This window comes from Lithobates pipiens, unplaced genomic scaffold, assembly GCF_037356315.1.
Source record: "Lithobates pipiens isolate NorthernLeopardFrog02 unplaced genomic scaffold, aLitPip1_a1.2 Scaffold_13, whole genome shotgun sequence".
Classification (NCBI taxonomy): Eukaryota; Metazoa; Chordata; class Amphibia; order Anura; family Ranidae; genus Lithobates; species Lithobates pipiens.
Window position 1 is genome coordinate 229,835,761 of NW_027507718.1, and position 144,179 is coordinate 229,979,939.

Below are 144,179 nucleotides of genomic sequence, written 5' to 3' on the forward strand. Positions count from 1 at the left end.
CCCGATCACGGCCAGCTTACTAGTGCCCACCTGCCCGCCTCAGGAATAAATAAGTGCCCCCCGTAAGTGCCACCCAGCAGTGCCCACAGTGCCACACATCAGTGCCCACAGTGCCACCCACAATCTGCCTCAACAACGGTGCTGCACCCCTGTGCCACATATCCGTGCCCATCAGTGTCATCTACCAGTGCCCATCAGTGCCCAGCAGTGCCGCCCATCAGTGCCCAGCAGTGCCACCCATCAGAGTCACCTATCAGTGCCACCTATCAGTGCCCATCAGTCCCATCTATCAGTGGTACCTATCAGTGCCCCTTAGTGCCACCCATCCGTGCCACCCATCCGTGCCATCTTATCTGTGCCCATCTTTGCCCATCAGTGCCGCCTTATCTGTGCCCATCAGTACTGCCTTATCTGTGCCTATCGGTGCCACCTTATCTGTGCCTATTAGTGCCGCCTTATCTATGCCTATCAGTGCCCACCAGTGCAGCCTATCAGTGCCCACCAGTGCAGCCTATCAGTGCGCCTCATCCGCGCACTTCAATGAAGGAGAAAAATTTCCTGTTTGCAAAATTTTATAACAAACTATTAAACATGATTTTTTTTTTGCATCTTTTTTTGTTTGTTTAGCAAAAAATAAAACTCACAGCTGTAATTAAATACCACCAAAAGAAAGCTCTATTTGTGGGAAAAAAATGATAAAAATTTCATTTGGGTACGGTGTTGTATGACCACGCAATTGTCATTCAAAGTGCATCAGCGCTGAAAGCTGAAAATTGGTCTGGGCAGGAGGGGGTTTAAGTGCCCAGTAAGCAAGTGGTTAAGGGGAACCCTGAATCAAATTTAAAAAAAAATTGAGGTGGGGTTCCCCCTAAATATCCATACCAGACCCTTCAGGTCTGGTATGGATATTAAGGGGAACCCTGCGTCAAATAAAAAAAAAAAATTGACGTGGGGGTCCCCCTAAAAATCCATACCAGACCCTTTATCTGAACACACAACCTGGCAGGCCGCAGGAAAAGAGGGGGGACAAGAGAGCAGCCCCCCCTCCCCCTCGCCCTCAACATTGGGAGGATGCTTTGGGGGTCTGTGGCCCCTCAAAGCACCATGTCCCCATGTTGATGGGGACAAGGGCCTCATCCCCACAACCCACTTTTGAAAAATTCCTTTATTAAAAAAAAAAAAATTGATTCCAGCGGTGGTAATCCACTCTTGCTATCCAGCGACGGATGATCATCTCTCCGGGGTCCAGCGATGGCTGATCTGATCCAGCGCAGCGAATCCATCCATCTTCTGACTCCACGGAGGAGACACTGCGGGGATCCCGGCGACCTGACGTTTGTTATATGCGGAGGGCGGGGCCACCCATCACTTGACCCCGCCCCCTCTGACGCAAGGGGAAACCCGGGCTTCCCCCGTGACGTATGGGTGACCCCGCCCCCCTCTGATGTAACACAGGCAGGTTCCCGTTAAATCAGAGGGGGGCGGGGTCACTCATACGTCGCTGGGGAAGCCCACGTCAGATCAGCCATTGCTGGGCCCCGGAGAGATTACCACCGCTGGAATCTTTTTTACATTTTTTTTATTTTTAATAAAGGAATTTTCGAAAAGTATGTTTGTCTTATTTAACTATTTTTTACACTTTCTTTGTGAAATGGTAGGGGTACTTTTGTACCCCCTTACCATTTCAAATGGGGGGGCCGGGATCTGGGGGTCCCCTTGTTAAAGGGGGCTTCCAGATTCTGATAAGCCCCCCGCCCGCAGACCCCCACAACCACCGGCCAGGTTTGTGGGGATGAGACCCTTGTCCCCATCAACATGGGGACATGGTGCTTTGAGGGGTCACAGACCCCCAAAGCATCCTCCCAATGTTGAGGGCATGTGGCCTGGTACGGTTCAGGAGGGAGAGGGCCGCTCTCTCGTCCCCCCCTCTTTTCCTGCGGCCTGCCAGGTTGCGTGCTCGGATAAAGGGTCTGGTATGGATTTTTAGGGGGACCCACGTCAATTTTTTTTTATTTGACGCAGGGTTCCCCTTAATATCCATACCAGACCTGAAGGGCCTGGTAATTGAATTTGGGGGACCCCCACGCTTTTTTATTTATTTATTTCTTTTATCAATGACTTTCAATGAGTGTTCTCTGTATTACGGAGCCGACAATTCATAATAGCTGCAAGTGATTTTAAAGGACTTTTTTTCCTGCATAAATGACACTTTGTGCAGGGACAGTTCTAAGCACCAGAAACATGCGCCCCTTCACATGCATACTATAGACACCCCCCAGGTACGAAATTTAAAGGAATATTACACTTTTATTGTTTCACTTTAATCATTATTAAAATCACTGCTCCTGAAAAAACTGCCATTTTTAAAACTTTTTTTTGCATTGATACATGTCCCCTGGGGCAGGACCCAGGTCCCCAAACACTTTTTAGGACAGTAACTTGCATATTAGCCTTTAAAATTAGCGCTTTAGAATCTTTTCTCTCTGTCAAATCTTTTCTCTCTGTCGAATATTTTCTCTATATAATCTTGGACTAATAGAGGTAAGGTTAGGCACATGCGACCACAGGTTCTATAGACACAGATTGTTATTGTCAGAGTCACATCGAATCTCCTATTACCGGTATATATCGAACTGTTGTAACAACGAAAATAAAGCATTTATTTATGTCGGATCTTTCGTTTTTCGGATTCTGTGCTTTCGTTATCGTTTGTCAAAACGAAAACGAAAATACCTGAAATTCGGACGAAAATGCATTCGGACGAAAACGAATGCACATGTCTACTTCTGGCTCTGGCCAGCCAGTAGTTAAAAACCCTCTGGTCCGAGGTGAGAGTCCTCATGGGGAATGGCCGCATCAGGTGATCACCCAGCCAAACTCTTCATCAGCGACAAAGACGAACGGGAGTCCTTCCACATTCTCTACAGCAGGTGGCAATCCCAAGCCACCATTCTGGAGCCGTCTGTAAAACTCGGTCTCTGCGATGACTCCACCATCCAACATCCGGCCATTCTTCCCCATGTCCACATAAAGAAACTCATATGTCGCCGACACCACCAACAACATCACAATACTATTAAACCCCTTATAGTAGTAATAGTATGACCCCGAGTTGGGGGGTGGGGGCTATGTGGATGTGTTTCCCATCAATTGCCCCTCCGCAGTTGCGAAAGTCCCACCGCTGGGCAAATTGGGAAGCCACAGTCTGCCATTCCTGTGGTGTTGGAGGAAACTGTGGAGTCAAACAAGAAAAAAAAATGAGTAGTTTTGCATATAACATTGCAAGCAGATTAGACACAAACATTCTTGGCCAACATCAGTATTAACCACATACCGACCGGGCCATAGCCAAAAGACAGCTACAGCGTGGTAGGCTTATTCTGGGAGGGCGCCCATGGATGTCCTCCCAGAAACTTGCTCCCCCGCACCCCCTGGGGTGCGCAACCAGGAACATCCGTTACTGGATCATGGTAAACGGCCGCTGATAGCGGCCGTTTACCTCGTGATTGCACCTTCAAATGATGGAGCGATCACTTGTAAACAAACCGATCGGTACAGTGAGAGGGCAGAGGGGGAGAGGGGGAGAGATGGCAGCAGCGCTGTGGGCTGGATGTGAAGTGCCCACAGCGCTCCTCAGTGCCAATAATCTGCAGTACTCTGCCCATACTCTGCAATAATCTGCAACACTGTGCAATACTCTGCCAATACTCTGCAACACTGCAATAATCTGCCAATACTCTGCCAATACTCGCCAATAATCTGCCAATACTCTGCCAATACTCGCCAATACTCTGCCAATACTCACCAATACTCTGCCAATACTCACCAATACTCTGCAATAAATTTTAAAAGAAACAACGACTTTTAATTTTTTTTAATCAAATTTTCTGTCTTTTTTGATTAATAGCGCAAAAAATAAAAAAAACAGCGGTGATTAAATACCACCAAAATAAAGCTCTATTTGTGTGAAAAAAGGACAAAAATTTCATTTGGGTACAGTGTTGCGTTACTGAGTAATTGTCATTCAAAATGTGAGAGCACCGAAAGCTGAAAATTGGTCTGGTTAGGAAGGGGGTTTAAGTGCCCAGTGGTCAAGTGGTTAACATTTATTTTAAGGAGTATTTAAAGACAAAAGTATAAGGTCCACTTATAAGATTCCTCAACCCCTCTGATGGCCCATTGTAAAATTTTTTTTTTTGGGGGGGGGGGGGGGGGGGGAGATGTTTTGGACAGGTAACTATCTCCACTTTATTGAGAGCTGAATGCATAATCATGTGTTACTTTGGCCAGCCCCTCCTTACTTACACTATTGGCAGCCCACTGGACAGGTAAGAAGTTTCATAATACAAAAATATGAATACACACTGTCCTAATTGAAGCACATTTTTACATTCTGCAATTACCTATGAAGATAATAGGAGAACAAAACTTTAAACAGTACCATTTGAAAGTATTCAGGCAGGCCCTTTCACTACATGCTTTGGTGAATTCATCCATATATATTAACAACACAAAAGAGGTAGGTATAGTGTGTATACTTTTGGCAGCAGATAGAGGATTGTTATCAGTTGACTTAGCGGTTGGGGGGAGGGAGGGTTCCAAATTACCCCAAAGAAAAGCCTCTGGCACACTGCATGAATTTAAGCACACAAATAAAATTTAAACACATTTTAGGGGGGTTTTAGGGTAAAGCAGTACTATGGAGCTGACAAAATACATTGTTAAGTGACTAGGCTAGGTGCCCAGGATAGCATGGGCCCAGGATAGCATGATGGCAAGGTTAGTGAAAGCAAATATGCATGGAGGACAAAAAATTAAGTTTAAAAACTTCCAGCATGCATGAGGACATAGGGGACATTCGCAGCATATTACAATCATGGTAATTAGGGAATTATAAAATAAATACAATACATTAGCAAACATTAAATACATAGAATGTGATGTTAAAGGAGAAATCTTACCTTAATATAGTCCTTCTGCAGGACCTGAATGATGGCAGAATGGGTCTCTGGAATAATGATCCCCAGAGCCTGGGGGGAGATGCCTGTCGAGAACTTGATGTCCGGCAGACTTCTCCCTGTCGCCAAGTACTGCAACGTGGTGACTAGACTCTGCTCAGGAGTGATGGCTTGTCGCATGCAGGTGTCCTGCTTGGTAATATAAGGGGGCAGCAAAGCCAACAGATGGTGAAAAACGGGGTCCGTCATCGGGAGATAATTCCTGAAATCATCAGGACTATTCTCCTGGATCTCCCGCAACAAAGGCATGTGCGAGAATTGGTCACGCTGGAGTAACCAATTCTTGGTCCATGAACTCCTCCCTGCCCTGTTCATGGACTGGGCTTGGGTCAAAGTAATAAGAACCCCAACACCAAGCCCCTGCACAACATGGTTTCAAAACAGTCGGCTGGTCAGAACGAAATAACAGAACTCACTGAAAAACAGAAAGGCCTGAGAAGAGAAATCTGAAAATCAGAAACGAGCGGACAAGAATGCACTGCAAAATCAAATACGTACTATAAAATACGCACTGAAAAACAAATGCGAACTAACTACACGCACTAAAAATCAGATACGAACCCACAAGCACAGACTGAAGAGCAGTAATGATCGGAAAAGCACGAGTCTGTAAATCGCAAATCGTCTCTCACCAAACTTCTGCTAACACGAGACAAACACAAGATTAGCAGAAGGAGCCCAAAGGGTGGCGCCCTGGCTATTGAACTTCCCTTTTTTAGTGCCGTCATACTTGTACATCACTGCGTTCTGGACGTTCGGAGTTTCCGACAACATTGTGTGACTGTTTGTATGCAAGACAAGTTTGAGCCAACATCCATCTGAAAAAATCCCATGGCTTATGTTGTTGGAATGTACGATCGTGTGTATGCGGCATTAAACTTACATATGAGCATCACATTGGCTTTATAGCGTCTACTGGGGTCCTCAGTTTGATTTCCAGCCAGGACACTATCTGCATGGAATTTGAATACACTTCAGAGTTCAGATTGGCCCCAATGCATGCATGCAATTTATACCCAAGATCAGCCCCAATCCATACACTTCTAACCTCAAATTAGCCCAAATTCATACACTTCAGACCCCAGATCAACTCAACTTCATACACTTCAGACCTCAGATCAGCATCAATACATACACTTTAGACATTGGATAACACAAATACTCTAATAAGAACACAGTTGTAATCTCTTCAGGCCTCCAATCAGCTACAATGCATTCATGCATTTAAGACCTCATATCAGACCCTATCCATACACTTCTGACCTTAGATCAGCCCAAGTGATTGCATGCACTTTTGACCTTAGATCAGCCCCAATGCATACACTGCAGACCTTAGACCAACCTCAATGCATACTCTTTAGACCAGTGATTCTCAACCATGTTTCCGTGGAACCCTAGGGTTCCTCCAGAGGTTGCTAGGGGTTCCTTCAGCATTGGGCCATTTCTACCTCTTGGATAAGTTCCCACCGACACCATTGATCTTTTTAGCTATCTGTAAGGAGGTAATACTTCCCAATGACCACAACTGTAAGGACCATTCTTCCCACTGACCATCACACTAATGTATCAGAGTTGTAGATTTCTCATTTTTAGCAGGGGTTCCCCGAGACTGGAGAACTATTTCAAGGGTTCCTATGTGTTGAAAAGGTTGAGAAAAGCTGCTTTAGACCTTAGGTCAGTCCCTCTCAACACACTTCTGCTCTCAGATAGGGATGGGCGAACGGTTCGGCCCGAGCATAAGTTCGGGAGGAACTTTGGTTGTTCGGAAGTTCTACAAACACCGAACAATATGCGGTGTTCGGGGCAAATTTGAAAGCCGCTGGAACACCGTAAGCCCTTGTACACACGCTCGGAGATTCCGACAACCAAATCCGTAATTTTGTTACGATGGGGCTACGTTCAGGCTAGTAGCCAATAGCTTTGATGTAGGAATTTGATCTGAGCATGCGTGGCACTTGGTCCGATCGGAATTCTCTACACATGATCGGAGTATGTCCGATCAGAGCATTTTGTCGGAAAATATTTCCGGCAAGTTGGAAAATTTGGTCCGACGGATATTCCGACGGAAACAGTCCAATGCAGACCACACACAGTCGGAATATTCTGACAAAATGCTCCGATCGGACACATTCCGTCGGAATCTCTGATCGTGTGTACAAGGGTTTAAAGTCTATGGGACACTAACATGAAAAATCAAAAGTGCTAATTTTAAAAAGTGTTTGGGTGACAACCTCTTGCTGACCACACATGATCGCATTTGGATTTCTAGGAACTTGCGTAAATCTCTGTGTCTCGGACAAACTTTTTGATATCTGAAATTTTTACAACTATTTCTGTCCACCACTGTTTCTGTATTAACCTATAATTTCAATAAAAACCCTTTGTACAAAAAAGTGATTGGGGACTCGGGTCCTGCTCCAGGGGTCATGTATCAATGCAAAAAAATGTTTTAAAAAACTACCAGTTTTTTGGGAGCAGTAATTTTAATGCTAAATGTGAAATAATAAAAATTGTATATTCCTTTAAATATCATGTCTGGGGGTATCTATAGTATGCCTGTAAAGTGACATAATTTTTGCCGTGTTTAGAACAGTACCGTAGCAAAATGACATTTCTAAAGAAAAAATTGTCATTTAAAACTGATTGGGGAACCCCAACCAAATTTTTTTTTAAAAATGCGTAGGGGTCCCTCCAAAATCCAAACCAGACCCTTCAGGGCTTGTATGGACTTTAAGGGCAACCCTGTGCCAAAAAAAATGGCATAGGAGTCACCCCTAAAAATCCATACCAGACCCTTATCCAAGGATGAGGATGAGGCCCTTGTGCCCATCAACTTGGGGACAAGGTGTTTGGGGTCAGACCTCAATGCACCCCCCCATGTTGAAGGCATATGGCCTGGTACAGTTCAGGAGGTGGGAGGATGCTCTCTCGTCCCCCCTCTTTTCCTGCGGCCTGCCAGGTTGCGTTCTCGGATAAGGGTCTGGTATGGATTTTGGGGGGACCCCTATGCCATTTTTTTAATGCGGTGCAGGGTTCCCCTTAATTTCCATATCAGACCTGAAGGGAATGGTATGGATTTTGGTGGGACCCCCATGCAATTTCTATTATAACATTTTTGTTCGGGGGTTAATATTCATACCAGACCCAAAGGGCCTAGTAATGGACTGGGGGAGAACTCTTGCCCTTTTTTTCAATGAGTTGTATCTATATTGCCGAGACCCGACAATTCATTACAGCTGCAATCAGTTTTATATGACAATTTTTCCTTTAGAAATGTCATTTTGCTGTAGTACTGTTCTAAACATGAGAAAATGCGCCAATTTACAGGCATACTATAGACACCCCCCAGGCACGATATTTAAAGGAATATTACATTTTTATTGTTTCACTTTAAGCATTAAAAAAAAAAATCACTGCTCAGAAAAAAACGTCAGTTTAAAAAAAAAAAATTTTTGCATTGATACATGTCCCCTGGGGCAGGACCCAGTCCCCAAACACTTTTTATGATAATAACTTGCATATAAGCATTCATGTTCGTGCCCCATATACTTTAACGGTGTTCGTGCATTCTTCCAAATTTTTTGCCTGTTCTGGTGCGAACTGAAGGGGGGGGTTGTTCGGCTCATCCGTACTCTCAGATCAGCCTCAATGATTGCATACACTTCTGACCTTAGATCAGCCCCAATCCATACATTTTAGGCAACATTAACAAACAGGAAACAAATTACTGGAAATTACATAATCAGTAATTTGTCAAGCATGTGTACTTAATTATGATGAGGGTGATAATCAGTGGTATAGCATTAAAATTGTTGAATTACCCAGTTATCTGGATGTTAAAATTTGTTAAAGTGATACTAAAGTCTTGTTTTTTTGTTAAAAATAATAAACATGTAATACTTACCTGCACTGTGCAGTGGTTTTACACAGAGCAGCCCCGATCCTCCTCTTCTCAGGCCCTCTTTGGCGCTCCTGGCCCCTCCCTCCCATTGAGTGTCCCCACAGAAAGAAGCTTGCTATGGGGGCACCCGAGCTGAGCCGAGGCGAGCCGCAGCTCTGTGTGTCCGTTCAGACATGGAGCAGCAGCTTGGCCCCGTCCTCTCTCTCTCCTCATTTGGCCCCTGACTTTGATTGACAGCAGCGAGGGCCAATGGTGCTACGCTGTTGTCTCAGCCAATGAAGAGGGATAGTCCTGGACAGCCGAGTCTCTCGTGCAACATCGATAGATCGAGATTGATCTCAGGTAAGTATTAGGAGGACTGAGGGGGGATGCTGCACACAGAATGTTTTTTATCTTAATGCATGCTTCTGTATGGCTGAATTCGCATCGCACAGACATTGCATGGGATTTGCACTGCAGTGCGGTGTGCATCACATGCAAGGTCGCACATTGCACTGGTTATCGTTGGTAATTATGGGATACAACTTGTCATGTGACACTGATGTCCAAAGTTGCAGGAAAGTGTGAAAGGGGCCTAAGCCCTTGTACACACGGTCGGACATTCCGACAACAAAATCCGTCGGATTTTGTCCGACGGATTTTGTCCGAAACTGGTGTTGCATACACACGGTCGGACAAAGTTGTCGGAAAATCTGATCATACATAATGTGACGACGTTATTTCGTTACGACGGGACTACATTCAGGCTAGTAGCCAATAGCTTTGGTCTAGGAATTTGATCTGAGCATGCGTGGCACTTTGTCCGATCGGAATTCTCTACACACAATCGGACAAAGTCCGATCGGATCACGTTGTCGGACAGTTTTATAGCCCAGTTCTAAAACTTTGTCCGTCGGATATTCCGACGGAAACAGTCTGATGGAGCCCACACACAGTCAGATTATCCGACAACACGGTCCGATCGGACATTTTCCGTCGGAATGTCCGACCGAGTGTATAAGGGCTAAGACCTTATTCACACAGATACAGAGGCTTATACAGCATGAATTAAACATTTGTTTATAAGGTGCTCTGAAAAAATATTCATATCCCTTGAAATTTTCCACATTTCGTCATGTTACAACCAAAAATGTAAATGTATTTTATTGGGATTTTATGTGATAGACCAACACAAAGTGGCACATAATTGTGAAGTGGAAGAAAAATTATGAATGGTTTTCAATTTTTTTTATGAATAAATATCTGAAAAGTGTGGTGTGCATTTGTATCCAACCCCCTTTACTTTGATACCCCTAACTAAAATCTGGTGGAACCAATTGCCTTCAGAAGTCACCTAATTAGTAAATAGAGTCCACCTGTGTGTAAATCAATCTCAGTATAAATACAGCTGTTCTGTAAAGCCCTCAGAGGTTTGTTAGAGAAGCTTAGTTAACAAACAGCCTCATGAATGCCAAGAAAGACACCAGACAGGTCAGGGATAAAGTTGGGGAGAAGTTTTAAGCAGGGTTAGATTATAAAAAAATATCCCAAGCTTTTAAAATCTCACGGAGCACTGTTCAATCCATAATCAGAAAATGGAAAGAGTATGGCACAACTGTAAACCTACCAAGACATGGCCGTCCACCTAAATTGACAGGTTGGGCAAGGAGAGCATTAATCATTGAAGCAGACAAAAGGACCTTGGTAACTCTGGAGGAGCTGCAGAGATCCACAGCTCAGGTGGGAAAATCTGTCCACAGGACAACTATTAATCATGCACTCCACATATCTGGCCTTTATGGAAGAGTGGCAAGAAGAAAGCCATTGCTGAAAGAAAGCCCTAAGAAGTCCCATTTGCTGTTTGCGAGAAGCCATGTGTGTGTGTGGAGGGGGGGGGGCGACACAGCAGACATGTGGAAGAAGGTGCTATGAGGGTCGAATGAGACCAAAATTGAACTTTTTGGCCTAAAAGAAAAACGCAATGTATGGCAGAAAACTAGAACTGCACATCACCCTGAACACACCATCCCCACCGTGAAACATGGTAGTGGCAGCATCATGTTGTGGAGCCAATCTTAGAAGAAAACCCGTTAAAGTCTGAAAAAAACTTGAGACTGGGGAGGAGGTTCACCTTCCAGCGGGACAACAACCCTAAACATACAGCCAGAACTACAATGGAATGGTTTCAATCAAAGCCTATTCATGTGTTAGAATGGCCCAGTCAAAGTCCAGACCTAAATCCAATGAGAATCTGTGGTAAGACTTGATAATTCCTGTTAACAGATGCTCTCCATCTAATCTGACGGAGCTTGAGCAGAGCTTGAGCTATTTTACAAAGAAGAATGGGCAAAAATGTCACTTTAGATGTGCAAAGCTGGTAGATCTATCCAAAAAAACTTGCAGCTGTAATTGCAGTGAAAGGTGGCTCTACAAAGTATTGACTCAGGGGGGCTGAATACAAATGCATGCCACACTTTTTAGATATTTATTTGTAAAAAGAATTTGAAAAGCATTTATCATTTTCTTCCACTTCACAATGATGTGTCACTTTGTGTTGGTTTATCACATAAAATCCGAATAAAATATGTTTACCTTTTTGGTTGCAACATGACAAAATGTGGAAAATTTCAAGGGGTATAATACTTTTTCAAGGCACTGTATGTCTAGAGCTGCCTGAAGCTGAATGCAGGTAACCTATGTAAGTGAATCAAGCTGCATCAGCATGCAAGTGCACTGTCCTGAAGGCAGAGAGTGTTCGTTAAGAACTGCACAACCGGCCAACGTCCAGCTATGTCTGTACAGTCTCTGCATTCACATTCCATACCATAGGTTGCCTGCACAGAGCTCCAGAAGTGTAAACAAATGCTTCATTCACATTGTATGGGGCTCAGCGCCCATTTGAATGAGGCGTTACTTATTGACTTCCTAATAAACATGGACACTGTCAGTACCACGTGTCTCTTCCTGGATGCCCCAATACAGCCTTTCCCAGCAGTGAGCGACACTCAAATAAATGTTACAATTCTCACACAATATAATTTGTTAATGTTCAGTCAGCAAATTAGTGTGTCTACCTTGAGGGAGCGTCAAGGTGCTGCCTAACACAATAATAACAGTATGATATAGATATGTATTGGTTCAAAAAAAAAATTATTGGTATCAAAACATCATTTGGAAAAAAGCAGTATTAAATGATCAATCAAACATAGAGCAAACATGCTAATAAAAGTCCACCTCTAGATGGCAGATTGCTAAGACCACAAAAATTGAAGATATAAATGGATAAGGGTTTCACCCCCTGGCTCAAATAGCCTCTCAAGGGGCCTGCCTATTCCACCCAGCTGCTTCATTCATAGAAGCTGTACAAAAGCTTCTTTCAATTAAACACAATCTATGAATGGAGGTCAGGCAGATGATCGATAGGTCTGCCTCCTCCATTCATAGATCATGTTTCAATAATGGAAGCAGTAGTATGGCTTCTATCAATGGAGTAGGTGGGTGAAAAGACACCAGAAGAAGACAGTGATGGGGTGGGGGGCAGTGTAGGAAAAAGATTATGGTAAAAGGGGGACGCATCAGCACAAGAGACACATCGTACCAAAGATAAGCAATATTTCTTGAGCAGACTTTTTTGTTTTTTTGTTTTTGTTTTAGGTAAACGTAGGCTTAAATGACTGAATACATTATATTATTTTTACTTTATCCCAGGATATAGTTTGTTGATTTGTAGGCAGTCAATTATTGAGGTTAGTTCAGATTTGTCTTGTTCACATACTAAAGAAGATGACCACAAAAATCCCACAAATCCCATTATAAGCAATCCAGAAGTGCCTTTTGACCCCCAAATAAATGATGTCACTCTTCCCGTGCTGTTGCTGCGCACAGTGCTCCTTAACACATATAACATGACTGGAGGCCCTGGGGATGAGAAGTATGGCAGAGAGACAGGTAGAAGCGAAAGCCCAATCAAGGAACAAGACAACAGGTGGGCAGGAGGGACAGCTGCCCTGGACGCAGTGGTATCCCGTGAGATGGGGGGGGGGGGGCGGCGCTGCATGGAGAGTTCCTACCTACAAGCTGTCAGGAGAAGTGATTTCAGCTTCAGTACTCCTGCCAGCTTAGCACTGGAAGAGACAAGCCAGATCAAGAGAGGAGGATAAAGCCAGGAGGACGTGTGTGGGTTGTACATTCTCTCCCCTCCAGCTCCTTCCTCCTGCCACTACAGCTTTCCTGGATCATGACTGTCAGATCGAGACTGTGCAGTTTGTTTTTCCATCCCCATCTTCTCCCAGAAAACAATGGGTGTAGTGGGCGGGTAAGCAAATACTGCACAGTGGTGATCTGACAGCCAGTGGCCTCTCTAGTGTGGGTCCCCCCTGGATTTGAACTGAAAGAGGGGGTCTTTTTGTTTGTGAAAATTTGGGCTTGCAAAGGAATTTTATGCTTAGGGTAAGTGTGCAGATTAGTGCTCAAATCTTTTTGGAGAAGGAGGGGATTTTAGCTAATACAAAATGCTACTGCATTTTGGGATGGGGGGGCAGATGACCTTGTCCCGACACTGGCCGGGACAAGGTAATCTACAAACCTTTTTCTAAAACTCACTTGCAGGGAAGCCACACGGAACCTCATGTTGCTGTGGCACCATTCAGTTTCACTCACCCAAAAACCTGCTGCGTTTTCAAATGCATGAAGGTGCCATCTATACTTAAAGTAGAAGTCCACCCTAACACTAAAATCCCTGCATCTACAAACAGCCACAATCTAACACTAACCTATCTAGCCCTGTAAAGAAGAAATCAGTATACATACCTTTTTTTGAAGCCGATCCAATGCTGAGCTGGGCAGGTGCAGAGGACACAGCCAACAAAGGAAGCCCCATACTAAGTCTATGGGTGATGTCACGCCCCATTTATTTCACAGCCGTTGTGGGCTATGTCCTCTGTAGAGCTTCTGCTGCTGGAGACCAAGTCGGATCAGATTCAAAAAAGGTATGTATACTGATTTCTTCTTTACAGGGTTTGATAGGTTAGTGTTAGATCGTGGATGTCTGTAGATGCAAGGATTTTAGTGTTAGGGTGGACTTACACTTTAATAGCACACTAAATGCTAAAGGGCAGAGTGTTTTCGTTGCGGGTGCCTGTGGGTTACACGCGTTCCCATACTCGCATATGTAAGTATTTGATAACCTAGACTAAATCCTATTAGACAAACTGCAGCAATTACTATATATTTATTTATTTATTTTTGCAGTTTATTCAGGTTTAATTTAAAAAACAAATCATTTTGCTATAAGACACTCTAGCAATGCAATGGTTAAATTAATAGTGTGTCACTCTGCACACCTTCTTCAAATAATCCCAAGCCTTCCTTCCCTTTTCTGCAGTACTAAAACAGTAACTGGAGTTAAAGCATCTTTGAACGGTTATCAAGTAAGCTGAGACTAGCTTGGGGAAAGGACTGGGTGAGTAGTGATTATGCAATTATTACACTTTAAACTTAAGAGACTGTGAATTATGTGTTATTTACAGTGTGACAATATGCTATGATTCCACACTAGCTTTTACCAAGTAGGTGTTATCTATTCATTGCTTATTGCAAATATAATTGAATGTACTCGACAAGCCATAAAATGTGTGCAGATTTGGATGTCATCCAAGAAGATAAAAACAATTCAGAAATATGTCCAAATTATTGTTATTAACAAATATTGCCCTACTTTACTGCATGATATTTTGAACATATAAATTCTTAAAAAAACGTGAAATACCTTTTTTATTTTTTCGTTAAATCACTTCCTGAATCCTAGTGTAGTCGGTGATGACGTGGACCAGCCACTCATTGCCTCCTGGGATGTCTACATCACATCCCAAAAGGAAGTATTTCAGTGTTTAAGCACAAGATCCCAGTGCATGTGCAGACTGCTGCAAGTTTCTCTCGGCTCAGTCTAAAGTGAACTTTGGAAAGGCAAACATGGACTCCATGGACCAGTAGTCCCATCTTGGAACCAAGTCCCATGCATGCTCAGGCATGTAGTGGTTCTGACCCATAACACGTCTGTGCATGCACAGGATTTTGTTCTAAGCTGAGGGTGAATAAGTTGAACTTTGGGCTGGAAGGAAGACAATTCTGGACTACATGGACTAGTAGGTAAATTTTTGTTAATTCACATACAGGGACAATTATCAGGGATTGGAAATATAATTTTAGCTAGGTAGTCTGTAGTTCCTCTCCAAAATCCTTAGAACAGCATTCCCACTTTTAAAAAGTTGTTAAGGTTTATAATTTGCATCCCTCAACAGTATTATTTCTATTAATTATGTATATAATTCCTATCATATAGAATTATTAATGAGTTCTATTACTTATGCAAATCTAGGTGCAGCATAATTACAGTTCACTGTTTTTGTGCATAATTTACTATTTTAGAGATGCCTAGAATAATTCCTGTAATGTGTTAATTACATAGTTACATAGTTAGTCAGGTTGAAAAAAGACACAAGTCCATCCAGCTCAACCATAAAATAAAATAAAAATAAAATAAAAAGTATCATACAATCCCTTATACCCAATCCTATACCTACAGTCTATCAAGAGGAAGGCGAAAAACCCTTCAGAAAAGCAGGATCCAATTTGCTACAGCAGGAGAAAAATTCCTTCCTGATCCCAGAGAGGCAATCAGATTTTCCCTGGATCAACTTTGCCTATAATGTTAGTACCCAGTTATATTACGCACATTTAGGTAATAATCCAGGTCTTTCTTAAAGCAATCTACTGAGCTGGCCAGAACCGGATCTGGAGGGAGTCTATTTCACATATTCACAGCTCTTACTGTGAAGAAACCTTTCCGTGTTTGGAGATGAAATCTTTTTTCCTCTAGACGTAAAGAGTGCCCCCTTGTCCTCTGTGATGACCGTAAAGTGAATAACTCAACACCAAGTTCACTATATGGACCCCTTATTTATACATGGTGATCATATCCCCCCTTAATCTCCTCTTCTCAAGAGAGAATAAATTCAGTTCCTCTAAACTTTCCTCACTACACTACACTGCATTACACTACACTAGTATTACAGCACTAAAACTTATATAAAATACTAGAAATTATATCTTACAGGATTTAATTTACCAAAACGTTCACACAAGTTGCTCATGCATTTTTGTAACTATTCCTAAAATACCACAGCATGCTCAGTTAACATTAAATTCTTTAACTTATTAAACCCATAAATTACTTTGATCATCCATGGGCCTTTTTATTTTTCTTATTTTGCACTTTCTTTAAAATGTATTAAACCTTTGCGTTTCATTTAAATATTAAACAGAATTGTTCGTCCAAGAGGGGATTACAGAGACTTGTGATTATCTTACTATGCATTTCATTAATCAGCTAATTCTATAACACAATGAAGAGCTCAGCAACGAGTTTGAAAATGCAAAGTCTACTTATTTTCCAGCCCCCCAAAAAAACAATATTACCTTGGGCCCTGGCTCATGGCCAATTTCTGTAGTTGCCAGAGGCAACACTGGGCCTCACCACAGCCTCCTGACCAATCTGAATACCAAAAATCCCATATACAGTAAATATGTTCTAGATTTTTTTTTTCTTAAGAAGGAATGTTTATTAAGGAAAAAACATCAGTTTACATGTGAATAGCTGTAGACATTATAGGAAAATGATGTATTCCATCTAACAGGTAATGGCTTAGTTATCATAAATACAAAAGGTTTAGCATCAGCTAGTGTCGAACATAGGATATAACCAATTTTCCAACTCAATGGGCAGGTGTAAATACCGATACCAAATTATCCTTTACATCCAGTTGCCTGAGGGGGGTTTATTGTGGTTCAGGTCAGCAGAGACTGTGAAGGGGGGGAAGGGAGAGGAGTCGGGGCAATAGAGCCAACTAGCAAACTAGCAAACTACACCATGAGGTGTCTGGCCTCCACCCATGCTGACCATATTTTCAGAAATTTTTTTGGGCAGTTGCGGCCCATGTACATCAGCTTATACAGTGGAAGAGTGGCATTCACCATTGTTTTCCATGTGGAGATCCGGGGTGGCTCAGGTGCCTTCCAATTAATCAGTATGGTTTTCCTGGCATAGTAAGCAGTATAAAAGATAAACATCTTAGTGTGCGTGTTGGTAGGTATATTATCAGTCAGTCCTAAAAGGAGAATCAGGGGGTCAAGTTTGAGGGGTATCCCACTAATCGAACTGATGGTAACAACCACCGCCTGCCAGAATATCTGAATCAGTGGGCACTCCCAGACCATGTTTATGTAGTTACCTATTCCCCCTCCGCAATGTGGACATCAGTCATCAGAGGTGTGGTAAATAATTGATGAGCCTTTGTGGCATATAATACGGAGAAATATGGAGAAATTTTAACTGTATGAAATGATCTTTGGCTGCGATCATAAGGGAGATGTATTGTTGGAGGCTCTAGGACCAGTCTTCATCTGTCAGGCCCGGTGTATCTCCCTACCAGGCAGAGAATGCTCTGTCAGCCCCAGTACTCCTTGCACAGGTGAGTCTAAGGTATATGGAGGATAGTGTTTTATCTATATTGTATGCTGTGAGAAGTTGTTCAATGGAGTGTGGGGCCAGGGTGATCAGATCTGGAAGCTGCATGAGCCTGAAATACATTCATGCAGGAAGCAAGAATCTATTCTTCAGTTCGCTAAAGGGGAGCAGGCAGCTCCCAGGCATTATGTCCCGGAGGGTTTTTACTCCATGTCTGGCTCATATTTGTGGGTCAGGCACAGTCCTCAAGTGGACCAGCTCTGGGTTATCCCACAGGGGAGTATAGGGAGAAAAGGTCTAGGGATCTGTCAGAAATCCCGAAACTCGTCTCCACACTCCTACAGGGGTTTTCATGTGGGTGGTAATATGTAGTTTGGATCGGGCCCTCGGTACACCAAATTGCTGAGTTCTTAATATGATCATAATATTGCCGCCTCGAGGTTTACTGTAGGGTTAGAATGATCCTCTGTGAACCACCACCTTACTGAGACCAGGACTGCCACCCAGTAATATTTCTTGAAGTTGGGTAGCGCTAGGTCCTCCTTCCAGAGTTGGAGGGAGGATCTAGCCACCCTGGTGACTGCCCCCTGCCACACGAAGGTTCTGATAGCTTGGTCTAATTTATTAAAAAAGGAATTAGGGATACTAATGGAAGTGTGTCTAAACGTGAATTTAGGGAGGAAGGACATCTTTATTAAATGTATTCTACCCACTGGTGTAAGGGCAGGGTCTTCCATGTACCACACTTTTGAAGAAAGTTCTGTAGAATCGGGCACACATTAGCCTCTAAATAATCCGGCAAGTTTCTTTGGACATATCTGCTTAAATATTTAAATTTGTCAACCCATTGGAGAGGGGACGGTAAATTAGGGGGAGGTGCTATTGAATTTATGGAGAAAAGCACCGATTTCTCCCAATTAATTTTTATACCTGAGAACCTGCCAAATAATTTGATGTCCTTTTTTTTCAAAATAGTTTTTATTGAACATTTTCAACTAAAACAAAACAGGTTACAGATCAAAAGTTTAAAATACAGATGGCAGTAGTTGGTACATACCAGGGGTGTTTACCATTCCCCACTAAGATTAACCATACATATAATTAGTTGAGACATCTATACCAACTTGGTTCTTTAACAAAGCCATGTGGGTCAGCGCTCAATTTTTCACAACATCCAAGAGTAATGGAGAGACCCCTGTTGGAATACTTTATTAATAATGGACCATCTGTATTTATAAAAAGGTGAGAAAGGGTGAAAGGAAATTTATATGCAAAAAAAAAAAAGTGAAAGGAAGGTGTAGGATTAGTTTAACTACAGTGAAAATACCATATTAAGTCCCTTGAGTCTAGTACTGTATATCTATTTCAGAAGTTAACGTAGTATTCTTCCCATATATTCCATCTGCTGTTACATCTATTTCCTGTGCCTAACCTGTTGGCCAAGATAGATTCATATACATGGTGTTTTTGTACAATCTTAACTGCTTCAGAGATGTTTGGGGCTTTGCTAGTCTTCCATTTTTGTGTTATGAGTAATCTAACGGCTAAGAGGATATGTGTGACCACTGTCCGAGTTGGTGCAGGGAAATCTTCAATAGTTGGACTTAGGACGGCCAACCCTGCTTTCGGTTTAGTAATGATACCTGCGATGGAGGATATCAGTCGAAAAATGCTGTTTCAAAAACTAGTCGAATGCTTACAGGACCAGAATATATTTTTAATGTTACCTATTTCCCCAAATCCTCTCCGAAAAAATCAGAGTTAGAATTGAAAAATTTAGATAATCTGTATGGTGTGAGGTACCACCGCAATGCAATTTTTTGGGATAGTTCCCAATGGTTAGTACATTTAGAGGCTGTGTAGATAGTCTTAAAGGCATCCTGCCATTGTTTATGAGTAAATGTTTTCTCTATATATTCTTCCCATTTCTGGAAAGGTTTTAATTTAGTAAAAACTTTTTTGTTCTGGAGAAAATCATAGAAAAGAGTAATATCCTTCTTCGATTGGGTCCTAGTTGTAAAGTATTTCCATACTATGTCTGGTAAGCATATACGTGGTGAGGCCACCGTTCTCATAAAATGGGCTACTTGATAGTATTTGTATTCATCTCTGGGTAGAATGTTAAATTCTTTAATGAGTGTAGCAAACGACTTAATGTGTTGACCCTTAAATAGGTCCACTATCAGTTCAATTCCCTTACTATTCCATTCTTTAAGATTAATATCTGGGATAGCTACAGAGATTATGCCCATGGGAATGGGGATCTCTATTGAATTAACACCTTGGAGTTTTGTTTTCAGGATATCTCTCCACACCCACAATGACACTTGTATGGTTAGGGGAAGTTGTTTTAAGGGGAATGGTTTCCAAATGTCTAATAGTAGGAGGGAAGGGAGATCTTTAGTGGGGCTCATATTCTGCTCTATAGAGCGCCATGGTGCTTGCACTGTGGCTAAAAACCAAGTTTTGAGCTGGGTAAGTATGGCCGCTCTAAAGTAATCATGTAGGTCTATAAAGCCCATCCCTCCTGTTGATCTGTGCTTGGTTAGTAGGACTCTGGAGCATCTAGGCTTTTTGTTGTTCCATATGTATTTAGTTAGGATAGAATTCATTTGTTTAAGATGGGTAGATCCCAGGGGGACAGGGAGTGTGTGAAATATATACAAAATTTGAGGGAGTACAAGCATTTTAAATGCAGCCAAGCGGCCTGACCACGATAGTTCAAATTTAGATAGACATTTCGTTTCTTTGATTAACTTTAACTTTTAACCGAGATAGTCACGGCTAATCTGGATGGGTCTGCTGTAATTTGAATACCTAAATAAGAAATTTTGTCACCACTCCATGAATAGGGAAATTAAGATTTCAACTTAGTTTGAAGATCTGGGGATATGTCAAGGGGCAGAATAAGTGATTTAGTATAATTAGCCTTGTATTATGATATTCTACTAAAATGATCCAATGTGTCGTGGGCGTGTTGTAATGATTGGGCTGGGGGGGTTATAAATAAAATTATATCGTCCGCAAATACATTTATTTTATGTACAGTGTCATGAATCTGAAAACCAAGAATACCCGGATGAGATCTAATTTTTCCTGCTAAGGGCTCTATGGGAAGATTGAAAATCGATAAGGATAAGGGGCATCCCTGCCGTGTTCCATTGGTTATAAGAAAGGGTTGGGAAGGGGTACCTGAGGTATATACCTGAGCAGACGGTGCTGAGTAGAGAGCTAAAATTGCCAAAAGGATAGGACCCTCAAAGCCAAATTTGCCAAGGGTAGATCTCATGTATCCCCAATGCACCCTGTCGAACGCCTTCTCCGCATATAGGGAAAGGAGCAGAGAAGGCGTCCGACTGGTCCTTGCGTATTGAATGATGTCAATGACTCTACGTTTTGCATCAGAAGCCTGTCTCCCGCTGGTAAAACCTGCTTGGTCTGGATTGATCAGAGTGGGCATAACATGGGACAGTCTTAGGGCAAGTATTTTAGCATAGAGCTTGACGACAGTGTTAAGCAATGAGATTGGGTGGTAGTTGACAGGGTTATCAGTGCGTTTCCCTGGTTTTGGTATAGTGCTGACATAAGTTCTAAGCATCTCTGCTGGAAAGGCAGTTGATTCTATGGCCAAGGAGAAAATTGATAGTAATGTATGGGTTAGAGTAACTTTAAACACTTTATAATAATCATTAGGCAAGCCGTCCAGTCCCGGGGATTTGCCCGTTGGCAGCACTTGTATTACCCTGTTTATCTCCTCTTGTGATATGGGTTCATTAAGATTTAGTAGGTGGTCCTGTGTTAGCTTTGGGTGTTTAATATGCTCTAAAAAGGATTGAATTACTTTTTCTGTAGGTTGGGGGGTATCTCTATCTTTACTAATGTTATATAGGGGGGAGTAGTACCTGGCGAAACTTTCTGCAATGTCTTTAGGGTTAAATATTTTGCTTTTATTAGTGTCATTAGTGAGGCATGGGACTTTGGAGCGCAATCTATACTCTTTTAAACGTCTGACGAGAAACTTCCCAGCTCTATTCCCAGCCGAGTAGTATGTTAATTTAAGAGCTTTAAGATATTTGTTGTGCTGAGCTAGCAGTAAACACCTGAGTTCATTACGGAGACCAGACAGTATATCTGCTAGCCCCATCCCCGGGGTGGCCTTATTTTGGGTTTCTATCCATTTAATTTCTTGTAAAAGGAGGTCTAATTGACATGCTTTTTGTTTTTTAAGCCTAGAGTTATCTTGTATCTTGATTCCTCTAATAAAAGCTTTGTGGGCACACCACAATGTCATTGGATTAGTAACCGAATCCTTATTTAACCTAAAGTATTAATTTAGTTGATTTGTTAGATAAGTCACCTGGGATGGGTCTTGAAACCGGAGTTGGCTCTCCAAATGTATGTCGTATCAGGAGACTGCTCCTCCACCAACGTGACAGAAACTGGCGCGTGGTCTGACCACGTAATATCATGAATGGTGGAGGAGGACACCGCCTGCAGCAGATCCTTATCGATTCGTGAATATGTATTACGTCTGGAGGAGTGAAAGGAATAATCCTGTTCATTTGCATGTTGACACCTCCAGACATCGTACAGATCCTCGACATGGAGCATGTGTTGCAAATAAAAAAGACAAAAATCGCCAACCTGTATTAAGTATCTCCCTTCTGGATCCACTATAGTTTCTCTGTGTGTGAATGTCAAACTGTCTCTGATAGCAATAATTGTCCCTTTTTTCTTCTGTGGTGCTGACGCTGCAAAGACATGCAGGAAGTTCTTGTGTCTAAGAGTGAACGGTTCACTGTTGGAAAAATGTGACTCCTGTACACATAGGATGTCTGCATGTTGTTTTTGGGCTTCTCTACACAGGGCAGATCTTTTAGCTGGGTGATTTAAGCCATGTGCATTAAGCAAAACTACCTTCAGCACTATTTTTGCAGCATTGTGACATAAGATATATTACCTTTAGCACGACTAGTTCTCACCATAATGACGCACGTTTTGAGGGGTAGTGGTAGTCTTGTATACTGCAGTATGCTCCAGTTGACAAGCAGAACTTCAACTCTGGTTCGGGAAGGAGAATCAAATACAAAATGAAAGGAAAAAAAAATAATGTCAACAGGGATTTGAACAACAACCAGTCAGGTAAAAACGGGGATTCCAAAGGGAATCTGATGGGGGTAACAATACCCATATCTTGCAGTTTGCAAGGGGGGGGGGAGAAAAAGGGCACTCAACATTTATAGTGCAACGGGATAGTATGATTTACATTTAAAAGTTGTGCACAAGGTGCTCAGCTATGGCGCTTTTGATTTGTCTTCTTACGAGATACCACCTGGTGTCCCTGGTGTCTGTTGTGTTTGCCGGGAGAATGTCCCATGACCTGAGCAGGGCAAGTCCCTCTTCAAGACTGTTGATCACAGTGGTTTGGTCTTTATTTGTGATTGTCAGTTTCGATGGGTATCCCTACCGGTAGATAATTGCATGATTTCGCAGGGCCTTGGTGATAGGGAGGAGGGCTTTACGCTTTTGCATTGTGAACTGCGAAAGATCAGTGTATCTCTCAGGGGGTTGTTTGTTGGTACGAAATGCTGACATAAACTGCTCTTTGACATGATAGAAATGTACCCTCATCAGAACGTCTCTAGGAATGTTATCTGCTAGATGTTAATTTGATGTTCTTGATTGTATTTGAAACATGCTAAATGCAGGAGATAAAACAAAGGTTCTCCGATCAAATCAGACCAAAACATGGTTTCTTTTGCAGTTACACAAACCCTAAGTATAATTGAAAGTCAACACTGACCCCAAGAATACCATTTCCTTGCTGAAGTATGGTAGCAGTACCAACATTTTTTTTATGAAAGTTTGTTTAGGATTGAGTGAATTATAGATATTGCCAAAAGCAGGTCAATTGTAGAGGATAGCCTGTTTCATTCTTCAAAAATAAGAACAGACCAAAAGGCAATTTTCCAGCTTAACAAAGGCCCTAAGTAAACAACCAGAATTACCCTGGGGTGGTTTAAAACCAAGAACCGGAATGTCGTAGAACGGTCCTATTTAATTTCCCAAATCAGTCCAATATATCAATAACATTTGAAGGACTGTTCTCTAATAGTTTCCATCAAAACTGACAGAGCTAGATCTATTAAAAAAATACAGTAATTGGTGGAGGTTCAGGATCCAGATGCTTCAACCTGGTACAGACTTCAAGCTGTATTCACCGCCTCTGATGGCTCCGCTAAGTATCTTTAGATAACATACAAACACTGTTCCAGGTCAGCCCACTTTGTTTACTAGCCCTGTATACACCATTAGGTGCAAGTCTAGTTCACAGTCGTGTAAACTTCTTCTGCTCTAAGGTCACTGTGTGGCAGAGGCGATCTGGTGAGCGCATTTTGTTATCACTTTGGGTGAAACACTTTAAGCAGGTTTATTGAAGTACGTGTGGACTTTATTTTTCACGGTGTTGGAGCATACACAAGAAGATTTGTTCACATATGATTATTATGGACATTTCTGATGGTTTATTTTATTGTGCACTTTATTAATCAGATACACAGTGTATATTATTATTTTGACATTTGATTTTTGTACTGATTCCTTTGAGTCCTTTATATATATATTTTTGCATTGTTATTAGTTTATACATTGGTATATTATCAACAAATAGTTTTTTTGTAATGTGGCGTCGACACACCCAACACTTTCCACCTCACATGAAAGGAGATTGACCGCAATCCAATAGGTGAAAAAAAAAGTGAAATTTTGTTACCAAAAATCCATAATACAAAACAATATGCACTTAAAATGGTGTTGCCACCAAAAAATTAAAAATAGTTTAAAATTCTTAAAAAAAAAAAATAATTGGAAAAAAAAATATTTTTTTACTCACCTCTAAATGCCTGTTGCTAGGGGGTCCTTCTTAGTCTGCCTTCCTCGTTGCCCGGGCTGGTGACATCACTTCCCCTCGCACCGCACAGTCATCTGGGACCTTTCACGTGGCCCAGATGACTGTGCGGCATATCACGGCGCCCTGCACTGCTCACGGATGCGCCGCTCGCGCATGCGCAGTGGGTGCCCGGCTGTGAAGCCATAGCCGGGGGCCCACAGTAAGAATGACGGCTCATTCAGGGCTTAGTTCCCCCTCATCGCTGGACCCTGGGACAGGTGAGTGACAGGTAAGTGTCCGATTATTAAAAGTCAGCAGCTGCAGTATTTGTAGCTGCTGACTTTAATTTTTTTTTTTTAAGGGGGCACCCCGCTTTAAGCAGAAGTAAAGAATACCAAAAAAAAAGTATGCCTCTCCCACCCCAAAATCCAGATCAGACTCTTATCCCAGACATAAGTCTGGTATGGATTTTGAAAAGGGGTGCCATGCTAAAAAAAAAAAGAAAAAAAAAAGGTCACACCCCCCCAAATTCATACAAGGCCCTTATCCTAGATAAAGGTCTGGTATACATTTATATAGGGGAACCCACACAAAAAAACAAACAAAAAGTGGTGTGGGGTCCACTCAAAATACATACCAGACCTTTATCCAGACATGCCAGTGTACATTCCCACATCCCTGACCCAATGAATTATCAGAATCTGTAAGCCTTCTTTGGAATAGGGGGCCCAAAGATATTCGCCTCCACATGAATAAGTATAAGGTACATAATAAACACAAAAACTGACAAAGTAAATAAACACCCCATGACCAAATCCTTGAATTAAAAACAAAATAAATAACCATTGTACCCTAATATAAATGCAGCATAAATCACACTGTCCAGCAATGTAAATCCAACAACAGTCAATTTAAACAATTCCTATTGACCTGCTCACATGATGACCCCTGCCATAATGCCACAATGATCTTCTCCCACCACACTCCTGTTGCTAATTTACAGCTCCCTTTTTTGCTGCTGAATATTAACAAACCGGCTGGTGATCTTGGCTAATGTCGTTGACCAAATATGGTCAGGGCCATATTCAGTCAATTACATCACCCAGGATGCCCACCAGCATGTTTACATTTTTAAACATCTAATGAGCAGGAGGCTGAAAGCCAAATTTGGCCAATTCGTTTGCCGTTTGGTGAACTGCTAATAGCTTGGATGTGGGTGGAACTCAAGGTCTCCCTGAACATAAAGCGTTTTCCTTGTTGGTAATGACCTACATAGGTTTACATTTCCTGTAATAACAGTACCCCAGGGTGCCCACACTTAAAGTGAAACACCAGCTAATACTTTGGTTTTTTCTTTTACAAATGGGAAGAATAAAACCTCCATTAGATACCATAAAGGTACCTGTTACCTCCTCATGCTATCACATAAGGGTCATATTAGCCCCTTGTGATAGAAATAAAGTAAAAAAATAGGTACATAAAATAAATATATATATTTTTTTTAAAGCACCCCTGTTACCCCCCCACACAACCACATATAAAAAGCACAGTGTAATTGTGCCACCTTTATGAGGTATTGTCAGGAACATCAGAGTGAGAGCAATCATTTTAGGGCCATAATTCACAGTTAACTCTAAACTTGCTTTAAAAGCACTGCCTATAAAGAATTTTTGGTACAATCATTTTTTGCTATTCCCAGATTGTGAGCAATTTTAAGACTTGGCTTGTTTGGTACTCAATGCAAAACTCCTTAAAAACATATTTTGAAATGAAACTGAATTGAAAAAAAATCAATCATTTTTAACACGAGACGTACAAAAATTAGTTAATCCTTAATCTGTAAAAAAATATAAAAAGACAAAAGAGAACAAATAAATAAGGGAGAATCAGATCAATAAAAACCTCCCCTAAACTAAAACATTTTTATTCATAATAGTGTGTTTAGTCCCGTTCAAAATTCATCCCATTGGGTATACTGGTGTCAAGCTTTGAAAATCCAATACACTTCTCTCCTGTTCAACAGGGAGAAGCTTTCACCTCCTCTGATTGATATATCCATTCATTCTTTCAATAATTTGAACCTTGAGGAATTCTGTACTTGATCCAAGGTGATCTGCAAAATGCCTTGCTTCCCTGGTATTCTTATGTATTTTTATGCTAGATAGATGATGGGTCACAGAGCCATTATAACTTTTGTTTTTTGTTATATAAATTAAAATAGATTGAAAATTTACCAAAAACAACAATAATAGTTTCTACTTTCTGTTATAAAACATAGCAAATAAAATTTAATTTCTTCATAACTAAGGCCAAGATGTATTCTGCTACATGACTTTGGTAAACAAAATCCCAATAAGTGTATATTAATTGGTTTGCATTAAAATTATAGTGTCTGCAAATGACATATATACTGTATATATTTATATACACATATATATATGTGTGTGAAAACTGATCAATCCTAATCTACTGATGACCTATCTAATTACTTGAAATTACATTTTTTTTTCACATTTTTTTTCACATTTTATTTCTACATACTGTCACCAGTAGGTGATTTGTTTGGGATTTTGTTTGAACAGCATCATGTGGTGGTGAACAAGGATACTGAGTGGTGACAGTATGTTAAAAAAATGAATATTTTTTTTTTATTAAATTTTTCAAACTTTTTATCATTTTCTTTTCATTTGTTTTTTTTTTTTTTACTATTTATTTTTTTACATACTCTCATCAGAGTAGTTCAGTGTCACCATTGTAACACTGTACTCTGGGAGGGTTTGATCGGGAATTATTTTCACACTTTGATTGCTGTTACTATGATAATCATTGTAACAGCAATGAATGGGTTACATTCATCATGACAGATGTGATTACCAGTGATCTTTGATTGACTACAGCTAATCACATGGTACGGGGTGCTGTGATTGGCCCAGGTACGATGTGATAGCTGTGGGCCAATCACATCATCACTCTGCAGGAAACATAGCAGGTATGAATGAAATTAGTTCATAACAGCTTTGTTGACATTGTCTTCATGTAATAGCCTAGTGGACCAGGATCGTCAATCTTCTGTGTTCGGTGGACACAGTAGTCACTGACCCGAAACAGGCCAGCTGTTTCTGGTCAGTGACCCGAAAGTAATTGTAATTGTACTGTGGGCAGTTGGCAAGTGGTTAGGTGGGTGCGTTTGATGGAAGGAGGGGCAAAAGAAATACGTATATAATATATGTGATTTTTTTTAAACAGTATTTGAATAATGTGTTTATTATTTTGATATGTATATATGTTTTTTTATTAATATGATTATGTGAATTGGTAAGCATAGTGTTTTGCCATGAGGAGTGGTGGCATTCTGGTTCTCAGTGACATGAGTGCAGCTACAATACCACATACTGTGTTCATTTAAAAGGTTTAGTGATTAGGCAAAATATTGCTTGCTAAGAATGAAGCATTGTTGGCATTTTCCGGTATTTGTATTTATATTCTAGGCCTGTAATGGTGTTTGGAAATATTTTTTTGTTATGAAGGGCTTTTGTGTCTTGCCAGCTATGTTTCCCATACTGACTGTGAGATATAGTTCTAACAGTCTTTGAGAGCTATTGGAAAGTAAGAGTACGCAGCACAATGTGTAGGTGTTTTCAAGGTGCCACTGTTGCCCTATTGGGTATATAGGTCCCTCCCTTTCCCTGGTCACCCCTATCCTTGTGATCAAGACAGTGGTGTTCAAATGCATCAAGGAGAGGCGGATGGCGAAATAAAAGTGTTTGGAAGAGGGGATATTGGCGTGCTGGTTTTATCTATCAGTGTTCCTTGATATTGAACAGAGAAATGCTCTTTGAGCTGGCAACCAAGCATCTGCAGTGAACAAGTGGCGCAGGTCTGGAGCAGTGTTGTGTGTTTCAGATGCCTTAATTTCAAATGTCAGACAGCCTATTCATGCCTATGGGTATGCAGCAGGTGCACAGACACAATCACAGGTGTGTAGGTGCAAACGAGCGGCTCAAAATGCAGAAAGTGTATGTGGGACTGCTCACCCACACAGCTATCAAATAGGGATAAACAGTTGAGTCCATGCAGCAGCTGCGTCCCCATAGATATGAATAGGCTACCTGCACACAGCACCTGGTGGCTAAACCTTCATATTCACGGAAATATGCAGTAATTCACTTTTTCACAGACTATGGGTTTCAGTGGCTGTCTAAATGAGGCCTGAAACAAAATCAGTTTTGGCTGAAACCCCCATTTAAAACTATTTCAAACTATTTCAGTTGCTGGTTGAAAGAACGTTGTCATATTTTTATGTGGCATAAAGCACTATAAATTAGGGCTGTGGAAATTAAAGATTTATTCCTCGATTAATCGATACATTTTTTTTATCAATCAAAATTCTTTTGATCGGTACTCACCTCTCCGCCGGCTTCCGGGTCTTAAGGGAGTTCCGTCGGAGATCCGGGGACGTCACGGACATCTGATGACGTTGAAGTTCTGATTGAACGTAATGTGTACGGGGGAGGAGCTACGCATGACATCACCCGCTGCTGCCCTATGGAACTAATACGGTTGTCGGCTTTACATGCTGTGTTTTTATCATCTTTATGTGATTCGTTTGTGTTTGAACACAAAAATTAAATCTTATACTTAAGCGGTGAGCACTTACCGTATTTATAGGCGTATAACACGCACTTTTTTCCCCTTAAAATCAGGGGAAAATCGCGGGTGCATGTTATATGCCGATCCTCCGTGATTTCTGTGTTATTTTTTGGGCTCTGGGCGGCTTTCAACCGCCTTCAGCCATTCTCGCGGCTTTCGCCTGCCTTCGGCCCTTCTCATCGGCTTTCGGCCTTTCCTCAGCGGCTCTCGGCCACCTTCGGCCCTTCTCGGGGGCCGAAAAAAGCAGAGAAGGCCCGAGAGCAGGCGAAAACCGCTGAGTACGGCCGAAGGTGGCCGGAAGCCGCCCAGTACGGGCCGAAGGCGGCCGAAAGCCGCCCAGTACGGCCGAAGGTGGCTGAGAACTACCGGGCGCCGCCAGGATACACAGGACATCTCGGCGGCACCATTTTTAAAAATAAAAGCTGACAACGATGCACAAGGCTGCAATGATGGACAGGCTGCATGACGGACAGGCTGCATGACAAGGCTGCAATGATGGACAGGCTATATGACAAGGCTGCAATGACGGACAGGCTGCATGACAAGGCTGCAATGACGGACAGGCTGCATGACAAGGCTGCAATGGCGGACAGGCTGCATGACAAGGCTGCAAATGACACTGACGAGGCTTCAGATGGACACTGATAAGGCTGCATTGATCATTTAAATTTACGTTTTTTTTCCTTATATTTCCCTCCTAAAAGTTATTTTCCTTAAAATTCCCTCTTAAACTTGGGGTGCGTGTTATACGCCGGCGCGTGTTATACGCCGATAAATACGGTAGATCTTTTCTTTCTACCCATGACCTGGCTTCCTTGCTGAGATCTAAGGAGACGTGAGTGAACTTTATGGTCCGTGTTAACCCTTTTGATACCCGCTTGCATGACCACCTGTTTGCACAGGGGTCCACGCCGTAAGATGAGAGTGATTAGCTAGACCGGAGGTGGAGGGATTGTCTCGCTAATGTGAAAAAAAAAGTACTTATGTCACTGCTACAGTTTGAATTTAAAACGTATTTGTGTGAACTGTGAAATTAAGTCATGGATTGTGGAAACTAACTAGTGTCTGGTGATTGTATATAGTGTATACCACATTTACCACTGACTGCAATGCAAGGAGATAAGCTAAAAGTAGTTGGATCTGTATGTGCGTTATAATTAATCAAAATTAGTAGATTAATCGATTAAAAAAAATTGATTAATTGAACACGAAAATTTTAATCAGTAACAGCCCTACTATAAATATATCAACTCAAATATATAATGCTATACACTGGCCCTGTGAAAAGAATAATGTGTAAAATTGAGATTTTCTTTCGTTTAACCCAGTGGGTATATGTTAGTACAGCGATCTCCCCTGTTGTTCTATTGTGTTCTAACAGGGAGACAACCCCCCCTACCAAAAAAATTCCAGTCAGCGCTCTTAACCATTGGCTGGAAGTGCTGATTGGAAGCTGGTCGGCGGACCTTTTTCGGTCATGCCCGTTCGACAGAAGTCGGTCATATGGACGGCTTCTGTCGGATTGGCTGCAGTACATGCGACCCTAATGTCGGCTGGTCTCTATTGAACCAACCAATGTCGCCCGACATTCAGCCCGTGTGTACGGGGCTTTAGAGACATTAATGAAAAGACTGATAAATAATAGGATAATAATAGATAGTATAACACTATAAACTAATTTAATGTAAATAGAGGGGAGTTGACAGTAATATATTTTTACCATCATGCTTGCTAAGTGAGATTTCTGTGAACCGATCCTCCTGCATCCTGCTTTGTGGTTGGAGCTATAATTATCTCATGCAACTTCCTCCCATCTGCTTCATCATAAATGATAAGGCTTTGAAATTTTATCACGCAGGTCCTAGAAAATTTTAGGAGTTAAAATTGGGCTATACTGTAGTTAATTGTGTTATGCACAAGTATCCTGAAATCTTGCAAACCTAAATCACAAGACACAAATTTTCAGTTTTGCTAAACAATTGCAAAACAATGATTGAATACATTAGATTAAGGCCACTAAGGTAGGGTCGGGAAAACATATAACATATTAGTTAATTCCTGCTATTATGAGTTGTGTGAAGAGCAAGGTGTCCCTTATGTGCTGACAAGAAAGTAAGAAAAAGGACAAAGAGGCGAATAGATTGGTGGGAGGAATGGTAAGGGTGGAAAGGGGGAAGGGGAAGAGAATCCTAGGGGATACCTATGTCATAGAGGGAAGAAAAATTGTGGTTGCAAAAGACATGAGAGAATCCTTATTGTTTATGTAGAGAGGAATCATAATTAGTTGGGAGACATTTGCCAGATTTTGGTATAGTTAGGGACATGAACATGTACCGTAGCATCGATCTTGCCATGGGTCATGGCACATGTAACTCAGTTCTTGACCACAATTAAACTAAAGGTAGGGGTTTTCAAGGTAGCTGCCACTGTCTGTTTAGCAGATGTGAAAAATAGTGATATATCGCACTGGGATGCTATTATATCTTTTAACCTCTTGACGGCCGCAAGGTTTGCAAGTGGTTTACTGGTATTATGCCTGAATATATCAGCTATAACCCCGGTATTGTTTTTTTAGCCACCTTTCTCTTGAAAGCATTCTGATTGACTCATGAGCCTCTGGAGCACTTTCAGAAGTGGCATGGGGGGACTCCCCCTCGTTTGCCGGTGTTTCTTGGGCTTACTGTTTCCGCCAGCTCGCCCAACGATCCAACAGTGCCACCGGATGGTCACACAGGCAATCAAATCAGAGTAGATCCACTTTGATCAACTCTATGGACTTGGAGGACTGGAGTGATGTCCGGTCCAGGGTGTAAGTAAATAGGTTTTTTATTTTTTTAAAGCAAAAGATCCATATAATATTTTTTGATCTTTTACTTTTAAAGCTTAAGGAGAGATAAGGGGTCTTTTTGACCCCAGATCTCTTCATAAAGAGGATCTGTCATCCTTATTTCTAGTACAAGAGAGTACATTTCTCTCCTTCCCTGTTAATCCTCCCCCCTTTTCCCCTCCCTCCCTATCCCTCCCACATCCAACTCCATATTCCTTCCCTCCCCTTTTCCCCTTCAATTCTCCTTTCTCTTTCCCGCTCCCCCCTTCCTGCTCCCCCCTTCCTTTATTCCCCATTCCCCATTTGCTAGTGATCTCAACTTTTGTCCGAGTTAATACTCACCAACCCATTTTAACACTTTAATGGATAGATCCCGGCCGCATAACCCTTTTTGGGCTCTTTCGGGTTTGCCCAGGTATGTCATCCAGTGACCGTTATCTAAGTTATCTACTTGGCCCAATTTCAAGTCGCAGGTAAACAGATCTTCATATGGGAGGGCGATGGGGATTGGACATGGTGGCCAACAGCATATCTTATATTCTAAATGTTTCTGTGATGTACCCAAAGTTATTGTAATGTTTCTAATTGTATTTTGTTTTAATGCAGTACTACATCTAAGCCCTTGTACACACGGTCGAAGATTCAGACGGAATGTGTCCGATCAGACCGTTTTGTCGGATATTCCGACTGTGTGTGGTCTATATCGGACTGCTTCTGTCTGAGTATCCGACGGACCAAGTTTTTCAACAAAATGCTCCGATCGGACATACTCCGATCATGTGTACAGAATTCCGATCGGACAAAGTGCCACGCATGCTCATATCAAATTTCTACACCAAAGCTATTGGCTACTAGCGTGAACGTAGTCCCGTTGTAACAAAATAACGTCATCACGTCGGATTTTCCGACAACTTTGTCTGACCGTGTGTATGCAACAGTTTCGGACAAAATCCGATTGATTTGGTTGTCGGAATCTCCGACCGTGTGTACAAGGGCTAAGTGTTTTCAAAAACATCCCCTGAGGAAGCCCTAAGTGGCCAAACATGTCGGGATAAGTCACTTCAATGCTACTGTCGAGTGACCATTTTTTCCATCTGATTTAACCTCTAGATGTTTTCTTGTATCTGCGTACTCTATGCATAGCCAAATTCTTTTAAATTTGACTTTTATGTAAAAAAAAATTGTTATATTTTTTATATACTAGAGTATTGAAAGTATTTTCTTTGCCGACACCCTCAAAAAATCCCCCCAAAAAAACCCTTCCTTGTCTACAGGAATAAAAGTGATGAAAAAAATAATTAAAAGGACAGTGTATAAATTTTAAGTAAAATATATTAAGGTTAAAAAAAATGTAAGCGCCCCACCCCTCCCTGCTCAAGCACAGAAACAAACACATAAGTAGCACAGGCATATGTACACAGTGTTCACAACACACATATGAGCTATTGCTGCGAACGTTAGAGCGAGAGCAATAATTTTAGCACTAGACCTCCTCTGTAACTCCAAACAGATAACCTATGAAGGCATTTAAACGTCGCCAATTTACATTTTTAAGTACCGTGGTTTGTCACCATTCCACAAACGTGCACAATTTTAAAGTGTGACATGTTAGGTATCTATTTATAAACAGAAGATCGGTAATCTGTATTTTTTTTCCCTCAAGGTGTCAGCGTGAGGGGAAAAAAAAAGACGATCACCGGCTTCTGTCAGAGGGGCATCCGTCACTCACACAGAGAGCTGCGGCTGCCTCATCAGTAGCCACCAGTGCCATCTACCAGTTCCCACAGTGCCACCTATCTTTGCCCACCAGTGGCACCCATCTATGCCCACCAGTGATGCCAATCAATGCCCATCAGTGCCTCATCATCAGTGCCACCTGTCAGTGCTGCCTATCAGTGTCACCTACCAGTGCCCATCAGTGCCACCTATCAGTACCCTTCAGTGCTGTCCATCAGTGCCAACCATCAGTGCCATCTCTCAGTGCCACCTATCAGTGCCGCATCATCAGTGCCACCTTTCAGTGCCCATTAGTGCCTGCTAATCAGTGCCTATCAGTGAAGCCTATCAGTGCCCATCTGTTCAGCCTCATCGGCGCATATCAATGAAGGAGAAAAATTACCTGTTTTCAAAATGTTTTAACAAACTATGAAACTGTTTTTAATTTTTGTTTTAAATTTTTTTAGCAAACAATAAAAAACCCAGCAGCGATTAAATAATACCAAAAGAAAGCTCTATTTGTGTGTAAAAATCTAATTTGGATACAATGTTGCATGACCGCGTATTTGTTATTCAAAATGCGACAGCGCTGAAAGCTGAAAATTGGTCTGGACATGATAAGGAGTTTAAGTGTCCAGTAGTCAAGTGGTTAAAGTGTAACATTCATCCAACCATGAGCAAGATAATAAATTTTTCATTAACACTTTAATAAATCAGGCCCATAATGCAATACTTCTGTTGCTCCGTTGCTCAAAGAGCTTGTAAAAAGAGATTGTTACTTCCGTTGCTCAAAGAGCTTGTAAAAGCATATTATCCATGCTGTCAAAATAAATGTAAGTAGTTGCCCAGAAATTCCACCAATAACCACAAAGGATTCCTATGTAACTATGAGGTTACCCAGCTGCTACTATTGTACGCACAGGTACACTGATGTTTCAGAGTTACCGGAATTGTATTGTCATTTAAAAAGCCTCAGAGAGCTAATATTCATCATGTTTTGCATCAGAGGCCAAACAAACATGCCCACTTTCATTCATAGCCCACAGAGAAACCTCTAGTTACATTTCTTTCACTTTCAATTAAATTAAAGTCTATTTTAGTCAAAGAATAAAAAATCAAAAATGGTTTTCTTTAGCAACAATGCAAATAAGCCCCAACAGAAAGTCAACAGTTGTTACGAGCTGTTAGCATGACCCTACCGCTTTCTAGCAGCTGCCCTCCTCTTTTTTCTCCATTCCAGATTATATAACCTGTGCAGGGTCAATCAATGACTTGGGCTCGGTCTGCACCCCTCAATCTATGCACATTTTCCACAGGAACCAGCAATACCATCATAAGAAAAACAAAGTCTGTGTTATTTTTAAACAAAGTAAACACATTATCTTAAACTATAGCTAAAGGCAAATTTTTATTTGGTTTTGGATAGAGTAGATATCAATCCCTCCACTATCAATCCCTCCACCAGCTTCCGCTCACCCAATAAATTAAATTCAAAATACTAACAACTACTTACAACTACTTACAAAGCCATCCACAACTCACAACTCTCAAAATACCAACCCAATCGTTCTCTTCGTTCTTCTCAGGACCTTCTGCTCTGTAGCTCCCTCATCTCCTCCTCCCATGCTCACCTCCAGGACTTTTCCAGAGCCTCTCCAATCCTATGGAACTCCTTGCCCCAATCTGTTCGATTATCTCCTACTCCATTAGCATTTAGACAATCCCTCAAAACCCTCCTCTTCAGAGAAGCCTATCCTACCCACACCTAACAACTTTATTTTAATTTTCTCCATCTAATCATCCCCCCACAACTGTTAACTTTTGTTCCACTTGACCCTCCCTTCTAGACTGTAAGCTCTAACAAGCACGGCCCTCTGATTCCAGCTGTAATGAATTGTATTGTAACTGTACTGTTTTCCCTCATGTTGTAAAGCATTGTGCAAACTGTTGGCGCTATATAAACCCTATATAATAATAAATAATAATAATAATTAGATTACCTGCCAGGTTTTGTTACTGGCTGTGCCCTCATTATGGAGATTCATCCACTCTATTTGTCCTGTTTACCATTATCATTGAAAGTGAAAGTAAAAGAAAATCCCCAAATTTTGGGTTGTCCCTAGAAAAGTAATTGAGGGGGAATGTTTCAATGGGAACACTAGTTTGGTGACCCAGGGGACACAGATGGCAAAAATAAATCTGACAGGAGTTACTACCTTCCCTTGCTCTATCCAAAATGAAAAATAAAATAAAAAATTGCCTGTAGTTCTACTTTAATCGTACAGTACACAGCCAACTTATTCATACACAATGGGTTATAAGAGCGTACCTACAGGTGACTGCATACTACAAGATTTTAAGGACACACCCCCTGGGGTGCCTTCCTTATAGCCCTACCCCACTGAGCCCACTCACCCACTGAGTCCTCAGTTTTTTGCTGGTTTCTGACCTATGGACCTCCTCTTCTTCCCGGAGAAATCAGCCTCACTATTTAATAATTGTTTTCTTAATTTTCATAGAATTCTTCAATCAATCCTCACTGTCTTCTAAAGACTAAACAGAAGCAATGTATGTTGCTTCAGGTAATGGATCCTGTGTAGGGCGCTCACCTTGGCACAACAAGCTAAGTCAGCTGCAGGGTGCTATACAGGTCCTGGGCCATAGTCTATCATTATGGAACCTGAGGAATGAGGATCTTATTATCATGGACAAGTAAGACAAGGTCTCCCTGTTTCTCTGACTATTACTGGGGCTATGTTTGGAATGTATTCACTTCACCGTGCAAACGTTTCGAACTTGCTGCTAAAATCGAACCACTCAAAGTTCAGTCTCAGGTGGATGACTGGGTGTTCCATCACACCACTGTAGTGTCAATATTCCCATTGCAAACTTAGTAACGGGTGCTGAAGCAACAAGCAGCTGGAACAGAAAACATCACAGATCACATATTTCCCATCACACCATGGATTGTCAAATAGTGACCAAAATCTCTTTTGAAGAACGATCACATCACAGAGGACATAGTGCCAAGTTTCGATCTGCATATGACCCCTGCATGGCTCTGAAACATTGCACTGTCCTCTGTGATGTTATTGTTCTTCAATAAAGATTTTTGATGCTATTCGATGATCTGTGGTGTGCTGGTGAATATGTGCATAACATCACCCCACTTATTGCATTTAACGCCACTTCCTTCTAGAGCACTTATAAGGTACTCAGGTTCTTCTTCCCACCCTTTCACCATGGGGAATTGTTGAAGTTTTCATGTACTCCATCCAGACATCCATCCTTTCCCAATCCCCCACACACTACTCTGTGAGTACCCCACAGGAAAATACCCTTACTTGTAGCTGTGGTGGAGACCAGACTAAAGGGAACCAACTCTAAACAGCAGATGAGCATCTGATCTGCCAAAGGCCTGTACAACATGTGGCCTCAGAGTGACTATGCGTACCTTGAACCAAAGCAGGACCTGGTTTTACCAGCAGACTCAGCATCCCATTCTAATTCTATTTTAGTCACACAACAAATGGTCTACTTGGCAAAAGCAGAATTTTATGCATCTGTCACAATTTCTAGGACAGATTATGGCCTAATACAGTCATATTAATCCAGGGCTCAGAAACACCACACCTCTTCTTCTACTCACCTAGCTAGTGGCACTTATGCTAAGATAAGATAAATAAGATAAATACTTTATTTTCATTGCAACGCAAATTACAATGAAAATGTATAAACGTGCCTCACATATGTAGACATATAACAACCTTAACATACACACGTAGGCACTGGTGCTGGTGCCACAACACTGCAACCACTCACAAAAACTGTAGTTGAGTGCAGCAACGAACCCTGCTGCAAAATATTGCATCAAAAATTGTAATTACACACCCCTGTTAAACAAGGGCTGAAAACTTGGGCCTTAGGCACTGGAGCTGGTACCACAACACTGTAACCCCCTCACAGATACTCAAGTTGGAGCACAGGAATGAGCCCTGCTGCAAAGTATTGCATCAAAAACTGTAATTACATTCCCCTGTTAAACAGGAGCTGAAAAATTGGGCCTTAGCCACTTGTGGCGGCGCCCAGAACCAAAAATGTTCTTACAAGCTATCAGCATGATCATTGAGGAGGAAGAGGATAGTCACTCAGCATAACAGGATAGTCACTCAGCATCAGCATAGGCAGTCTTGAAGGGATCTGACATTTAAAAAAAAAATTATTCGGTTACATCAGCATCAGGTGCCTGGTAGCTGGTGGTGATCTAAGGCTGATTCATTTTTATGAAGGTCAGTCGATCATCCAAGTCGGTGGACCCTGTAATCGATTACAAAGTCTCCAGCTGCACTGAATGTGTGTTCCCAAAGAACGTTGGATGCAGGACAGTCCAGTAGCTCAATTTCATACTGGGCAAGCTCTGGCCAGTGATCCATCCTCAAGACCCAGTAATCCAGAGGATTTTCGTTGGGAATGGTGTCCAGGTCGGATCTTGCCCCTAGGTATTCCTGCACCATGTAAATCAGACGCTGGCAATGGTGTCTGGAACCAATCATACCTTAGGGCTGCGGACTAAAAAATTATCTGATAGCATTGGTCAGATGGCCACCTTCTCCACCGCTCCTTCTGTGACTGACCGAAGCCTCAGCAACAAGTTGTCCAGGACCAGGGATTTGTAACCTCCCAGTCTCTGGGAACACATTGCACAGACCTTTCTGCAAGGCCTCCTGAAGATGTTTTATCCTCTGCTTCCTCTGTGATGGCAAGATAAGGTCTGCAACCTTACCCTTGTAATGTGGATCAAGGAGGGTTGCCAGCCAGTAATGATCCCCCTCTTGAACTGACGAATATGAGGATCTTTCCGCAGGCTTTGCAGCATGCAGCGTAGGTTAGCTGAGGCATTCGGTCCGGAGTCCTCTGGGTCACTAAGGACGACATGATCCGTAGCCACCTCCTCCCAGCCACGTACAAGTCCACGGGTTTCTTGGGACTGTAAATGATCCCTAAAAGACTGCTGCTGATGCTGAGTGTCAGGCTCCACCTCCATGCTGACACAATTTTCCTCCTCCTCCTCTTCCTGTGTGATCGGCGGGGCAGCAGGAACACTGTCTGGATAAAGGGGGCCTTGAGAGGTAAGGAAGTCCTCCTCTTCCTGCCTCTGTTCTGCCTCAAGTGCCCTGTCCATTATTCCACGCAGCGTGTGCTCCAACAGGTGGTCAAGAGGGACAGTGTCACTGATGCATGCACTGTCACTGCTCACCATCTTCGTGGCCTCCTCAAATGATGGCCCTCTGCTGCGTGTGCAGCCGCTGCAGCATGGCCAATGTTGAGTGGGCATGTCACAGATTAGGCGGTTCTTGGGCAGGTTAAATTCCTTTTGGAGGTCAGCCAGCCGAGCACTGGCATTATATGACCGGCGAAAATGCACACAGACTTTCCTGGCCTGCCTCGGGACATGCTGTAAGCCCGGGTGCCTGCCCAGGAACTGCTGCACCACCAAGTTAAGGAAGTGAGCCACACAGGGCACATGGGTCAGTTGTCCCTGATGGAGGGCGGAGAGGAGGTTGGTATCATTGTCGCAAACCACCATTCCTGGCTTAAGCTGGCATGGTGTCAACCAACTCTCAGCCTGCTCCTGCAGAGCTGACAGAATCTCTGCCCCAGTGTGGCTCCTGTCCCCCAAGCACACCAGCACAAGCACCGCAGGACATCTTTTTGCCTGTGTACTTGCGTAGCCCCTTGAACGCCTACAGAGCACCGCTGGTTCTGAGGACAAAGCACAGGAAGAGGCCATGGAGGAAGAAGAAGAGGAGGGGGTGAAGGAGAGAGGTGTGTCAGAATCAAAAGTAGTAGCATTTTGAAGGCGTGGTGGCGGAACAACCTCCAACACTACTGCACCCTGTCCTGCATCCTTCCCAGCTGCCAGCAGAGTCACCCAATGCACCATTAAAGATAGGTAATGTCCCTGTCCATGCCTGCTGGACCATGAGTCTGGGTTAATATGCACCTTACCACTGACAGCCCTGTCCAGCGAGGCCAAGACATTGCCTTCCACATGCCGGTAGAGAGCCAGAATCGCCTTCCGTGGGAAAAAGTAGCATTTGGAAACCTGCCACTGAGGAACCACACATTCCATAAACTCACGGAAAGGGGCAGAGTCTACCATCTGAAAAGGCAGCAGTTGAAGTGCTAGCAGTTTAGCCAAGCTAGTATTCAACCGCCGGGCATGTGGATGGCTGGGAGTGAACTTCTTTTGGCGGTGCAGAAGCTGGGGCAGGGAAACTTGCCTGGTACAATCGGACGTCTCCACTAACCACACACTGGGAAGAAACATGCTTACCAAGTTTGACCACCTGTGTGCGATCTACCAGGAAGTCCTCTATACAAGAGCAAACGGATGGAGGCGAATTCAGCTTCAACATCTTCTCCACCAATAAATCCAAATTATAGTCAAAGAACAACATTCTTACACAGTTACCAGCGTGCTTCAAATTTCTTAAAGCCATATGTAGTGCAAGAGCAATAGCCTCCTCAGTGCTTCTATTGGCTCTATATGCAAATCGGCGAGGGTCAAAACTACCTGGTAAGGCTGTTTTGATACATTGTAAATCCAGTCCCTCAAAGCACTTCATTATTCCCGGGGTGCAATCGACCTATAGTCCTTCAAGGTATATATTTTTGCTTTTTTTTGAGTATTGGTGTAATAATAGTAGATTTTAAGCAGGTTGGAATCGCAGCCAATGATAATGATCTATTAAATATATTATCAAAGACCCCTGCAAGTTTGTGGGCACAGGCCTTAACAAGTCTCCCTGGGACCCCATCTGGACCCACTAATTTCCTAACATTAATGAACTTGAATGCCTGACGCATGTTCATGTACCACAGGTACAGCATTTTCCATACTCGGGCTTGAAAATTGTGTTTGTGGGGTACTGCTTCCTCACTATTGCCAAAGTATCCAGAGTCACAGCAGCATTCGCATCTGGCAGTATGTATTCTGCAAGGATGAATACTGCCGTGAATTCCCTTGCCAAATAAAAGGGTCGACATTTCAAAACCAAGCATTCTAAATCTAAAGAACAATGATTGTCCACAATCCTGCTGTCTGAACACCAAGCATTCAGAATGTAGATACATAGTCCCCTGCCCTTTTTCTTCCTCGAGTCCAGTGTTCTATCTTGTCGGTGAAATTTGAAGCCATGTCTCTGTAAAGATCATCACACAGCAGTTTTGAATCAAGCTGTATGTGGCGATCTGCAATTACAGTTCATTTATTTTTGGAGCAAGAGATCTGGCATGTGATAAAAGGAGGCTAGGCAAGGGAGGCCTGTGTGCTTGCTTTGTCAATCTTGCCAGCATTTCCGCTCGACAACCCCGCTTCTGTTTCCTTCGCTGCTTACTCAATGTAACAATGGGTGACGGTCTCTCAATGTACTGGGCTGTGTCCATAGGGATGTCACATTTCATGCTGCTGATTACACACTGATATGCTCCTGCCACCCAACATCCTTGATTGTTGGGACACAGGCTGGTCCTAGCACCTAACATCCTTAGTTCCTAAGACACAAATGGCTTCAATAGAGTACATTTACGCTGTAAGTATGTATGCGTTAACAAAAATGTTTATATCCATATCACATAAAATACACTACATACACTCAAATGCATATTTTTTCCATTTGTGATTAATATGGACCAGCGTGCGTGGGTCCATAGAATACAATACTGATATGTTCAAGCCTGTATAAATTGAAGAGACTTTTCTGTCTTAATAATTGATAGAAGAGTATAACTTTGCTCAAACGCTCTTTCTAGCTTTGTGATTGCACTATTTAGTTGCTTAACAGACATTAAAGACCACATGAAAAGAAGATGCAATCCCATTTGTCAGCTAACAGCACCTCTATGCTAACCTGCAGTAACTCAGCAGGCTCAACATAGAGGTGCCTGTAACCTAATCCACAATGTACTGCTAGCAGAGCTCACCTCCAGGAACATACACTTGGCTCCCTCTGCTCAGCTGCTCTATAGTTGCCAACTGTCCCGGGATTAGGACCCTTGTCCCGATTTAATTTTGTCCCGGGAACTGTCCCGGGAAATTCGGTTCTTCACGGTTTTTCGCCATTTTAAAGATGACCAGAAGCTGGTGTACAATAGAGATGCTGCGGCGCCGCCCACCCCGGCCCGCTGCCAGTGTCTGTGCACTGTAATGGAAAGGGGCGGAAGGTGGGCGGCGCTAAATCTCAATCTCTTTCCATGCGGCAACGACAGTCTAAAAGTCAGAGGGGTGCTAGTGTGGATGTTGGGGGGCAGTCTAGATGTCGGGGGGCCAGTCTGGATATCAGAGGGGGCAGTCTGGATATCGGGGGCCAGTCTGAATGTTGGGGGGCAGTCTGAATATCAGAGGGGGGCCAGTTTGGATGTTGGGGGCCAGTCTGGATGTCAGAGGGGGGCCAGTCTGGATTTCAGAGGGGGCAGTCTGGATGTCGGGGGGCAGTCTGGATGTCAGAGGGGCACCAGATTTACGGAGGACTGATGGGGACACCAGATGTTAGGAGGACCAATTGGGGACACCAGATGTAAGGAGGACTGATGGGGACACCAGATATAAGGAGGACTGATGGGGACACCAGATGTAAGGAGGGGCTCCGCTGATGGACACACAGATGTGAGGAAGGCTGCTCTGATGGGGCACCTGATGTAAGTAGGGACTCTGCTGGGGGCACCTGATGGCATCTGGTGGCAGGCAACATGGCTAGTGACGCGCTCATGGATCCGGCTGATTCTGCATTATGGTGAGTTGAATGATTTCATTTTATATTACAATGTAATAATAGAAATAATGCGCTTCAATTATCCTGACACCATAACAATCATGGCGCTAACACCAGGTATTTGGAGTATCTTTATCTGCTGATTGTCAAACTCTGGAAAACACATATTGCTATTGTGGTGTAGGATCTGGGGCTGCTGTCCCTCCATCCCTCCCCCCCTTTTCCCTCTCCATCCCGCATTCATCTCAGACTCTAACCACACCCCTTTGAGCCACGCTCATGTAAGCCAATCCCACTTTTTATGTAAACCACGCCCATATTTCGCTGCACCACATTTTCACCTTTTCCTATGACATGCCTATAACCGCTTGCCCCGTCCCCTAATTATAACACAACTCCACCTACAGCCAAAAAAGTGTCCCGGATTTTTTTTTACAATGTTGGCAACTATGCTGCTCACACTTCCCTCTTCCAGACGAGCATGATCTCGGGGAAAAGGCACATCCCCATCCCGCCCACTCATGCAGCAGCCTGCAGGAGAGAGGCTGAAAAATTGCTGGGTTGGTACGGGGGGGGGGGGGAGAGTGCAGTCCTGAGGTTTCTGAGTAGTTTCTGGTTACCTGGGGCACACTTGGCCTTGGAGTCTGTAGTATTTTTTCCAGGTGAGCAATTTCCCTGTTACCCCCCCCCCCCGGATCCGCCCCTGGTGTGGGGGGCTCTAAAAAAATGTATTTTAAAAAAATGATTTATATGTCTCCTTATATGCTTAAAACATTTTTGTTTTAATTTTTTACTTATTTATTTATTTTTACATTACTTTTATTGCTATCACACAGGTGCCCAATAGCTACCTATATGATATCATATACACTATATTACCAAAAGTACTGGAACGCGTGCCTTTACACACACACATATGAACTTTAATCCCAGTCTTAGTTCGTACGGTTCAATGTTGATTTGGCCCACCCTTTGCAGCTACAACAGCTTCAGCTCTTCTGGGAAGTCTATCCACAAAGTTTAGGAGTATGTCTATGGGAATGTTTGACCATTCTTCCAGAAGCATATTTGTGAAGTCAGCCATTGATGTTTGAGGAGAAGGCCTGGCTTGCAGTCTTATGCCACGTACACACGATCAGACTATCCGGTGGACTTAGAAAGTAGTTTTGACTCAAAAATTGTCCGCCGGACTCATTCGGCCTCCTGTGTGCTAGTCCGCCGGACTTTTGAAATGACCGGACTTTCCCGCACACGAAGGAAAGACTGTTCATTTTGAACGTGGCTCCAGGTAGCCGGGACCAGCAAAGGAGGTCAATGTTGCCACCTTCAGCGGCGAGATTGACTTGTCGCTGACACCGTCACCTGGTATGGACTTAAAGGGGAAGCTCTACGCCGAAAAAACGAGCATCCTCTGGGAATGTGACATCATAAGGGGCGGGGACATCATCCGGTGACCCCGCCCATTGTCCCTATATAAGTCGCCGATCAACGCGTCCCTGTCATTGCGGCCAGAGAGAGTGTTGAGTCAACATCTCAAGGAAGAAGAAGAGAAGAAGAGAAGGCGGCAGGGACAGCGGCGACGGTGGCGACAGAAGACCGGGCCACCGCTAGTAAAAGAGCTCGAAGAAGGAGCGGAGGCCCGGCAAGAAGAACCAAAGAGGGGGGCAAGACTCCCGAAGTCGGAAGAAGAGACAGCGGCGACAGAAGACCGGGCCACCGCTAGAAAAAGAGCTAAAGGAAGAAAGCGGAGGTACGGCAAGTAGAACCAAAGAGGGGGACAAGACCCCCGAAGAGGGGGACAAGACCCCCGAAGTCAGAAGAAGACCCCCGGGCGGCGACAAAGAAGAAAGTCGGGCTCCTCCGCTAGTAAAAGAGCTAGCAGAAGATAGCGGAGGAGTCACACGATCAGACTATCCGGCGAACTTAGACCAGCGGACAATCCGCCGGACTTTGCAGCGGAGGTCTGCCGGATTTTTCGAATGAGTGGACTTGCCCACACATGCCCGGACTTTTCAAATGAACAGACTTACCCACACATGGAGTAAAGTCTGTTCATTTTGAATGTGACTCCAGGTAGACAGGACTAGCGAAGGAAGTTAATGTCGCCACCTCCAGATTGACACCTTGCTTCCACCCAGCATCCCCCAGGGCTGTGACATCATAAGGGGCGGGGTCACCATGTATCCCATGGTGTATCCCACCATGTACCCCTTATGCCTATATAAGTCGCCACACAACACGTCCTTGGCATTACAGAGAGAGAGAGCATTGTGTCAACATCGGAAGAAGTGAAGAAGAAGGCAGCGACATCTATGAATGAGAAGACCAGGCCAACGCTAGTAAAAGAGCTGGAAGAAGATAACAGAGGAGCCCGGCAGAAGAACCGAAGAGCAGGAGAAGTCAGAAGAAGACCCCCGGCGACGAAGAGGAAAGCCGGGCTCCTCCGCTAGTAAAAGAGCGGTAAAAGAGCAGAAGATAGCGGAAGAGCCTGGCAAGAAGACATCTGAAGTCAGAAGAAGACCCCCGGAGCTGTCTAATAAACTACTTTAAAAACCTGTGTTATGTTTTTATTGACAATTTTTCCCTCAGGTGAATGGGTAGGGGTATGATGCAGCCCCAGACCATGACACTCCCACCACCATGCTTGACTGTAAACAAGACACACTTATCTTTGTACTCCTCACCTGGTTGCCGCCACACACGCTTCACACCATCTGAACCAAATATGTTTACTTGGTCTCATCACACCACAGGATATGGTTCCAGACATCCATGTCATTACTCTGCTTGTCTTCAGCAAACTGTTTGTGGGCTTTCTTGTGCATCGTCTTTAGAAGAGGCTTTCTTCTGGGACGACAGCCATGCAGACCACTTTGATGTAGTGTGAGGCATCTTAACACTGACAGGCTGACCCCCCCCCCCCCCCCCCTCCTTAAAACTCTGCAGCAATGCTGGCAGCACTCATATGTCTATTCACCAAAGACAACCTCTGGATATGACGCTGAGCACGTGCACTCAACCTCTTTGGTCGACCATGGTGAGGCCTGTTCTGAGTGGAACCTGTCCTGTTAAAGCGCTGTATGTTGCAGCTCAGTTTCAGGGTCTTGGCAATCTTCTTATAGCCTAGGCCATCTTTATGTAGAGCAACAATTCTTTTTTTCAGATCCTCATAGAGTTCTTTGCCATGAGGTGCCATGTTGAACTTCCAAATTTAACACACCTGCTCCCCATTCACACCTGAGACCTTGTAACACTAATGAGTCACATGACACAGGGAAGGGAAAAAGCACTATTTTGGGCCGATTTGGATTTTTCACTTAGAGGTGTACTCACCTTTGTTGCCAGCCGTTTAGACATTAATGGCTGTGTGCTGAGTTATTTTGAGGGGACAGCAAACTTACACTGTTATGCAAGCTGTACACACACACTACTTTACACTGTAGCAAAGTGTGAATTCTTCAGTGTTGTCACATGAAAAGATTGAATAAAATATTTACAAAAATGTGAGGGGTGTACTCACTTTTGTGAGATACTGTAAGTCACTTCCAGTTTTGGTTTGTTGTTTACTGGCTTGTAAAGCATCTGATAAAATTGATCTCAGTTTGATCAAATGCTTTTGAGGGCATAGGACCAATTTGGAGTCTAATAGTTTATAAGTAAGGATTGCTAGAAGGAAAAATATTGAAGGATTTTCCACTTTAAACCTTAAAAACCTGTAGTGAGAAATTTACAGATTACCAGTCAAGTGCTGATCCACCAATGGAGTGGAATTTATTCACCTAATTTTCTACAAAGGTGAGGTTAAAACTATTTATCGCTGTTTGGATTTTCTTCCCCTTGTTCATTAGGTTCTTTGTGGTATGATAAATCTTGCATGATATGCAGGATGTGTGGCAAGCGGAAGTTTCTGGAAAGGCTTGACCTGGCCATTCATTATGACATTGAAGATGTTGTAATTGATTGATGCATAGGTAGGGCCGTATAAACCATAAGTAACGTTCCTAGATGATATTTTTAATTCATGCATAGTAGCAGCTTCCATCTTGCAAGCAATGAAGCAAGTTCTTCACACCATCAGCATACAGTGTAGGGTACACATTAAAAAAAAATAGTAAAGGATCCTTCAATAGAGTTGAGTTCCCTCTATGTATTCAGAAGGAGTCCGTTTCTGCTCATGTTACAAAAACTGCAACACTTCCAATGTGTCAAAATAAACGGCTGAACATCACTGGAGCCAACAGGCAAGCATCATTTTGCATCCAAAAAAAAAAAACCTTTGTTCAGACCACCCCATTTACACAGAACATATAAAGTATATGTTTTCCTGGTCCTAACCTGGCTTAGTATATTGTGATCATATATACTTAACCATATATGAGATTGTTATTTATACCTATAAAGGGATGAAAAAAATATGGGGCTAGTAAGTGCCAGAAGTGCCCTTTTACCGTCAATAAATGATATCACTTCCTATGCTTGCAAGGATGTATTGGAGCACTTCTATTGAGTTGTTGTCTAGTTTCCCAGAGTTCGGAGTCTGTGTAAAGTAACAATTTGGCATTACCACCATACAAGTCGCATAACTATTGAGTTACTGTGACCCCTAAATAGATTTATGTGTCACTGACCACCAATATAAAATCAAAGTTTCACCTTTCTTTCACTAAAGGTCACTAGCATCCATAGTCCCTTCACTCCTTCGGCAGTTCTAAAACTTACAGCTTGCATTGAGGTATGGGCATATAGCTCTAGAAAGACTCTGTAGGAGCCTAAAGCCGCGTACACACGGGGTGGACTGTCTGGCCAACTTAGTCCGTCAGACAATCCGACGGACAGTCCGTCATACTTTCGAATGAACGGACTTGCCCACACACGGCCCTTTTTGAGCGGACTAATACGGCGTACTAAGTCCGCCATACTATCCGCCCTACTTTTGAAATGAACGGACTCGCCCACACACGCGGAGGAAAGTCCGCTCATTTCGAGCGTGTCTCCAGGTATGCGGGGCCCGCGAAGGAGACGTCGCTGACCCCGCCGCCTGGAATGGACTTAAAGGGGAACCCCAACGCCGAAAAAAATCGGCGTGGGGGTCCCCCCCAAGTCCACAACAGACCCTTGTCCGAGCACGCTACCCGGCCGGCCAGGAAAGGGGGGCAAACGAGCGCCCCCCTCCTGAGCCGTACCAGGCCGCGTGCCCTCAACATGGGGGGGTGCCTTGGGGAAGGGGGGGCCGCGCGGCCCCCTCACCCCAAAGCACCTTGTCCCCATGTTGATGAGGACAAGGGCCTCTTCCCGACAACCCTGGCCCTTGGTTGTCGGGGTCTGCGGGCAGGGGGCTTATCGGAATCCGGCCCCCCACCCTATGTGAATGAGTATGGGGTACAATGTACCCCTACCCATTCACCTGTAAAATAAAAGTACCAAAAAAAACACAACACACGAGATAAAATACTTTATTGCACAGCTCCGGGGGTCTTCCGTCTTCGGGGGTCTTCTCGCCGGACTCCTCCGCTATCTTCTTGTAGCTCTTTTGCTAGCGGAGGAGTCCGGCTTTCTTCCTCGCCGCCGGCCTCTTCTCCCGACTTCGGGGGTCTTGTCCCCCTCTTCGGTTCTTCTGCCGGGCCACCGCGCCTTCTTATAGCTCTTTTACAGGCGGTGGTCCGGTCTTCTGTCGCCGCCGTCGCCGCCGCCTTCCGTTCTTCTTCTTCTTCTTCTTCTTCTTCTTCTTCTCCAGGAGATGTTGCCTCGACGATCTCTCCGGCCCGAATGCCAGGGACACACTGCGCGGCCACTTATATAGGGACAATGGGGCGGTGTCACATGGCTTTATGTCACATGGGTTGGTGTCACATGGTGACCCCGCCCCTTACGATGTCATAGTCCCCATGTGACATCAACCCATGTGACCAACCCATGTGATATAAAGCCATGTGACACCGCCCCATTGTCCCTATATAAGTGGCCGCGCAGTGCGTTCCTGGCATTCTGGCCGGAGAGATCGTCGAGGCAACATCTCCTGGAGAAGAAGAAGAAGAAGAACGGAAGGCGGCTGCGACGGCGGCGACGGCGGCGACGGCGGCGACAGAAGACCGGGCCACCACCTGTAAAAGAGCTATAAGAATGCGCGGTGGCCCGGCAGAAGAACCGAAGAGGGGGACAAGACCCCCGAAGTCGGGAGAAGAGGCCGGCGGCGAGGAAGAAAGCCGGACTCCTCCGCTAGCAAAAGAGCTACAAGAAGATAGCGGAGGAGTCCGGCGAGAAGACCCCCGAAGACGGAAGACCCCCGGAGCTGTGCAATAAAGTATTTTATCTTGTGTGTTGTGTTTTTTTGGTACTTTTATTTTACAGGTGAATGGGTAGGGGTACATTGTACCCCATACTCATTCACATAGGGTGGGGGGCCGGTATCCGGGGGCCCCCTTATTAAAGGGGGCTACCGGATTCCGATAAGCCCCCTGCCCGCAGACCCCGACAACCAACGGCCAGGGTTGTCGGGAAGAGGCCCTTGTCCTCATCAACATGGGGACAAGGTGCTTTGGGGTGGGGGGGCCGCGCGGCCCCCCCTTCCCCAAGGCACCCCCCCATGTTGAGGGCACGCGGCCTGGTACGGCTCAGGAGGGGGGGCGCTCGCTCGCCCCCCTTTCCTGGCTGGCCGGGTAGCGTGCTCGGACAGGGGTCTGTTGTGGACTTGGGGGGGACCCCCACGCCGATTTTTTTCGGCGTTGGGGTTCCCCTTTAAGTCCATACCAGGCGGCGGGGCCAGCGACGTCTCCTTCGCGGGCCCCGCCTACCTGGATACCCGCTCGAAATGAGCGGACTTTTCTCCGGGCGGGAAAAGTCTGCTCATTTCAAAAGTACGGCGGACTGGCACACACACGGGCGGATTGTCCGCCGAAATGCGAGTCCGACGGACAGTATTACGGAAATTCCGAAATACTTAGTCCGCCAGACTGCACGCTGAAAAAGTCCGCTGAAGCCCACACACGAGCGGACTGTCCGCTGAAATGTGTTTCGGCGGACTAAGTAGGCCAGACAGTCCGCCCGTGTGTACGCGGCTTAATATTGCACCTGTGATCCACTGATTGTGTGCAATGTTCTCCAGAAAAAAAAGTTAAAAAATAAAATAAATGCGCTTTTTTTTTTAACCTCCAAAAACGTGCATTTTTAATTTTTTTTTATTACGCTTTACTTATACTTTATTGAAAATCAGTTTTAGCCATAACAAGAAACACAAAATAAAATAAAAACAAAACCAAAACCAACCCTCTCTGCTCTGAATACATTAGGATTCAGATACCCATGCCTAAATATGTATACTGTATGTTCATATATTACCACTTAAGGACCACCCTATAGAAGATATACTGCTATAGGGCGGCCCTGCCATGCAGAATCACGTATATGTGTGATTCTGCACTTCCTTTTGGGCGGTGCACATGTGTACCGCCAGCGGCCCGCTTCTGCTGTGATTACTCACAGCAGAAACCATTCTGCAGGTGCCCGACACTGAATTTCCACCGGCACCCATGAACGTCAGTCACAGACTCAGAACGGAGTTCTGCCTATGTAAACAAGGCAGAGCTCAGTTCTGACAGGGAGAAAGTGATGGTCTTTGTGTCCCTGCAAACCAGGCAATAAAATCTGTCACTTTCCTCGGTAAAAGCAGCACACAAAAAACTGTCTTTTGTTTAGACTTGGGGATTTGGGGGATATGGGCATTAAGTAGGGCAACTGAAGGGGACCTGGGGACCGTGCAATTGGTGACCTTGGATATAAGGTTAAAAAAATGTTTGCGCCATTGTGTCATGGAGCTGGCAGCCCCTGAAGCACTGAGGGTGTGCTGAGGGGTAGATAGATGCAAGTCTAGTGGGGGTTAGGTACCATCTAGTTAAGACCTTTAAACTGGCTTCTATCAGGGAGGTGTTTAGGATCCCTTTGAAAACTTTGGTGCAAGCTATCTGCCAGGTCTCCAGGTGCCACTCGTTTTGGAGGTCAGCCTCCCAGGTTGTCATGTAGGAAGATTTGGATATCGGTAGAGAGAGTGATGAATAGTTCACAGATATGCCCCTCTTTTCTCCACGCCCTTTCCACACCAAAGTTCATAAGCCGTAAATTTGGGTGGAAGTTGTTTATCCTTCCATTTTTGTGTATGTACTTTGAAGTCTGCCTGAGTCCGGGAGTTCAAATTTGTTGATGCAGTGACTAAGGGTCATGGGGCCCTTGGGGGTGAAGAAATGTCCTATATGGTACAGCCCTTTTACCAGCCACCATTTGAAGCTTTTAATGTTTCTCAAGATCTACTTCCAGTTTTCGGTATAAGGGTGAATAGTTGTGAGTGTAAAGGGTTTCAGTGCGGGCTGTTAAGGTGATCCCTAAGTATCTAATTGCGTATTCACTCCATTCAAACTTAAATGATTGCTGAAGCAGGGAGAGTATTGTTATTGGAAGAGAGACATTGAGGGCTTATGATTTGGAGTAATTAATCTGGAGACCTGAAATTTTTGAGAATTCTGCTAGGACTTTGCCGAGATTGGGAAGTGAGGTTAGGGAAGAGGTCAGAAATAGGAGGATGTCGTCCACAAAGAGCCTGTATTTATGATTTTGGTCCATGGGCGGACTGACCATTCATGCACGGACCGAGGGCCCCATGCCACTAGGGGGCACCATCACGATGACCAGCCTCAGTAAAAGCAGGGACAGTATGTAAAAATCGGTGTTTTTTACATCTGTCCCTGAAATGTCCCTTGCCGACATAATTTTGCTGTAAACAAACCGAGGCTATAGCTGCCCCGCCTCTGTACTACCGCCTCAGCCAATTGGAACACAGTGTACATGCCCCTTTCCTCACCGCGGCTCATTTGATTTCAAAGCAGGAGATTGCCGACTGCTGGATGAGAGGAGAGGGAGGAGGGGACACAGCCTGCAGTGTGGGAAGGGCTGCAACCTGCTGGAAACTAAGCTTGCTGAGCTGAACTGATTGTATTTTTGTCAGTGGCTTACCCTGGCGAGCAGGAGGGAGGGGGGAAGGATGCGTTTTTCCTCTAGAAGGGCTCCTCCTGTCTCTGAAGCTGTTAGATCAATTTTCTGTGTGAGAAGTGTCATGCTTCTGGAGGAAGGATGTTCTGAACTTCTCCACCAATCTCTGCTACCCTGCCTACTCATTACCTGCCCACCAATACACAGGCACAGTCCCCTCCTCTCCTGCATTACCACCTAAAGTGTCTGTGAGCTTCTGGGGCAATACAAGTCCCAGCATGCCAGGGGATGGGGGCAGCAGTGTGTTTCTTTTAGGCAGATTTTTTGGTGAAAAGTGCTGGTGTGTGTGTGTGTGTGTGTATGTATGGTGTGTGTCTGTGTGTATATATGTATACTGTGTGTCTATGTCTATGTGTATATGTATACTGTGTGTCTATCAGTGGTGGTGCGTCCATAAGGGACGCATGGGCACTGCCCTCTCTCTCCTGGCACCTATTTATCACCATAGATAGATTGATGCATTGCATCAATCTATCTGTGGTCGCCGCTGACACCCCCTATTCAGGTGCCTGGCACAGCGCGCCTGAATTACAGCGGCGAGGCGTTTTTGGGAAGCATCTGATTAGAGCCGTAGGCTCTAATAGGCGCCCAAAAAGGGGAACAGCAGGTGCCATGCTGGGCATTCGCTGTTCAATCAGCTGTGTGTTAGCAAAGAATTCACTTTGCTAATACTGAACCTCCTCTCAGCCAATCAGGTGCTCGGGTCTGTTACCTGTCACCTGATTGGCTGAAACGTCAGGCGCTGTGATTGGATGCCTGATAGAGAGGAATGGAAGAAGATATTGAGGAGCATGCAGAACACCGCCGCTGACCCGATGCGAGACAGGTAAGTGCCGGGCAATGTGCACTGCAGCATTTGATGGGACACAGTAGCAGTAATTGATGGGCACACTGGCAGCAATTGATGGGCACACTGGCAGTATTTGATGGGGCACAGTAGTGGAAACTAATGGGAACACTGGCAGCGTTTGATGGGGCACAGTAGCGGCAATTGATGAGCACAGTGGCTGCGTTTGATGGGCACAGTGGCTGCGTTTGATGGCACAGTGACTGCACTTGATGGGAAAAGTGGCTGCGTTTGATGGGCACAGTGGCTGCGTTTGATGGCACAGTGACTGCACTTGATGGGCAAAGTGGCTGCGTTTGATGGGCACAGTGGCTGCGTTTGATGGCACAGTGGCTGCGCTTGATGGTCACAGTGGCTGCGCTTGATGGGCACAGTGGCGAAAATTGACGGGCACAGTAGCTGCATTTAATGGGCACAGTAGCTGTGTTTGATGGGTACAGTGGTGGCAATTTATGGGTACAGTGGCGGCAATTTATGGGTACAGTGGCTTAGTTTGATGGCACAGTGGCTGCATTTGATGACACAATGGCTGCGCTTGATGGGCACAGTGGCAGCAATTGATGGGCACAGTAGCTGCGTTTGATGGGTGCAGTGGTGCCAATTTATCAATTTATGGGTACAGTGGTGGCAATTTATGGGTACAGTAGCTTAGTTTGATGGCACAGTAGCTGCGTTTGATGGCACAATGGCTGCGCTTGATGTGCACAGTGGCAGCAATTGATGAGCACAGTATCTGTGTTTGATGGTCACAGTAACTGTGTTTGGTGGGCACAGTGGCTGCAATTGATGGGTTTTTTTTTCAGTTTGTTTGCACTCCCCAAAAATTTTGAGCACCAGCTGCCATTGTCTATGGGGCTGATTTACGAAGCATTTGCACCATGAGTTGCGGCGCACGCCGACGCACAATGGCCGTTTTCATATTCACAGAGCATTTGCGCCTGTAACACAGCGCAATTCCCCATTTACTATGAGCATGCCGGCACACGGGTGGCCACCATCAGTGTGCCACTATGGACCTGACACACGGCACCTTCAACTTAGAATTAAAAGAAGCTGAAAGTGCCAATATTATGGGGGTGATGTGGGGTGATGTGATGAAGTATAGATATGACTGTCCAAGTAACAAATATGCCCAAAATAGAACGGAAAAATTAACTTTCTCTGAGCAAGCTTGCTCCGCCTGCAAATACACTCGGAACTCTGCTAGGTCAAATTAAGCACTGTGCATGGGCAAGCGGCATTTGCGCCTGTTCAAGTGCTCTGGTTCACTGAGCCGGCAAAATCTTAGTAAATGTCAAGCCACGTAGGTTCATTTGCATAAGTTGAACAGGCGCACCTCTCAACTTTTTTGCGCTGGTTCACTTCTATGTGTTTTTTTAAGGCTATTTGCACACAGGTTATCATTAAGAAGAAAAAAAAACAAAGAAAAAAAAATGTGTGGGGATGCCAAAAAATAAAACAAATGGCATGGGGGTCCCCCTCAAAATCCATACCAGGCCCTTTAGGTCTGGCATGGATTTTAAGGGGAGCCCCGCACCAACAAAATAAAAATGGCATGAGGGTCCCCCTCAAAATCCAAACCAGACCCTTATCTGAGCACGCAACCTGGCAGGCCGCACAGGAAAAGAGTGGGGGACGAGAGAGCACCCTCCCTCCTGAAACATACCAGGCCACATGCCCTCAACATTGGGAGGGTGCTTTGGGGTCCCCCCCAAAGCACCTTGTCCCCATGTTGATGAGGACAAGGGCCTCATCTCCACAACTGTGGCCAGGCTTATTGGAATCTGGAAGCCCCCTTTAACAAGGGGACCCCCAGATCCTGGCCTCCCCCCCTGTGTGAAATGGTAAGGGGGTACAAAATACCCCTACCATTTCACCAAAAAAGTGACAAAAGTGTAAAAATTACAATAGACAGTCTTTGACAAGTCCTTTATTAGTCTTCTTTTGTCTTCTTTCTTCTGGTCTTCTTCCTTCTTCCTTTCTTCATCCTTCGGTTTCTTCCTCCATCTTCTTCTTCCTCCATCTTCTTCTTCCTCCGATCCGCTTCTTCTTGCTCCGGTGTTCTCGTCCAGCATCTTCCTCCACGGCGTCTCTTCTTCGTTCTCAGGCCACTCCGCGCAATGGGAGGCTCCCGCTGTGTGACACTTCTCTTCTTCTGACAGGTCTTATATAATCGAACCACATGGAATCATCAGGCCAGGGTTGTGGGGATGAGGCCCTTGTCCTCATCAACATGTGGACAAGGTGCTTTGGGGGGGACCCAATGTTGAGGGCATATGGCTTGCTATGGTTCGGGGGGGCACTCTCTCCTCCCCTCTTTTCCTGCGGCCTGCCAGGTTGCGTGCTCGGATAAGGGTCTGGTATGGATTTTGATGGGGACCCCACGCCATTTTTCGCGTGTCAGTTTTTTTAAAAATTAAAGTCGCCTGGCCTGGGGGTGACTTAAAGTCGTGTTGTAAGTCGCCCCAAGTCACGCTGTGATTCACACTCAAGAAAAAAAAGAGTGACAATTTTGAAAAAAACACATTATTTTTTACTTTTTGCTATAATAATTATCCCCCAAAAATATATAAAAAAAACATTTTTTTCCTCAGTTTAGACCGATATGCATTCTTCTACATATTTTTGGTAAAAAAATCGCAATAAGCGATTATTGATTGGTTTACGCAAAATTTATAGCGTTCACAAAATAGGGGATAGTTTTATGGCATTTTTATTCATAATTTTTTTTTACTAGTAATGGCGGCGATCAGCGATTTTTATTGTGACTGCGACATTATGGCGGACACATCGGACATTTTTGACACATTTTTGGGACCATTGTCATTTATACAGCAATCAGTGCTATACAAATGCACTGTTTTTAAATAAAAATATAAAGTACAGTGCTAGAGTACAACTCCTCATCAAAATATACACAATGTGAGAGAATTAAAGTGAAAATAATTATATATATGAGGAGCTATAACAGTGACAGAGAGTCTCAATGTTAATATACATGTCCACTGGTATCTATTCAAATCCAGAGGGTCTGGTCTTCCAGCATCCAAAACATGGTCAATCCTGTGTCAGACTGTTATAACATATTAGACAGAAGATGGGTACTCTTACCATATATGTTGGACACATCTACCCTATGGCAATGCGTCTTACGAGCTCAGAACAGGTATGAAAGCCAAGGCCACTGGGCATCCAGCATCCAGCGAGATCTTCTCCTCCTCTGAATGGATCCAATCTCTGTCCGCTACCTTCAGAGGTCCACGGTTCCAAATTAAGATGGATCAACCACCTGGGACTCAAATCTGTAGAGCTGCTGATCTGACGCTGGACTGAGCAGACGAGTGCCAACGTCACTTCCTTGAGTGACCCTGCACTGATTCCTGTGTAAATGACACTGACAGTGAAGGGGTTAACCAAGGGGTGGCACTGTAGGGGTTAAGTGTGTCCTAGGGGCGTGTTACTAACTGTAGGGGGCGTGGCTGTGTGTTAGTGAACACTGATCTCTGCTCCAATCACAGGGAGCAGAGATCAGTGTCACTTGTTGCTAGGCAGAACGGGGAGATGCTGTTACTTCCGCATCTCCCTGTTTAGCCTCCCCATGAGACGATCGCGGGTATCCCCACGACAATCAAGTCCGCGGAACTCTCGACCGGACTCATGGGGGTCCCGACCGGCAGGGCAGCAATTTCAAATGGACGTACCTGTACACCAATTTGCCTGCCCGTGCCATTCTGCTGACATACATCCTCGTGCGCCAGTCGGGAAGTGGTTAATATTGGGGTTTTGGCATATAGCTATGGCTAGGGATTCAATGGCAATGGCAAAGATGAGCAGAGAGAGAGGGCATCCCTGGTTCCCCTGGCAATGTCTATCAGATGAGCGTAGTAGCCTTGCAAGTGAATTTGAGCCTTAGGTTTGGGAGTAAAGAACATGTATTAGCCCCATGAGGGGCTGTCCAAAGCCGCAGTGCTTCATGAGGGAAAATATGTAGGGGAGGACATGGAGTCAAAGGCTTTCTGCAAGTCAAGAGCAAGGAGTAGACCTTGTTGTTTTGGACCCCCATCCCAATTAGTTTGTAGTATCGACACAATATCTATTGCTCGTCTTACTTGGTCAGGGCCGGTCTGCCAGGTATGAAGCCCACCTGGTCTTTATCAATGTATGAACTAATGAAGGAGGTGAGTCGGCCAATATTTTGGTTAATGTTTTCAGGTCGTTGTTTATTAAGGAAATTGGGCGATAGTTGCTGACTTCTTCCAGGTTCCTTTGAGGATTCTGTATGACCGTAATGTAAGCTGTGTTGAGCTGGGCGCCTAGGGGATCGAACTGCGTTTTGGAATGAAAGAATTTTGTCATGTATGGGGCCAGGGTATCCACAAAGGCCTTATAGTAGGGGATGGAAGGACCATCTGGGCCAGGGGCTGAGCCCTTTTTGAGGCCCTTGATGACTTCCATCACCTCCTCCTTCATGAAGGCTGCCTCCATGTGTTCAGCATCTAGGGATGAAATGGGAAGACTATCCAGAAACCTTGATATGGATTCCTTGTTAGTCTTTGTAAGGGAGGAGTTTGGAGTAGATTTCTGAAATGATTCTAGTATTTTGGTTGGGTTACCAGTAGGTTCCTGACCGGCAACTTGGGCATGGTGTGGACCTTTACTTGGGGGGACAGTTTGGTAGCTAGAAGTGGACCTATCCTGTCTTTTTGTGTGTAGAATTTGTTGCCACTCCAGCGGATGACTTTCTCGGCTTTAGTTGTAATGGCTAAATTAAGTTCCAGTCTGGCTTTAACTATTTGGGCTATTGGAGTACCAGAAGGGTTCTTTTTGTGTTGAGCCTGCAGAGCTAAATAATCCTTCTCTGGTTGCTCAATTTCAGCCTTTCATTCTTGTTTGTATTCACTAAGATAAACTTGCCATCAGGATCGTTAAAGTTATAGAGACTTGCAAATTTGCAGGATTTGGAAAAGAGTATTGCCACCCCTCGGGTTTTAGTTTCCGCATTGGCTAAATGGAACTGCGGAAAGTGAGAGTGGAGGAAGTTGGAGCTGTATAGGAAAGTGAGTCTCCTGCAGCATGATAATGTCCATGTTTAGGGATTTGTCAAAAACCTTCCTCCATTTCAGAGGGGAGTTCAGGCCCTGGACATTGTGTGTGGCTATTTTAAGAACTTTCTCTGTGGGGTCAGCCATGGAGCTCAGTAGGGACAATATCGCTGTTTTTACCATCACTCACCCTTAGATATTTTCTTTCTGGACATCTTCGAGTGGGATTTCTTGTCGGATCAGCTGGCATCTCAGGATGAGTCAATAAATAGATACGTAGGTGGTCTGTATTAGATGTTGGAATTAGGCTCATATGATGTATTTGAAGCTTGTCTGGGCGGCCCTGTCCTCCCTCTCCCCTGGGGCGGGGGGGGGGGGGGGGGGTGAGGGAAGAAGGAGGCCCATATGCTTTACTTCTGAACCTCCCACACTCAGATGTGAATCCCCCAAAAAATAAAAAAATAAGGGGAGGGGGCAAAAATTGAGGCGTAGGAGTGACCAAGGGTCCCTGAGGAGAGAACGAGTTTGTAGCATTCCTTCCTTGGAAGTCAACTTCTTGAGGGTAGTGGGCGAGGATTCTCCCAGTAGGTCTGCTAGGAATCCTCAGAGGAGACTGTTAAGGCTAAACAGGCAAAAATCGAACAGGCAAACATTTGGAAGACTATGAAAACAGGTTGGAGACCTCCCAAAAGTGAAGTCTCTAATTGTGTTCAGTGGAACCTAGAACCCGGAACCTATCTCTGGGTTGTAAGAGAGAAGTGAGCCAGATTGGTGAACAGTCAAGGGGGGCCATTATGTTTAGCCTTCTTATTCTTCATCTTGTTCCAGAGCATAGATTAGGGGCTAGTAGGTGTTGGTCTTTTAGCCAATCCAGGTATGTTGTTGGGCGTGTCCGTGTCAACTTCCTGGGAGATAAATTTCAGGTGGAATTTTACTGCAAAAGGAAGGCTCATTTATCACTGATGTGGCATGGATGTGGCACGGATCAACACTGATGTGGCACAGATCATCACTGATGTGGCATGTATTAGCCATGGATGAGGATGGGTGAGCATGAATGAGCCATGGACGGGGATAGGTGAACCATGAATGAGGATGGATGATCCATGGATGGGGATGGATGAGCCATGAATAGGGATGGATGAGCAATGAATGGGCATGGCTGAGCCATGGATGGGGATGGGTAAGCCATGGATGGGGAGGGATAAGCCATGGATGGGGATATATAAGCCATGGATTGGAATGGATGAGGATGGAGGAGACATGGATGGGGATGGATGAGCATGAATGAGGAGAAATGAGCATGGATGGAGGATGGATGAGCATGGATGAGAATGGATGAGCACAGATCAGTGCTGTGGGCACTTCAGATCCAGCCCACAGTGCTGCTGTATCTGACTCTTCCCGTCCCCTCACATACTGTACCGATCGGCATGAGAGAGGGGAGGAGCCGAACCGGACACAGCTGATCACGTAGTAAAGGGCTGCTGTCATTGGCCCCTTCCCCCGATCCGTGATGCATCGGGTCTTGAACACACGAGGGTCCCAGACATTCCCGGGTGTGTGCCCCCAGGAGAGCAATTTTGTCATATGACAGCCTTCGAGAGTTATCCGACCAGGCTGTAGCCGTAATTTGGCTATGGCCCAGTCGGCAAATGGTTAAATTAACGTTTATTGTGCCAGTAATTCAGCTTTAGAGCTGTATTAAACCCAGTCAGACTCAGGGGACCTCTAACATTTCACCAAAACCCTCCAATGGAGCTCCTAAAAAACTGCAAAATAGAATATGGTAAAAATAATACCAAAATAAAATAACAAAAGTAAACAACTACTGGCACCAGTGGCGGAACTACCGGGATTGCAAAGGTCGGACTTGCAACCGAGCCCTGGGCGGGGGGGTCAGGGGGACCCTTTATGGTTTCTTGCATCGGGGCCCTGAAAGTTCTAGTTATGCCTCTGATCAAAGCCAAGTATTTAGTACTTAAAATCCTGATGCAGTCTTTTACCTATATTTCACACGATATTCGCTCATAGAGTATTATGTGAGGAAATGTATAAGATGCAGGGAGTGTTGCAAGCAATTACCAGCAGAACCTTTCCATATGAAGCGCATGGCTCAGGGTCTCTCTATGAATCATCTAAGTAATTCACTCTCACCTCACCACACTACATCTAACCTGATGTCATACAAGAATTTTTCTTTAACAGAGGATAATTAGGGGGGGACCCAATAGCCTAGCAGATGGACCTTTACAACAAACTGATGACAACTATCAGGTGGAAACTTCCATTACTCTTAAGTGGAAAATATATTTAAGCAAAACTTCAGAAGGAAAATGAACATCTTTTCACATGTTTCACCATTTTCTTAAACAATAATAATCTACTCTTTTTTTCCTTTTTTTTTTTTTACATTTTCTAAAAATGTTAATGTAACTGAATGAACTCTATGTGTTAAATATCCTTTTAAGAAAACTTAAAAAACAAAACATATAATCGCTATAGTCCAAGCCCCTCCTTCCCTATTGATGTTACAGAAGCATTTTTCTTTATCGGAGGATCATTTTGGGGAAGCCCATAGCCTACCAGATAGACTTTTACAACAAATTGTTGACAAGTACAACTACCAGGTGGAATTTTCCATTACTCTTCAATTTTTTTTTTTTTTACATTTTCTAGAAATATCAATGTAACTAAATTAACTCATCCACTTCAAAGTGAAAAAAATCCTTTTAGAAAACAAAAGAAAAATAGTTGCTACATTCCAGGCCCCTACTTACCTATTGATATCTGCATAAGCTAAATGGTTCTCTCTCACCTCACCACACTACATTCACCATGATGTTACCCAAGTTTTTTCCTTTCACAGAAGATAATTAGGGGGAATCCCATAGCCTAGCAGATATACTTTTACAACAAACTGATGACAACTGTCAGGTGGAAACTTCCATTACTCTTCAGTGTAAAATATATATAAAGAAGACTATAGAAGGAAGATGAACATCCTGATCATGTATTACTATTTTATAAAATAATAATGTACCCTACAGACGAAAGCAATTGCATATGTTGCAAGGTTACAAATGAGAATTATTATTTTTTTTTTTATAAAAATGTCAGTGTAATTAAATAAACATATCAATCTCTATGTGAGAAAAAAAACCTTTTGGAAAACAAAAGAAAAAACATATAGTCGTTACATTCCAGACTAGGGATGAGCTTCGTGTTCGAGTCGAACATACGTTCGACTCGAACATCGGCTGTTCGCCCGTTCGGCGAATTCCGAACATTATGGGCCGTTCGCGCCAAATTCGTGTGGCGCTCACGGCCCACAATGCACTGCATCATCGCAGTGCATTGCTGGCTCATGATTGGCCAAGCATGCACTGTGACCCCGCATGCTTGGCCAATCACAGCGCCAGCAGCGAGGAGAGCCATGATTGGCCACAGGCAGGATGCCTGTGGCCAATCATAGCTCAGGCTGTGTAGTACACGCCCCACACTATATAAGACCGCCAGTGCGGCGGCCTTGTGTAGTGTGTTGGCGTCTGAAGCAGTTAGTGGGTGTTCTGTGTACCTTCAACACAGTACACACCGATCGTTATCGGACGATTTTCGATCTTGCTCTTCTGTAGTGGTTGTTGTCTGCATGCCCTGACCGCAGTATACACCGCTATATTCACCTCACCTATATAGCTAGTGATCTATCTTTTATAATAGAGCTTGCAGTCAGTAGTGTTAGGAGCTTGTGCGTGCTGTCTGCGTGCTCTGTACTCAGTACACACCGCTATATCCACCTACATAGCTCTTCTCTATTTGAGCCCACTTGCCATCTGCAGGAGTTATTGGAAGTTGTGTGTGCCTCCAGCACAGCACAGTATACATCTGTATATACCCCTTTATCTCTGGTGTTCTATAATAAAGGCATCTGCAGGAGTTAGTGGGTGTTGTGTGACTCCAGCACAATATACACCTGTATCTACCGTTTATTGCTGTTCTCTAATACAGCCATCTGCAGGGCTTAGTGGGTGTTGTGTGACTCCATTACAGTATACCCCTTTATCTCTGGTGTTCTATAATAAAGGCATCTGCAGGAGTTAGTGGGTGTTGTGTGCCTCCAGCACAATATACACTACCCAACTGCTGTTTTACCCAACTCCCTTCAGGCCATTACCATGTCTGGAAGGCCAGCAAGGAGAGGCAGACAGGCGCGAGCCGATAAAAGAGGGCAAGCAGGCTCTGTGTCTAGAGACAACAGTGCTGGTCATGGACGCGGTGCATTGTCATCAGCATGTGGCCATGGGACACGCTTGTCCTTCTTTTCGGCAGCTGGACATGTTGAACCGCAACATGGCAACAACTTGGTAGAGTGGATGACCAAGCCCTCTTCATCCTCCTCATCCTCTCTCACCCAGTCTCAGGGTACTAGAAAAGCAGCTGCCAACGCATCGTCTTCCCTCCTCTCAATGTCATCATCAGTGACTCCTTCCCTAGACCCACCACGTCCTCCTGAGGAGTCTCCTGAACTCTTTGAGCACAGTGTTGGGTACATGCTCCAGGAGGATGCCCAGTGTTTTGTAGGCTCTGATGATGACACTCAGCTAGAGGAAGGCAGTAGCGTGAGCGCAGAGAGAGGGGATGCTCAAGAAAGACAGCAATATGGCAGTCATGTTCCACAAGCTGCAGCATACTGCCAGGTTTGCTACAGCGATGAAGAGGGAGGGGATGATGAGGGCACTGACTCCACGTGGGTGCCTGGTAGGAGAGAGGTAGGAGGAGGAGGAGGAGGAGGAGGCAGGATGCCCTCTGGGGGCCAGCTTAGGGGCAGCACACCGACTGAATCACACCGCAGAGCTCCGCCTGTGCAGGGCGCTGCCTCTGCGCGTTATTCTAAAAGTTCTTTGGTCTGGGCCTTTTTTGAGACGAGTGCATCAGATCGCACCGCTGCTATTTGCAACATATGTCTCAAGCGTATCTCGCTTGGCCAAAACATCAGCCGCTTGGGCACCACATGCTTGACCAGACATATGTTGACCTACCATGCAGCTCGTTGGCAAGCGTACCTCAAAGACCCACACCAAAGAACAAAGCGGACCTCTCCTTGCTCCTCATCAGCTGGCATCTCCAACCCCACTAGACCTTCAGTCCTCTCTGAAACCTGCTCTGAGAGGAATGAAGGTGTAGAATTAGGTGTGTCACAGCCAAGTGCTTCCGGGCACTCTGCTAGCAGTACACCCACGTCCGATTATAGCAGGCAAATGTCCCTGCCCCAGCTGCTGGACCGGCGAAAGAAGTTCACTCCCAGCCATCCACATGCCCAGCGGTTGAATGCTAGCTTGGCTAAATTGCTAGCACTTCAACTGCTGCCTTTTCAGTTGGTAGACTCGGCCCCCTTCCGTGAGTTTGTACAATGTGCGGTTCCTCAGTGGCAGGTCCCCAAACACCACTTTTTCTCACGGAAGGCGATTCCGGCTCTCTACCGGCATGTGGAAGGCAATGTCCTTGCCTCGCTGGAAAGGGCAGTCAGCGGTAAGGTGCATGTTACCGCTGACTCATGGTCCAGCAGGCATGGACAGGGACGTTACCTGTCTTTCACGGCCCATTGGGTCACTCTTCTGGCAGCTGGGAAGGATGCAGGACAAGGTGCAGTAGTGTTGGAGGTTGTTCCGCCACCACGCCTCCAAAATGCTACTATTGGTTGTGACACACCTCTCTCCTCCACTCCCTCCTCGTCTTCTTCCTCCATGGCCTCTTCCAGTGCTCTGTCCTCAGAACCAGCGGTGCTTCGTAGGCGTTCCAGGGGCTACACAAGTATGCAGGCAAAACAATGCCATGCCGTGCTTGCGCTGGTTTGTTTGGGGGACAGGAGCCACACTGGGGCGGATGTTTTGTCAGCTCTGCAGGGGCAGGCCGAGAGGTGGTTGACGCCATGCCAGCTTAAGCCAGGAATGGTGGTTTGTGACAATGGCACCAACCTCCTCTCCGCCCTCCGACAGGGACAACTGACCCATGTGCCCTGTGTAGCTCACGTCCTTAACCTGGTGGTGCAGCGGTTCTTGGGCAGGTACCCCGGCTTACAGGATGTCCTGAAGCAGGCCAGGAAAGTCTGTGTGCATTTCCGCCGATCATTTAATGCCTGTGCTCGGCTGGCTGAGCTCCAAAAGGAGTTGAACCTGCCCAAGAACCGCCTTATATGTGACATGCCCACCAGGTGGAACTCAACGTTGGCCATGCTGCAGCGGCTGCACACGCAGCAGAGGGCCATCAATGAGTACCTGTGCGACTACGGCACCAGGACAGGGTCAGGGGAGCTCGGTTTTTTCTCACCACGCCAGTGGGGCATGATCAGGGATGCATGCACTGTCCTGTCACCGTTTGAGGAGGCCACAAGGATGGTGAGCAGTGACAGTGCATGCATCAGTGACACTGTACCTCTTGTCCACCTCTTGGAGCATACACTGCGTGGAATAATGGACAGGGCACTTGAGGCAGAACAGAGGCAGGAAGAGGAGGACTTCCTTGCCTCTCAAGGCCCCCTTTATCCAGACAGTGTTCCTGCTGTGCCACCCATCACACAGGAAGAGGATGAGGAGGGGGAAGAGGAGGAGAAGGATGATTGTGTCAGCATGGAGGTGGAGGCTGGCACTCAGCATCAGCAGCAGCAGTCTTGTAGGGATGATTTACAGTCCCAAGAAACACATGGACTTGTACGTGGCTGGGAGGAGGTAGCTGTGAATCATGTTGCCCTTAGTGACCCAGAGGACTCCGGACCGAATGCCTCAGCTAACCTAAACTGCATGGCCTCCCTGATCCTGCAAAGCCTGCGGAAAGGATCCCCGTATTCTTGGGATCAAGGAGAGGGACCATTACTGGCTGGCCACTCTCCTTGATCCACGGTACAAGGGTAAGGTTGCCGACCTTATCTTGCCATCGCAGAGGGAGCAGAGGATGAGACATCTCCGGGAGGCCTTGCAGAAAGGTCTGTGCAACGCGTTCCCAGAGACTGGGAGGTTACAAACTCCTGGTCCTGGACAACGCGTTGCTGAGGCATCGGTCAGGAGGAGCGGTGGAGAAGGTGGCCGTCTGACTGATGCTTTCAGACAATTTTTTAGTCCGCAGCCCCAAGGTATGATCGGTTCCAGCAACCATCGCCAGCGTCTGATTTACATGGTGCAGTAATACCTAGGGGCAAGGTCAGACTTAGACACCATTCCCACCGAAAATCCTCTGGCTTACTGGGTCTTGAGGATGGATCACTGGCCAGAGCTTGCACAGTATGCAATTGAGCTACTGGCCTGTCCTGCATCCAGCGTTCTTTCAGAACGCACCTTCAGTGCTGCTGGTGGCTTTGTTACCGATCACAGGGTGCGCCTGTCCACCGAATCTGTTGATCGACTGACCTTCATCAAGATGAATCAGTCTTGGATCACCCACAGCTACCAAGCACCTGAAGCTGATGTAACCGAATAATTTTTTTTGAAATATCACATCCCTTCAAGACTGCCTATGCTGATGCTGAGTGACTGTCCTGTTATGTTGATTGTCTATCCTCTTCCTCCTCCGCTGATATGTTGGAAGAACATTTCTGGTTCTGGGTGATGCCATCAGCCCAATTTTTCTGCCCCTGTTTAACAGGGGCGTTTAATTACAATTTTTGATGCAATGCTTTGCAGCAGGGCTAATTCCTGCAATAAAACTAGAGTATATGGGAGAGGTTGCAGTGTGGTGGCACCAGCACCAGTGCCTAAAGCCCAATTTTTCTGCCCCTGTTTAACAGGGGCGTTTAAGTACAATTTTTGATGCAATGCTTTTGCAGCAGGGCTAATTCCTGCAATAAAACTAGAGTATATGGGAGAGGTTGCAGTGTGGTGGCACCAGCACCAGTGCCTAAAGCCCAATTTTTCTGCCCCTGTTTAACAGGGGCGTTTAATTACAATTTTTGATGCAATGCTTTTGCAGCAGGGCTAATTCCTGCAATAAAACTAGAGTATATGGGAGAGGTTGCAGTGTGGTGGCACCAGCACCAGTGCCTAAAGCCCAATTTTTCTGCCCCTGTTTAACAGGGACATGTAATTACAATTCTTGATATAATATTTCACAGGAGGGCTCGTTCCTGTGCCCACCCAGAGTAACTGTGAGGACTTATAGTGTTGTGGCACCAGCACCACAACCACCAAAGGTCAAATTTTCTACCACTGTTCAACAATGGCATGTAATTACAATTCTTGATATAATCGTTCACAGCAGGGCGCTCCAGCGCCCACCAAGAGTCACTTTGAGGGCTTACAATGTTGTGGCAAAATCAACACCTTGTTCCGCCATTTCTGCAGAGCATATAGGGCAGGCCCCTACTTTCAAACATCCAACTTACAAACATCTCCTACTTGCAAACGGAAGGAGACAACAGCAAGTGAGATGAAAAAAGATGTACGACAAAACAAATTATACAGGGGTGATAACCCTTCCCTATGTTTTCCAAAAAGCTTAAAAATAGTTTTGTTGACTGGAGCTACACTTTAAAAATGTACCAGTTGAAAATTACAAACAGATTCAACTTAACACAACAAACCTACACAGTCCCTGTCTTGTTTGCACCGTCTGTATACTGCTGTTCTGAGTATATAGGGCCTGGGGGCCACACGCATTTCTTTTTTTTAATATGGGTACGGGGTTCCCCTTGATATGCGTACAAGACCCAAAGGGGCTGGTAATGGGCAGGGAGGGCTACCCATGCCATTTTTCTCAATGATTTTCAACCATATTGCAGGAACCAGATATAACATAAAACCGCAAGCAGTTTTCAATGATGTTATTTCTGTTTAACCACTTTCAGACCGGACCATTTTGCTGGTAAATGACCAGAGGTCTTTTTACAATTTGGCACTGCGCTGCTTTAACTGGTAATTGCGCGGTCATGCAATGTTGTACCCAAACAAAATTTGCGTCCTTTTCTTCCCACAAATAGAGCTTTCTTTTGATGGTATTTGATTGCCTCTGCGATTTTTATTTTTTGCGATATAAACGTAAAAAGACCGCAAATTTTGAAAAAAAATGATATTTTCTACTTTTTGTTATTAGAAAAATCCAATAAACTCAATTTTAGTCATACATTTAGGCCAAAATGTATTCAGCCACATGTCTTTGGTAAAAAAAAAGTCAATAATTGTATATTTATTGGTTTGCGCAAAAGTTGTCACATCTACAAACTAAGGTACGTTTTCTGGAATTTACGCAGCTTTTAGTTTACGACTGCCTATCTCATTTCTTGAGGTGCTAAAATGACAGGGCAGTACAAAACCCCCCCAAATGACCCCATTTTGGAAAGTAGACCCCCTAAGGAAATTGATAAGAGGCATGTTGAGCCCATTGAATATTTTATTTTTTTGCCTCAAGCGATTGAATAATGACAAAAAAAAAATTTTTTTTTTTTTTTTACACAAAGTTGTCACTAAATGATATATTGCTCACACATGCTATGGGCGTATGTGAAATGACACCCCAAAATAAATTCTGCTGCTTCTCCTGAGTACGGGGATACCACATATGTGGGACTTTTTGGGAGCCTAGCCGCGTACAGGGCCCCGAAAACCAAGCACCGCCTTCAGGCTTTCTAAGGGCGTAAATTTTTGATTTCACGCCTCACTACCTATTACAGTTTTGAAGGCCATAAAATGCCAAGATGGCACAAAACCCCCACAAATGACCCCATTTTAGAAAGTAGACACCCCAAGCTATTTGCTGAGAGGCATGTTGAGTCCATGGAATATTTTATATTTTGCCACAAGTTGCGGGAAAATTACAAACTTTTTTTTTTTTTTTTTTTTTTTCACAAAGTTGTCACTAAATGATATATTGCTCATGCATGCCATGGGCATATGTGAAATGACACCCCAAAATAAATTCTGCTGCTTCTCCTGAGTACGGGGATACCACATATGTGGGACTTTTTGGGAGCCTAGCCGCGTACGGGGCCCCGAAAACCAAGCACCGCCTTCAGGCTTTCTAAGGGCGTAATTTTTTGAGTTCACTTCTCACTACCTATTACAGTTTTGAAGGCCATAAAATGCCAAGATGGCACAAAACCCCCACAAATGACCCCATTTTAGAAAGTAGACACCCCAAGCTATTTGCTGAGAGGCATGTTGAGTCCATGGAATATTTTATATTTTGCCACAAGTTGCGGGAAAATTACAAACTTTTTTTTTTTTTTTTTTTTTTTCACAAAGTTGTCACTAAATGATATATTGCTCATGCATGCCATGGGCATATGTGAAATGACACCCCAAAATAAATTCTGCTGCTTCTCCTGAGTACGGGGATACCACATATGTGGGACTTTTTGGGAGCCTAGCCGCGTACGGGGCCCCGAAAACCAAGCACCGCCTTCAGGCTTTCTAAGGGCGTAATTTTTTGAGTTCACTTCTCACTACCTATTACAGTTTTGAAGGCCATAAAATGCCAAGATGGCACAAAACCCCCACAAATGACCCCATTTTAGAAAGTAGACACCCCAAGCTATTTGCTGAGAGGCATGTTGAGTCCATGGAATATTTTATATTTTGCCACAAGTTGCGGGAAAATTACAAACTTTTTTTTTTTTTCACAAAGTTGTCACTAAATGATATATTGCTCACGCATGCCATGGGCATATGTGAAATGACACCCCAAAATAAATTCTGCTGCTTCTCCTGAGTACGGGGATACCACATATGTGGGACTTTTTGGGAGCCTAGCCGCGTACGGGGCCCCAAAAACCAAGCACCGCCTTCAGGCTTTCTAAGGGCGTTACAGTTTTGAAGGCCATAAAATGCCAAGATGGCACAAAACCCCCCCCCCAAATGACCCCATTTTAGAAAGTAGACACCCCTAAATTTAGGGGTACACTAGTGAGACTAGGTAATAAATGGCGGGTGCCCTGAAACTATAAAAAAATAACTAACCAACCAGCGTCACCTGTAACAGTTATATGGTGATCACTGGTGAAAGGGTTAACTAGGGGGCAATCAGGGGGCTTTATGCGGTAGTATATGGGGGTCCCTGGCGCTATAAAAAGCTGCGGCGAACCTAAATACCTACCTGCCTAACTAGCGTCACCTGTGACACTAATACAGCGATCAGAAAAACGATCGCTTATTAGGCTGGGTTCACACTGGAGCGATGCGGGAACGCCACGAATGCGCGGCGGGTTCCCGCATCGCATGCCTCCCGGCGGCAGTTCACACTGCCCTATGCGAACTGCTGGGAGTGTCAGTGAAATGTTAATGACACCCCCAGATCAGTTCGCATATCGCAGTGCGATCTGCAAACTTGGATCGCATGGTGTGAACACCCATGCGATCCGATTCTGCTGCGGACCAAAAAAAGGGTCCCGTGCGAGTTTGCGGCGGGTGCGGCGGGTGCGACACGAATTCAGCCATACTATCTGTATAGCTGAACTCGAATCGCACAGAGATCGGATGTGATTTGCACTGCAGTGCGGTGCGAATCACATCCGTTCTCATAAACCGCTGCAATGTGAACCCAGCCTTAGTGACACTGGCGACGGGGGGTGATCACGGGGTTAAACCTTTATTGGGGGGGTTAGGGGGGTACCTTAGAACTAAAGGGGGCTAACCCTAACTGCCCTAACAGTTATTAGTCACAAATGACACCTGCCGGGTGATCAGGGGGTTAAACCTTTATTAGGTAATAAATGGCGGGTGCCCTGAAACTATAAAAAAATAACTAACCAACCAGCGTCACCTGTAACAGTTATATGGTGATCACTGGTGAAAGGGTTAACTAGGGGGCAATCAGGGGGCTTTATGCGGTAGTATATGGGGGTCCCTAGCGCTATAAAAAGCTGCGGCGAACCTAAATACCTACCTGCCTAACTAGCGTCACCTGTGACACTAATACGGCGATCAGAAAAATGATCGCTTATTAGGCTGGGTTCACACTGGAGCGATGCGGAAACGCCGCGAATCCGCGGCGGGTTCCCGCATCGCATGCCTCCCGGCGGCAGTTCACACTGCCCTATGCGAACTGCTGGGAGTGTCAGTGAAATGTTACTGACACCCCCAGATCAGTTCGCATATCGCAGTGCGATCTGCAAACTCGGATCGCATGGTGTGAACACCCATGCGATCCGATTCTGCTGCGGGCCAAAAAAAGGGTCCCGTGCGAATTTGCGGCGGGTGCGGCGGGTGTGGCGGGTGCGGCGGGTGCGGCGAATGGCTGAACTCGAATCGCACAGAGATCGGATGTGATTTGCACTGCAGTGAGGTGCGAATCACATTCGTTCTCATAAACCGCTGCAATGTGAACCCAGCCTTAGTGACACTGGCGACGGGGGGTGATCACGGGGTTAAACCTTTATTGGGGGGGTTAGGGGGGTACATTAGAACTAAAGGGGGCTAACCCTAACTGCCCTAACAGTTATTACAGTCACAAATGACACCAATGCAAAAAAAAAAAAAAAAAAAAAAAAAATGACATTGGTGTCACTGTGACTGGGGGGCAGGGGTAATTGGGGGGGTGATCGGGGGGTAAAGGGGGGGTGTGAGTGTGCCTGGCATGTTCTACTGTGTGTGGGATGTGTTGGTGCAACTCACTGATCCGCTCTCCTCCGTGTCGGAACGAAAAATACCGACACGGAGGAGAGAATACATCACTTCCTCTCCTGTGTTTACATTACAGGAGAGGAAGTGATGTCACCGGGGATTTCCATTCGTCGGGAGCGATCGCGAGGGGGTGGCCATGAATGAATGGCCGTCCCCTCGTCCGGGATCGCTCCCGAACGAAAACCGACCGCCGCAGGCACCGGGCGGGGGCCCCATCGGGCCCCCGACCCGCGGGAGGCAAATCACGTACATGTATGTGATTATGCCTGCCTGTGCCATTCTGCCGACGTACATCGGCGTGAGGCGGTCGGCAAGTGGTTAATGTCATTTTGTGCAGGGACTGTTCTAAACACGGGAAACACGTGGCACTTCACAGGCATACCACAGACACCCCCAGGCACCATATTTAAAGGAATATTTCACTTTTTTTTCACTTTAATCGTCATTAAAATCAGTGCTCCCGCCAAAACGGACATTTTTAAAAACATTTTAGGCATTGACCCATGTCCCCTGGGGCAGGAGCCAGGTCCCCAAACCCTTTTTAGGACAGTATCTTGCATATTAGCCGTTAAAATGAGCACTTTTAATTTCGAATGTTCGAGTCCCATAGACTTCAATGGGGTTCTAAAGTTCGTTCGAATTTGGGGTCCGTTCGAAAGTTCTGGTGCGAACCGAACCGGGGGGTGTTCGGCTCATCCCTATTCCAGACACTTACTTACCTATTGATATCTATAGAAGTTAAATGGGCAGCACAGTGGTTTAGTGGTTAGCACTTTCACCTAGCAGTAACCAGGTTTACTGGTTCAAATCCCAACCACAGCACCAGCTGCCTGGAGTTTGCATGTTCTCCCTGTGCCTGTGTGGGTTTCCTCCCACACTGCAATGACATGCTGATAGGTTAATTGGATCCTGTCAAAATTGGCCCTAGTATGTATGAATGTGAATTAGGGACCTTAGATTGTAAGCTCCTTGAGGCTATGCACTGATGTGAATATACAGGGATATGCAATTAGCAGACCTCCTGCTGTTGCAGAACTACAATTCCCATGAGGCATAGCAAGACTCTGACAGCCACAAGCATGACACCCAGAGGCAGAAGCATGATGGGACTTGCAGTTTTGCAACAGCTGGAGGTCCGCTATTTGCATATCCCTGGAATATATATTTGTAAATTGGTGGCGCTATACAAGTACCTGAAATAATAATACATGGTTTCAATTTAAAATACCAAATACAAAAAAACTGATCTAAAGTCAAGTTCTCACGCATAAAAACACCACCACCTCATACCAATATGCATATCTAAATTTCTACAGATAATTATGTCATTTTTAGCAAAGCACAATATTGTGATTTGGATATCTTTTAACTCATGGTGGGATTTCCAAAATGTAAAAATTTGCATCCTCTGTAGTCTTTTTTTGTTTTCCAGTGAATTTTTATTGCGTTTTAATAGAAAGTATACAGCAATAAATGTGGTTGCGGGCACAGCCGCTGTAAGAACAATGAGCAATGAACAAACGTATTCCTAAGGTATAGTATGACACATACAATGGTACTAGTGTCATACTTCTAGTAATCCTATTACAAGGTATTGAACTGGTTGAGTATAACAAGCAAACCAAAACATAATAAGATAAAGTGAAGTATAAGGTTAATTCCCTTGTTCAAATAGTTAGTAAGGTTGAATAAAGACACCAGTCCATCCAGTTCAACCTGAGTGAGTGTCTACAATCATCCCTTTCCCTGTACATTGCACACTCACATCAGTCCCTACCCTCCAGGAGCCCACAATCCAAGGTTCCCATTCATATACTAGGGCCAATTTTAGACAGAATCCAAATTAACCTACCTGCATGTCTTTGGAGTGTGGGAGGAAACCAGAGTATCCAGAGGAAACCCACACAGGCACAGGGAGTACATGCAAACTCCATAGCTTTTACTGCTAGAGGAGAGTGCTAACCACTACACCTAAATGCCCATAGTGTAACGTATATATCAGGCTTATAGCAAATGGGGGTCTTTGGGCCTAAGGTAAGACAATCATTGCTCCTTTGTAGGTTGACATTGCGCACTTAGGAGGGAAGATGTAAGGATGCATCCTCTGTAGTCTTACTTCCCTAACCCATGTTACTAGTATCTGCCCCCAAAACAGATCAGTGTCCGCAGTTCATTGCAAGCGCACATTGTCCCTTTACTGGGGCTCAGTTAGGCTCACCTAACTCTCATTAATCAGGCCGCTGTAAGTATCTACTAACTTTCCCCTTGCGTCAGAGGGGGACGGGGTCACGTGACAGGTGTCCCCGTCCTAAGCTAAGAGATCTGTCTGTCAGATCTGTTCCCGCAGTGTCTCCGGTGGAGACAGGATGCGCTCCGCTGGACATCATCGTTGGACCCTGGACCTGGAGAGGAGAGATCATCCATCGCTGGACCCCGGAGAGATGATCACCCATTGCAGGATACCGAGAGTGGATTACCACCGCTGGAATCTTTTTTTTTTTTTCATAAAGGACTTATCCCAATGTCTGTGTGTTTTTTTTACAATTTTTTACACTTTCTTTGTGAAATGGTAGGGGTACAATGTACCCGTTACCATTTCAAACAGGGAGGGCTGGGATCTGGGGGTCCCCTTGTTAAAGGGGGCTTCCAGATTCCGATAAGCCCACCGCCCGCAGACCCCCACAACCACCGGGCAAGGGTTGTGGGGATGAGGCACTTAGCCCCAAAGCACCCTCCCAATGTTGAGGGCATGTGGCCTGGTAGGGTTCAGGAGGGGGGGCACTCTCTTGTCCCCCTCTTTTCCTGCAGCCTGCCAGGTTGCGTGCTCAGATAAAGGATCTGAGGATATGGATTTTTAGGGGGAACTCCACGCCATTTTTTTAAAATAATTTGACGCAGGATTCCCCTTAATATCCATACCAGACCTGAAGGGCCTGATAATTGAATTTGGGGGGACCCCCACGCATTTTTTTTTCTTATCAATGACTTTCAATGACTGTTTTCTGTATTACCGGGATCCGACAATTCATTATAGCCGCAAGTGCTTTTAAATGACTTTTTTTTCCTTCAGAATTGACACTTTGTGCAGGGACAGTTCTAAGCATGGGAAACAAGCACTAATTTACAGGCATACTATACACACCCCCTAGGTACGAAATTGAAAGGAATATTTCACTTTTATTGTTTCACTTTAAGCATTATTAAAATCATTGCTCCCGAAAAAACTGCCATTTAAAAAAAAAATTGCATTGGGGCAGGACCCAGGTCCCCAAACACTTTTTATGACAATAACTTGTATATAAGCCTTTAAAATTAGCACTTTAGATTTTTCATGTTCGAGTCCCATAGACTTTAACGGTGTTCGGATGTTTGAAAAAATGTATTGCCTGTTCGCATGTTCTGATGCGAACCGAACTGCGGGTGTTCGGCTCATCCCTAGTCCTGGTTGCACCTGGCTCTAGTACAGCAATGTAAGGCCAGACTTAAGGACTAGGGGCCACATACCAGCTTACACCGAGTCCCAGAAGCACCTGCCCACACTGCTCACACACCATGACAAACAAGCGGCTGAAAGGTGAACACATGAAAGGATGCTGGAGAAGAACAGTCCATGTGAGGATGCTACAGGATGAGGACGGGGTAGATGGATGGGCTGAGCCTGAGGAATGTCTCTATATACAGGAAGGAAGGTGGGTGTGTATTTATATATATATATATATATATATATATAGCTGTATACACCCATCTTCCTTCCTGTATATAGAGATCTTCTTCCATCATCACTGACTGCAGATATACATCATCTGTCCTGTATACAGTTATATATACAGTAAAAGGACAGATGATGTATTTCTGCAGTCAGTGATAATGGAAAATGGTTTATACAGGAAGGAAGAAGGTGGGTGTATTATTTGGGAAAAATCTAAACTTCTTCCTGTAAGCATATAATTTCTTTGTGCTTAAAAGCACAAAAAATCCCTCTTATATAATGCCGGGAAAGCGCGTCCTTCTTTCTCTCCAAGTAACACAAACAGATGTTGGTGTAACCTTGAGCTCAGTATGAAATCCTGGGCAAAATAGCCAAGTGGCTTTTATTTGTACTAAACACATCGATAACAAAAGGGACTGCTGACTTCAGAATCAGCCAATCAGACACTTGTATTCATTCAAAAGAACCAATGACACACATGCATATCTCCAAACAGTAATACAGTAGTGACGTGTGCAGATGGTGGTGTGCAAAACCATGTGGCAAGCACATGGCTTTGAACACAATTCCCCACAACTCTCCACATTCCCACTGCTACCAATGATGCGAGCCATACCAAACTATGGCCCAGTGGGCCATAATTTTGTATAGTTATACTATGGTTCCCAAATACACCGATCTGCTTACTTAGGAATTTAGGAGTGGCCAGTCCCTTGGTGAGGCATAAACAAACAACCTTAAAAGAGCAAACAGATCCACCATGTCCAAGTGAAGGTTTCCGCATTCAATGGTCTTCCACCAATGTCTGTATGTGCGAATACCCTCACATGAGTGTATTGCAGCAAAACTGACACTGGGGGGCATCTGACAACATACATTAATACAATTTTCCACAACAGTATATAGCTGGGTATACAGTCCACAGGACAGATGATGTAGTCATTATATCTTCAGTCCGTATCATGATGAATGATGCCTTCTCTCTCTCCTCTGGGCTTATCTCTGTGCAGTGCAGCCAGTCAGCAGTCCAGTGTGTGTGTGCTCCAGCCGCCCAGTCAGTCATCCCCTACCTGGGCCCAGTCTGCTACAGTGCCACAGATAAAGTGGAGAGAGAGAGAAGCGGGATTCAGGAAGTGTGTGCGGAACGGAGGGGTGGCTCGGGTCCGGCCGAGAATCAGAGAGGCTCTGCTCAGGCCTTGCTGTGCATCCATTGCAGTCCACAAGTGAGTGATGGGAAAACGGAAGTGATGCCGCAGTTCAGCAAAAAACATCACCCACACTCCTTCGGACCGCACCATTGACAAACAAGCACAGGAATCTCAGGAGCAATCATTGTAGAGTGGGGGAGTTTGCGGGTGCATCGCTTGCGCCCCAAACACTCTCTAAAGACTGCCCAATGAAGCTTCTCAATCAGCTGATTGCAACATGGCAACCTTCCCATAGACAGCAGCGTGTTCGTCACCTGTACACACTTAAAGGGACTCCCTTTTTTATGACTGGATTGGGGGGGAGGTGGCGCACCCCCTATTGGCGGGCCAATATATTTTTCCCTTTTATTTGCAGTGCCACACTAGATACATCGCTATTAAGACCTTCTACTTTTTTTTATTTACCAGGATGACTATATATAAAACATTCAGATAAAGAAACTCTTTTCTGTTTCCATTATTTGATGATGATTATTAGAATTTATTTAATTTCATGATTACTACTGAAAATAATATTAGCATATACAGTAAATAAGCATATGTTGATCAGAGGGTGTTTAATGTTTTATTGCTATCTCTGTGCTAAACAGCAGGATAATGGCTGTGAGTTCAAAAGACAGTAAGTACTTACATAATAAATAATTACATAATGATCACCACAACTAACTGTCTTACAAGGATATATATATATATATATATATATATATATATATATATATATATATATATATATATACTGTATATATGTGTCTAACTTGTTACTTCTGCATTTATGTGAGAGTTTCCTAATCTGAATCTGCTTAAACAGTTTTAACATCTAATGTAAAGCATTTTTTCACTTCACAAGTAACACCTATTAAGAAGTATATATTAATCTGCTGACATTTTATGTGTTTTTATGCTATGTGCAGTGTTTTCGCTATTATGTAAATAAATAAATTAGCCCATTATCAGGACTTTTAAGAGACTTTTGTTCATGGTTAGGGGGAATGAAAAATCCTAGTGTGAAAACTCAGAACAAAGCGGTTAAGATTGGAACCAATAACTATTAGCAAAGATAAAGGGGTATTGGTAACTGAGGATTGAGAGCCAGGGTGGATAGTCAGCTGAAGCCAAAAAAATCAAAACAAACAATATCAAGCAGGGACACAGTAAAAAGAAAAAACATAGGCACAGTAGCAAAGGGCTTTACAACTAATACAGTATCTCACAAAAGTGAGTACATCCCTCACATTTTTGGAAATATTTTTTCACGTGACAACACTGAAGAAATTACACTTTGCTACAATGTAAAGTAGTGAGTATACAGCTTGTATAACAGTATAAATTTGCTGTCCCCTCAAAATAACTCAACACACAGCCATTAATGTCTAAACCCCTGGCAACAAAGTGAAAATGTCCAACTGGGGACAAAGTGTCAATATTTTGTGTGGTCACCATTAGTTTGCAGCACTGCCTTACCCTCTTGGGCATGGAGCTCACCAGAGCTTCACAGGTTGCCACTGGAGTCCTATTCCACCCCACCATGAGGACATCACAGAGCTGGTCGATGTTAGAGACCTTGCGCTCCTCCACCTTCCATTTGAGGATGCCCCTCAGATGTTCAATAGGGTTTAGGTCTGGAGACATGCTTGGCCAGTTTATCACTGTAACCAAATGTCCCACACTCCGCTTGAGTGTTTTCGTCATATACCACTTCCTCCCAGTGTGAATATAGATATCAGATATTCCAACCACTCACAAGCACAAAACAAGACGATACTTGTTTAGTTGCTGAACATGGACTGTTTATTAGTACCAAAATACCTCCTGCTCATATTAGTCTAACAACACAAGTGTAACCAGAAACCTAATTAACATGAGCTAATTAACTAATCCCTTTAAGCAGCCGATGTGACTCCTTGCCCTCCTGAACACTGTTATGATCAGGATTTCACCAGAGGTCAACTTGTTGTCCCCGAGATTCACACAGTAAATTATACATTGTAATAAGTATAAACACAGGACGCCGTCACACAATAGCAGGAGCTCCAGCAGGAGTCGGCCTTTCTCCTACATAGTACAGAGGCCAATGTGATCAGCTCTCTCAACTAAAATGTTGAGTTCAGCATTAAACAAACCAATAATAGTCTTTACATATATCCTGGGAGATATTGTGGATAAATATTACTGTCCCATTTTAAGTAATCCAAGATATATTTTCTCAGTCCCCATGTGCCAGGATGGTACAGGGTGACTTAGACATAACAGGTGCATGGGGAGCTGAAACTTGGGTTCCCCAACTTTTCCAAGGGATTCTTGGTTCCACGGGCCCACCTGTCACAATCACCTTTATCCTCAGCATCTTTAGTATGACAGTGGTTGTCTTGGAGGTGTGTTTGGGGTTGTTATCATGTTGGAATACTGCTCTGCGGCCCAGACTCTGAAGGGAGCGGATCATTCTCTGCTTCAGTATGTCACAGTACATTCATGGTTCCCTTAATCAACTGTAGCTCCCCAGTGTCGACAACCCCAGACCATGACACTCCCACCGCCATGCTTGACTTTAGGCAAGACACATTTGTCTTTGTACTCCTCAACTGGTTGCCACCACACACGCTTGATACCTCTGAACCAAATAAGTTTATCTTGGTCTCATCAGACCACAGAACATGGTTCCAGTAATCCATGTCCTTAGTCTGCTTATCTTCAGCAAACTGTTTGCGGGCTTTCTTGTGCATCATTTTTAAAAGAGGCTTTCTTCTGGCATGACAGCCATGCAGACCAATTTGATGCATATGGTCTGCACTGACAGGCTGATGGCGGCACTCATACGTCTATTTCCCAAAGACAACTTCTGGATATGGCACTGAGTATGTGCACTCAACTTCTTTGGTCAACCATTGCGAGGCCTGTTCTGAGTCGAACCTGTCCTGTTAAACTGATGTATGGTCTTGGCCACCATGCTGCAGCTCAGTTTCAGGGTCTTGGCAATCTTCTTATAGCCTAGGCCATCTATATGTAGAGCAACAATTCTTTTTTTCAGATCCTCAGAGAGTTCTTTGACATGAGATGCCATGTTGAACTTCCAGTGACCAGTATGAGAGAATGAGAGTGATAACACCAAATTGAACACACCTACTCCCCATTCACACCCGAAACCTCGTAACACTAATCAGTCACATGACACTGGGGAGGAAAAATGTCTAATTGGGCCCAATTTGGACATTTTTCACTTAGGGGTGTACTCACTTTTGTTGCCAGTGGCTTGGACATTAATGGCTGTGTGTTGAGTTATTTTGAGGGGACAGCCAATTTAGACTGTTATACAAGCTGTACACTCACTACTTTACATTGTAGCAAAGTATAATTTCTTCGGTGTTGTCACATGAAAAAATATAATAAAATATTTTCAAAAATGTGAGGGGTGTACTCACTTTTGTGAGATACTGTACATCTAGCCCATTCAAGGACAAGCATAATTATGCTTCCCAAACTCTTCACAGACCCATAGACCCAATCAAACTAAACGACTTAATATCACTGCAAAATTTCTTGCAAAGATCCTGGTGACTACAATAAAGCACTTTTTGGGTCAACTTATTCACAAGGACTAAATGAAGTTTGTATCCATTAAGACAGGCTGACAACTTAAGAGGAACCTTGAACCTATACATCTAGCACATCTAGGCTTTTGATATAATCTCATGGCAGTCCTTCAAAAATGGTCTGTCAGAAAGTTCTATTAGGGGTCTCTGTCCTTAACCCTTTGAGGACCAAGGGACGTATTTGTCCCATGTTTTTAATTGTCTGTATCATCTGATTAAGAACTTAAAATACTTTTTTTTGGGGTTTGAGTCAAAATATTAGTTCTTATCAACAAATAGATCTAACTTTTTTCCAGTTATTTCATGAAATGGCTTAGTTACAGCAACTGAAGTATACTAATTAAAAAAAAAAAAATTATGGTAATCTTGCATGCCCCTTGGCTTCTATTAAATATACAATGTGGCACACACCCAGACTGCCCTCTCTCCTTTATACTCTTTATGCTGGCCTTTGAACCCCTGGCAGTACCCTTATGGTCCAACCCCTCAATTTGCGGCTTGAATATCACTGGAACACACAATAAAAGCTTGGTATTTGCAAATAATATTATATGCCCATTTTTCACTGTCCTTCTTAAAGTACACAATTTGATTATAATTGAGTTGAAGCTCCAGTAGTAGCCCCAGGGAGGAGCCAGTGACGTCACCTACAGTGCTCTGTGTGTACTGGATGGGGAGTGAGAAGAATCTAGCTGTATGTAACTGACCTACTTATATGCGATCTAACTGCGGGATATGGGTGAGTGAAATCACCCAAACCCTTAATTTGTTTTTAGTTATACTATCTGCACAATGATTTTGTCCTTTTTCTTTTGAGAATTGCGGCATTTTATTGAGGCTTGAAACAGTCCATCGCATGTCAAGAGTCGCAGAGACTCTGATGTGAGCATCAAGGTATCATACTTTGGATTTTAATTAATCAAGAGAAGTGTCTGGTTTTTTGTCCTACCACGGCACTTATTTATTAACTTTGGGAGTAATTGGAATCACTTTAATAGTGGTGGATGTTTTAATGGAGACTCAGTCTATATGCTTTATTGTTTCAAATTATTTATGTATATAATAATAGTGCAATAGTAGAAGGTTGATATTAGTGCAATATTAACCCTATATATAATTTTTTTGTGATATCGGTGCACAAGACAGTAATTGCAGCAATTATCATTTGATTATCTTTTAATATTTTCACTTGTTTTCCAGTTGTATCACATACTTTTTTTATATTCACATCAGCGCTTTAGTAATATTGCAACAATACGTTTTTTCTTTGTTTTGATGTAAATGTTTATAAGGTTTTTTTTTTTAGATAATAGGAAAAAAAAACTGAAAAAATTGGCAATTTTAAATCAGCACACTATTTTTGTATTTATTTTTTTATTGCTTTATGTTAAAAACCTCAAATAACAACAAAATGCACTAACAGACATACAAAAAAAATGTGTGCACTCTCTTTTCATATTTCAAGTTGCTTTTCTTTTTGTCTCAAAAAAGCAACAAACTAAAAATACAGAAAAAAAAATCCCTAGCCCACAGTCAAACCTTCAAGTGGTTCACATGGTGAGCAGCATGACCACACAGGGAAATCAAATAGCAACATCTGGTCAGAATCAGAGAGCTCCCAAGTTCAGAGCTGGCTTGAATGCAAGGTAAATTACACATATTCATATTAACATAGTCTATCATCACTGGGCTCAAACTATGCACATGCATCTATAAACCTAATCACTGCTATAATGACAGACAGTTGGGAGCAGGAAAAAGGAAGGCAGACAAGAGAGACAGATGAGAGTGGGGCACAAACACAGACAGGAGAAATAGGTCAGAGTGCAATGGAATGGAGCAGAGACACGAAAAAAGTAAAATGGAGATGGGCAGGGCAAAGGCCAAACTCAAAGAAGGCATACATCAGAAGAAAAAAGCAGGGGAAGGAAACATGTAATTATATTATACATAAAATAAAAATAAAATTTTGCTACATCTATGCTAATTATTTTATAACACATAGTACCAAATGCTTCAAGCAACTTTGTCTTCAACTGAAATTATTTAACTTTATTTATTTATTTTTACACAAGCTCAAGACCATGTCTCACATGTGTGAAGAGATTACACAGAGTGCTGAACAATGTAAAAAGAGTCTTGCCCAAGAAAAGACCTACTGTATCTCCAGGCGCAAGAGAGAATTTGTACCAGATGAACTAAAAGATGCTCACTACTGGGAAAAGAGAAGAAGAAACAACCTTGCAGCTAAAAGATCAAGAGAAAAGAAGCGTCAACAAGATTTTGCTATAGAGAACAAAGTGCTAGCACTAAACTTGGAAAACAGCACTCTTAAAGCAGAGCTTCTTTCCATCAAATCTCAGTATGGACTTATGAATCCATCAGACAGCTCCAAATGTGTTCATGACAACCAGAAATCCCAAAGTCAGTTAAAGGGAATTGATCTACCTTTCCCAAATCTCAAATCTATTACCTACACAAGTCAAACTCCTGCCATGCACAAAGTCATCTCCAGAGGTTCTGGCAAAGATCTAAGAGACCTTGCAACATTGGCAGTTGATCTTTCCAGAAAAGAAATCATGAACGATTTTGAGAATTGCAATCAACTGCCCAAAGCAACCACAACATCATCATCATCGTTGTCATCAGCTTTAAACTATGATCTTTGTGGCACATCTTTGCTTAATGTTCATTTCAATGCATGTCTACCTGGTCTACTGGACCACAACAACAATTATCGATTCAATCAAGAAATTCCAGTAGTATCATATTTTTCACTTCCATTTTACTCAGCAATGGAAACTGAACAAAAATTGTCTGCTTTGCCACACAAACTTAGAATAAAGACCAAAACTGTGGGGGCTTTTAGCTTCAATTAGGACATAATGTAGAGTAATATGTTAAGAGATTTGGAATATCATGAGCGTTATGCTATATGATCTGATATCTAGAATAATATTACTTTCAAGTCACATGTCTACCTATGGATGTAGAAGCAACGGTGTATCAATAGATGTAATAATGCTAGGAATAAATACTTGGAAGAAGGATGTATAGGTATTGTGGTTTTGGAAACAAACATTATAGAATTGGTTTGGATTTCTTACTGAATAATCTCTTGTTGACAATTTGCATTGCCAACATTTTTTTGTTTCAAGGCTTTTTGTGTTAAAGACTGCATCACAGGATAGAGATATAATAGAATTATGAAAGCTGTTATTACTTGTTTTTGAAGGCATGCTTTCCAAAGCTATCATCCTTATCCTGTCTTCACTATTTATTTTAATGAGACACTGGCCAATAAGTATACATCCAGGAAAATGTAGGCACACCTGTTCTGCATACTTACTCCACATCAGAAGAGATGCAAAGATAAAGATTAATTCTATCCAGCTACTTCTATTCAGAAAAGGTGCATCTAAATATATGATGTCTTGCAAAATATTATTTCTTTAAAATTGAAAATGTATTATAATATTTGTATTCATCTATGATAACAGTTTTTAAAACAAGAGGTACATCAAGTGAAATCTAAAACTCTGTGTTATTTGCTTTTGTAATAATACTGAGCTGAGACACCATTGTATTTCCTATGGCATGATATTGGAGATCTCCCCCAGCCCTCAATCCAATTGCTTCCTATAGTAAATCTTTACTTCAACGTGCATTATCCTTAAGAGAGCACATATATTAGGGAAAACTAAGCAAATCCATTTTAGCTCTATCGTACATGTTTGGTGTTTTACTAAATGGGGTAAAATTGTGTTTTTTCTTATTTTTTGAACAACATATGTAGGTATGTGTATATATCTGCTTACAAGTTAAAGCCCTATTTGTCTTCAAAAATGCATTACTTGTTAAGACAGAAACAAGTATAAGTTAGGTAAAGGTGAGATGGCCTGTAAGGAACCATAGAACAGTTGTAATTAATATTATAGAAATACCTGCAACTTACAATATTTTATACCAGAAAAATGTAGCTATAAAATATTTCCTGAAATATTCAGCTGCACAGTTATGAAAGGGAGTGTAACCCTCATCGACTAGAGAACAGCTGGGGTTTCAATCAGTTTAAGTACTTAAAATTATATTAAATTTGTTCATATTTAACACCTTATTAACCTTAGGTTAATTCTCATTAACCCATCTCCGCTTCTCTCCTTAGGTATCATTATTCTGCTGCTGAGTTTTATTTTGTTATTCCTATTTTCTTTCCATTAATATGTAAACTTTATTTGTTTTCATTTCTTTTGCTTATTTTTTGTGTTGCTTTAAGAAATACACCAAATTGGAAAGTCTAGTTGTTTTACAAATAAAAACTCGTTGAATTTGTTTTTCCTTTTTTTATATAGATTTCTGTGTTATGTTAAGAAGTGACAAAATTATTGGTGAATAATTAGTCGCAAAACAGAAATGTAAAAATTACTCTGGGGTTCTTAAGCATTATATAACACAGCAGAACCCTTCTAGCGCTTCACTGCTTCCACAAGGGTAAAATAAAATCTTTCGACTCTCTGACAGAGGAATTTGAGGAATCGTGGTTCTATATACAACGTCACGATTTCCTTCAGAATAGCCAACACTCCCTACAATCTCCCTATTACTCCTTTTGAATTGATTTGTTATAAAAGGACTCAGGTCCATAAACAACTTCTTTAGCCTACTCATGGCTAACCCAAGAAACTCAAAACGACACTAACAAACATAAAAAGGCTTTTGAACTGCTACTCAAAGTCAAAATCACTGATGCTCAACGGGAGAAAGCCTGCATTTTCACCCATAAATGTTCACTAAGCATGAAAACACAGGAAATCTCCTATTCTTACACAGTGGTATATCACGCCACAAAAAGCCAGGAGGTGGTTCCCATTGACTTAAGATACTTGCTGGAGATGCTGTTTGAATAGAGGCACATTCATACACATGTGGTGGGCCTGCCCACCAGTCCTTGAATATTGACAACAAATTATAAAATGGATTAAACAGATCAGTGTGACTGAACTGGTCTTAAATACTGCAGTCTGCTTATTACATATACATTTATACTCAATTGGAAAGTATAGGAAATCAATTACTAGGCATCTTCTAAATGAAGCTAAGGCCCTCGCCCCTTTACATTGAAAATCCACTCATGTCCCTTTGATCAAGGACTGGTTTGAAAAGGTTAACACTGCCAACAAAATGGAAGAAACCTTAGCAACGCAGAAAGAAACAACTACTAAATGTGTGGAAACACTGGTGGCTTTTCATACATTCTGATGACTTTAAAGATGCTAATGCAAGCACCATACTTATCTTCACATTTAAAAAACAATATTAAACCTCATAACAGTAAACCCCTTAATCTATAGGACCAGGCCATTTTCTCTTTCTTTTTCATATTGTTTAGTTCTGTTAATTTAAATGATTTTTTTTTTAAATATTATTAGTTACAGCATTATTATTTCATTGGTTACAAAAACGTATAACTCCTTTACCACCTTCCCTATATGTACTATAATATTATATATGTTATAGTATCCATACTGTCTGAGGAAGCTGACCATTGTCTCAAAAAAGCATAAAATTGCCAGTACTCTACTGTTATCTGTGCTTTTTGAAAGGGATAACAAATTTCTTTAACAACAGGATATAATATACTATTACTAATATCACTGAAAAACATACAAAATATTAAAATATTCAGAATATTCCCCACTGATCCCAGCGCTCAAAAAAGGAAGTCAATCAGAAAATAATTACAAGCTGCTATCATAAAATAAATCATAAATCTCAAAAGCATATAGTATATATCATCCGTTAACCTCTCATCACATATACACTATATTGACAGCGCTAAATATCCAAACCAAGATAATGTACATAAAAGGATGACAATTCCGTAATTATCAAGGAATCAACCACAAATGTTTTCCTGAAAGTCCCAAATATATGAGTATGAGCTTTCAACTAAAGTGTTCACACGCTGGAAAGAAGAAAAGAAAGTCCATCTCCAAGACAGAAACACCAGTGCGTAGAAACTTGACAGTCGGTGCCACCCTTTATGGTAATAAACTCACCAGAACACTAAGGGTTAACAAGCTCATCGTCACCAATTATTATGATTAGTTCACTGGTTTCTTTATGGAGAGGCTTCTCATCATACCCAAAATCAAGCGGTTGTCAACAGCGATAGTAAAGGTTCCTTGATCTCCTTACAGCAATACCTTTCCTGGTTTCTAGTACTCCACTCAAAATGGATTCACCTGTGGGAAACGATAAAAGACATATTCCATAGTGCAAAAGGTTTTTTTATTTAATAAAATTCTCATGCGCAAGTAAAAACATACGTACACAATCTTGAAATAATAAAATCGTTCTCAATAATGTCACTCGCAGTACGGTCAGGTTTGTCTCACCACAGTCCTGAGCATCTAGAATAGTGCACAGTCTCAGCGTCCACAGCGGATCCGGGTAAATATTCCAACCATCTCCTCTGTAGTGACGTATAGCTGCTTGGTCACGCCCATACACGTTTCGTCACTACGTCTTTGTCTGTGGGCGTGGCCAAGCAGCGCAGCTCATACGTTTAAATATACAGCGGGGAGGTGAGCCAACACGTAGTCCCTCCTCCGTCCGGCCCCCTCAACTCCCGCGTTAATACCAAATGCGGAAACATTAGGACACGCCGTGCAAGCCGTCACCATGCCAACGCGCCTAAACAGTGACTCAGAAGAGCATTTCCTTCTGACAGACTCGTCATCAATGTGCTGCTGAGTCACCGAGCGCCATATATACACCGGATCGGCCATCTCCTTACTATCGGAAGTGCCAATCATCATTCAGTGCAGAACTTTGATACGCTATAAATTATAAATGTTTTTCAAAAGAGAAGTATATAATAAAGTATACAATAATGTCGCATACATTTTAAATATGTATAACTTACTATAAAGTAAATTCATACCACCATTAAAATGAATTAAAAACAACATTCACAAAATAATAATAATAATAATACAGATCCACTTATCAAAATGGGAGTAAATTATCTTATCTTGCAGATCTTAACTAGCCTTAAATTAAAATCAAGAATGGTCACAAAAAGCCACTAGATACATTCTTATTAATAACAATGAAAATTAATCAAATTCCTACCTCAAGTATTACATGCCACTCCTATTATTACAAGACTCATAAAAATAATAAAGAGAAAGAAGAAAAAAAAATGGAAAAAATAATAAAAATAAAATCAAAATAAATGAAAATGAAATAAAAATAAAAATAAAAATAAAAATAGAAACCAGGAAAGGTATTGCTGTAAGGAGATCAAGGAACCTTTACTATCGCTGTTGACAACCGCTTGATTTTGGGTATGATGAGAAGCCTTTCCATAAAGAAACCAGTGAACTAATCATAATAATTGGTGACGATGAGCTTGTTAACCCTCAGTGTTCTGGTGAGTTTATTACCATAAAGGGTGGCACCGACTGTCAAGTTTCTACGCACTGGTGTTTCTGTCTTGGAGATGGACTTTCTTTTCTTCTTTCCAGCGTGTGAACACTTTAGTTGAAAGCTCATACTCATATAATATACTATGTTGTTGATGATAGAAGGCATGTGTATGGGTAAATGATAAATCTAGCATTTCCATTGGGATATATATATTATGAAATGCCATTTTAGCAACAACTGAAATATTTTCTTTTTAATGTTTAGAACTGGTTTCATTACTATGCTTTTATGTTTTAAAAACATGTGATACCTTAAAATTCCTGTAAGTGTGCATGTTTGAATTCTGATAGTTAAACAGCTTTGTGTGCATGTGTCTCTTTAGCAAATTCTCCCTCATAAAAAGTGCCCTAATCCTGGTCACTCTTATGCCCTGTACACACGGTCGGACATTCTAATGACAAAATCCACATTTTTTCAGACGGATCTTGGCACAAACTTGTCTTGCATACACACGGTCGCACAAAGTTGACGGAAAATCCGATAGTTCAGAACACGGTGACGTAGAACATGTACAACGGGACTATAAAGAGGGCAGTAACCAATATAGCTTTTGTCTCATAATTTATTCTGAGCATGCGTGGCACTTTGTCCGTCAGAATTGTATACACACGATCGGAATTTAAACGATTGGATTATGCTGTCAGAAAATTTTAGATCCTGCTCTCAAACTTTGTGTGTTGGAAATTCCGCCGGAAAAAGTCCAATGGAGTCCACACACGATCAGATTTTCCGATAGCAAGATCCGATTGCACATTTTCCGTCGGAAAGTCCAACCGTGTGTACAGGGCATTACACTGCTTTATCATCTGCATTCTGTCATTTCTTATTATGAGTTTGATGATACATTACATTTGCAGTACAATTTGGCATCAGTGAGAGCAGGAACAGCCTCAGCGAATCACTTCTATCTGGCAATCACAGCCCTTCAGGTCTGGTATGGATATTAAGGGGAACCCCGCGCCAAAATGTAAAAAAAAAATGGTGTGGGGGTCTCCCTCAAAATCCATACCAGACCTGAAGGACGCTATGTTTGCTATTGTTCTTCCTTTATTTAAATATTGAGGGAGACAAGCGCAAAAGGAGACAAGCGCAGATGTGAATGAGAAGGTGATGTTGGCTGGTGCAGTCTAACTGTGGATTTACATGCCAGATTAAAGCTTGCTTCCCGGAAAGGGTTGTATGTAAGGGGGGCTCCTCTCACATATCCACCTGTGTAAGCAGTGCACGTGTGGAGGTGATCTCTGTCGGAGTCAGCATTCTACACTCACTTTCATCTGAATTGTCTGCAAAGGACTTTTTCTATAGCGTTTGATATTACCAGCATCTGTTATATGGACTGGGTACACAGAACACAGATTGCAATAGCAGATTGATGTTAAACTAATCATTACACTTTTATTGTTTCACTTTTAAGCATTATTAAAATCACTGCTCCCGAAAAAACAGACATTTTTAAAACTTTTTTTTGCATTGATACATGTCCCCTGGGGCAGGACCCAGGTCCCCAAACACTTTTTATGACAATAACTTGCATATAAGCCTTTAACATTAGCAGTTTTGATTATTCATGTTCGAGTCTCATAGACTTTAATGGTGTTCACGTGTTCGAACAAATTTTTTGCCTATTCGCATGTTCTGGTGCAAACCGAACAGGGGGGTATTTGGCTCATCCCTACTGCTGATGTCTCTAAACTAAACAAATTACTTGACCTTCAGAAAGTTGTACTCCTTCATGGCTAGCATTTGTGTGGTCATAAAACACTACATAAATTCATTTTTTATATTTTTTTTTCACATAAATAGCTTTTGGTGGTTTTGGAATCACCACTTTTTTTTCTAGATAAATAAAAATTACCAAAAATTTAGAAAAAACAAACAAACATGTTTTTCTTAGTTTTGGTAGTTTCGTTTTCTCTTTCTTCATAAATTTAGTCTGCTACATTACTTTCATAAAAATAACCCAAAACAGTGTATATTATTTGGTCTGTGTAAAAGTTATAGAGTCTACAAACTATGGAATATTCAAGCCTTTTTCAAGCAGGGTGCCTTTAAGTTTCTTCAGGGATTCCTTGGCAAAAATGCCTAGAAATTGCCCCAAAATGTATACAAGTCAGCGAATGGATCAAGTCTGCCTTTTAGTTACACAAATCCACAGGTTTTTATTGTGCATCATTACAACCTTCCAGCCCTCGGCATCCTAGTGTTTATTAACAGGGTGTTGACAGTCTGCACATCATCCTTGCTGGCCCCTCCCCATCAACACTGGGGTAACATTAGCTGAGTGATGGAGAAAAACTAAGGGAGAAGAGAAACACTGGAATACTAGTCGGTACGTGCAAAAGAGTATTTGCTTTGTAAGTAGTGATGGACGAACGTTTCGCCCGGCGGTCGTTTCGCGGCGAATTTCCGACATTCGCGGTCCGCACGTTCGAACGCCTTTTTCCGTCGTTCGCCGCGGCGGACTTACGTGTTTAATGTATACAAGAACTTTAACCTTTGGTGACACGTTTATCATGTGATACAGGACAGCCAATTGAGACATGACAGCACATGGACACTTGGACATTCCCCCTAACCTATAAATACACCCGATCCGGTGGCCATTTTACATTCTTTCTTCTGTTACGATAGGGACAGGTTCCTGTGTGGAGTAGGGAGAGATAAACCACTAGCTATTTGGTACACAAAAGTTCTTTTCAGGACTGGTATAGGTGTTAGGTGTTGATAGGTTTGCTGTGCTGCTGATTCTTGCAGCAGCCTGAGTGTCTTTTGTTAGTTTAGAGAAAGGGAAAGGACGGTGTATGCTACAGGGACAGCCAGATTAGTCTTTCATCATCATCATCATCATCATCATCATTAGCTGTTACTATCAAGGTCCACAAAAGAGCTGTTCCAGTAACCACTAATCGTTCTCTTTTTTTGCCAATTTGTATAGGGACAGGAAGGAAGCAGTGTTGTCAGGCAGTGAGGGTAATTTTAAAGACTTGCTGTTATTATTAGTTCCACAAAGGTTCTTTTCAGGACTGGTATCAGTGGTACAGTAATAGGCTTGTACATGTATAATATTCTTTCTTCCAAATATAGAAAGGATATTATACTTGACTGCTGCCCTTCTGCTGCAGTCTGCTAAACATTCACAACTCACTTGTTCCACAAAAGTTCTTATAAGGACTGGTAACTTGGTATAGGGTGCTACGGTACATAGGCTTGAGTGCGGTACAGTCTGCTGTTCTGTAAGGACCGCTATCGGTCCACAATAGATAGGGTTGACGTGCACCACTGCTGACCGCTGCCCTATACTGCAGCAGTCCTTCAGCGGTATAGGGACTGACGTACAGTCTGCTAATCACTAACACACAACCTGCTTGTTCCACAAAAGTTCTTATAAGGACTGGTAACTTGGTATAGGGTGCTACGGTACATAGGCTTGAGTGCGGTACAGTCTGCTGTTCTGTAAGGACCGCTATCGGTCCACAATAGATAGGGTTGACGTGCACCACTGCTGACCGCTGCCCTATACTGCAGCAGTCCTTCAGCGGTATAGGGACTGACGTACAGTCTGCTAAACACTAATACACAACCTGCTTGGTCCACAAAAGTTCTTATAAGGACTGGTAACTTGGTATAGGGTGCTACGGTACATAGGCTTGAGTGCGGTACAGTCTGCTGTTCTGTAAGGACCGCTATCGGTCCACAATAGATAGGGTTGACGTGCACCACTGCTGACCGCTGCCCTATACTGCAGCAGTCCTTCAGCGGTATAGGGACTGACGTACAGTCTGCTAAACACTAATACACAACCTGCTTGGTCCACAAAAGTTCTTATAAGGACTGGTAACTTGGTATAGGGTGCTACGGTACATAGGCTTGAGTGCGGTACAGTCTGCTGTTCTGTAAGGACCGCTATAGGTCCACAATAGATAGGGTTGACGTGCACCACTGCTGACCGCTGCCCTATACTGCAGCAGTCCTTCAGCGGTATAGGGACTGACGTACAGTCTGCTAAACACTAATACACAACCTGCTTGGTCCACAAAAGTTCTTATAAGGACTGGTAACTTGGTATAGGGTGCTACGGTACATAGGCTTGAGTGCGGTACAGTCTGCTGTTCTGTAAGGACCGCTATAGGTCCACAATAGATAGGGTTGACGTGCACCACTGCTGACCGCTCACCTATACTGCAGCAGTCCTTCAGCGGTATAGGGACTGACGTACAGTCTGCTAATCACTAACACACAACCTGCTTGTTCCACAAAAGTTCTTATAAGGACTGGTAACTTGGTATAGGGTGCTACGGTACATAGGCTTGAGTGCGGTACAGTCTGCTGTTCTGTAAGGACCGCTATCGGTCCACAATAGATAGGGTTGACGTGCACCACTGCTGACCGCTGCCCTATACTGCAGCAGTCCTTCAGCGGTATAGGGACTGACGTACAGTCTGCTAAACACTAATACACAACCTGCTTGGTCCACAAAAGTTCTTATAAGGACTGGTAACTTGGTATAGGGTGCTACGGTACATAGGCTTGAGTGCGGTACAGTCTGCTGTTCTGTAAGGACCGCTATCGGTCCACAATAGATAGGGTTGACGTGCACCACTGCTGACTGCTGCCCTATACTGCAGCAGTCCTTCATCGGTATAGGGACTAAGAGTTTTGTCACAGGGTCATTTAAAAAATGACAGGCAGAGGAAGAGGCAGGCCCTTCCGCAGGGGTGGTAGGGGTAGGGCAGGAGCAACAGGCTTGAGCCAAAGTGGGAAGTTGCAGAAGGTGCGTTCAATTACTTTAAAGGATGCACCAGACTTGGTTGAGTGGCTCGCTCAGCCTTACTCTTCTGCACCCTCCTCATCCTCTCGATCTGCACCCTCTTCTTCACTCTCTGCTATGTGCACCCCCAAAGACACTACCACCAACAACACGACCACCACCACCACCACCACATACCTTCCGCTTGAGTCACTGGAATTATTTTCCGATCCATATCAAGAGGACATTTCTGATGCGCAGCCACTCTTGGTATTGGATCAGGAAGAGGAGGTAGCAACAAGCGCTACTCAGCAGTCTGACGACAGTACCCAGATCAGCCCAAGGAGGAGGTTGGTCCCCGGTGTTGCTGCCTACTCCGAGATCTCTACTTATAGCGGTGGGGAAGGTGACGTTGATGATGACGTGTCTAGTGATGTCACGTGGGTGCCCACAAGAGAGGAAGAGGAGGGGAGTTCAGAGGGAGATATGGACCAGCAGATAGGGAGGAGAAGCAGCAATGACTTACATTGCACAGCAGGGACAAAGCAGACTGCAAATGTATCAGGAGCGAGTCATCGACCATGTACGGTCACATCTGGCGCTCCCAGGACACCGGCACATGGCTCCGCAGTGTGGGCTTTTTTTAACGTGTCCGCTGCTGACAATAGCGTTGCCATCTGCAATCTTTGCAGTCAACGCGTTAGTCGCGGTAAGCCCAATACTCACCTAGGGACGACCGCCTTAAGAAGGCACATGAGCAGCCATCACCGAGCCCAGTGGGAGCAACGGAACACACAAAGCCACACTGCAGGCTCTCACCGTCCAGCCTCGTCTTCTACTTCTCCTTCTCCTCTCTCCTCACAATTGTCCTCCACTCCACCTTCCATCACGCCAAGCTCACATTTTTCTGCAAAAAGGCAGGCTTCCGTGGGCCTAATGTTTGAGCGTAAAAAAATGATGACGCCGGATAACCCTCTTGCCCAACGGTTGGCGGCTGGCTTGTCAGAACTCATAGCCCGCCAACTACTGCCATATAAACTGGTGGACTCGGAGGCCTTTCGCAAATTTGTGGCCATTGGAACACCACAATGGAAGGTCCCAGGAAGGAAGTATTTCTCAGAGAAGGGCATCCCAGAGCTATATGGCCATGTTCAGCGGCAAGTGAATGTATCTCTGGCACACAGTGTCGGTGCCAAGATACATCTGACCACAGACACGTGGTCTAGCAAACACGGGCAGGGAAGGTATATCAGTTTTACTGCCCACTGGGTGAACCTTCTGACGGCCGTCAAGCATGTAACCCGTGGCACCCGTGTAGATTTGGTTTTACCGCCACGGATTGCATGCAGGCCTGACTCTTCTTCTCCTCCTCCTACTCCATCCTCCTCCCTCTCCTCCTCAGCTGCCTCCTCCTTTTCCGCTGCTAGCGTCTCTTCCGCTGCACCGCCCAAGCTCCCCAGAACCTATTCCACATGCCAGGTGAGACGTTGCCATGCCGTGCTGCGTCTGTTGTGCCTGGAAGCAAAGAGCCACACTGGCCCGGCACTCCTTTCAGCTTTGCGTTCACAGGCAGATGAGTGGCTAACACCGCTCAATTTGACAGTTGGTAAAGTGGTGTGTGACAACGGTGCCAATCTGCTTAGCGCATTGAAACAGGGCAAAATCACGCACGTGCCGTGCATGGCACACGTCTTAAACTTGGTCGTGCAGCGATTCCTTGTCAAATACCCTGGGGTCCAGGACATCTTGCGGCAGGCAAGGAAAATCTCGGCCCATTTCAGAAGATCTTACACGGCCATGGCTCGCCTTGCTGACATTCAGCGGCGACACCATCTGCCGGTCAGACGTCTTATTTGCGATTGCCCGACGCGATGGAACTCAACCTTCTATATGCTTGATAGGCTGCTCCAGCAGAAACGTGCAGTTAACGTCTACCTGTATGAACTCTGCGAAAGAAACGGTTCTGGGGAGCTGGGTTTTTTTTCACCGCGCCAGTGGCTGCTCATGCGCGACACATGCAGACTTCTGCGGCCATTTGAGGAGATCACCAAACTGGTCAGTCGCAGCCATGGCGCCATCAGTGACATGGTACCTTATGCCTTCTTTCTGGAGCGTGCATTGCGTCGTGTCATTGATCAGGCTGTGGAGGAGCAGGAGCGGGAAGATGAGGAAGTCGCAATGCTGGATGAATTCCCAGGGGGGGCTACTCTATCTGAGACAAGTCAACAACAGGAGTCTGATGAGGAGTCAGAGGAGGATGGTGCCGGGGCGGATGAGCAGGAGCAAGAAGAGCATGCTTTAAACCTTTCTGGGATCCCTGTTGTGCGAGGATGGGGAGAGGAGAATGAAGAGGACGACATTATCCTGGATGATGAGCAGGAGCCAGGCCACCACACCGCTTCCACTTTAGTGCAAATGGGGGCCTTCATGCTCCAGTGTTTTAATAGGGACCCCCGTATAAAAAGCATGAGGGTCAAGGACCAGTACTGGGTGGCAACGTACTTAGACCCCCGGTACAAACACAAAATGGCGGAAATGTTACCGCCGTCGCAGAGGGCTGTCAGAATGCAGCACTTCCAGGCCTTGCTTCGAGAAATGCTGCATTCTGCTTTTGCGTGCGCTGGCAGAGGAGCAATTCCCACTCCCAGAGAAGGATTTGCGGGTACCAATCCAACAGCGCCTGCAAGAAGAGGCCGGTTTGAAGATGTGTTGGTGACTTCGGATATGAGGTCATTCTTTCAGCCGACCCATCGACAGGTGTCATCCGGATCCAGCATCAGGGAACGCCTAGACCGTCAGGTGTCCGACTACATTGGGTTAACGGCCGATGTGGACGCTCTGAGGAGTGATGAACCCCTAGACTACTGGGTGGGCAGGCTTGACCTCTGGCCAGAGCTTGCCCAATTTGCAATCGAACTGTTGGCTTGCCCCTCATCCAGTGTCCTGTCCGAAAGGACGTTCAGCGCAGCAGGGGGGATTGTGACCGATAAGCGTACTCGCCTAGCTCACGACAGTGTTAACTACCTCACATTTCTAAAAATGAATGAGGCATGGATCTCGGAGGAATTCAACACATGTGACCAGTAGACCATGTATATGTCTATAAACTATTTTTTTAATCAAGCACACAGACCTTCTTAATTCATTTGGCTCACTTCCTTGACCCAAAAAAGCACACCGTACTATATGCCCCTACCCTCCTCTTTGAAGAGGTTGAGCGGTGTCATATTTCTACTGGGGCTGCTTATGATATCCCTGTGCTGTGCTGACTTCCTCCTGGGGGTTCTTATTATGAAGGGATCACACTATCCCTGTGCTGTGCTGACTTCCTCCTGGGGGTTCTTATTATGAGGGGATCACACCATCCCTGTGCTGTGCTGACTTCCTCCTGGGGCTGCTTACGGTGCTGCTGTCAGTGCTGTATGTCACGGTGCTGCTGTCAGCGCTGTATGTCACGGTGCTGCTGTCAGCGCTGTATGTCACGGTGCTGCTGTCAGCGCTGTATGTCACGGTGCTGCTGTCAGCGCTGTATGTCACGGTGCTGCTGTCAGCGCTGTATGTCACGGTGCTGCTGTCAGCGCTGTATGTCACGGTGCTGCTGTCAGCGCTGTATGTCACGGTGCTGCTGTCAGCGCTGTATGTCACGGTGCTGCTGTCAGCGCTGTATGTCACGGTGCTGCTGTCAGCGCTGTATGTCACGGTGCTGCTGTCAGTGCTCTGTATTACGGTGCTGCTGTCAGATGCCTCTATCACGGTGCATGTGTCATTCCGGTATGTCACGCTGCTGGTGATCATCTCCTGCACCCTCTTCTTTGCCTACCCTGGTCCCTGACCTTCCCTCTCCTCCATTGCCTTCATTAGCTCCATAGTCCTGAATTGTTAGAACAATTTCCCAAATAAAATAAAAATGCTTGTAGTTATCGATCCCAAATTCACCTCATACATGTATTATGTCATTGTCCAGATGGTGGGACTACGTTTTACCCCCTAATAATTACCACGTGGCCGCAAATTCGACATGAAGGTTTGCAAAGTTCGCCTCCCATTGAAGTCAATGGGGCCCGCGGCGAACGTTCGGTTTCGCGAACGTTTGGGTCCGTTCGCATTTCGCTTTCGCGAAACGTCCCGTCGGAAGTTCGTCCATCACTATTTGTAAGCATAAATCATGTTAACCCCTTCCCAGGCAGTGTCTTTAGCACAGTGACAGTGAATATTTTTTAGCACTGCTCACTGTATTAGTGTTACTGGACCCCAAAACGTGTCAAAAGTGTCAATTGGTGTCAGAATGTCCACCGTAATATCGCACTCCCACTATAAGTCATTGTTCACTGCCATTACTAGTAAAAATAAAAAAAATTAAAAATATCCCATACTTTGTAGACACTATAAATTTTGTGCAAACCAATCAATATACGCTTATTAGGATCTTTTTACCAAAAATATGTAGCAGAATATATATTGTCTTCATTTATAAAGAATTTCGATTTTTTTAATAATAATTGATTTAATATGTTGTATAGCAGACAGTAAAAAATAATGTTTTTTTTTTCCAAAATTATCGACTTTTTTTGTTTATAGTGCAAAAAATAAAAAACGCAGAAGTGATCAAACACCACCAAAAGAAAGCTCTATGTTAAGGGAAAAAAGGATGTTAATTTTGTTGGGGTACAGTGTCGCGCATGCCGTATCACCAAAAAATTGTCTAGTCAGGAAAGAGGGTGGTGTGGCTAACAAGGGGCCTCCTGGGATTCTGCCCCCCCATGTGAATGACTAGGGGGTACCCCTACTCAGTCACCAAAAAAACTGTCAAAAGTAAACACAGTTTTTGACTTCTAACAAAGTCCTTTATGAAAAAAATAAGAAATAAACACATGTCCCCCAATGTAAATCCAGTGTCAATCATGATGAATGCCATCCCGCAAACTGTGGAAAATGGGGTACAACCTCGAAAGCTTGTCCTGAAATTTGGATGTTAGTGCAAATTAAAAAACAACATCATTTTTTTTTTACATGAGAAAGAGAAAAATAAAGAGATTACAACAGTTTCTTTGCGCATTAACCTCCTCACGCCTACATTGCTGGGAGGGTGTCCAAGTACGTCCTTCCGAGCATGCGCTGCCTGCTCCCCCCTCTCGAGTCTCTGCTGATCCCAGATTGGAGTAAGAGCTGATCCCAGCCCCTTACCACATGATCAGCCGTTAGCCAATGACAGCTGATCATGTGATGTAAACAGAAGATCGTAGTCGGGACATCGGTCACACACACGGACACCCACTACTGCTAAGACTGTTTAGCCCATCAGTGCCACCTGTCAATGCCCACCAGTGTCACCTACCAGTGTTAATCAGTGCTGCTGATCAATTTTATAACTAACTATTTTTTCAAAATTTGAAAAAAATAAAAAACCCAGCAGTGATTAAATACCACCAAAAAAATCTCTATTTGTGTGAAAAAAAAAATACAAATGCCAATTATCAGTGCCCATCAGTGCCGCCTTATCAGTGCCTATCAGTGCAGCCTATCAGTGCCCATTAATGCAGCCTCATCAGCACACATCAATAAATTACCTGTTTTGAAAATTTTATAACTCATTTTGTGCAAAAAATAAATAAATCCAGCAGTGATGATTAAATACTACCAAAAGAAAGCTCTATTTGTGTGAAAAAAAATGATACAAATTTAATTTGGGTATAGTGTTGCATGACCATGCAATTGTCATTCAAAGAGTGACAGTGCTGAAAGCTGAAAATTGTCCTGGACAGAAAGGAGGTTTAAGTGCCCAGTAAGCAAGGGTTTAAATGGAGATTATGCTTTTATGTACCTGTATCCTGAGATCCTCTTGACAGCTAAAATCTTAGATGACCACTGCAACAGTCAATGTAACTTTGTCGAACTCTTGCAAAGCAACACTGCTGCAGAACCATTGGCAGACATCACACGCTTCCTCTGTGATCTGATCCAAACTGGGGCCACAACAAACCTATAAACCTATAAAATCTCCATAAAATTAACCCTCATTAGTCCTTAAAGGATAGTCATCCTTTTGGAAATATTTGAAACAAAATGGACACAGGGGAGGCGATTGGTGTTCCAAAAAGAAAATCAACAGCCACTAACAATCAGTTTTTAGGCTGACTGCTGAGCTACTACCTTGCAATTGGCAGCACTGTTGCCCAGTAGCCAAAATGAAGCAGTGCATATGACAGACTAACAACACTGCTCTAATTACAAGACAGTGCTTAAGTGTAGCCTAAAGCAGGAGGGGTTTAATTGGAAAAATCTCCAAGAGCAACAGATTCACACGATGCATACTAGCACATTATGCTTTTACATTGCAGATGAGGGAAAAAAACGTCCAGCGGTTTACAACCGCTTTAAGAAGGCCCTGCTCATAAGTGCTTACAACCTAATGCTGTGTACACACGAGCGGATTTTCCGTTGAAAAAATCTTGGATGATTTTTCCAACGGAATTTCGCTCAAGCTTGTCTTGTATACACACGGTCACACAAAAGTTCACTGAACTTTCGATCGTCAAGAATGCGGTGACCTACAACACTATGGTGAGCTGAGAAAATGAAGTTCGGACTTTTGCTGACGAAATTTCCGATCGTGTGTACGCGCCATTAAAGCCAGTATTTTTAAAGATGCATTTACTTAGTGGATAACAAACTCATTTACATGTTAAATATTTATCTGTAGAATTATTGGCCTAAATATTAAGAGACATATGGCAGGATAGTAAGACTTTATTTTACAAGTACAAAAAAATGGGTTTATTATAGTGATGATCAGTACAGATATAATATACTTTTTAAATATAGTTACATACAGGTAGTTACATAGTTACATAGTTAGTAAGGTTGAATAAAGACACTAGTCCATCCAGTTCAACCTCAGTGAGTGTCTACAATTGTCCCTATCCTTGTACATTGCATACTCACATTGGTCCCTACCCTCAAGGAGCCCACAAATATGTAGTTGGTTTTTATTGAATAATTGCAACACAATTTAATATTTTGAACAAGCACAATAGTACAATAAAATAGAGCTGTGTCTTTGAAGTTCAGTATTCATTTTAAGTAGAAAACTACCTTTGATAATTATATTAAATTAGTGATTGATATGATTGAAATATGATTGATTAGTGTTTTTATACAAAGACTACTTTTATCTTTCTTGATCTCATATAAACACTGTATTCAATGCATAAAAGTATTTAAAAGGTTATAGAACACACACTTCCTCTATGCCTGATCATCTTCCTGTTCAGTTTTACAAAATGTTTGCACAAATGCTGAGGTTTTAACACTTCTTCTGTGGGTTTGTTTGTCACTTTAACTGTGGCTTTGCTTGACGTAAGTTTTTATCCTCTAAAAGGTGGACCTTATAGTGCATGTTTCTGGCAGAAGGTGTGAAACTGAGAGTTAAAAATAAACATCATCATGTATGTTTTAAATGCGACATGCCACATGCCTTAAAAAAGAAAAAAAATACACTGAAACTTGAGAATCCCACTTGAGCATTTAAAAATGTGTGATCTGATCTTAGGTACTTGTGCAAAAAGCTGGGTAACAAGATGTTTTACTGGAAATGCAAATGCACCAAATCACAGAGCTTCCCCTTTTCAAATTAGGAAATTTATGTTGGCGGCTTAGTTCTGTTGGTAAGGGTAAAAAAAAAAAAAAAAACACTTGAGTAAATGTCATAAAATAAAAAACAGGTTTACCACCCTCTGTTCTTTAGTTTTTACAGACAAAAGTTAAAAAAATGCCAGATAAGTATATTTTTTTAAAGACACACTGAAAAATAAAATTATACCCTTCAAAGCAATATTAAAACCAAAAAACAAATACTAGTTGTTACATGTGGGGGTTGCAGTAGTTTCCCTTTTTAGTCTTTTTTCCTTTATTTTGAACTGGTGATCCAGATAGCAAGTTTGTTTTCCTGACACTCCATGGCAGCATACGTGTTGGTTGACCCTGCCTCCATAACTACCCAATAGGATCCCTCTCCCATAAATTTCATCTCCGGACTCCTAGCCGTGTTCCTTTTTTGTCCTCCTTCCTAGGATCATATGTTTGGTTCTCCTACCTGAAGATGATTCTTCTACGATCAAGATCGGCCGCACGATATGGTGTCACGTCACTCCGATAAGCCTTGACTGTTAAGAAGGGTATGGAGTGTATTTGCAGAGTAGTGCTGAAGAGCTGGAAGCATGTCTGCCATATGAAAACAAGCACCCACAGGCCTGATTGACTAGCAGTTTGCAAAAGGCCATTATCTGCTTTAAAGCCCAGTGTGTGTGACTATGCGGTATCCTCGGCTAAATTGATCATAGGTGGTTGTAAGATAGTATTGCTTTCATGGCAGTAGTGTTTGTATATGTTGCTTGATTTTTCAATGTATTTCCTGCTTCTGATGTTCTAAACATGGAGGCTGGTTCCCTGTGCGTTCCAGCCCCCTTTCTACCTTCTTCCGGGTTCCACCGTTATTCTGCACATATGTGGTCCTGGAAACGAAAGTGAGGCTTGGTTTGCGCATGCGTGCGAGTCTCTCTGGCCACTCTGATGTCACGGTGGCGGCGCCATATTTAAATCCTGGGGAAGCCTGTAGAGCCTTTGGGAATGTTCGTGGGCTTATGCGGTGACTTCCCTGAGCATCTGCAGGGTCTTCCCCAGGTAGGTACTAGTGCTAAAAGGGTTTACGCTTTCCCTTGCTGGTATCTAACTGTGCTTTCCACCTGCAGTGTTTAGATTGAAGTTATGGATTCTTCACTGCCTCCTGGTGGCCAGCCCTCTTGCAGCAGATAAGAATGTGGGACATGTTTATTTTTTCCTATGTTCTGCCTGCTGAGGGTTTGAGGTATTGGAGTATAGTGGAGTATAGGGCATTATTGTGACTCTGTGTCTCTCTATCTTTGCTTTCCTTTTTCTCTCTTTCCTTTTTTCAGCCCTTCTAGGTCTGATCAAAGGCACAGTTCCTGCAGAAGGAGCGGGTCTTCCACCGGCACTCCTCCTCTGCTTCTAGTCACCATGGGTCCTCCTCTAAGTCCAGACATCAAAATAGAGGTTCTCCTCATTAGTGATGGATGAACTTCCAACAGAACGTTTCGCGAACGCGATCTGCGAACGTGCCCAAATGTTTGCGAACCTCAAGGTTCGTGGCGGATCTCATTCAATTTAATGGCAGGCGAACCTTAAAAACCTCCAGGTCATATTTTCAGCCACAAAATACTTACTAGCTGTGCACACATAGTCCCACAACATGGACACTGACATACCAGAAGTATTAAGTGAATCTGGGATCGACAACGACAAGCATTCTTTTTTTATCTGTGAAATTCTGTCAATTCAAGAGCGCATGAAGGCCATGGAGGAGAGGCAAGGTCAGGCCAGGCTATGAAGGGGGTGCAGGAGATGATCAGTGCCACAGTCAGGGCAGCACAGTCCTGTGCCAGTGTCCCAGTGTGCCAACCTGTGCTTGAGCCCCTGACCCCTCCCTCTGCCCGGCCCTTACCTCCACCTATGCAGGGCTCCACTTTGGTGGTTCGGAGGTGCCAGTCCAGTGCTGATCCTTAGCCATGGTGCTGGCACTGCCTGCTGATTGGCTTCTCCGCTGCTATCTCCCTCATTGACACCAGCACTGAGATAAAACACTGACACCAGCATCGAGATAGAGAGCACCGACGCCAGCACCGAGATAGAGAGCACTGACACCAGCACCGTGATAGAGAGCACTGACACCAGCACCGAGATAGAGAGCACTGACACCAGCACTGAGATAGAGAGCACTGACACCAGCACCATGATAGAGAGCACTGACACCAGTACAGAGATAGAGAGCACTGACACCAGCACCGTGATAGAGAGCACTGACACCAGCATCATGATAGAGAGCACTGACACCACACCAGCACTGAGATAAAGAGCACTGACACCAGAACCATGATAGAGAGCACTGACACCAGCACCGTGATAGAGAGCACTGACACCAGCACCATGATAGAGAGCACTGACACCACACCAGCACCGAGATAGAGAGCACTGACACCAGCACCGTGATAGAGAGCACTGCCACCAGCACCGAGATAGAGAGCACTGACACCAGCACTGTGCTAGAGAGCACTGACACCACACAAGCACTGAGATAGAGAGCACTGACACCAGCACCGTGATAGAGAGCACTGACACCAGAACCGTGATAGAGAGCACTGACACCAGCACCGAGATAGAGAGCACTGACACCATCACCGTGATAGAGAGCACTGACACCAGCATCATGATAGAGAGCACTGACACCACACCAGCACCGAGATAGAGAGCACTGACACCAGTACTGTGATAGAGAGCACTGACACCAGCACTGAGATAGAGAGAGCACTGACACCACACCAGAACCGTGATAGAGAGCACTGACACCACAACAGCACCATGATAGAGACTGAGCACTGACACCAGCACCGAGATAGAGAGCACTGACGCCAGCACCAAGATAGAGAGCACTGACAACAGCACCGTGATAGAGAGCACTGACACCAGCACTGAGATAGAGAGCACTGACACCAGCACCATGATAGAGAGCACTGACACCAGTACAGAGATAGAGAGCACTGACACCAGCACCGTGATAGAGAGCACTGACACCAGCATCGTGATAGAGAGCACTGACACCACACCAGCACCGAGATAGAGAGCACTGACACCAGAACCATGATAGAGAGCACTGACACCAGCACCGTGATAGAGAGCACTGACACCAGCACCATGATAGAGAGCACTGACACCACACCAGCACCGAGATAGAGAGCATTGACACCAGCACCATGATAGAGAGCACTGACACCAGCACCTAGATAGAGAGCACTGACACCAGCACTGTGATAGAGAGCACTGACCCCAGCACCGTGATAGAGAGCACTGACACCACACCAGCACCGAGATAGAGAGCACTGACACCAGCACTGTGATAGAGAGCACTGACACCACCCAAGCACCGAGATAGAGAGCACTGACACCAGCACCGTGATAGAGAGCACTGACACCAGCACCATGATAGAGAGCACTGACACCAGCACCGAGATAGAGAGCACTGACACCAGCACCGTGATAGAGAGCACTGACACCAGCACTGTGATAGAGAGCACTGACACCACACCAGCACCGAGATAGAGAGCACTGACACCAGTACCGTGATAGAGAGCACTGACACCAGCACAGAGATAGAGAGCACTGACACCACACCAGAACCGTAATAGAGAGCACTGACACCACAACAACACCATGATAGAGAACACTGACACCAGCACCGAGATAGAGAGCACTGACACCAGCACCGAGATAGAGAGCTCTGATACCACACTAGCACCGTGATAGAGAGCACCGATACCAGCAACTCGCTGCGGGACCCAAAAGTATAACACCACTCAACCTCTTCAAACAGGAGGATACAGGCATATAGTAGGGTGTGATTTTTTGTACAAGTGAGCCAAAGGTAGAAAAAAGGTCTGTGTGCTAGATTATATAAATCGTTTATAGAGTTATGCATATACATGGTCTACTGGTCACATGTGTTGAATTCCTCCGAGATCCATGCCTCATTCATTTTTATAAATGTCAGGTAGTCAACACTGTTGTGAGCTAGGCGAGTACGCTTATCGGTCACGATCCCCCCTGCTGCGCTGAACGTCCTTTCGGACAGGACACTCGACAAGGGGCAAGTCAACAGTTCCATTGCAAATTGTGCAAGCTCTGGCCAGAGGTCAAGCCTGCCCACCCAGTAGTTCATCACTTCTCAGAGCGTCCACATCGGGTGTTAACCTGTCGGTCTATGCGTTCCCTGATGCTGGATCCGGATGACACCTGTCGATGGGTCGGCTGAAAGAATGATCTCATATCCGAAGTGACCAACACATCTTCAAACCGCCCTCTTCTTGCAGGCGCTGTTGGATTGGTGCCCACAACTCTTTCTCTGGGAGCGGGAATTCCTCTGCCAGCGCAAGCAAAAGCAGAATGCAGCATTTCTAAGCAGTGCCCCTTGAAGACGTTATCTCTAACCAAACGGTGTAGGGAGGAGCGGCGTGCTGACATCACCGCAATTCTACGCTGAACCCGGAAGCAACGGGCAGCGATACAGTAGCCGGCCGGCTGGAATTTTTTTACAATTGATGCTAGTTCTTTACGAGATATGTAAGTGTGATTCTTTATTTTTATATTAAACTTTCTGGCAATATTATACTATGGCGGTTCCTTCCTTTTATTTATGATGGGAAATGAGCAGTGTGGCCGTAGGAATACACCAACGTTGGAGTAGAGTGTTTTAAAGGGATACATCCTCCATGCAGCTCAGGTCCAGAAGGAGTGATATGTCAGTGGCAATATTTGATCTCTGATATGGGATCTATTTAGCTGGTAAGCGTCAGTATTGTCGGTGGTGGAGAGTCCTTTCCCTACCTTCTTGGTGACACTTTTTCATTGGTGTGGTGTGGTTTCTCACGGTGGAAATTCCAAGCAAAAGTATTTCTCGTTTGGAGATGGACTAATATTTTACATGGATAAGTTTGAATTATAGTAGTGTATGAATTTATTTATACACTATTTATTCTTTGCCTAATTTATTTTTTGCATGAATTATATTTCACTATATAGATGTGTACTAATTGATATTTTTTTAATTTGGGTTTTATTATTTACATATATCCATTGATTTTGGGTTTGATCATTACAGCGCAGCTTTTTTTTAGAAAATTAATATAAAAGGTTGAGTTCCATTGCGTCGGGCAAACGCAAATAAGACGCCTGACCGGCAGATTGTGTCGCCGCTGAATGTCAGCAAGGCGAGCCATGGCCGTGTAAGATCTTCTGAAATGGGCCAAGATTTTCCTTGCCTGCAGCAAGATGTCCTGGACCCCAGGGTATTTGGCAACGAATCGCTGCATGACCAAATTTAAGACGTGTGCCATACATGACACATGTGTAATTTTTCCCTGTTTCAATGCACTAAGCAGATTGGCACCGTTGTCACACACCACTTTACCAACTGTCAAATTGAGCGGTGTTAGCCACTGATCTGCCTGTGAACGCAAAGCTGAAAGGAGTGCAGGGCCAGTGTGGCTCTTGGATTCCAGGCACAACAAACGCAGCACAGCATGGCAATGTCTCACCTGGCATGTCAAACAGGTTCTGGGGATCTTGGGCGGCACAGCGGAAGGGACGCTAGCAGCGGAAAAGGAGGAGTCAGCCGAGGAGGAGAGGGAGGATGGAGTAGGAGGAGGAGAAGAAGAGCCAGGCCTGCATGCAATCTATGGTGGTAAAACTAAATCTGCACGGGTGCCATGGGTTACATGCTTGACGGCCATCAGAAGGTTCACCCAGTGGGCAGTAAAAGTTATATACCTTCCCTGCCCGTGTTTGCTAGACCACATGTCTGTGGTCAGATGTATCTTGGTGCCGACACTGTGTGCCAGAGATACATTCACTTACCACTGAACATGGCCATATAGCTCTGGGATGCCCTTCTGTGAAAAATACTTCCTTCCTGGGACCTTCCACTGTGGTGTTCCAATGGCCACAAATTTTCCAAAGGCCTCCGAGTCCACCAGTTTATATGGCAGTAGTTGGCGGGCTATCAGTTCTGACAAGCCAGCGGTCAACTGTTGGGCAAGAGGGTTATCCGGCGTCATAATTATTTTACGCTCGAACATTTGGTCCACGGAAGCCTGCCTTTTTCCAGAAAAACGTGAGGACGGCATGATGGAAGGTGGAGTGGAGGACAATTCTGAGGAGAGAGGAGAAGGAGAAGTAGAAGAGGCTGGACGGTGAGAGCCTGGAGTGTGGCTTTGTGGGTTCCGTTGCTCGCACTGGGCTTGGTGATGGCAGCTCATGTGCCTTCTTAAGGCGGTCGTCCCTAGGTGAGTGTTGGGCTTACCGCAACTTACGCGTTGACTGCAAAGGCTGCAGATGGCAACACTATTGTCAGCAGCGGACACGTTAAAAAAAGCCCACACTGCAGAGCCATGTTCCGGCATCCTGGGAGCACCAGATGTGACCATACATGGTTGATGCCTCGCTCCTGATACATTAGCAGTCTGGTTTGTCCCTCCTGTGCAATGTAGGTTCCGCCTGCTTCTCCTCCCTATCTGCTGGTCCATATCTCCCTGTGAACTCCCCTCTTCTTCCTCTCTTGTGGGCACCCCTTGACATCACTAGACACGTCATCCTCGTCGTCACCTTCCCCACCGCTATAATTAGAGATCTTGGAGTAGGCAGCAACACCGGGGACCAACCTCCTTGGGCTGATCTGGGTACTGTATTCAGACTGCTGAGTGGCGGTTGTTGCTACCTCCTCTTCCTGATCCAATGCCAAGAATGGCTGCACATCGGCAATATCTTGTGATGGATCGTAAAATAATTCCTGTGACTCAAGTGGAGGGTATATGGTGGTGGTGGTATTTGTGGTAGTGTCTTTGGGGGTGCACATAGCAGAGAGTGAAGAAGAGGGTGCAGATCGAGAGGATGAGGAGGGTAGAGAAAATTAAGGCTGAGTGAGCCACTCAACCAAGTCTGGTGCATCCTTTGACGTAATCGAATGCACCTTCTGCAATTTGCCACTTTGGCTCAAGCCTGTTGCTCCTGCCCTACCCCTACCGCCCCTGTGGAAGGGCCTGCCTCTTCCTCTGCCTGTCATTTTTTAAATGTGACAAAAGTCTCTAGAGAAGTGCAATATATGTGGAAGAAAGTATATAACACCCCGCTTCAATCTGTCGTTTTTGGGGGCCACTGGTCTATCATACCAGTTATAATACTTTTTTCTAATTGCATTTGTCACTCTTTGTAGTATCGCTGCAGAACCACTCAGCAGTCACAATGCTGCACAGTGGAAATGCACTATACTATGCTTTCTATATTTGAAAGTATTTTTATATGTGTATTACACACCTATATACTGCACACCAAATAGTACACCTATACCAGTCCTTAAAAGGGCCTTTGTGGACCTAGTAGTTAGCTAGTAGCTAGTGAATTGCAGACTGTCCCTGCTCCAAACACCAAACTGTCCCTCCCTACACTGAGAAACGACAGCTGCTGAATCAGTCAGCAGCACTGCAGTGCACTATAATATGCTTTCTATATTTGAAAGAAAGTATATTATAAGTGTACCCTATGTACTGTACACTTATACCAGTCCTTAAAAGGACTTTTGTGGACCTAATAGTAACAGACTGGCTGTCCCTGCTCCACACAGTGTCCTTTCGGTACACTGATAAAAGACAGAATGTAAAATGGCCGCCAGATCCGGTCTATTTAAAAGGTAGCGGGTATGTCCATGTGCTGAAATGTCTCAATTGGCTGTCCTGTATCCCATGATGGATGTGTCATGGGTAAAAGTTCTTCACAATGTAAATGAATATGTCCGCCGCGAACAGCGCCAGAAGTCCACTGGTTTGGCAAATCGTGAACGAGCAAAGTTCGCCGCAAACCGACCGCCGGGCGAACCGCAAGGCCATCTTTACTCCTTATTCCCCCTCAACTCACAGTAAGGGGCCTGTCATGAACCAGATGTGACCAGAACTGTGTGACTGCGACAAAGTGAACCAGACACAAATAAGTGAAGGTAAATTTATTAAGCAAACGCATATAAATGTGAACACACCACCAATACGAACCAAGTGAACAAACCAAACAACCAAACAGTAAATAAACCAGTATATGTAACAAAAGGGAGTACCGGAATCGTAGTCAAGCCAGGCCGGGGTCATAAATAGGAGGTCAGCAGATGGGGGGACAAGGAGAAGGGAACAGGTACAGGAGGCAGGATGCAGGGATCAGGTAACAGGGATCAGGTAACAGGGATCAGGTAACAGGGATCAGGTAACAAACAGGCTGCAGGTCAGGGCTCAAGGACAATACCAAGGCGAAGTGTATATGAACTTGCCGGGTATTTATAATGGCTGCTGTCAGTCATGTGACGCCTGACTGCAGAGGGCAATACCTGCTCCATACTGCCAGGATCCCTCCGCTGGTGGACACCAGTACTGCGGACCAAAGATGACATAATTCCAGCAGGAGACACCTGCTGGTGGATCGCAGTACTGCATGTCAAATTATTGATATTACCAGCGGAGGGAACCTTTCCTGACAGTACCCCCCCTCAAAGGAGCGACCTCCGGACGCTCCAACTAGCAGTTGCTGGGGAAAGTCCACTGCGTCAAGCTGGGCTATGGGCAAAGTCACATTAGGTCGGGTAATGGACACTTCAAGCAGGGCAGCAGACAGAACCACATCGGACCGGGAAGCTGGCACATCGGGCTGGAAGGCGGGCAGCGGCACGTCAGGCTGGAAGTCGGGCAGCGGCACGTCAGGCTGGAAGGCGGGCACATCAGGCTGGACAGCAGGCACATCAGACTGGAAGGCATCGGAATGCAAGGCCGGGACATCAGACTGGAAGGCGTCGGACCGCGAGGCCGGGACATCAGACTGAAAGGAATCGGACTGCAAGGCCGGGACATCAGACTGGAAGGAATCGGACTGCGAGGCCGGGACATCAGACTGGAAGGAATCGGACTGCGAGGCCGGGACATCAGACTGGAAGGAATCGGACTGCGAGGCCGGGACATCAGACTGGAAGGAATCGGACTGCGAGGCCGGGACATCAGACTGGAAGGAATCGGACTGCGAGGCCGGGACATCAGACTGGAAGGAATCGGGCTGCGAGGCCGGAACATCAGACTGGAAGGAATCGGACTGCGAGGCCGGGACATCAGACTGGAAGGAATCGGACTGCGAGGCCGGAACATCAGACTGGAAGGAATCGGACTGCGAGGCCGGGACATCAGACTGGAAGGAATCGGACTGCGAGGCCGGGACATCAGACTGCGAGGCCGGGACATCAGACTGCGAGGCCGGGACATCAGACTGCGAGGCCGGGACATCAGACTGCGAGGCCGGGACATCAGACTGCGAGGCATCAGACTGCAAGGCCGGGACATCCGACTGGAAGGCATCAGACCGCAAGGCCGGAACATCAGACTGGAAGGCATCAGACTGCAAGGCCGGAACATCAGACTGGAAGGCATCAGACTGCAAGGCCGGGACATCAGACTGGAAGGCATCAGACTGCAAGGCCGGGACATCAGACTGGAAGGCATCAGACTGGAAGGCCGGGACATCAGACTGGAAGGCCGGGGCATCGGACTGGAAGGCATCAGACTGGAAGGCCCGGGCATCGGACTGGAAGGCATCAGACTGGAAGGCCAGGGCATCGGACTGGAAGGCATCAGACTGGAAGGCATCAGACTGGAAGGCCGGGGCATCAGACTGGAAGGCGTCTGACTGGAAGGCCGGGGCATCAGACTGGAAGGCGTCTGGCTGGAAGGCCGGGACATCAGGCTGGAAGGCGTCTGGCTGGAAGGCCGGGACATCAGGCTGGAAGGCGTCTGGCTGGAAGGCCGGGACATCAGGCTGGAAGGCGTCTGGCTGGAAGGCCGGGACATCAGGCTGGAAGGCGTCTGGCTGGAAGGCCGGGACATCAGGCTGGAAGGCGTCTGGCTGGAAGGCCGGGACATCAGGCTGGAAGGCGTCTGGCTGGAAGGCCGGGACATCAGGCTGGAAGGCGTCTGGCTGGAAGGCCGGGACATCAGGCTGGAAGGCGTCTGGCTGGAAGGCCGGGACATCAGGCTGGAAGGCGTCTGGCTGGAAGGCCGGGACATCAGGCTGGAAGGCGTCTGGCTGGAAGGCCGGGACATCAGGCTGGAAGGCGTCTGGCTGGAAGGCCGGGACATCAGGCTGGAAGGCGTCTGGCTGGAAGGCCGGGACATCAGGCTGGAAGGCGTCTGGCTGGAAGGCCGGGACATCAGGCTGGAAGGCGTCTGGCTGGAAGGCCGGGACATCAGGCTGGAAGGCGTCTGGCTGGAAGGCCGGGACATCAGGCTGGAAGGCGTCTGGCTGGAAGGCCGGGACATCAGGCTGGAAGGCGTCTGGCTGGAAGGCCGGGACATCAGGCTGGAAGGCGTCTGGCTGGAAGGCCGGGACATCAGGCTGGAAGGCGTCTGGCTGGAAGGCCGGGACATCAGGCTGGAAGGCGTCTGGCTGGAAGGCCGGGACATCAGGCTGGAAGGCGTCTGGCTGGAAGGCCGGGACATCAGGCTGGAAGGCGTCTGGCTGGAAGGCCGGGACATCAGGCTGGAAGGCGTCTGGCTGGAAGGCCGGGACATCAGGCTGGAAGGCGTCTGGCTGGAAGGCCGGGACATCAGGCTGGAAGGCGTCTGGCTGGAAGGCCGGGACATCAGGCTGGAAGGCGTCTGGCTGGAAGGCCGGGACATCAGGCTGGAAGGCGTCTGGCTGGAAGGCCGGGACATCAGGCTGGAAGGCGTCTGGCTGGAAGGCCGGGACATCAGGCTGGAAGGCGTCTGGCTGGAAGGCCGGGACATCAGGCTGGAAGGCGTCTGGCTGGAAGGCCGGGACATCAGGCTGGAAGGCGTCTGGCTGGAAGGCCGGGACATCAGGCTGGAAGGCGTCTGGCTGGAAGGCCGGGACATCAGGCTGGAAGGCCAGGACATCAGGCTGGAAGGCGTCTGGCTGGAAGGCCGGGACATCAGGCTGGAAGGCGTCTGGCTGGAAGGCCGGGACATCAGGCTGGAAGGCCGGGACATCAGGCTGGAAGGCGTCTGGCTGGAAGGCCGGGACATCAGGCTGGAAGGCGTCTGGCTGGAAGGCCGGGACATCAGGCTGGAAGGCGTCTGGCTGGAAGGCCGGGACATCAGGCTGGAACTCCGGCTCTGGCACTCCGGGCTGGGACAGATTGGTAGGTGTGGAGGCAGGTTGGGTTAATGGTAAGATCATCTTGGTTGGGAAAAACTTTCGCTTTTTCTTTGGCTTAGCTACTGAAGCTCTGTAGGTGACTGCAGGACTGTAAATAAGGGGTGCAGCAGACTGGAAAGGAGGATTGTGATATGGCAGAGAAGAGGTACCAGTAGCTGGGGAAAGAACTTGTGGGTTTGTAGACAGCGGAGAGGAAGCAGGTGGGTTGAATGCAGGATAAGTACAGGGAGTAGAGACTGGATAGGAGTATTTGGTTGGGAGCAGCGTGTACTGGGCTGCAACTGAGGTTGACATGGCTGATGGGGAAACATACTTTTGGGTAGGCTCATACCTGATGGCAGAGGTGGATTGTTTGGCTGGGGCTGATTGCACCATGTCAGACCATGCTGAAAGTATGGGTTGTACAAACTGAAGTTTTAAGCCTCCCTGTCTAACAAAAGACTGAGCAGATACAATGCACTCAGCAATCACCTGTGGGGAACAGGCTGAGTAGTGTTCACAAAAATCAGAAGGATCATCTTCAAAAAGCCATACTAAAGATACAACCTGATTCATATCAAAAGGAGGAGTGAAATCATCACGGCCATCTGGGATACAGGGCAGGGCTAGCTCAGTACAGATCTTTATCAAAGGCTGCACCTCCTCAAACAATGTATAACCCTGATCGACCAGGGAGTGAGCCAAACGCATAGCTGCAAACAACTGGTCACTAGACCATCCTTTCAAAGCCTGGCGGCAATAATCACCACTCTCAGATGCCAGCAGAGAAAGATAAATGATCTCATCAGCATTCATGTTTGCAACCAAACTAAAGCAAATGGTTCCCCTGTGCAGCCACTTCTGGTCAGGAATGGCCTTGGTATTCTGTCATGAACCAGATGTGACCAGAACTGTGTGACTGCGACAAAGTGAACCAGACACAAATAAGTGAAGGTAAATTTATTAAGCAAACGCATATAAATGTGAACACACCACCAATACGAACCAAGTGAACAAACCAAACAACCAAACAGTAAATAAACCAGTATATGTAACAAAAGGGAGTACCGGAATCGTAGTCAAGCCAGGCCGGGGTCATAAATAGGAGGTCAGCAGATGGGGGGACAAGGAGAAGGGAACAGGTACAGGAGGCAGGATGCAGGGATGCAGGGAACAGGGAACAGGGAACAGGGAACAGGGAACAGGGAACAGGGAACAGGGAACAGGGAACAGGGAACAGGGAACAGGGAACAGGGAACAGGGAACAGGGAACAGGGAACAAACAGGCTGCAGGTCAGGGCTCAAGGACAATACCAAGGCGAAGTGTATATGAACTTGCCGGGTATTTATAATGGCTGCTGTCAGTCATGTGACGCCTGACTGCAGAGGGCAATACCTGCTCCATACTGCCAGGATCCCTCCGCTGGTGGACACCAGTACTGCGGACCAAAGATGACATAATTCCAGCAGGAGACACCTGCTGGTGGATCGCAGTACTGCATGCCAAATTATTGATATTACCAGCGGAGGGAACCTTTCCTGACAGGGCCAGAGAGAACATGTTGGGGATGCAGGGCCCCTGTTCCTGCTAAGCATGTCTCTCTGTGACTGCTGTTTCTCTAAAACAGCTAATGAGAGGGAAGGGGCAGACCAACACCTGGAGACATTAATTAAGCTGGTCATGAAAGAGTCGCTACAGGAGAAAGATGGCGGAAAGCCTCATGATTCCCTTTCAGAGCCACTTAGCTCCCTGTCAGTGGCCGAGGGGTAAGTCTATGAGACGTGGGAGTCTTTCCAACCTAGTCACCAGTTAGCTCCCTCTTGAGAGTGGGTCGGAAGCAGATGATCCTGGGATGGGCTTCGAGTGTGCCTTGGTTCCTCTGGTGAGAGCTGTTAAAGAAGCTCTGAATTGGGAATACCCAGTGATTTCCCCTCCTAAACAGAGAATTTTTTTTCAAACAGCTCAGTAAGGAGCATTAATATTTTCCTTTTCTCACTGAAGTAGGTGCTATAGTTTCTGAAGAATGAGGTAAAATGGACAGAAAAAGTTCTATGCAATCAAAAATTTCTAAATTATATCCTTTCAGGGAAAAAGAGCTTAAACACCTTGAGTCAGCTCCCTTGGTGGATGCAGCATTAATCAAACTTGTGAGGTATGTGACTCTGGAAGATACGGTCTCATTTAAAGATCCTTTGGAGATATGGATTGATTCCAACCTAAAACTGATTTATTTGACAGCAGGCACAGTTTGCAAGCCTGTCCTGGCCTTACCAGCAGTCTCTAAAGCCTTGGAGGCATGGTCAGACAATGTGGACGAGTCTCTTAGAGGTATCTCTGAAGAGGTAGCCAAGAGCTCCCCTATCCAGGAAATCGAGCTGGCACCCACCTTTCTGGGGAGGCCTCTATTGATGTTATTCGCCTAGTGGCCCGGGTGATGTTGTCAGTGGTTACTGCCCATCGGGCCTTGTGGCTCCGTCCCTGGTTGACGGATCCAGCTTCTAAACAAGCTTGGTGCCGTATTTCCCTTTGAGGGCACATCTCTTTTTGGCAACAAGCTTGATAGCGCCCCTCAAGATAGGTGTTTACAGAATCAGAAGCACACCTTTCAGAGAGCACAGAATACTGATCGTGCAGGGGACGCATGCAGCTACAGGCCTGGTCTTTATTAGATCAAGGCACAGCCATTCCTGTTCCAGATGGTGAACGAGGCAAAGGCATGTATTCCCCTCTATTCTTGGTGCAGAAAAAGAATGGCACATGGAGGCCAGTCATAGACTTGACTCATCTCAACCAGTTTTTTCTGAAGGAAAAATTCAAGATGGAGTCACTATTGACGATCCAGCGGTCGGTCCATCCAGGGGACTGGTTGGTTTCAACAGACTTGAAAGATGCCTACTCTCACGTTCCAGTGGCGGCAGACTTTCAAAAGGTCACTTTGCAGTAGGCGATCAGCACTTACAGTTTACCTGCCTTCCTTTTGGTCTCACGACATCACCTCAGGTGTTCTCCAAGATTCTGTTAGCTGTTGTTGCTCTGCTTCGAATCAAAGGAGTTTGTCTTCATCACTACCTAGATGACCTCCTCCTTCTAGCCCAGGACAATGGTCTGGTATTTTCCACTCTCCAAGAGTTTGGGTGGCTGATGAATTTGGAGAAAAGTCACCTGAATCCTTCACAATCTCTTGTATTCCTCGATGCCCACTTCAACACATTGGAGGGCACATCTCACTACCCGAGGAGAAGATTGTGGTGATCCAGGACAGGATCCACTCAAACCCTCGCTTCATCTCACCTCTCCGCTCTTCAGTGTCTGAAGGTGATTAGCACAATGGCAGCCACCATTCCCATGGTGAAGTGGGCACAATGGCACACTCGCCCATTTCAGAAGGGGTTCCTCCAACAATGGGATTTCCCCAGCGAGAGTCAACGCATCCTCCTCACTCCACCCATGAGAGTATCTCTCCTTTGGTGGCTCCAAGGGAAAAATCTTTGCAACTGTCACTGGATCCTTCCCATCACTTGGGTTACAATAACTTCAGATGAGAACAATCAGGGTTGGGGCGCTCATTGCCTATCCGAAATGGCTCAGGGCAGATGGAACTCACCGTCTCAAGGGACTGTATCCAACATACTGGAATTGCAGGCAGCCTTTCTGGCTCTCATGTCTTTCCGCCATCTAATAGGAAACTCCTCAGTGATGCTACGGTTGGACAATACAACCGTGGTGGCTTACATAAGGAAGCAGGGTGGAATTTGCAGCTGGTCTCTCCTACAAGAGGTGGAGCCAACCATGAAGAATTTGTCCAACATTTCGGCAGTTTACATTCCAGGGATTCAGAATGTGCAGACAGACTTTCTCATGTTCAAATGAACAACAACGAGTGGTCTCTACACAAAGAAGTATTCAAATGGCTCCTAACACTGGGAGTATCCCCAGAAGTGGATCTCTTTGCGTCCCCATGCAATTACAAGCTGACCAAGTACTATTCGAGGTTTCGGGATCCCCAAGCTTATAGGATAGATGCCCTAACAGACCAGTGGAAGTTCAGCAAGGCGTATGCCTTTCCTCCGGTACCTGTGATACTCCAGTTTCTCTGCAGGCTCAGAACAGAGGAGGTGGAAGTCATAGCAGTAATTCCGTTCCGGCCCAACAGGCCATGGTTTCCCCTCTTAACACTCCTCAGTGTTATCTGGACTCAATTCCTCTACCCAGGGCTTTTTTTCTCAGACAATAGGTGCAGGAACTCCCCTTTTCACCGCCCCTACCCACCTCCGAGCACCATCCTTTGGTTCCATCTCCTACCCACCTCCCGATCCCACCTCTTTTAGACAACACAGAACCAAGTATAATTTTGTGGTGCTAAGTCATTTGTATGGAATTTGGTAATGATATCAAGAAAAGCAGTAAAATAGATCCCCTTCAGCCAGCAACAATAGATGCCCCTAACAACAATGTACCACCCACAACAAACCAGCCCCCCCAGCAACAATAGGCTCCCGACAGCATCAACAGATCTCCGCACAGCCAGCATTAATAGACTCTCTGGCAGCCATCAACAATAGACTCCTCCCCCAATAGTAGATCTCCTTCAGCAACAACTGACCCCCAAGCAACATAAGACCCACCCCTAGCAACAATAGGTCCCCCACCAGCAACAATAGACCTCCTCAGAAACAATAGACCCCCTGCAAAAATAGATCCCCTAGCAGTGAACATCAATACCCTGTAGCACACTCCAGCACCCCTTGCCATTATTTACAGTCAGTCCAGGAGGTGTCAGAATTGCGTTCCCCCGCATTCCCACTAAAAAAAAAACCTTGCCTCTACCTCTCAGGCTGGATCTTCTGTCCCAAGGCACAATCCCGCACCCATGTCCTGCTCATTTACACCTCAGGGTCTGGTTTTTGAGAGCGGAAAGCTCGAAGCCTTAGGTTGTCCAGAAAAAGCAATACCAACCCTTCTTAATGGCAGAAGGAAAAGCACTAATACAGTTTACGAGCATATCTGGTCATCTAGACCTAATCCTTGTGGTTCTCCAGAAATCCAGGATATTCGTAGCTTTCTGCAAACAGGTTTGGATTTGTCTCTAGCAGTAAGTTCCTTTCGTGTACAAATATTGGCCATCTCAGCATTTACAGGAATTTCATGGGCTAATCATCCCTTGGTTCGTCAGATTTTCAAGGGTGCTATCAGACTTAGACCTCAAAAAAAACCAAGGTTTCCCACGTGGGATCTTCCTCTTGTTCTAGATTTTCTTTCTACGTTTGGAACAGATCCTTTTTTTTTTTTTTTTTTTTTTTGCCACTTCAGCGAATTTTCGTGAGGTCCAATCAGTTTAACATTCATATACATTATCCTCATCTTCACATCATTGTAGCATTGATTTTTCTAATTTATATCCCAAACGAAGATTCCTCTTTTTTTTTTTTTTTTTTTTTTAATTAAGACAAATATTATGCAGGGAAATAAATACGCAAACAGAAAAAGAAAACAATATCAAATCCAACCCTACCAATTTCTCCCTTTCTCAACTCCCTTACACCCCCCCCCCCCCCCTACCACCTATGCGTAGAAGTTTAAACCTTCTCATAATCTTATATGCTCGGCGTAGCTCCATGATTTTTTTAATTTTTTCCACTCTAGCCATATATCTACTACTGACGAACCCTTGTCCTCATGGCTTTCCCTTCGCCTAGTCATACGGTAGGTCTCTTCCACAGTATCAATCCATTCCCATGTTGCTGGACTTTCCTCTTTTTGCCAATTTTTTGGTATCAATCTTTTGGCTGCATTTAAAAGATGTGGCACCAATGATTTCTGATACTTTTTCATTTCCTCTCTAGTACCATGAAATAATACTACCCATGGGTCCTCGGGAATTGAAATATTTGTAATTTCTTTTATATAGTGTAAGATCCTTTTCCAGTATTCATTTATTTTGGGGCAATTCCACCACAGGTGAGCCATTGTTCCCAATTCCTCGCATCCTCTCCAGCAATCCCCTGATTTACTTGGATAAAATTTGTGGATTTTGTCTGGGGTAGCGTACCATCTAGAAATGCATTTGTAATTCATTTCTGCTGTTCTGCTATCGGCAGCGGATCTATGTATAAGTTTAAAAAATTTTCTCTGAGTGCTTTTATCACATTGTGTACCCACTTCCATTTCCCATTTCTGCATATAAGGTGGGCTCTCCAGCTCCCCTTCCTCAGCCAGGAGCCTATACAACTTAGAGATTGTCCCCTTGGAATTTTCTGTTAAGCAAAGCTTCTCAAAAGGTGACCACTCCTCTTCCGTTTTTAATGGTTGTGGTAGGCTTCTCACAAAGTGAGCCAGCTGGAGGTACCGCCACTCATCTATTCTTCCTAAATCCCCTTTGTGTTTTAACTCGTGTAGTGTCAAAATCTTTCCTCCTTTTATAAGGTCCCGAACCTGTGCCTTCTCTTTCAGCCAATTCCCGCTATTTATTTTTAACCCTGGAGGGAAATATTCATTTTCTTTTAATTCTATAAGTGGAGAATTATATTGCTTATTTAATTGCTTATAAACCCTGTCCCAAATCCTGAGTGTGTTACGTGTCAATATATTTGTGCCTGTGTCAAGTGTCCTGTGTTTAGGCGGATTCCAAACTATCTTATTCAGCTGTGTTTTACTCAACACATTCTCTATATTTACCCATCTTTTTTCCTTATTATTTTCTTTTACCCACTCTATTAATCTCGACAACACGATAGCATTGTAATACTTTTGTATATCAGGTACAGCTAGTCCCCCTTGACTTTTGCTTCGCTTCAGAATATTGAAGGAGACTCCAGGTTTTTTTTTATTCCATATGAATCCCCCTAACAGAGTCTTGATCTTCGTGAAATAGTACTTCGGTATCTCTATGGGGATCATCTGGAATTTATAAAGGATCTTAGGTACAATGTACATCTTCAAACTGTTAATACGTCCCATCCAGGTCAGTGATCTATTTACCAATCTATTGCTCTCTTTCTTAATTTCATCTAGCAATGGGATAAAATTTAATTTAAATAATTTCTCTAATGGGATTGTAAGTTTTATTCCCAGGTAATTTAATTCCTTCCGCCAAGGAAAACCAAATTTTTTTTGTAGCCAGTTTTTTTCCAATTTACCCGTATTGATATTGAGTATCACAGATTTGGCTTGATTAATTTTAAAGTTCGAAAGTTGGCCATAATGTGCTATTGCTTCTATCAACTTGGGCATCGTATTACTTGGCTCCCTAATATAAAATAACACATCATCGGCAAAAGCAGCCAATTTATGCTCTTCTTGTCCTATTAGAATTCCTTTGATCAGTGGATCCTTACGGATCGAGGCAAGCAGAGGTTCTAGGGACAGCACAAACAGCAGGGGTGAAAGAGGACATCCCTGCCGTGTGCCGTTTTTCATCTCGAAGGGTGGGGATAACATACCGTTGATCTTAATCCTTGAGATTGGGTGATAGTAAAGTGTCTTAATCCTTTGGACCATTTTGGGTCCCACTCCCATTGCCTCCAGGGTTCGGAACATAAATCCCCAGTCTACCCTGTCGAAGGCCTTCTGGGCATCAATCGACAGGAGTAGACTCGGGCTCCCTCTCTCATCCTCTTGGGACAGAAGGAGCAATGTTCTCACTCCATTGTCCCTTCCCTCCCTTCCGGATATAAAACCCACTTGGTCGGGATGAACTAATGTGTTCATTAGGGTCCTCATTCTACTAGCCAAAACTTTAGCAAACAGCTTTGTATCGGCATTCAATAAGGATATAGGCCTATAATTAGAGCACAAGGTCTCGTCCTTCCCGTCCTTCCGTATAACCGTTATGGATGCAGTCCTTGCTTCTTCACTCATTTCATATTCTACCCCAAGTCTATTTAAATAATTGCATAGGTGGGGAATTAATATTTTCTTAAATTTCTTGAAATAGTATACAGTAAACCCATCTGGGCCCGGACTTTTACCAGGGGCTGAATCCATCAGAACCTTTTTTAATTCTTCCTCTGAGATAGGTCTCTCTAATATTTCCATTTCCGTTTCAGTAATTTTTGTTAATCGGGCTCTTTCCAAATACTCCCCTACTTTTAGGTCCTTTTCTTCTGCCTTAAGTCCTATGGGCTGATCTACTGCATATAATTTCTCATAATAACTCTTAAATATTTCCGCAATCTCACTTGTTCCGTGGACCATATCCCCTTTACTTGTCTGAATTTTTCCTATGTAATTTCTGGACTTTACCTTCTGTAATCTTCTTGCTAAATATTTAGTAGGTTTGTTATCTCCATAGTACCTATCCCTAGCTAATTGATTAAACGTTTTTTGAGTTTCCTGTTCCATCAGGGTTTTTAATTCATCCCGTTTAATTACCAGTTTTTGAAAGATTTCCTTATCCTGATTTAGGTGTTTTTTATGTTGCTGCTCTATTCTAAATATTTCTTCAATCAATATTTTAATTTTTTCTGATCTCTCTTTTTTTTCCCTGGCTCCCATTGATATCAGGATCCCCCTAATATAAGCTTTGTGGGCCTCCCATAGATTCTGACTTGATATATTCTCGGTGTTATTTATCGTAAAATATTGTTCTAGTTCTTTACTAATCTTCTCCTCCCCCTCTACATCCTGGATTAATCCTTCATTTAGCCTCCAGGTGAAGGGCTTACGCTCCCCACCCCTTAGTCACAGCTTCATCCTAACGGGGGCATGGTCGGAGAGTGTAACAACCTCTATCGAGGTCTCTTCGACCATTTCCAAAATTCTGTGGTCTACATAGATATAATCGATCCGGGAGTACATCCTGTGCACAGGGGAATAGAACGTGAAATCTTTCTCGTTTGGATGCTGTACTCTCCAAACGTCCACTAGTTGACAGGTATGTAATTTTTGTTTTATTCTTTTTAATTGCACCCTACTAGTCCCCTGTGCCCCGGATGTACTATCCATTCCCGGATCGACACAAAAATTCAGGTCCCCCATCAAAATTACTGGTCCTCTCCCAAAATCTATTAATTTCCTCAGAAGGCCCTCTAAGTATTTTGTGGGGTCCCGATTAGGGGCATAAATATTGATCAAAGTACATTCCATTTCTCTCAGTTTACCTCTTAGGGCTAGGTACCTACCCTCCGGATCTACCAGTCTTTCCTCTAAGTTAAACTGTATCTTCTTTGAAAATCCTATAGCCACTCCCCTTCCTCTACTTGTTATCGCATCTCCGTAATACCACACTGGGAACTCATTTGAATATAGCTTAATATTAGTCTTATGAGAAAAGTGAGTTTCCTGTAGAAAAATTACCTCCGCTTTATAATACCTAAGTTCCTTCAATATCTTATGCCTCTTACTAGGCGTATTTAAGCCTTTGACATTATATGTCATAAAATTTATGGCTTGCATTTTGGGTCTCTTAGATGACTATAGAGAATCTCCTTCTTGCATCTGCACCGGGCAATACCCTCTCTACCATAGGTTTTCCTTCCCTCCCCTCCCCCTATCCCCCCCCCTCCCCCTATCCCCCCACCCCTCCTCTTCCCCCCTTCCCTCCCCCCACCTCAACCTACCCCTCTCCCCTCGCCCTCCCATTCTTTCCCACCTCCCTCCCCCCCCCGGCCTAAATCTGGCCCTTGACTCACCGAGTGGTCCGGTAATCCCGACCATCGATAAGTCTTATAGATTCCAAGGTAAAGGACAGTATTCGGCCTCCCCCTCCTCTCCCCCAGGATATTACTAGGGAGGGGGGGGGCGGACCGGCCCCCCGTCACCACACAGGTACAATAGTGTAACTTCACATAACTCTCTCCCTCCCTCTCAGGAACCCCCCCCTCCCCCAGCACCCCCAGATCCCCGTCTATCCAACCCGGCAAAGCCAGGAAATGAATACCCAATCTCTCACAGAATTCCAACAACTCGTCTGGGAAACGCAACCTAGCTGTCTTGCCATCTTTAGATCCTATGAGACAAGCCGGAAATCCCCAAATATAACGTATATTCTGCTTTTTCATCAGATCTAACAAAGGTTTCAGAAACCGCTTTCTGGTCAAAGTCTCTGAGGCTAGATCTGGGAAAACTTGTAGTTCTGTCCCGGCATACTTTAAAACCTCTCTCCCCTTTAGTTTTGACCATATCTCATCTTTATCTTCACAGAAACTAAATCTGACAATAATGTCACGAGGCTTATTAGATCCTTCGTTCCTTATTCTGCCTACACGGTGGACCCGTTCAATCTTGGGGAATCCATCTTCTCCTCTGCCCAGGAGTGGATTGAATATATTTTTGATGATCTCCTTCAGGTCTTCTTGCTTTCTTTCAGGTACTGAACGTATTCTTAAATTTTGTCTGCGATTTCTATTTTCTTGATCCTCTAATTGATACAGGATTTTCCTCTGGTTCTGATTTATTAATTTAATATGGTCTTTCACGCGTTCTAATTCCTGGGCTTGTCTTTCCATATTGGACTCCACTTCTTCCACTCTGTTTAACAAATGTCCCAGATCTCCTCGCAATAAAGCAATTTCTGATTTTATTGCGACTTCAAGATTTGATAGCATTTCTCTCAGAACTTGCTGTGTTATAGGCAAGTCTGCTCCCTGATGCTCTCCATCTCTACTCAGCTCCATCTCGCTTTCGGTTGTAAGGTCTTCCCTTGAGTGGTCCCTGGTTTTCCCATGTTTCTTATCTTGGCCCTTCTTCTTCTCTGGTTTCGGGGGTATTCCTTCCACCCCCTCCCCTTTTGGGCTTCCCCCTTGGGTCAAATATTGTTTAATTGTACTGTCTGTTGTATTTTTTGGGGTTTTGAGGCCCCCCCCCGCCCATTTTGTTTAGAGGATTTATTCATTTTGTATCAAGTTGATTTGATTGTTTTAGGTTATCTCACAATGAATGGGTTCCTGGGTATACTCCTGATTCATTCGCCTAAATTAATGAAGATCACCGTATCAATATTAGGCCTTCTTCAGATGGAGCCTTCAACTATCACTCGTATTTCCAGGTTTAGGGGGGTATTTAAAGCAGCACAGATAGGGTATGGGTCACCCCGGAGCTGTTTAAATAAATGTGCCAAGTAATTTTGACCCTTTATCCGCACCCCGTTGGACCAAGAAAACACGAAGAGAGTAGCACCAACCAGCAGTACCACCTGACCTGCTTTTTCAAAGCCTCATGTCCATGTCACCAGATAAAAATAAAATTAAATGTCGCCCCTATCCAGCTCGTCTTATTCTTTCAGAATCTGTAGAGCTAATTGCGCACCATGAATTTGATATAGCCCATTGCTGTGTTGCCTAACCAGGCTGGGATTTCAATCAAAGCATCAGGTGGAGTAACATTGCCATTGCAGTTTTTCACAAGGCCAGCTCTTGGGATGTACAAAATCACTCCTCCTGATTTTGGAATGCTAATTCACCCCCTGATCGAGCAACACCAGCAATAACCACCTAATCCCATTCAAAACATTCAAAACAGCCATATCACAGATCACAGACTCATAGTTGCTTATCTGATCCACGTTGCCGCTTGGATCCACTCCTTGATCCGTATTCCTGTACCGATCCTCTTCCTCTTATGGAGGTGCTGTGGTTGCGCTGTTTGTGAGCCCTATCCAGCGATAGGTGTTAGTGGGATCCGGTCGGCGAGGGGGGGGGAGGCAGCGGGGATAAGGAAGCCCGCACCAATATCACCGTCCTGTCCATCTCTCGTGTGGCATCCGGCGGGGGGGGGGCGGTCTCCGGAGCGGCGGCGAATGGGAGGGATGTTTCATCCAGCTGGAGCCTCTCACTCCCCAGCTGTCTTCTGCACGGCACGCCGTCCTTTCGCTCTGGCCAGCCTCACACTGCTTCCTCCCTCAGAGCCTGCGTCCTACGTCATGACGTGACCCCGCGTTTGGAACAGATCCTGACAAACTTTTATCAGTCAAAGAGCTTACACTCAAGACTGTCTTCCTGGTAGTTGTAACTTCAGCCAAGAAAGTATCAGGAACTTAGGTTCAAAGGGACCTTTCCTGACCTTTTTTCCAGATAGAGCAGTGTTAATTCCCATGCTGGGCTCAAATCCTAAAGTAACATCTATTTTTCACGAAAATCATGAAATTGTGTTGCCTACCCTCGGGACAACAGAAGGTCAAGATGTTCATCCCCTCAATATTGGACATACTTTGAATCAATATTTGGAAGTTACGGAATCTTTTAGGCAAGCAGACTTTCTTTTCATTCTTCTGCATGGAAAAAACAAAGGAAAATTAGCCTCAATCAGATCGATTTCTGCTTGGATAGTACAGACCATTCAAAGGGCTTATAAAGCAAATGCCCTGGCTCCTCCAGAGGCAGTGACTGCACACTCAATTATCAACCTCTTGGGCGGCCTCTCGTCATGTCGCGTCTGAAGTTATATGTAGGGTGGCATCTTGGTCATCTATTAATACTTTTGTTTCTTACTATTGTGTTGAACCAGCTGCTTTGTCATCCGTTAATTTTGGTTTGCAAGTGCTGTCAGTTGACGTTGTTAAATACATTTATTTTCTTTGCTCAGCATTGTTCCCACCTGGGTATGTTTGGTGAGTTATTTCCCACACGTATGCTGCCATGGAGCCTGTCAGGAAAACGGAAAATCTATATCAAATACTTACTGTAATTTTCCTTTCCTGATAGGCACTATGGCCTCCCTCTTAATGCTTGGAGTAGGCTAGTTACGAAACACGGCTAGGAGTCCAGAGCTGAAATTTATGGGACTGGTGCCTTTTGGGTAGTTATGGAGGCGGGGTCAACCCACATGTATGCTGTCATGGCACCTATCAGGAAAGGAAAATTACGGTAAGTATTTGATATAAATTTTCCGTTATATTCCCATTTCCTTTAACATACCAAACTGTCCATAAAACGTGGCAGTTAGAGAGTTGAAACGTTCCATTTAAAGGGGTTGTAAAGTCTCTTTTTTTTATATAAATAAACATGTCCTACTTACCTCCTCTGTGCAAGGGTTTTGCACAGAGTGGCCCCGATCCTCCTTTTCTGGGGTCCCTCCATGGTGCTCCTGGTTCCTCCTCTTCTGGAATGCCCAGGCGGAAAAGCTCTTTTCCTGGGGACACTCGTGTAGGAGTGCTCCAGTGTCCTGCTGCTGCATCAATTGACACAGACAGCAGGATCCAGCCCCACCCCCTGCTCCCATGTCACAACTCCTTTAAATCTGACACAGGTCTTTACAATGATTCCTTTGTATTCTCTTATGGAAAACCTTTATCCCAAAAGGAAACAAAAATAGTTGCTGTAACTGCTTGACCACTTGCACTCCAGAACATTTTACCCCCTTCATGACCAGGCCATTTTTTGCTATTCAATACTGCGCCACTTTAACTGGTAATTCCACAGGAATGCAACACTGTACCCAAATGAAATTTATATAATTTTGTCAGACGCATAGAGCTTTCTTTTGGGGGTATTTGATCACCGCTGATTTTTTTATTGTTTGCAATATGAATAATATTTTTTAACTTTCTGCTGTAAAACATATCCAACAAAAAAAGTTTTTGATAAATAAAATCCCAATAAGTGTGTATTGATTGATTTGCATGAAACTTATAGCACCCACAAACTATAGTCAATATAGTGGAATTCATGTTTTTTTATCTTCTATTTTATACTACTACAGTGATCAATGACTTATAATGGGACTGTGATAGTGCAACATGAAATCTGGCACTAACTTACGCTGGGTGAATTGACTAACTGCCACTGACATCAACAGTGACCTTAATAGTGATCAGTGATAATACTATACACTATCACTGTACTAATGACACTGGCTGGGAAGGTGTTAACATCTAGAAGCTTTCGTGGCTTCAAATATGTGCCTAACCATGTGTAATGTGTATAAAGAGTGCTGCTTTTACTAACATATCTCTCAGTTTCTTGCTTTGTGTTTACCAATACAGAGCTGTGGGTTGTGATTGTAGACAGCGGACCAGCAGGTTGAATCTTTGGCCGGGACTTGCTGACAGGCTCCTGCTGTGTGAAATCACAGCAAGTGGATGGAGGTGGGCACGCATGCGCACACCCTAAACCAAGAAGTAGGCAGCAACTTACAAGTACGTCAATTTCCCTACAGTGGCCGCTCATTTGCTGTAAATTGTGGGCAGGTGGTTGCCAAGTGGTAAAAAAAGTGTTAGCTGGAGTCATTATGCTACTTCCATATAAATTTGCTAGTACATATAACACTACCCTTTCCCAGATTGACAATGCTTCTGTCCAAAGGTGTCTCTGTTGCTTCTACGTCCAGAATGAAGATACTCTAATGCCAGCCACAGAAAATTGCTTGATTTCCCCATCAACATTGACTGAATCCCTCTCATGGAGCTATTGTGTTCTCCCGGCAGGGAAGGGCAGAGGGAGCTGTCCCCAGCAGGAGAACACAGTGATTACTGCTAGTGGCTATAATAGCTGCTATCAATAATGTCATGTAAGGCTGCATTCACACCTGAGCGTTTCAAAGTCGTGCAGTTTTACAGCGATTTTACTGTTTTAACCATGATTTTGCCACATTTTTGCCGTGATTTTGTTCAGGTCACCAATGTAAAAGGCAGAAAAATGCCTGTAATCTGCCCCAGCTTAGGGAATTTTTCAGGCGTTTTGCTTCAGGTGACAAAACGCTCAGATGTGAACAGGTGCCATTAAAATTAATGGGATTTTGCTTATTGAGTGTTTTTCAGATGATTTTTTCGGGTGTTTTACAAGCGTTTTATGAGCTGAAAACTCTCAGGTGTGAATGCAGTCCAAAACCCTACCCAGCTACCAAGTAAGCTGGCTCTGGTCCTGTGAATGACTGAGCTGCTGAAAAGAATGGTGTATAAACTGCGCCCTAAACCCACAACGCTCTGTGCCTTATGGATGAAAATCTACAAAAGTTTTCCTTTAAAATATACACAACAGCAGCTACTATATATTAAACACGAAATGTGGAAAATGTTGCCTCTCCGGTAAACAACAGGAATTTTTCAATCAATCAATTTATTACATATAATAGCACCCATGTAGTCTATGCCTTGAGGTGCCCGTGTGGGTTGCTTTTTCATAGGCTGGACAAAAAAGGAAATTACGAATAAGAATTGCAGAACATGTGCATAACATAAAGATTGGTTTTAAGGATCATAACGTTTCACTTCATTTTAAATTGAAACATGACATGGACCCATCTGGCCTAGAATTCTGGGGTGTGGGGCAATTATTACCGCATTGGAGAGGCATAAACATGATTCGCAAACTATCAAAATGGGAAACCGAATGAATATACTTGGTAGATGTACTCACTCCGAAAGGCCTAAATGTAGAACTAGACATAAATTGCTTCATTAGCGATACTTGAGTTCAGGGATTGTAGATAAAGAACATACACATTCAGATTTGTAAATAGATAATAAGACCATGATGTAACTTACAAAATCTACTTATAGTTTAGGGATTTATTTGGGAATCTATGGTGGACTCTCTCTTTTTTTGGTATTTTACACTGGTAATGTAGTTTTCTATGAATACAATGTCATTAAATTTTCGTTTTTATTTTTATTTTACTTTTATTTTTATTTTATTTTTATTTTATTTTTCGCTTTCATTTTTTTTTTTCATTCTTCGTCTTTATTTTTATTTTTATTTTCTGTGAAAATCTTATGCAGATTTCATGTGCATATGCCCTAAATAAATGTATTTTGGTTTAGGTATCCCCCATTGATGTTTTGGAACTAGGAACAGTTTGCACTATGAAAAGCAATTTGGGAGTATTGCTTGTGAAGGAGATGTCTGCATATTATTGATAAACAAACATATCGGATGTCACGGGAGCCGACGATTGACGGAGCAGTCACATCTGATTTCCTAGTCTGTTGTTGTCCTTATAGTAGTGCATTCGTGTATTGAACTGATGCTTTAGCCCCCGGTTTTTTAAGAAATTCGTAATATGTTTGTAAATTTAATAATATGAATTCTTGAAATGTATTCTGAACAGGGATTTCATATGCATGTTTTATATTTATCTGCATTATAGCGTTTGATATGCGGGAATCTGTGATATGTCATTGTAATACCGTTTTTATGTTGTGAATACCTGTAACTGCTCTGTCTAATAGCTGTGTTCATAATAATGACAGAGCAGTTGAGCTGTCATGTAAAACAAATACAGCCTGTCAGTAGATGGACAGCACTGATGATTGGTCACAGTGGCTGCCCATCTGCTAGTTGAAGCGCAGGATTGGCCGTTTGGTCATGACAGCGCATATTTTAGACAGGCTTCAGGTAGGTAGGCCACGCCTTCAGAAGAAGTCAGTGTATGACGAAACGTCGGGGATGTGGCCTACCGGAAGTGACGGTTGCGCCTCAGGACGAGCGCTCCAGCTGCTGAGATTTCCAGGAAATCATCTGCATTATACACAGCGGAGGTCTCTGAGTCTTCCGGCCGCTGGAACCTACTAAAAGGCACAGTGTACTTTATTCTATATACGCTCTTAAATAGATATGTTTATGGTACGCATAATGTGATGGATGGGGGGGTTATTTTAATGAATAAAGCAAACGGGATTACACTATGCAGATGTCCCTTTGTTTTTATATATTTCGGATACCCCTCCCATTCTGAGCTGATACCTGGTGGTGAAAATCGAGAATAGCAGTGAAAAAGGTGGATAAAGAAAAGATCCATATACTCAAAGGCCTGTATTTGATCTTTATCTGGTGAGTGTATCCCCATTTGGGGATCTCTGGTGATTCACGTGGTGGATTCTGGTGGAAGACGCAGTTAAAGGGGAAGCAAGGACTCTCTCATTTTTACACCCAAGCCACTTGTTTACCTCTCCTTTCCTTTTTAGAACTCTGCAGGACTATTTTTTGAATATTTTTTAATATATTTTTTTAATATATTTAATATATATTCTTCATATTTTATTTGTATTTGGGGGTCTACTTAAATGGACGGACTTAACTAAGTGCTGCTGCAATATTTGCTGAGTGATTTTTATTCATCTCTTATTTTATTGCCTTTTCTACAATGACTAGCCTGCGATGACATAATTCCCACGTATGCACACGCAAATCACAGTTTACTGCACAGAGCTCTGAATGGACGGCATGGGTATGTCGCTCCTTCAGAGCACATGCACCAGTGATATAACCGGCTGCATCCAGTGTGAATTTCTTTTAAACACCGCAAATTTAGGAGATAATCACTGTACCTACAGGCAGAGCCAAAACTAGGAAGGGGAGGGGCAACTTCCCTGGGCGTGGCATTGAGAGGGGTGCCACAGCTGGTACTGATCCTTCTGCAGCAGCTAAAAGGCCACTTCTCCTCCTCTACCCCCGCTAGCATTCAGCTGCTAAAGGAGGAAAATACAGGGATCAGTATGTACTTGTAAAAGCCGACCCAGCTGCCAATCCTGTTGTTGCCTCTTCTTCAGCTGACGTCCCCCTCTGCTCCTTTGCCCCCCCTTCTCTGGTCTCCCCGCCGTGCTCACCTCCTCTCCCTGGCTAGTTGTGCAGTGGAGGCTGAACAATGACAATATCCTCAGCGTGGAGAAGCTCTTGGAATGACCCAAATAATCAATGAATACCCAGGCCCCCCATGCAGGGACAGGGCAAAAACAAGGTTGTCACGCTTTTTCATGGAGAGGGGAGGAATATGCAAGGACAGGGTGGTAATTACTACCCTGTACCATATTATGGAGGGGGGAGGAATTTAGTCCAGGAATTCAGTATAGTGTCCAAAATCGTTTTGTTCCCTATACAGGATGGGAATGTCGCTCCTAATAGCCATGGCCCCAAAAATGGGTGGTCCAATGTTAATAACTTTAGAAAACAACCGGAGATGTATCAAAATAATCCTAACAGACCAAATAATAATCAAAATGGTGCCAGTATGTTGGACCACCTCCGGGTCAGAGGGACTACAATTGGAGTTTTCCCAAACCCAATCAGGGTATAAAAGGCCCGTATTACAAAAAGAAGAACTAGAGGGGGGAGGCATTTGTTCCATATACAGGATGGGAATGTTGCTCCTAATAGCTATGGACCCAACAATGGGTGGTCCAATGTTAATAACTTTAGAAGACAACCAGAGATGTATCAAAATAATCCTAACAGACCAAATAATAATCAAAATGGTGCCAGTATGTTGGACCACCTCCGGGTCAGAGGGACTACAATTGGGGTTTTCCCAAACCCAATCAGGGTATAAAAATGCCTGTATTACAAAAAGAAGAACTAGAGGGGGGAGGCGTATACAAACAACAAAAGAGGAAAAGAACTTAGGAGTGGGGATTTATACTTTAAGTCGCCAAATGTTGACGGATCAGGAAAAGAAGATTTTAGATAGGTGTTTGAAGTTTTCTCCTCCAAGGAAGTTGAGCAAATTTCAAACCTATATGGATGTGCACAAATATGTGTGTAAACTTAATATTAAGCGGTACTTGTTGTCCAATCTAATTAACCACTTGAGACCCGCGCTATAGCCGAATGACGGCTACAGCGCGGATCTCCTTTGCTGGGACTACAACTATTGACGTAGTCCCGTGCACGAGCGGCCTGCGCGCCCCCTGAGGGGCACGCGCGGCGCGCTCTGTGATCGGCGAGTCTACGAGACTCGCCTGATCACCGATCCGTGCAAGGGGTCGATCCCAACCCCTTATCACGTGATCAGCTGTCAGCCAATGACAGCTGATCATGTGATATAACGGAGCCGGTAATCGGCTATTATTCCTCCTCGTGCTGACAGCGCGAGGAGAAAAAAAAAAGCCGATCACCGGCGGCCGTGATCGGGACATCAGTCCCCATCACGGCCAGCCCTGCCAGTGCCCACCTGCCCCCTGCCAGTGCCCACCTGCCCCCTGCTTTGCCACATGAATAAAAAATGTGTCCCCCCTGTCAGTGCCACCCAGCAGTGCCCATAGTGCCACCCAGCAGTGCCCACAGTGCCACCCAGCAGTGCCACCCAGCAGTGCCCACAGTGCCACCCAGCAGTGCCCACAATCTGCCTCAACAAAGGTGCTGCACCCCAGTGCCACATATCCGTGCCCATTAGTGCCCAGCAGTGCCGCCCATCAGTGCCCAGCAGTGCCACCTATCAGAGCCACCTATCAGTGCCACCTATCAGTGCCCATCAGTCCCATCTATCAGTGACACCTATCAGTGCCCCTTAGTGCCACCCATCCGTGCCACCCATCTGTGCCACCCATCCGTGCCATCTTATCTGTGCCCGTCTTTGCCCATCAGTGCCGCCTTATCTGTGCCCATCGGTGCTGCCTTATCTGTGCCTATTAGTGCCGCCTTAACTATGCCTATCAGTGCCCACCAGTGCAGCCTATCAGTGCCCACCAATGCAGCCTATCAGTGCCCACCAGTGCAGCCTATCAGTGCCGCCTCATCAGCGCACTTCAATGAAGGAGAAAAATGACCCGTTTGCAAAATTTTATAACAAACTATTAAACATGATTTTTTTTTTTTTGCATCTTTTTTTGTTTGTTTAGCAAAAAATAAAACTCCCAGCTGTGATTAAATACCACCAAAAGAAAGCTCTATTTGTGGGAAAAAAATGATAAAAATTTCATTTGGGTACAGTGTTGTATGCCCGCGCAATTGTCATTCAAAGTGCATCAGCGCTGAAAGCTGAAAATTGGTCTGGGACTGAGGGGGGTTTAAGTGCCCAGTAAGCAAGTGGTTAAGGATAATAGGATTTCCTCTTCGGAGTATCAACATTCCAACCTTTCTAACGCATCTTTGTTCAATCCCCCTGCCCCCTGTACTCTAATTATTTATTACTTGCCCAAGATCCACAAGAATCAAACTTGACCCCGGCATGTCCCATTGTTAGTGGCATAGACTCTGTTACATCCAGGGTGGGCAAGTATATTAATCACTACCTTCAACCGTTGGTACAGAGGATGTGCTCGTACATTAAGAACACTAGACACATCATTAATTTGCTGTCCAAACCTTCCCCATCTGAAAGGTTATGGTTGGTGACTGCTGACGTATCCTCTCTATATACAATAATTCCCCATCACTTGGGCCTGGAGGCAGTTTAGTTATATCTAAAACGTAATTCTAGACTCCCTAGATTATAGCAAGATTTTATTATGGAGCTGTTACAATTTGCGGCAAAGCATAACTATCATTGCTTTGATAACCAGTTCTATCGCCAGGACAGGGGAGTGGCTATAGGGGCTAAGTATGACCCCGAGCCTGGCCAATTTGTTCATGGCCAAATGGGAGGAGGGCGTCATCCATGCACAACAGAGACCCCAGGTCCTCCTCTGGGCGAGGTATATTGATGACGTCCTCCTCCTTTGGGGAGGTACCCACTCTGAACTTTTAGGGTTCATGAAGTCATTTAATAATAACAACAGAGGGATTGTTTTAAATTTTGAGACAAATAGGGAGGAAATTAATTTTTTTGATTTGAAGGTCTCAATTAGGGAGAATAGGTTTGTCACTACTACTTATTTTAAGCCTACTGATAGGAACTCATACATTCATCTGGACAGCTGCCATCATGGATCGTAGCTGAAGGCAGTGCGCAAAATCCAGTTTTTGCGACTTATGCGCAACTGCTCAGAGGTTTTTGAGTTTAATATACAAGCTAAGGTTTTACACAATAGATTTGTAGAAAGGGGTTATAATCCCAATTCCCTTTAAACTACGATTAGATCTGTACAGGACCTGGACAGGATGTCCTTGTTGCCTAGGGATAGTAATAATAGGATTCCTCTCTTCCATTTACCATCATTTTTCTGTCCAGCACCACAGTATAAAGAAATTAATCCAGAAGCACTGGCACATTTTGAGGAATGATTGAGTGTTTGGTACAGCCTTGCCTAGGAGGCCTCATGTAATCTTTAGGGGTGCCTCCTCTCTTAGGGATAAGATAGCCCCTAGTGTCCAGGATCCACCCAAAGAAACTAGATGTTTCTTTCAAAATCTTACAGGTTATTATTGCCATGTGGTAAATGTCAGGTGTGTACGTATAATAGGTGCACCAACAGAAGGGTAAACGGTGTTTCCTCTACTAGTACATCTCATACGTTTGAGATTAAACCATTCATCACATGTTCCACTACTGGGGTGGTCTTTTTGATTCAATGTCCTTGTGGACTTCAGTATGTGGGGAGGACTAAGCAAGCTTTACAGATACGGCTCAATAAACATATAAATAATATAAGGAAGGCTTTTAAAAATCATTCCGTGTCCAAACACTATGATTTGAAGCATAATAGGGACCCTTCAAACACCCTGTTTCTCGGAATTAATAAATATTGTCTTCACTGGAGAGGGAGCTCTCTAGTGAGAGAGATTTCAAAACAGGAGATGGCTTGGGTGTATAGGCTAAAAACATATATCCCTTTTTTCCTTAACGTGGATATTGCTGTTAATTTGTTTATTACCAATTCCTAAATTGTAGAGGAGATAGGATTGGGTGCTACTAATCTGGATTTTTTTGATCTAGAGTAGCCTAGACCTCAAATTCGCATTGTTTTTTTAAATGCCCTTTTTGGTGAACCTATTTGATTGTTAGGTAGATTTCTGAATTTTTCCATTAGAGGTCACTCTGATGTAATATTAACCACTTGCCGACCGCCGCACGACGATGTACGTCCATTTTTTGAAGAGGGATATCTCGGTAACGGCAGCAGCTGCTGCCACAACCGAGGTGTCCATCTCTTCAGGCGGCGGTCGGCTGTACGATAACGGTGGTCTCCGCGGCGGATTCGCCGCGAGATCACCGCTATCGGTGGCGGGAGAGGTGCCACCCCCCCTCCCGCCGCCCTCCCGCACCTTCCGCCGCTTACCGGAGCCGTCGGTAGCGGCGGAGGCGATCGGGTCCTTCTGTCGGCTAGGCATAGAGACAAGTGAGGCTAAGATGGCCCCCACTCGTCTCTATACCATAGGAGGGCGGAAGCGACGTCAAAACGTCACTTCCGCCCATACCTCTTAAAGGTATATTTTTTTTTTTAAATGTCAGATTTTTTTTTTTTTTTTGTTGCATTTTAGCCCAAATATGAGATCTGAGGACCTTTTGACCCCAGATCTCATATTTAAGAGGACCTGTCATGCTTTTTTCTATTACAAGGAATGTTTACATTCCTTGTAATAGGAATAAAAGTGATCCATTTTATTTTATTTTTTTTAAAAAGTGTAAAAATAAATAAAATAAATTAAAATAAATAAGAAAAAAAAAAAAAATTTAAAAACACCCCGTTGCGACGAGCTTGCGCACAGAAGCGAGCGCATACGTGAGTAGCGCCCGCATATGAAAACGGTGGTCAAACCACATATGTGAGGTATCGCCGCGATCGGTAGAGCGAGAGCAATAATTCTAGCCCTAGACCTCCTCTGTAACGCAAAAAATGCAACCTGTAGAATTTTTTAAATGTCGCTTATGGAGATTTTTGAGGCTAAAAGTTTGACGCCATTCCACGAGCGGGCGCAATTTTGAAGCGTGACATGTTGGGTATCAATTTACTCGGCATACCATTATCTTTCACAGTATAAAAAAAAATTGGGCTAATTTTACTGTTGTCTTATTTTTTTATTCAAAAAAGTGAATTTTTTCCAAAAAAAGTGCGCTTCTAAGACCGCTGCGCAAATACGGTGTTAAAAAAGTATTTCAATGACCGCCATTTTATTCTCTAGGGTGTTAGAAAAAAAACAATATAAAATGTTTGGGGGTTCTAAGTAATTTTCTAGCAAAAAAAACTGTTTTAAACATGGAAACACCAAGTCCGAAAAAGAGGCCTGGTCCTTAAGTGGTTAAGCAGTGACACTCTTAGACAAATATTAGTGTTCTCTGTTGTATTTTGATTATTAGGTGGATTTCCTTGTTTTCTCGACTAGAGGTCACTCTGATGTAATATCAAGTGGTGACCCCTTTAAATAAATGTTAGTATTTCCTGTTGCAAAAATATATTTTGGACAGCTTTTTACTTATTTTTCTAACTTAGTTTTTAATTGTTATTTGTTGGGTGCTATTGCTCTTAGTAGTTATTTAAATGTTGAGTAGCTGGATATTTGGCCAATGTGTCATTGGTTTGGATTTTATAGTATAATAGTAGTCCAGGCTTAATATTTTATGAGGGGTTCTTCCCGCTAGGGAACTATTTGTCCGACAGGTGGAACCTTTCTATTTTCTCCACTAGGGGTCACCCTGATGCAGTATTAAGTGGTGACACTTCTAATGATTTTTAGCACTTCTTGTGAAAACATTTTTGAAAAGTATTTTTGGAGTTTAATTTTATTTTCGATTTTGTTTCTCTTTAGTAATTATTAGCCAATTGGGATGTGAATTCAGTACTAAGCCTTGGGCCACCTAGCTTTTAACATTGGGAATGGCCAAATTACATGCAATAGAGACTTCTTGCTGATGAGTAGAGATGGACAAACTTCCGACGGGACGTTTCGCAAACGCGAACTGCTAACGCGGCCAAAAGTTCACAAACCACATTGACTTCAATGGCAGGCGAACCTTAAAAACCTACAGGTCATATTTTCATATTTTTTTTCATATTTTCAGCCACAATACTTACTAGCTGTGCACACATAGTCCCACCACATGGCCACTGACATAACAAATGTATGAAGTGAATCTGGGATCGAAAACTACAAGCATTCTTTTTTATCTGTGAAATTTTGACAATTCAGGACTCAGGAGCGCGTGAAGGCAATGGAGGAGTAGTGATGGCCGATCGGCGGACTATTGCCGCTGCTCGCCCGGCGGACTTCCATGTTTACTGTGTAAAAGAACTTTGACCTATGATGACACATCCATCATGGGGTACAGGACAGCCAATTGAGACATTACAGCACATGGACACTTGCACATTCCCCCTAACTTATAAATACACCCGATCCGGCGGCCATTTTACATTCTTTCTTCTGTCACTATAGGGAGAGGTTGCTGTGTGGAGCAGGGAGAGATTGCAGTGACCCAAATCGTTAGCTATTTGGTACACAAAAGTTCTTTTCAGGACTGGTATAGGTGTTAGGTGTAGTTCAGGATATAGGTTTGAGGCAGTGCTGTGCTAGTGATTGTTGCAGCAGCCTGAGTGTCTTTTGTCAGTGTAGAGAAAGGGACAGGACGGTGTGTGCTGCAGGGACAGTCAGTTTAATCATTAGCTGTTACTATCAGGTCCACAAAAGTGCTATTCCAGTTATTGTTCCAGCAGCCTCTGTTTTGTCAGTTTTTATAGGGACAGGCAGGAAGCTGTGTGTGAGGCAGTGAGGGTCAGTTTAATCAGTAGCTGTTACTATATTAGGTCCACAAAGGTTCTTTTCAGGACTGGTATCAGTGGTATGGTAATAGGCTTGTACACGTATAATATTCTTTCTTCCAAATATAGAAAGAATATTATTCTTGACTGCTGCAGTCTGCTAATCAGTCACAACCTACTTGTTCCACAAAGGTCCTTATAAGGACTGGTAACCTAGTGTAGGGTGCTACAGTACATAGGGTTGAGTGAGGTACAGTCTGCTATTCCGTAAGGACTGGTATAGGTCCACAATACATAGGGTTGAGGTGCACTACTGCTGACCACTGCCCTATACTGCAGCAGTCCTTCATCAGTATAGGGACTGACGTACAGTCTGCTAATCAATCACACACGAGCTACTTGTTCCACAAAGGTCCTTATAAGGACTGGTAACTTGGTCTAGGGTGCTACAGTACATAGGGTTGAGTGAGCCACAGTCTGCTATTCTATAAGCACTGGTATAGGTCCACAATACATAGAGTTGAGGTGCATTACTGCTGACCGCTGCCCTATACTGCAGCAGTCCTTCATCAGTATAGGGACTGACGTACAGTCTGCTAATCAGTCACACACAAGCTACTTGTTCCACAAAGGTCCTTATAAGGACTGGTAACTTGGTCTAGGGTGCTATAGTACATAGGGTTGAGTGAGGTACAGTCTGCTATTCCTTAAGGACTGGTATAGGTCCACAATATATAGGGTTGAGGTTATCCTGGCTGACATTATCCTGGATGATGAGCAGGAGCCAGGCCACCACACCGCTTCCAGTTTAGTGCAAATGGGGGCCTTCATGCTCTAGTGTTTTAATAGGGACGCCCGTATAAAAAGCATAAGGGTCAAGGACCAGTACTGGGTGGCAACGTACTTAGACCCCCGGTACAAACACAAAATGGCGGAAATGTTACCACCGTCACTGAGGGCTGTCAGAATGCAGCACTTCCAGACCTTGCTTCGAGAAATGCTACATTCTGCTTTTGCGTGCGCTGGCAGAGGAGCAATTCCCACTCCCAGAGAAGGAGTTGCGGGTACCAATCCAACAGCGCCTGCAAGAAGAGGCCAGTTTGAAGATGTGTTGGTGACTTCGGATATGAGGTCATTCTTTCAGCCGACCCATCAGCAGGTGTCGTCCGGATCCAGCATCAGGGAACGCCTAGACCGTCAGGTGTCCGACTACATCGGGTTAACGGCCGATGTGGACGCTCTGAGGAGTGATGAACCCCTGGACTACTGGGTGGGCAGGCTTGACCTCTGGCCAGAGCTTGCCCAATTTGCAATTGACCTGTTGGCTTGCCCCTCGTCCAGTGTCCTGTCCGAAAGGACGTTCAGAGCAGCAGGGGGGATCGTGACCGATAAGCGTACTCGCCTAGCTCACGACAGTGTTAACTACCTCACATTTCTAAAAATGAATGAGGCATGGATGTCGGAGGAATTCAACACATGTGACCAGTAGACCATGTATATGTCTATAAACAATTTTTTAAATCGAGCACACAGACCGTCTTTCTTCATTTGGCTCACTTCCTTGTCCAAAAAAAGCACACCGTACTATATGCCCGTACCCTCCTCTTTGAAGAGGTTGAGCGGTGTCATATTTGTACTGGGGCTGCTTATTATGAGGGGCTCCCACCATCCCTGTGCTGTGCTGACTTCCTCCTGGGGCTGCTTATTATGAGGGGCTCCCACCATCCCTGTGCTGTGCTGACTTCCTCCTGGGGCTGCTTATTATGAGGGACTCCCACCATCCCTGTGCTGTGCTGACTTCCTCCTGGGGCTGTACCTCTGCTGTGCATATTATGAGGGGCTCCCACCATCCCTGTGCTATGCTTATTATGAGGGGCTCCCACCATCCCTGTGCTGACTTCCTCCTGGGGCTGCTTATTATGAGGGGCTCCCACCATCCCTGTGCTGTGCTCACTTCCTCCTGGGGCTGCTTATTATGAGGGGCTCCCACCATCCCTGTGCTGTGCTGACTTCCTCCTGGGGCTGCTTATTATGAGGGGCTCCCACCATCCCTGTGCTGTGCTGACTTCCTCCTGGGGCTGTACCTCTGCTGTGCATATTATGAGGGGCTCCCACCATCCCTGTGCTATGCTCATTATGAGGGGCTCCCACCATCCCTGTGCTATGCTCATTATGAGGGGCTCCCACCATCCCTGTGCTATGCTGACTTCCTCCTGGGGCTGCTTACGGTGCAGGTGTCAGTGCTGTATATCACGGTGCTGATGTCAGTACTCTCTATCACGGTGCTGCTGTCAGTGCTGTATATCACGGTGCTGGTGTTAGTGCTTTATGTCACGCTGCTGATGACAGTGCTCTCTATCACGGTGCTGGTGTCAGATCACTCTATCACGGTGCAGGTGTCATTGCTGTATGTCACGCTGCTGATGTCAGTGCTCTCTATCACAGTGCTGCTGTCAGTGCTGTATATCACGGTGCTGGTGTTAGTGCTTTATGTCACGCTGCTGATGTCAGTGCTCTCTATCACGGTGCTGTTGTCAGATCACTCTATCACGGTGCAGGTGTCATTGCTGTATGTCACGCTGCTGATGTCAGTGCTCTCTATCACAGTGCTGCTGTCAGTGCTGTATATCACGGTGCTGGTGTTAGTGCTTTATGTCACGCTGCTGATGTCAGTGCTCTCTATCACGGTGCTGCTGTCAGATCACTCTATCACGGTGCAGGTGTCATTGCTGTATGTCACGCTGCTGATGTCAGTGCTCTCTATCACGGTGCTGCTGTCAGATCACTCTATCACGGTGCTGCTGTCAGTGCTGTATATCACGGTGCTGGTGTCATTGCTGTATGTCACGCTGCTGATGTCAGTGCTCTCTATCACAGTGCTGCTGTCAGTGCTGTATATCATGGTGCAGGTGTCATTGCTGTACGTCACGCTGCTGATGTCAGTGCTCTCTATCACGGTGCTGGTGTCAGATGACTCTATCACGGTGCAGGTGTCATTGCTGTATGTCACGCTGCTGGTGATCATCTCCTGCACCCTCTTCTTTGCTTACCCTGACTTTCCCTCTCCTCCATTGCCTTCATGCGCTCCACAGTCCTGAATTGTCACAACAAAGAATGCTTGTAGTTGTCGATCCCAGATTCACCTCATACATGTGTTATGTCATTGGCCATGTGGTGGGACTATGTTTGCACAGCTATTAATTATTTTGTGGCTGAAAATTTGACCTGTAGGTTTGCAAAGTTCGCCTCCCATTGAAGTCAATGGGGCCCGCCGCGAACGTTACGGTTCGCGAACTATCGGCCGCGTTCGCGGTCCGCGTTCGCGAAACGTCCCGTCAGAAATTCGTCCATCACTAATGTGGACTGTTGTGCTGGGACTTATATTTCAGCTACTGGTATCCATCAAGATTCGCGTGCACTTATATATATATATATATATATATATATATATATATATATATATATATATTGTACATACTTAGTGAATCATTATTTGTATTTATTTTTGATTTCACGTATTTTTGCACATTCTGTTACATGCATGTGTTGTAGTATCGGTTTCATTATCACTCCTTTTAATATATATTTTTTGAGTTTTTTCACCAATTCATTTACTAGCGCTACACCACTTTTTCCCTTATATTTTTTTCATTCGCTTCTTAAAGTCCCATTCCCTAGGGGGTTTCTTTTTGTCTAGATTGAGATATGAGAGAAGGGCTCGGATACTTTTTCCACTTTGTGAGCTTCTGCCATAGCTCTTTCTTTCATTCTTGAAAGAACATCTCACGGGACTGAATCTGGGATCTGAATTCTGTAGGCTCTGTCTGTGATAAAGTCACTGGAATTTTCCACCGGTAATATGGTTTAAAACAATTGAAGAAGATAAGGAATGTGCTCGGGTGGAGAAATAGTTTCAGAGATACCCCTAAATTCAAGATTATTTTTCCTAGACCTTTTTTCCAAATCTGCAATTTTAGTTTTCAGCCAGTGGATGTCAGTGTTGTGCTCCTGATATCTGTCTACTAGATCATTATGTGCCGTAACACAATCTCACAGCTTGTATTTTATATTTGTCATGTTTCAGCTTGTAAATCGCTTCCTTATGACATGAGCATCACTTTTAAAGTATGTTCAGACGATGGTTGATCTGTAACTTGGAATGAGGACAGTGTGTTTGGCAGATCTTGTTCTGACTCCTGAGCTTTCTATGGATGCATTATAATATTTACTCAAATGCCATTTACACTGTGGGGAGGCAAAAGTAGAAGATGCTGGTCTTTTGTGTGAGTGTTTGTCCTCCTGTCCTGGGTCTCAGGTCCCCAATGTTCTTGTTCCTCTGTAAAGAGGATAAACAACAGAGAATAGGGTTTTTTTTTTTTTTTTTTTTTTAATGTATTTTTATTGAAAAAAAAAAAGATTTTCATACAACAGGTGAAAATCGTACACAGTGATATACATAGTCAAGATTGATAATGCAACATCGTCAAAGAAAACCGCCGCAGGCGGGAAATAGACTGTGAACGTTTCAGTATATCACATTAAAAAGTAAGAAGAAAAAGGACGAAAAAGGACACACCACGAGTCTACCAGTAAAAATGCGTAGAAAAACCTAAGAATATATATATCAGTGTGGGAGGGGTTGTGGGGCAGAAATCCCAAGGCCAAACCCGAGAAAACCATTCCCTAGAGCACATGGTCAAAGGAGTTAAGGTACATTCTCAGGGTTAACCATGGAAATGTCCCACTTGTCCCATACTTTAGAAAACTTGGGTAGAGTATCTTGCACCAACGCAGTCAGATGTTCCATTCTGCGTATATATGCAATAGCAGAGATTAGCTGCGATTGGGACGGAGGGGAGGTGGACAACCAAAGAGTGGGAATCGTTCTCTTAGCAGCTAGAAGAATATAGGCTGTTAATTTCTTGGCGTATTTAGATAACGCCGCGATAGGCAGGCCTAATAAGTAGTGTTTAGGGTCTAATGGAATATCTACCTCCAAGACAGACTGTAGTAGGGATTGGACCATGGACCAGAAAGGCACAATCAAAGGGCAGCTCCAGAAAATATGGTAATGGGTGCCCTCATCTCGTTGGCATCTCCAACACAACTTAGATACGGAATGATCATATTTATATAACATTTCAGGGGTTTTGTACCAGAACATTAGTATCTTGTAGGCCGTCTCTCTCTGCTCCACACATCTGGAAACTCTAGAGGTAGAGGTCCAGATGTCCTGCCATTGGGAAATGGATAAGGGGGATGGCAAAATTGTAGCCCATCTTCTCATATAGAGATGTGTGTCTGTGGTGGGTGAGATTGAATTGTGGAGGGCACTATAAATAGAGGATATAAGTCCTTTCTGGTACGGGCCTTGTGAGCACAAAGTTTCAAAAATGTTGGGATTGGCCAGAGTCAGGTCAGGAGATCTAGAGTGGAAATAATGTTTGAATTGAATGTAAGAGAAAGAGAGTCGATCAGGAATGCCATATTTGTCCTGAAGCTCAGGAAAGGATAGGAATTTGCGTGATACTGGATGCACCAGATGGCGGAGTTGAAAGACGCCAGACCTATACCAAGGAAACATATTCTTCACCGAAAGGCTGTCAGGCATATCTGGGTTAAAAATGACATTCAGCAGGGGTGAGCATGGAGAAGAGAGAGAGAACCGTGTATGACACTGTTTCCATATGGAGAGAGTAAAAAGCATCGGTCCCAGGCATATACGCCTAAGCTGAGCCATAGAGGAGGTCAGATCAGACCATAGCATGGAGCACGGATGGACCGGGGTGACCACACTCATTTCCAGCTCTGACCATCTACTGGTAGCAAAATATGACGACCAGGAGACAGCCGCCACTAGGTGCGACGCATAGTAATACTTCACGATATCGGGGGCTCCCAGTCCCCCATGAGATCGTGGAGCAAAAACCACCGTTTGGGCAATCCGATGCCTCTTACTCCCCCATATAAATTTAGCAAAGGCTCGCTGAATATTCCTAAGCTGAGGCATGGAGATAGCAACTGGTAATGTTTCGAAAAGATATAAAAATTTAGGGAGTATGGCCATTTTCAATACATTAATCCTACCCAGAAGAGATAGGGGGCAGGACGACCAACTTCTGAGTAGACCATGCGTTTCTGCTATTAAGGATATATAGTTAGCTTCATAAAGGGAGCCGTACTTGGCGGTCAGGTTAATGCCAAGATATTTAAGAGAAACGGGGCACCAACGGTAGGGGTACGTGGATTCTAAGGAAGCTTGAAGTGCGGGGGGGATATGAATAGGGAGCGCTTCGGTTTTAGACGTATTTACCTTATAACCCGAGAGCCTACCGAAGGAATCTAAAAGAGTGTGAAGTTTGGGAAGGGAGGTTAGGGGTTTCGTCAGTGTGAGGAGAATGTCGTCCGCATAAAGAGACAGCTTGTATTCTTTCAGTCTGAGGGAGACTCCCCTTATGTCTGAATCCGCCCGTATAGCTGCAGCCAAGGGTTCTAAGCATAATATAAACAGCAAGGGGGACAAGGGGCATCCCTGTCTGGTACCATTACTATGTGTGAATAGCGGGGATCTGTAAGATGCCAATTGGACTTGGGACGTGGGAGACGAGTATAGGGCTTGAAGGGTCGATAGGAAAGAACCAGAAAAGCCAAAGCGCTTAAGCGTTGCAAACATATAGGGCCATCCCAGCCTGTCAAAGGCTTTTTGTGCGTCTAAACTCAAAACAATAGCCGGGCGAGACATTTTATCAAGTAGATCTATGAGGTCAATGGTACGCCTGGTATTATCCCCAGCCCGTCTACCCAGTACAAATCCCACCTGGTCATTATGAATCAGAGCAGGAATCAATAAGGAAAGCCTATTAGCTAAAATTTTGGTGAAGATTTTATAGTCGGAGTTGAGTAAGGCTATGGGTCTGTAGTTATCTGGCAGTGTAGGGGATTTACCCGGTTTCGGGATAACTGTGATATATGCGTGGAGAAACTGAGAATGCGGAACATTGCCCCTTTGCAGGGAGGTGAAAAGATTAAGCAGATGGGGGCTCAGTGTCGGGAGAAAAGTTTTATAATAAACATAAGGAAGCCCATCAGGACCCGGGGATTTATGGGACGGAAGGTCTTTTACAACCGCAGCTAGCTCCTCCGGTGTAACGGGGGCATTTAAGGTGTCTACTTGTGGGGAAGACAACACTGGTAATTTCAAAGAAGCGCAGAAATCATCAAAACTACTTTGGGAGAACTCATGATTGGGGTCAGAAGCTAGGCAGTTATATAATTTTTTGTAAAAAGTGCCAAACACTTTAGTCATCGTCAAGGGGCAGTAAGTTGGAGTGCCGTCCGGCTGTAGCAGGAGGTCAGGATAGGAGTGGAATGGACGGGGCTTCAGCTTGTTCACCAGCATCCTATGAGGCTTGTTGGCAAATTCATAGAACCTTTGTTTAGTCCAAAGCAGCGCCTTAGAACACTTGTGCATATCCAAGGACTTTAACCGTTCGCGGAGAGAGGTCACTGTGCGAAGACGCGGCACCGATGGGGAGGACACAAGCAGAGCTTCGGCTCTTTGCAATTGCGAGAGGAGGTCCAGTCTCTGTGCTGCCGAGTCCCGTTTAAGGCCAGAGCCAGCCGAGATACATAATCCTCTAAAAACAGCCTTGTGAGCCTCCCAAAGGGTGGACACGTCCCGCACCGACCCTTCATTAAGCTGAAAAAATTCGGCTAACCCGTGGGATAGATGAGCTTCGGCAACCGGGTCGCGGAGGAGGAACTCGTTAAATCTCCAGTGGCAGGTCTTAGGTGTAGAGAGGGTGAGGGCGAGGTCAAGCTGTGCCGATGCGTGATCAGACCACGTTATGGGATTCAACTCCGAGGCCACTACCGACGTTAGGAGAGGCGCCGAAACAAAGATGTAGTCCAATCTAGAGTACATCTTGTGTGGGGGAGAGTAAAAGGAGAATTGCCGATGTGTAGGGTGTTTAATCCTCCAGGTGTCCAAAAAGTTATGGGACCTAATGAGCTTGCGAAACGCAGCAGATTGACGTTCCGTTTTTAAAGAGGGATTGTCTGAAAACAGGGTCTGCCTATCCTTCCTAGCAGACATGGCCATATTAAAGTCCCCGCCAAGGATCATGAAAGGCTGGGCATAGGTGCCCAGGCTGTCCAAGACCTCAGTGAGGAAGTGAATCTGGCCTGAGTTGGGAGCATAAACATTGATTATAGTAAGAGAGCGAGATAAGTAGTCACAGTCCAGGAGAATGTACCTGCCCCGAGGATCGATAAATGAGGACTTAACCCGTAGCGGGCATGTCTTTTTAATCAGTATTGCCACCCCTGCTTTACCAGAGGGGTCGGAGGCCATAAAAGAGACCGGAAAATGTTTGGCCGCAAATTTTAGAGATCCCCCCGGGCGAAAGTGGGTCTCCTGGACTAGGACCACATCCGCATTAGAGGACCTGAACTCCTTCAAAGCCAACCAGCGCTTATGGATTGAGTTCAGGCCCTTAACATTGTAAGTAAGTACCCTCAAAGCCATCGTGTAGAAATCAGAGAAAGCTTAAGACATCCATAATATACATATAAAAAACGGACATAACCATACCAACCATGAAGAAACCGGGACTCGTGGCGCGTCCTAGAAGTAAAAGGCAAATGAAGACATAGAATAACAACAATGTGATTATAAATTGTAGTAGAAAGCAACCAAATTGAACAAAAGATGAAAAAAAGGCCAAAAAATAGGCCTAGAAAGTAGAAGAAAAAAAAAACATTACTGATAGAAAAAAGGCCTGGGGGGTGAAAACCACCCAGGAGTCCACAGCCGTAGCCATGGAACCAAAGAAGGCACATCAGGGGTTCCAGCTCATCTGGAGAGACCCCGCCACCTTCCAGCAAAAATTACAGGAAATAAGAGCAAAACACTGTAGTCCCAACAACCAAAAAAGAACAGGGGCAGTGGAAAATGTAACCTGTAACTAAAGTTGCAAATATCCCTTGTTAAAGAGGAAACATGGTGAGACAGGGGCCGAGGCCAAGATCAGCCAAACATGACACTTGGAAGCTTCCATCAGGGAGGGAGTCTAGGATGCAGGTTACGTTGAGGGGTAGAGAAGGATTTCTGCGGCTTCTGGCGTGCAGGGGTCCAGATCCGAGCAGGAATGGAGGAAGGTCTGGGCGTCGTCGGAAGCGGCATGGGGTCTTTGTCTGGAAGCGGTGGTAGGCCCAGGTTACGTATGAAAGCTTCACTCTCCTGAAGATCTCTCATAGAGTATTGAATCCCATCTTTAGTAGCAGAAAGGCGGAAAGGAAACCCCCAACGATATGGAAACTGATGATTTTGTAGATGAGCAGTCACGGGGCGAAAGCTGCGACGCTTGGCGAGAGTAATGGGGGATAAGTCACTAAAAATTTGAATCTTGGCTCCTTTAAATTCCAAGCGTGATTTGTTCCGGGTGGCCATGGTCAAAGCCTCTTTGCTATCGTAGTAATGAAAGCGTACGATAATGTCTCTGGGGTTGGCTCCGGCAGGCGGTTTTGGGGCCAGGGATCTGTGGGCCCTATCCATTCTCCAGTCTATGTCCGGGACTTTAGGGGCAACAACGTTAAAGAGGCTGAGTAGGTAAGGTTTGATCTCCCCCTCACCAACAGCCTCTGGAACGCCTCTGATCCGAAGGTTTTGGCGACGTTCCCTGTTCTCCAAATCTTCCTGTTGGGATTGGAGCTGAGAGACCGATTGTTTCAGACCGGCGTTGTCTTCTTCCAAAACGTGGACATATTGTATCAGGTCATCAAATTTGGTTTCCAGGACATCAGTCCGTTCTCCAATCTGGGCAAGCTCTCCCCGCAGTTCATGGGCCAGCTTACCCATTTCCTTTGAAACATTGCTCGTCAAGTCTTGTAGGAGAACTCGCAGTTTATCGTCAAGCACATCAACCGTGACCGGGGCGGACATCGTGTCTGAGTGGCTGTATGACAAGGAATGTGAGCTGTCGTGCGCCGGTGCTTGGGAAGCCACTTGTGCATACGTGAAGGAACCTGGAGAAGGGGCTGGGGAGGCCGGCCTGCTTAAAAATCGATCCAGAGTCTGTGTCTGTGGGGGCCGCAAATCCGGGGACGTAGACTGAGGAAGGTGTTTCGGCCCGTATTTCACCATGAGGCGTTGGGACTAGGCGTATAATCAGTTACATGCGGTGTTTCCCATAGAAGAGTAGCGACTGCGAGTAGCACGGGAGCATTGGAAGGCGGCTAAGGCCTATGTAGGATGATCACATGGCTGTCAAACAAGTGGGACCCAAGATGAGACCCCAAGATAGTATGCAACCGTTCAGAAGGTCCAAACCAACCGTGGGGGGAGGGGGGGATGGAGCAGGAGTGCAGGCCGCAGCAGTCAACTGCGAGGGGAGGGAGATGAAGTAGGAGGGCAGTCTGTATCAGTCCCAAGCAGCCAGGGGGGGGAATCCAGACCCCACTGCCTCACTGAGTGGTATAAGGGGAGAGGGCACCAGTTAAGGCAGGAACTAGGGCAATTAGCAGGCAGGTACAGTCCACTGGTAGTAGGAGAAGGAGATGGGTGGACCAAGATGGCCGCTGAGCAGGCCGAGGGTAGGTGCAGGGTAGGA

At 44.6% G+C, this 144,179-nt stretch overlaps 1 protein-coding gene across 1 annotated transcript; it reads left to right on the forward strand.

Moving 5' to 3' along the window:
- Nucleotides 1–14,279: 14,279 nt before the first annotated feature.
- LOC143976080 (nuclear factor interleukin-3-regulated protein-like) lies at nucleotides 14,280–82,507 on the forward strand. The gene is made up of 2 exons (XM_077478554.1): nucleotides 14,280–14,359; nucleotides 80,385–82,507. Exon 2 carries the CDS (start codon nucleotides 80,394–80,396, stop codon nucleotides 81,186–81,188), a length of 795 nt encoding a protein of 264 aa, XP_077334680.1. The 5' UTR covers nucleotides 14,280–14,359; nucleotides 80,385–80,393; the 3' UTR covers nucleotides 81,189–82,507.
- Nucleotides 82,508–144,179: the final 61,672 nt, after the last annotated feature.

What these genes read in the sequence shown, in the direction of transcription:
- LOC143976080 (XM_077478554.1), top strand. Translation starts at nt 80,394, where the DNA reads ATGTCTCACATGTGTGAAGAGATTACACAGAGTGCTGAACAATGTAAA.